The sequence below is a fragment of the Nyctereutes procyonoides genome, unplaced genomic scaffold (assembly GCF_905146905.1).
Source record: "Nyctereutes procyonoides isolate TBG_1078 unplaced genomic scaffold, NYPRO_anot_genome, whole genome shotgun sequence".
Classification (NCBI taxonomy): domain Eukaryota; kingdom Metazoa; phylum Chordata; class Mammalia; order Carnivora; family Canidae; genus Nyctereutes; species Nyctereutes procyonoides.
Genome location: NW_026575132.1, coordinates 1211702 through 1355880, shown reverse-complemented (window position 1 = coordinate 1355880; position 144179 = coordinate 1211702). Strand labels below are relative to the sequence as shown.

The window sequence follows — 144179 nt, the reverse complement described above, 5'->3', positions numbered from 1 at the left end:
GAGTTATCTGCTATCTATCTGCTAAAGATAGATGGAGTTCTGTCAATATGAATGACAGCTAACAATCTCAGCAAAACATTTCTGAGAAATAAATATGAAATCTGAGGACATTTTGTAGGAATAAACCATTTAGAACATGCCAGGACTACCTGAGGGTATTGTAGTACGGAGAAGAATGGAGTTTTTTAATGATGATAATCATCACAAGAAAACTCAGTTTGGCTCTGAGAGTTCAAAATATGTAACCCATTTATTTGTATAAAAACAGTTTCAAGTAAATCTTTAATAAAATAAAATAATATGTATTAATTTTATTTAAAAATGTACTCTTTATTAGAAGAGCATAAAGAGAGAAATAAAAACTTTCACGTAACTGCTCCTACCCCTTCAATCAAATTCCACAGAAGTCCCTCCATTTCGGGTAGTTGAGATTTTTTTTTTTTTTTTTTTTTTTTACATTTGGTACTCAATGGGGGAAACTCCAGAAATCTAGGAAATTCATTTATCTGGAGAAACTATTTTCTTATAATCTCTGCTAAAAGAAGCAGGGCTATATCTATAACTCAGTCCCTATACACTAATCTGGTCAGGATGTTTTTGCTACAGAAAAAGATAACACCAGTTCCAAAATGGAGGTCAAAGAGGATATTATCTCTCCTTGATACTAGCCTTTCTATTCACATCTCTCTATAGCCACTATTCTAACTTCTCATTGGTTTTTTTGGATACAAGATAAAATTCTAAAGGAGTACCGCTGCTTAGCTCAAGGAGTTCAGTCATCAATGCCTGATGGCTCAACATCCTTTTTAAAATATGCCAACAAGTGCACCCTTCAGCAGCACATACACTAAAATTGGAATGATACAGAACAGATTAGCATGGCTCCCACACAAGGAAGACACAAATTTGTGGAGTGTTCCATATTCAAAAATAATAAAATAAAATAAAATAATAAAATAAAATAAAATAAAATAAAATAAAATAAAATAAAATAAAATAAAATAAAATAAAATCAGCCAACAAACCTAACAACACCTGTAGAGTGTCACAGAAAAAGAGTTAGGAAGCTTGATTGAGCAGGAGGGCTGTGCTGACCTTTTGGCCTGACCACTTCCTGTCCCCCATCCCCCACCCCATTCCTTTTTAAGCCTGGACCAGATGGAAAAAAGCACCAAACTTCCACCACTACCATCACCTCATTTTCAGACATAGTTTCTAATAGGAGCTGACTTCCCCAGGCCCTGAATAGTCTCAGTCATAGGCTTATCAAGCAAAGGCCTGATTAAGTCTAAGCAGAAACTGATGTGCACCAAAAATATCTGTCAGAATGAAAACAACCATTTCTTATTTGCTTGAGGGGTAGAGAAGGGTGTTTAAAACAATAGATAACATTAGGGTACAGAATTAAAAATATGCTTAAACCATTTGAGGTCAAAGTTTACTCAGCAAGAAACAAATTTCCATTTGTAACCACTCTTTTCTCAGGAACTCTGTATAGGTTGCAATTGAGACATAGCTATAGGAAACTCACAATTCTCACAAGTTGCACATGAATTTCTGATGCATTCAAAATACAGATTGGACTGAAGTTATCAAAATAGAATCATATTTCAAAATAAGAAATACTGTGAAAAAAAAAAAAAAAGAAATACTGTGAGTCAGGACAGTCCTACCAATTATAGCAACCCTGTTTCCGAAAGGCTTAGAACCTGGGTCAGCACAATGGTAGCAAAGCAATGTTTTATCAAAAAGGTGTAATTAGGAATGGATGGCAATATTTTAACCCCTCCTTCCAAGAGTTCCAAAATGATTTTTTTAACGTATTTATAAATATTTGCTTTTGTGCCATTTTAGAGGGAGCTTTCCATACAAACATTTGGCTTTCAATGAGTCATCCCCAGTCTGGTTCACACCCAGAAGCTTCCTGCTTGGCTATCAGTGAATATTGGGCTCAGTAGCTGCCTTATTTTAATAATTGGCTTGAATGAAGATGATAAAGGTGGTAGAGGGAGAAAGACGTTATGATAAATTTAAGAATGTTCTTGGCTCCTTACCAGAGTTTGACAAATATGCACCAATACCCTAACTACATTTGAACTTAGCTTAATGTTGGGATTGTGATGGATTTGTGTTTGGCCTTTTAAAAAACATCCAGATGATTATACCTGATGTTGCTACTTTTTTTAGTCATCATGTGTATTTGTTAGCTTAAGGACACCCCAGAATCCAAATTATAATATGCAATTTTACTTTTACTGTAGTAATTACAGTTATTGGATCCTAAAACCATCAACTAAAAGCAACTGGAAGAATAAATTACCCTTCCTCATATTTAAATGGAAAAGAATGAGGTCCTTAGTTAAGATTTTAATTAAATCTTTCTTCAGCTAGAATTACAGAACTTTTATGTAAATGAGGAAGCCACAGTGATAAAACATATGAATTAGTAATGAATCTCTATTTCCATTCCTAAAGGGAAAAATTTGGGAGTTGTATCTTGAGCACAGTATGTATCTTGGGGGTAAGAAGTCAATATGAAAAAACCCTAAAATTGTCAAGCATGAAAATGTGAATTACAGATTTTAAAAAAAAAAGGAAATAAGTACCTTGCAAATTATACAGTAAGTAGAATATATTGTGTATTCCTCTTCACTGGATTAGAGGAAGGGTTGCAAACTCAGGTCCTTATATCTTGAATTACACCCTATGCGTCTAGTCATACTTTGTTTGCATATTACATTTTAAATGCTTAGGAATGATTTTTGTTCTCTCTTGCCTCCCCAAAATACTCTTCCCATTTTTCTTGAAATGTGTATTTCTCTCTGTTTACATTTTATTCTTCCCAATTTTTATATGGTCTTGGATATAAAAATGATATCACTTTTTCTTCGCTTTTAAAAAAATGGTCTGATTCATACACTGGTGACTGATAACTGTCCCTTAGCCTTCATGTGAGAGAGGCAGTGAAGAGTGGTGAAAACTGTGATAAAATAGAAAGGCACATGCCCTCTTTGAGATAAGAATCCACTTCTAGGCACCAGTACATATGGCAATAGCCATCTTTCAACTCTTCAAGAGAAAACCTGAAAATATTTAAATATTTTATGGCTCAGTGCTTTAAAAACAAGAAATTCCATTTTAAGAGGCCAAAAACACCAACAATTACCACTGGAAGGTTGAGAGATTAAATATATGTACTTCACATTAGAGAAGGGGAGAGAGATCAGAGGTGCTGAGAATCTGGAAGTGGTTTCCCCCATGGTGGGCCTTCGGCCTCTCAGCCAACCACCAACACACCTACTGTATCATAGGACACTTGAGGTATATCAGTCATCCTGATCCTCTTACAGAAACATTTCCCCGACTTGCTCTAGAGTGAATGCTTCACACTTGAATTCATACTTGCTGGGATTGATGGAAAAATCTTAGGGTAATTATAACAATAACAATAATAAACTTATGTTGAGAATCAGGCACTATTTATTCTTTCACTTAACGAGTATTTACCGAATGCCTGTTGTGTGCTAGAACTATGTTTCTGGGATGTCTTAGGCAATTTGTAGGCATTGGAAATATATCCATTTTTTTAAAAAAGAAAAAAAAAGGCTCATCCTTATGGAAATTAGATTGATTGGGGAGACAAATAATATAATGAATAAGTACATTAGGTATATTAAAATGAATTAAGTATATTAAGTTATACCTAATAAGTACTATTGATAGATGGTGATAAGTGCTATGGAGAAAACTAAACTGGGATAGAGTAATATCTCTGGTCCCCTGATGTGTAACTGGAATGGAAATACTTGCTAACTGGCAGACCTTCCACACTGGTTTCTAGTACTATGGGATAAAAGCTGTATAAGTGGGGAAGACAAAGTGAAATATCTGAAATCAATTTGCCCCTCACATGATAGTAAATGAAAAACAGTAGCATGTCCTGGGGCAAGTGGCAGAGTGTGGTGCCACCATTTAAGACCTAAAGGAAAAAAAAAAAAAAGACCTAAAGGAAAAAAAAAAAGACCTAAAGGATATGGGGTGGTGGCCCTCATTTATCCCCATTTAATTCACCAGTCTGGCCCTTACAAAAATGCCTGATCCTGGGAAATAATAAAGTCAAACAAACAGTTGCCCTGATTGCAGTGACTATGCCAGAAGTAATGTCTGCTGGAAAAGATTAATATGGCCTCAGGTACCTTGCATTGATGAGCAAATGCATTCGTTTCCATCCCTATCAAGGAAAGGGAATGGGAGTATGTGAATGACAGAGATGTTTACAGTCTTGAGCAGGATTAAGTCTTTGGCCCTGTCATTATGTAACCGAAAGGACCCTAGACTGCCTGACCGTTCTACGCATCATCACAATGATCCACTATATTGAAGATACCATGTGTGGTGGTCTTTAAGTATGCCCACAAATTCTTTGAAATTTCTTCCTTCAAGAGACAGAGCTCAATTCCTGTCCCCTTGAGTGTGGACTGGCCTTAGTGACTTACTTGTAACAAATAGAACATTGCAGAGGTGATGATATAGGACTTCTAAGACATTACAGCTTCACTCTTTGCTCTCTCTTGGATCACCGACTGTGAGGGGGGTCAGGTACCATAGGATAAGGACACTGACGCAGCTCTTTCAGAGAGATTGATGTGGAAAGGCGCAGAGGCCTCCTGCCAAAAGCCATGTGAAGGAGCCATCTCAGAAGCAGACCCTGCAGCCCTCGTCAAGCCTCCAGATGACTGCAGCCCTGGACAGCATCTTTCCTCTAAGCTCCTAAGAGACCTCAGCTGAACTCCCTGGCCGACCTATGCTGTTGGAGGCCTCTGTGATGATGAAAGACGCTTCCTGGAGTACAGCAGCCCTAGTAAGAGAATCACTCTGTAGGGGTTAGCGTTCTGGACAATGTTACACGATCTATTGCAGATACCATTCAAAATATAGATCCTGATGAGCTACGAGGCCCTGGTAGATGCAGACCACTTGATCCTGGGACATCCAGGGGCTATGCAGCCGGCACTGTTTGTGATCTTTCAGATCCACTAAGTTGTAAGGTCACGTGAGCCTAACAGAAGTCCACTGTGAGATGGAAGTGGCATATTAGAGGACAAGCAAGCTGCGTGTGTAGGTGGCTTAGACTCCTCTTTCATCCACCACTATGGCACCATTGCCTGCCTCTCAGCTTACATTTGTGGTTTTGGGGGTGGAGGGGAGTTGGGGGGCCCAGGCAAGTTCCCTTATAATCAACTCATGGAAAAGGAAAAAAACCTGTCTCGATACACAACTGGATCAGCTTGGTATGTGGTGAAGCCAGAAATGAACCACTATATTATAATCCCCAACCAAAGATGGCCGTGGGAGACAGCAGTGATGGGAAGAGCGTTGGTGGTACGTCTGGTCATCTACATTGTATGGAAAGAAAAGTAGCCTGAAATAAAAATATAAGACTTGTGTGATGAATAGTGTAGCTGGTTAGTCAGGGGTTTGGAAGGAGAAAGATTAAAAAATTGGGAACAAGCAGGTCTAGAGAAGAGGCATGTGGATAGACTTATGGGAGTCCATTCCTCCAGCTCCTGAAGTATTGCAGAACTCCTATCCAGATTATATTAGAAACCCTTCACATCTCAATTACAAGGAATGAAATAACTCAATTTAAAAATGGGCAAAAGATTTGAACAGACACTTTATCAAAGAAGATATATGGATGACAAATAAGCACACAAGAAGATGTTCAACATCATTAGGCATAGAGAAATGCAAATTAAAACCAAACTGAAACACTATTTTGTGGTTAGGAGAATAGTTGAAATTAAAAAGACTGAACACACTGTACACCTAAAATTAATACAATGTTATATGTCAATTATATCTCAATTTTAAAAATTTTTAAAAGACCAAGCATGCCAAATGTTGGTGAAGATATAGAGGAACTGAAACTCGTTCTGGTTCTCGATATAGAGGAACTGAAACTCGTTCTCGTTCTCGGACTTCTGGTGAGAATGTAAAATACTTTTTAAAAAAAGATTTATTTATTAACTTTAGAAAAAGAGAATGGAGAGGGGTAGAGGGAGAGGGAAAGAGGAATTTTAGCAGACTCTTTGTTGAGCTTAGAGCCTGATGAGGGGTTTAGTCTCACAACCCTGAGATCATGACCTGGGCCAAAACCAAGAGTTGGAAGCTCAACCGACTGGGTCACCCAGGGGCTCCCAAGAATGTGAAATACTTTGGAAAACAAGTTGGCAGTTTCTTTACAAGTTACATGTATACTAACTAGATATAATTCGGCCATTTCATCTCTAGTCATTTACCCAAGAGAAAAGGAAGCATATGTTAACATAAAGACATATATCACAGATGTGCCTACATAAAGACCCACATGTAGAAAGTGTTCCCAGAAGCTCTACTTATAAAATCCAAAACTGCAAACAACCCAAATATCCTTCAGCTGTAAACAAATTTCATAAATCAATACAATGGAATACTACTCGGCAGTGAAAATAAATGAACTCTAGAGTCACACGACAACATGTATGAATCCAAATTAATTATACTGAGTGAAAGTAAGCAGACCAAAAAAGAAAACTTACTGTCATGAGTCTATTTATCTAATATTCTATAAAATACAAATTAATATATCGTGACAGAAAGAGATTAGTGGTTGCCTACTGATAGGGTAGCAGGTTGGAGGGAAAGAGGAGGAATTACAAAGGGGCATAAGGAATCTTTTGAGAATATGCTCATTAATTTACCAAATTGTACATGTTGAAAATGTGCAACTTATTGTATGTCATTATACTTCAATTAAGTTTTTAAAAGAAAAAAAAAGATTAAATCTCAAATCCCTGGGCTCAAAGACCATAATCTGGAAATGTTATTCCCATTAACTCACAAGAGAGTGACCTGAAGCAAGCCAAGGAGCTTATGCCATCTGGAGGGCAGGTGAATGTGGCAGGTTGTTGGGAGTTTTAAGTCAGGAGATAAGCGGTATTCACTCATTCATCTGAAAAAAAAAAGTGTATTTGTATGTCTGAGTGTGTGTGTGTGTAATATCTACTATGTGGCGCCAGATATTATTTTAGGATCTGGAGACAGAGTTGAATCTGATGCAAATTCTCTCTGAAGTCAGGGTTATGAAGCTTGGAGGTAAATGGAGCTTCTTAAGCCTGAGACCATCCAGAAGCACGTGAGGGTCTGACAGGATGAGCTGTGAACATGGAAGGGTCAGCCTTCGATCAGACAGCCGGGTTCGGGCATTGAAGTAGAGTTACATTGATCCAAGAGGTGTTTCTGAGGATCCACATTCTGGCCCTTTGACATCCAAGCTTGAGTCACTTAGCAAGGGTTGTGGGCTAGGAGCAGACTTCCTGACAAGGGTTAAGGTGAGATAGATTCCCCCCAAATATGTCTGTGGAGTAAACCAAAGAAAGAAAGGAAGCATGTAGGGAAATGATCAATGTGAAGAATACCGAAGAAAGTAGCTGGCTCAGAGCAAAAAGTCTACAGTAGAGAAGAGAGACAAAAAATGCACTGGGAAACAGTTGGGTGGGAGGGACGGTGGACACAAACTGGAATCTGAGAGGCTCCTACAACCCAGTCTGAACAAGTGGAGCTCAGTAGGTGCCAGACAAGGATTCGCACAGATAGGGAGCAGAGGATGGATGGGAATCCTTTCTTATGTGAACCCAGGAAATACAGCCAAGGACCCACAGCCAATCAGAAGAAGGCCACTGTTAGACCACATGCCAGAAGGAGGAACCAGCCCTCACTCACCAGTAGGGACACAGATGATGGTAGAAGAGTGAAAGTCAAGGAATTTTTTACAAGGAGCCAAGGAGAAGAAGATATCCAGGTCAGAGCAGAAATCGGTGCCTGTGGGGTGCTGATGGGAGATGTTCACCTGGGGTCATGCTAAGAGGGCTAAAAGCCAAAGATTATAGCCAATTTTAAAAGAGGTTATAACACGCAGGGACTAGAGTGGGTCAGAGAGATAAGAAGTTTATCAATAGATCTTTCAAGGACAGAGGCTGCTTTTGCGATTGCCCAGGAACTGACTCTGCCCATTATGTCATATTCCTACAGAGTCATGTGTTAGTAGCAGATTACTGGGGGCCTTCACAGCCAAGCAGAGGAGTTTAAGCATGAAGTAATAGGCATGAAGAACAACTACAAGCTTTTAAGCAAGAAGCACAACAAATGAAAAAAAAAATCAATCTGTCAAATTAGATAGAGAAAGAGATAGCTTGTCAAAGAAGGCCACTCAGAAAGCTGTCACAGCATCTCGGGTTACAGGTGACGGTGGCAGCTATAGGAAAAGCAGTTGCTATCAGAGAGGTGGGAGAGGAAGTGGGGTTGTAGGAGATTAAGAAAGAGATGAGCTGGTTGCCTCTGTGGTAGACTAACAAGTGCCCGAACTGTAGGTGGATACTATATAATAACACAAATATAGTCAAGCGTTAATTGGAGAAAATCGGTTGTGGGCCATGGCAGGATTCACAGTGCATATAGTGCCTTTAAACTGTTTGTATGTTTAAAAATTTATACAATAAAAAGGCAAGAAAAAGTGACCCAAAACTATGCCCCTTTTTCTACCTGGGCCCTTGTATTATGATTTTACACATTCTCTTGTCGGATAGTGGGTCTCTTCTGCTCTGTGAATCTGAATTGATCACGCAACTTGATTTGGCCAGTGTGAGACATTAGCAAATATGACGTATGAAAAGGCTTGAAGAGCATTGGGATTTACCATTTTTCTGATCTTGGGAACTTTGCAATTAGCATCGTATAGATGATCTTGGACCAGCCTGTTACGTGATGATAGACTATGGCCTAGTTATCCTCATCACTCTAGTCAACAACCAGCCAATCTCCGGACATGTTTGTGGAACCATTGACTGCCAGCTGATCACAGCTGTATCAGTGAGCCCTGCTGAGAGAAAAATTGCCCAGCTAAGCCCATCCTAAATGGGCAACCTGCAGAATTATGACCAAACAATTGGCTACCATTTCAAGCCACTAAGTTAGGAAATTTGCCCTGCAGCAGAAGCCAACTGATACATTCTACTAGGTATGCCTTTGACTCCATTCCAAGGGACTCCATGCTGAGCCCTGTCTCCATGTGCCTCTGCAAAGTTTCAGGGAGAGACCAGTGGTATCTGGGGGTGAGAGGGATGATGACATGATTTAGGGACAGTGTGACATGAGAGGATGCCATGCGGTGGAGCCAGTGTGACATTAGGGCAAGAGTCAGTGTGACATGGGGGAAGGCTCAGTTTGTTAGGTGAGAGGGGTCTGTGGCCCAGAGAAGAGGGAGTTTATTTTGAAGCTGAAGGCCAGTAAATGTCACACACAGGGGTGAAGATCAGCCACGCTGAGTGAGGACAGGTGAGTAAACAGAAGGGGGCCGGGGCTGACGTATTACTGCCGACTGTGGAATAAGGCAGACACAGCTGGCCATTTGAGATTTCTCTTTGCTAATAAGGTGAGCAAAGCTCTTGGCTTATAGGACATGCCTCTGTGGTCAGGCATTTCATTTAGAAAAATTTCCCAGACTACAATGGGAGGGCAGACACCTAGAGAGATGGGGTCTGGCTGTCCTTCCTCCCTTTGGCGCCATCCTCCCTTGGTTCAGAGCACTTGGCCCCCTTGAATATCCCCACCCCACCTTTATATTTCTCCCTTTGCAAAACTTCCAGGAGATCAGGCTTTTTGGTAGTTTATTCCCTTTCCAGGTCTCCCCTGCAAGAGGGCATGGAGATCAGAGACATGAACCACCTCTTTCTAATCTTCAGCATTCTGGCAGTGGCTGGTGAGTGCAGGTTCCCGTTTTTGGCTTAAAACTTTGAAAATGTCATATTGGAGAAAAGTGTAGGAAATGGGTCTAGATAAGATGGGTGAAGAGCACATTAGAAAGATAAAAAAGATAAGACTTTAGGATCCCGGTGATTGGAAGTTTCCTAGCACACTCAGCTGTCTAGAGCCCACTGATTTTCCTCTGGCTGCATGGCTATAAGAGAAGATGCAGACTGGGACAGTAAGACTTGACACAATGGATGGTGGGTATTGGCAAAATTTTGTGATTTTGCTAATATAGCTAGGAAGGAAGCTTGAAGAAAAGAGAGAAGAATCAAGCTGAAGGAAGGAAGGAGACGGGGAGTGGAAAAAATGAAGCTACCAATACAGAGGGAAGCCTAAGGGGAAATTAACAGAAGGACCCCGAAATGGTTCAACAACACCTCAAATATCAATAATACATTGACCATCTCAAAGCACTTCCACATAAAATGTTTCAGACTTTTGTCTTCTGGAATGTCTGCCTGTCTCTAATATTCTGTCCTCCTTTCCCGACTGTAGTAACAACAAAAACTCTAAAAGCAACACCGACACAAGTAAAGTTAGCCCAGCAGTTCAGTCAGATATACAGCAAAATGGCACCAACCTTTTTGGTTTTCCTGAACTCAGAATATGAGGCTTGTCTGGGGACCCTGATCCATAAACAGTGGGTTATCACTGCAGCCCACTGCTTCTTACCGTGAGTAATGGGGGTCCTAGCAGGAGAAGCACTCCCCCCTTGGTCCCTGGGATTGCTAAGGGGAACTGAGGCTCAGCCCTAAAGAGACTTGCCCAAGGGCTCTCAAGCCTGAGAAGTGATTGGAAGGAGTCAGGAAATAAGTGGTTGTGAGTTAGATTTCTGGGCGGGGTGATGTAGACAGGGGAACTGGGGAAGTGGAAGACCAGGGGATGAATCAATAAGGAAGAAAAGCCTATATCCAGTGTGGTACAGGTCAGAATAACAGAACTGCAATAGAAACTTCTCACTTGCCAGACAAGGAAATGGAGGTCTTGGCAAGTTATGGAAGGGACTCATGCAAAGTCAGAAAGCAAGTTGGGGGAGAAAGGATACAAGGTGACGATAGACTGATATCTCCTGCCTCTACTAATCCTTCGTGGCCTGTTCCAGATTTCTTGAGATAAACATTGCTACTTCAAAAGACAGTTTCCAAAACAAGATTGAAAACCTAAGGCCCATGCTTACTGTCCAACACCCAGATTTTACCCGGAATTCTGCTGAGCATGACCTCATGCTCATCAAGCTGAGTCATCCCCAAAAGCTCAACGATCAGGTGAAGCTGGTGGCCCTGCCCAACACCACAGATGACAGAAGAGGGGAAAAGTGCACTGTCTCTGGCTGGGGCTGGGAATGGAAGGATTCCAGTGAGTGGCCCTCAAGACAGAACTTAGTGCTCCTTAAGCAGCCACTCACAGAGGATTATCACACAATTATTATTGTAGATCATGAGAACTGGAAGAAGCCCGAGAACTTATAGCTTAACCTCTAGTTTTATTCATTTGGAAATTGAGGCCCAAACTTGTAACATGACTGCTTATGGCTGGAGATCGCTGAAATCCAGCGTTCTTGCCTCCCTTTTCCCCCAGGTGAGGGTGAAAAGGTATCTGGGTGGGGAGGGAGTTTGCAGGTAATCCCACTGGATGCTGAGTGTGGTTCATTCATCAGAAACTGAGAGACCAGCATTCACTAATGAAAGCATGCACACACAAGCCCAAGTTACGCAGTTTATGACACTGGGACCAGACCTTGGTTTTCTCATTTCACTATGTTTATTTTTCTCTGGTTACTTTTCATTTTGTGTTTTTCTTTCATTGAATGATGGAGAGGTTAATAACAGAAAAAGAGGGAGGGAAGGGAAGAAGAAAGGGAGATGAATATGTGAGGATCAAAGAGAAACAAAGCCTTTTCTCTCTCTCTCTCTCTCCCCTTCTGTGTGTGCGCATGCACACATACACTCGTGTGCTCAGGCTCAGAGCCTGACGTCCAGATAAACCAGACCGTCTTTTGGTTCTCTAATGATGACTGCAAGGAGTCCCCTGTAAGACAAATTCCTGTTCAAATCACGGAGAACATGTTCTGTGCAGGATCATCTCTGGAGAACAAACACATGTGTAAGGTAACTCTTTTCCCTCTGCCCCCTTTGAGTTCAGTCTAGGACACTGTTTTGGGGTCCACATATCTTCCTCGACCAAGCCAATTTCCTGTCTCTACATTCAATAGTAAATGGGATCCAGGCAAATGAGATCAAGGTCAATGGGATCCAGGAAACAATGTGTCCTTCTAATAATGAAGGAAAATAGATGCTAGGGCGGAAGCAGCTCAGAGTGTTCTTAGTTCTTTATGGCTAACTCTGATGTGCCCTGGAATGAGTGGTGGGATGGACCCAAGATGTCCTCCAGATGTTTCTCCCAGCCCTTACCACCTAAGTCTTTCTTTCTTTTGTTTTCTTTAACCCCCTAAGCAGATCCGATGTGCCCCAATCGCCCCTTCCACCACCTAAGTCTTTCCATCCTGGACTCCTCACATGGGACTTGGCATGAGGCACTGAGCAAAGGTCACTTTGCTTTGGCTATCCTGCCTGCCCCATCTGTTCTTCTTCTAACAGGAATTAGCAGCTGCCCCAGTCTTGTGCCAAAATCAGCTCCAAGGCATCCTATCTTGGTCAGCAGGGTGCATTCTGAGAGGTGATGTCGGCTACTACACCAAGGTTTCCCGCTATACAGACTGGATCCGCAAAGTCATCCACAGCAACTGAGCTCTCTCCATTCCCTATCCCAGTGGCCTCAGACCTGGGTCTACCATCCTTGACCATTCCTTTCCCTCAGAACGAGATGGCAATAGAGTCTGGCTATCCGAAAGTTTATGCCCCTTCTGTTTTCTTGACTTCTCTTCTCCTTTCTCAGTCCTACCCTGAATGATCATCAGATTGAGCTGGATAACATTCTCCTACATAAACCAGCTTCTCACTGCTTTCTTCCTCTCCTCCAACTTCCTACTCACCTGCTGTACTTTCCTCAGACTTTTATGGAGCAGTTCTCCTTCAACCTGTACCCCCCAAAGGGCATATGGGCCTCAGGAATGTGATGGTGAGACTGTGGCACCTCTATAGTGACTCCTTTGACCTCACTTAGTGCTGAGCCAGGCCTCTGAGTCAGGTCTGTGTCTTCTCACTCCGTCATATCTAATAAGGTTTGGCAAACACCGCGATGGTAAGCAGACTGATGGCAACATAATTGTTAGAGACAGAAGCTAGAATTTCATGACAACAAGGACTAAAAGGGTCTCCAAAAGGGTTAGAAGATGAAGCAGAAGTGGGTGCACAGAGGAGTTAAATGGGTCAGACCACCAACAGGAGGAGGGATGATCTCCTGAGAGATCTTTCCTAATGCTAAGCACAGAGAAATCTAAGCTGGCTGGAAAGAGAATGGTAGAAGGATAATAGGGGAACATTGAAACCTAGGTGAGTATAATTGTGTTTGTGTGTGTCTGCGAGTGTACATATGCACATATGTGTGTATAGATCGGTGGACATGTGTGCAAAGAATGATCTCACTGAACCAACCAAAATCTATCCTACACCAATTGCCAATTCAGCTAATTTTCCCCAAATCCCACATTTATCTATCTGCTCTTATCCTACCTTCTCAATTATTAAATTTTAAAAAACTAAAATAGGTCCTATTTTTTATTACAATATTTTATTTTGAAATTAGTTAAGATAAGAAATTGTAAATATATATATATATATATATATATATATATATATATATAGAGAGAGAGAGAGAGTTTCTGGGCACCCAGACTTGCCCCATGGATACTATTTTCTATAACCATAATAAAATGTCAAAACCAGGAAATTTAATGGTGTCCATTCAGATACAGATTTTATTTGGATTTCACCAGTCTTTCTTTACATATATTCTTTTTAAGGGTGAAATTTGAAATCTTATCACATGTGTAGATTCCTGTAACAGTTACCACAAGGAGAATCCGAAGCAGTTCTATCACCATATCACCAGAAAGAAACTTCTTTGTGTTACACTTTAATAATCACACCTTTTCCTGGCCCCAAACCATGCAACCACCAACCTAGTCTCCTTCAGTACAATTTTGTCACTTCAAGAATGTTCTATAGTATGCAATCTATATAATTCCACTGCTTTTTTTTTCCATTCATGATGTCCCAAGAGTCCTTTCATTGTCATTTCCTTTCTGTCTGAATAGCTTTTTTAAGTCATTCTTTCAGAGCAAGTCTGCTGGGTGACAAATCCTCTGAGTGTTTCTTCACCTTCTTTCTTGAGGGATATTTTTTGCTGAATATAGAACTCTGGGTTGACAGTGCTTTTCTTTCAGGGCTTGGAAAATGTTTGCCTCTTTCTTTTGTCCTTCAATGAGTTTCTGAGGAGAAATCTGCTAGCATGTGATTCGTTGTTTCCCAGTTGGTAATGCCTGCTTTCTCTCTGGCTCTGGCTGCTTTTGAAAGTTGGTTGGTGTTGTTTTTCAGGGATTTGATTATAACATGTCTGCGTGTGAACTTTTAAGCTTATTCTGTTTGGGGGTATATTCAGTTTCTTGAATCTGTAAGTTTGTGTCTCTCACCAAAGTTGAGAAGTTTGAGCCATTATTTCTTCTGGTGTTTTTCAGCTCAGTGTTCTTTTCCTTCTTCTGAAACTTTGATAACATGAATGTTAAATTTTCTGTTACTATCCCACAAGTCCTTGGGGATCCATTCAGTTTTTAAAATATCTCTTTTCCATCTGTTGTTCATATTGGTAATTTCTACTGCTCTACCTTCAAGTTCACGGACTCTTCTGGCTTGTTGATTTTGCTATTGAACTCATTATCTTAATTATGTTTTTATTTTCCATATTTACGATGCTTTCACATATTGGGAGTCTTGCTGGCTAGGGAAAGAGTGCCCCGCCCAGAGCTAACTAATTCCCGGAGGTAGTAAATGACTCTGTCTACTACATACAAACCTACCAATCCAGAGCTCTACCTCAACCACCAACTCTAACTAACTTTCACACACCAAGCCAATATTTCCCCTGCTCTGAATCACAGTGGGGTCAGGTACTGAACAACTAGAGATCACCACCATAGCCCAGAGCCTGCTGAAATTATTCAAACTATTCATTCCTAAACTTGCTCAAACTTGACTATCCTGCCTCAGTCATTCTTTCTTTTGGTTTCCAAATAAAGGCTTGTGGCTGTGCTTTCCTCTTGCTCCTCCTGCCTCAGGACTGACCCTGGTACTTCCTCATGTAGCTGTGCATGGTACGGCATGCCTCTTAATAAACCCTTCTTTCAATGGCACTGACCTGGCAGTGTTATCATTTAGTCACTTTTAGAAATTAAATCATAGGTTCAATTAAAACACCCATCTAGGGCAGCCTAGGTGGCTCAGCGGTTTAGTGCTGCCTTCAGCCCAGGGTGTGATCCTGGGGTCTTGGGATCGAGTCCCACGTCGTGCTCCCTGCATGGAGCCTACTTGTTCCTCTGCCTGTGTCTCTGCCTCTCTCTCTCTCTGTGTGTCTCTCACGAATAAAATCTTTTAAAAAAATAAATAATAAAAAATAAAACACCCATCTAATGAATTTTTTTATTTAAATTTTATATTTTTAAATTCTAAAATTTCCATTTGGTTTATCTTTATATCTTCTATAAATATTTCCTAAGATTTTCTATTTATTTTTATTTCATTCAAGAGTATTTATAATTGTTTATTTAAGGAACGCTTTTATAATAGCTTTTTAAAATCCTTGTCTGATAATTCCAACATCTTTGTCATCTTGGTGTTGGCATCTGTTGATTATATTTTCTTTCTTTCTTTCTTTCTTTCTTTCTTTCTTTCTTTCTTTCTTTCTTTTTTTATTATATTTTCTTACTGGAGTTGAAATTTGCCTAATACGGTGAGCAATTCTGTATTTATATATCCTGGACAGTTGACTATCATAAGACTCTGGTTCCTATTTAAATATCCTAATTGAGGGGCACTTGGGTGGCTCAGGTGGTTAGGTGTCTGACTCTGAATTTTGGCTCGGGTCATGATCTCAGGGTTATAGGATATAGCTCCATGTTGGGCTCTGTACTGGGTGTGGAGCTTGCTTGGGATTCTCTCTCTCCCTTGCATTCTGCCCCCCCCCCACTTGCTCTTTCTCTCTCTCTCTGAAAAAAGATATCCTAACTGAGCAATTCTAGCCCACTTTTGTGGCTGTGATTCAAATGTCAATTTGGTTTATAAAGCTTCTACAGTGTTTTTCAGTGGGAGTTGCTGTGACAGAACAATGACCACCCTCGCTCCCCAGTGTCTACAACCTAATCCTTCGAACCTGTGAATATGTTACCTTCCATGGTAAGAGACTTTACAAATGTGATTAGTTAAGGATCTTCATATGGGAAGATTACCCTGGATTATCAAGGTGAGCCCAATGTAATCACAAGTGTCTTTATAAAATGAAGGCAAAAGGATCAAAAAAAAAGGGGAGATGTGATCACAGAAGTAGAGATTGGAGTTATGCTTTAAAGATAGAGAAAGGGGCCGTAAGCCAAGGCATGCAAGCAGCCTCTAAAAACTGGAAAAGGAGAGGAAATGGATTCTCCCCAAAGCCTCAGAAAGGCTTCCAGAAAGAAGGCAGCTCTATGGACACCTTGATTTTAGCCAGCAAGAGCCATTTTGGCCTTCTGATCTCCAGAACTGTAAGATAATAAATTTGTGTTGTTTTAAGCCACTAATTTTTGGGAATTTTTTATTATAGCAACAGGAAACTAATACATGGTGGAAGTCAGAATTCTGACAACCAGCCCCACTCCTGCAGCACTGTAGGGATGAGGGAGTACAAGGCTTTTTCATAGGGTTTGTCTTGAGAACAAGGAAATTACCAATAACTTAGTGGTTTAAAACAACAAAAATATATTAGCTCAAGGTTTCCTTAGTTAAGAGTCCTATAGCTCAATGTCTCATAAGGCTAAAATCAAGATATAGGCCCACTCCATCCCCTCCTGGAGGTTCAACTAGGGAAAGCTCCACGTCTACCTCTTTCATATCGCTGGCAGAATTTATTTCCTCCCGGTCATTAGACTGAGGTCACTGAGTCTTACTACCTGTCAGCAGGGGTCTACACTCAGCTCCCAAACTCTCAGATCTTTGCCATGTAGACTCCTCCATCTTAGCGACAGAAGACCACCCTCATGTCAAATGCTTCTCACGCTTCAGTCTCTCTGACTTCTCCCCCTTCCACTACCAGGCAAAGAAAACTCTTGACTTCTAAAGGGCTCATATGATTATACCAGGAGCACCTGGTATCCATATCTGATTTTCCACCATGCCGTATAACATAGCCTAACCACAGACGTCATGTCCTTCAAACTCACAGTTCTAGGTCAGGGCATGTACTCAATGGTAGGAACCTTGGGGGGAGGTGGGGAGGGGCTGGGGGTACAACTTAAAATTCTGCCTACCACATATAGTTAAGAAGTTTCTGTTCCACTGGGCTTCCCCTGTCCCAGTCCTTTGGCTAGAGAAATAAGGTTTTTTAATTTTGTTGTTTTGTTTATTTGTTTTTGTTTTTTTATCTCTGCCCACTGTTGTTTCCAGGTTACAGATATTTTTAGCATATAGACCTGGATATATAGAGGGCAAGAAAAAAAAAAAACAGGAAGTTCACTACCAGGTCATTCCTCAAGTCTCAAGATGTCTAGCTAATTCACTTTTCTCCCACTTTTCAGATCTTCTGGTAAATGACTTGTATATTTGTTCGGGTTTTTTTGGTATTGTTGTTGTTATTAACAGGAGGTGTAAAATGGGATACACTTACTCCATCTTGTCTGGAACAGAACTTTAGTTACATGGGACATTAGAAAGATGAAAGGTAATGCAGTGAAGAGGAAAGACCACTGAACTAACTAACTAAGTTAGACCTGGGTTCTGGTCTAGACTCTAGTACTGACTAGGCAATGATTTTCATGTTGTATATGCATGAGCCCTAGGAGGATATAAGAAGTGAGTATTAAAACTTCTATTTGCAATTAGTTTAGCTCATCTTTTAAAAACTTTTTGGGGGGCACTCAGTTAAGCATCCAATTCTTGGTTTTGGCTCCAGTTATGATCTCAAGGTCTTGAGATTAGGCCCCACATCAGGCTCCATGTTCAGTGTGGTGTCTCCTTAAGATTCTCTCCTTCTACCCCTCCCCTCACTCAAGTGCACTCTCTCTGTCTGTCTTAAGTAAATAAGATCTTCTAAATTTTTTTCTTTTTTGGGATATGTTTTATAATATGCACATGTCAGTTCATATATAAGCGCCCGGATATATAAATATACATATATTGGTGATATATGCTCAAAAATGTTTTATAAAATTGGTGACAACACCAGATATCTAAAATTAGACTGCTCCAGATTTTCTGGGACATCTAATTGCCTAAATATGTCATATTTGATTTAGGACAGCTCTCTTCAACATGGAACAGACTGTAATTCATCAATTAAGATTCTTTTATATATCTTTAGTTAAAAACATAATTCTTAGCTCAAATAATGCTTCCTACATTCCTTAGAACTTTCATATGGAGAAGTGATCAAATGAGGGCTAATCATTCTTAGAAAAGTAACCCTTTAGCAGTAAAATCCAATAAATAAATTCTGTGTTTATACTCTGAACCTAATACAATTAAGTGAACTGAATGAAAAACAGTGAGTGCTTTCTAAAATTCATTTAAGATTATACTTAGTCAATTTGCTAAGCATAAAATTCCATTAATTTAACTTCCATCTTTAGCTCTAACACACAGAGGCACATTTACATATGACACTCTGAAACTGTGACACCCAGTTCTCTCCAAGTGGCCTTTCCTTTGCTTTTTCATTGTCAGTGACATTGCAAGAAAACTGGTACCCACTGCTGCAGTGTCTCTGATCTTCACATGGCTGCATGTGACAGAAGCCACTCATTGATCTCCTATCTCCTCATCTTTTTTTTTTTTTTTTGTAATGGATACCCCTTAGCTGGCTTATGATTGCCTTGTTAGAAGCTATCCTTCTCAACATTCTTTGTAGCTCACTGTAGCCATATGACTAATGTCTGAGAGAATGTGACTAGAAAGATGTGCACAATATTTGTATCACTTTCTTGAAAGGAAGCTCTTTGCCCATTGTATCTTCTTCCCACTTCCCATGGGCTGGAACACAGTGGTGATGACGGTCAGCAAGTCTCAACCTTGCTCACAAAGAAAACAAGGGAGAGATGAAATGAGACAGAAGAAGGCCGTATGATCTATAGGAGCAGAGCTGCCTTCCTACCAAAAACTGCCCAAAAGCTCCAGACTGCTCTGTGAAAGAGAAATAAACATTTATCTTGTCTGCTCCATTATATATTATGTTCTCTGTTACAGCAGCCTATCCTATAACCTAATACACCCATTTAGTTTTTCAGCACATGTTAAGTTTTTACTATACTAAGCTATTGTCTTAGGTTCTAAAGATTTTTTAAAAAATGAATCAGGTATACTTCCTACTTTGAATAATTCCAAACCTAAGAAAAGAAATTTTGAGTCCAAGGAAAAATGGGAAGACTATTGACCTTTGTTAACGACCTATGTTTTCACATGCATTGGTTTATCAATCCTCACCCAAAAAATGAGTTGTAAGTGGTAAACTGTCTTTGTACAGCCATGTAAACTGACAATCCAGTGGCACATCTGCCTTATAAATGGTGGACCCACTATGCATTTTTATCATCACCTTTGATGTAAGACCATTTTTTAATTGGTACTGATAGAGCCAGTAAAACTATACCTCCATGGCCACAATTGAGATTCCTCATAAAATAGGCATATGTGACTTTTATTCTAGAATCCCATCCATTCCATCTTCCAGCGACAGCTCCCAATTTTCATACTAAGTTTTAGTCTTTCCTTACTCTCCCTTCAGTCCATGTGCTTGAGCAGGCTATACCTCTGTTCTTACCTAAAAGTGAAACATACTCCTTAGGCTTAAGCCAGTCAGTGCATCATTTCCCTTAGCCACAGTGATTGACTCAGGGATGAAAACGAGACTCAAGTCAGTAAATTTGAGTTCTTGGGAAAGCCAACTTGCTCTTGCTTTTTCGTCATGAACCTAAGAGGATGGAAGGACTAGAGCACTACTGTATGGAACCTGATCATGAACCATGTGGAAGGAGAATTAATGGCAGGAGCACTAGTGAATTGTTTTGCTTGAATCCAGCTTTACTACTTGAAGCCTTGGGACCTATACTTGGGCTTTCTAGTCAGACAAAACAATTAAGTTTCCTTTTAAGCCAGATTGGGTCAGTTTTCCTGCCACTAGTAACGAAAAGAATCCCACTTATTTTTTAGAGTTGCAACCTGTGCTGAAGGTGAGCTATTTCTGGAGAAAGCATACATCTTTCTATACTGTTGCTCATAATTGTATTACTTGCTAGAACATCCAAGATTTTTGATAAACAAAAATTTATTATGTAAAATACAAATGCTTTGTCAGGGACAGTAATGCAGAGTCAAAGGCCACCACTTTCAGAGAGATTTTATAACATCTATTTTACTTGGTAGTTTTGGATTTGCCATGGTGTCTGGCTTGGGTAATTTTGGCATTGATGGTTTACCATATTTGTGTGTTTTAAAAATTTAATATTTCACCTAATTATATCTTCCTAAATCTAAATATAGTACACAATCAGAAAGAGTTCAGCCTGCAGGGCAAAACAAGTAGAAAGTTAAATTTAGAGTTTTCCTGCACCACCAGGACTACTTCTTCATGAGGCTATTATCATTAAGAGCAAGAGAAGCAGCTCACTTTCCTAACACACAGGGACAGATGTGGAAAGTCAGACAAAATGAGAGACAGGGAAATATTTCCCAAATGAAAAAACAGAACGAAATCACAGCAAGAGACTAAGGCAAAATGGATATAAGTAACATGCCTGGTAGAAAATTTAAAGTAGGGATCCCTGGGTGGCGCAGCGGTTTGGCGCCTGCCTTTGGCCCAGGGCGCGATTCTGGAGACCCCGGATCGAATCCCACGTCGGGATGGAGCCTGTTTCTCCCTCTGCCTGTGTCTCTGCCTCTCCTCTCTCTCTCTCTCTCTCTCTCTCTCTCTCTCTCTCTCTCTCTCTCTGTGTGTGTGTGTGTGTGTGTGTGACTATCATAAAATAAAAATAAATAAATGTGGTAAATTAAAAAAAATTAAAAAAAAGAAAATTTAAAGTAATGTTCATAAAGATACTCACTGGACTTGAGAAAAGAATGGAAGACAGCAGTGAAACCCTTAACACACTTAAGAGAACCAATAAGGGATTAAAAACACAATAAATGAAATTAAAAATACATTTGATGGGGATCCCTGCGTGGCGCAGCGGTTTGGCGCCTGCCTTTGGCCCGGGGCGCGATTCTGGAGACCCGGGATCGAATCCCACATCAGGCTCCCGGTGCATGGAGCCTGCTTCTCCCTCTGCCTGTGTCTCTGCCTCTCTCTCTCTCTCTCTCTCTCTGTGACTATAATAAATAAATTAAAAAATTAAAAAAAAGAACATTTAAAAAAAATACATTTGATGGAATAAATAGCAGCCTAGATGAAGCAAAAGAATGAATTAACAACCTGGAAGACAGAGTAATGGAAAGCAATCAAGCTGAACAAATGAGAGGAAAGAAAATTATGCAAATTGAGCATAGTCTTAGGGAACTCAGTGACTCCATCAAGCATAATAACATTCCTGTTACACAGATCTCAGAAGAAGAAAGAGAAAAGGGGACAGAAAATTTAAGAGGTAGTAGCTGAAAATGTCCCTAATTTGGGGAAGGAAATAGATATTCAGACCAAGGAGGCACAGAAATCCCACCAAAAATAGCACAAAGAGGTCCACACCAAGATACAAAGTAATCAAAATGGCAAAAAGTAGTGATAAAGAAAAAAATTAAAAGAAGCAAGAGAAAAGATAGTTACGTATGAGGGAAACTCCATTAGGCTATCAGCAGATTATTTAGCAGAAACTTTGCAGGCCAGAAGAGAGTGGCATGATATATTAAAAGTACTGAAAGAGAAAAATCTGCAGCCAAGAGTACTCTACCTTGCAAGGCTATCATTCAGAATAGAAGGAGAGAGAAAGAGTTTCTCAAACAAAAACTAAAGGATTTCATGACCACTAAACCAGCCCTACAAGAAATATTAAAGGGGACCCTTTGAGTGGAAAGGAAAGACCAAATGTGAAAGTATGAAAAGAAAAAAAAACACAAAAGCAGTAAAAATAAGTATTTCTATAAAAATCAGTCAAGAGATTCATAAAAGGATGTAAAATATGTGATACCACACATCTAAAACATGGTGGGGGAGAGGAGTAAAGAATGGGTTTAAACTTAAGCAACCATCAACTTAATATAGACTCTATCTGTAGAAGATGTTATATACAACATACTGGTAACCACAAATTAAAAACCAGTCTGCAAAAAGTAAAAACCAAACTGCAAAAAGTAAAGAGAAAGGAATCTAAGTTTATCACTACCAAAAGCCAACTAACTGTGAGAGAAGAGAAAAAGCAAAAGAGAAAAACTATAGCCACAAAACAAATAACAAAATGGCAATAAGTATATACTTTCAGTAATTACTGTGAATTTAAATGGACTAAATGCTCCAATCAAAAGACATGCGGTGACAGGGGCACATGGGTGGCTCAGTCAGTTAAGCATCTGGTTCCTGATTTCACCTCAGGTCATGATCTCAGGGTTGTGGGAATGAGCCCCTCACTGGACCCTTCACTGAGTGTGGAGCCTACTTAAGATTCTCTCTCTTCTTTTCCCTCTGCCTCTCACCCCTGCTCATGCTCTCTCTCTCTCTCTAAAAAAAGAAAAGAAAAATAAAATGACATAAGGTGACAGAATGGATTAAAAAAAACAAGTCCCATCTCTATACTGCCAACAGGAGACTCATTTCAGACCTAAAGTCACTTGCAGATTGAAAGTGAGGAGATAGAGAAACATTTATCATGTAAATGGATGTCAGAAGAAAGCCAGAGTAGCAATACTTACTATATTGGACAAAATAGACTTTAAAACAAAGACTGTAACAAGAGGCAAAGAAGGATGCTCTATAAAGGGAACAATCCTACAAGAGGATATAACAATTGTGAATACTTATGCACCCAACATGGCAGCACCCAAATACATAAAACAGCTAAAAACAATAGAAATGAAATAATCAATAGTAACACAATAATAGCAGGGAACTTTATTTTTTTTTTCTGGGGACAGGGAACTTTTATACCCCATTCACATTAAGGACAGATCATCCAAACAGAAAATTATCGAGGAAACAGTGGCTTTGAATGACACACTGGACCAGATAGTTTTAACAGACATATTCTGAATATTCCATCCTGAAACAGCGGAATGTACATTCCTTTCAAGTACAATGGAACACTCCAGAATACATTTGCTTCTTCCTTAGCAATTTGGATGCTTTTTATTTCTTTATTTGTTGAACAAGTTTCAACAAATTTTTATTTTTTTATTTTTATTTTTTAATAAATTAATTTTTATTGGTGTTCAATTTACCAACATACAGAATAACACCCAGTGCTCATCCCGTCAAGTTCAACAAATTTTTAAAAATCAAAGTCATACTATGCATCTTTTCTTACCACAATACTATGAAACTAGAAACCAACCACAAGAAAAAATCTGGAAAGACCACAAATAAATGGAGATTAAGTAGTATGTTACTAACAGTGAATGGGTCAACCAAGAAATCAAAGAAGAAATAAAAAATTACATGGAAACAAATGAAAATGAAAACACAATGGTCCCAAATCTTTGGGATGCAGCAAAAGTGATTTTAAGAGGGAAGTTTATCATAATACAGGCCTACCTCGGGCATCCTGGGTGGCTCAGGGGTTTGGCCCCTGCCTTTGGCCCAGGGCATGATCCTGGAATCCCGGGAGGAGCCTGCTTCTCCCTCTACCTGTGTTTCTGCCTCTCTCTCTGTCTCTCTCATGAGTGAATAAATACAATCTTTAAAATTAAAAAAAAAATACAGGCCTACCTCAAGAAGCAAAAAAAAAAAAAAATCTCAAATAAACAACCTAACTTTACACCTAAAGGAGCTAGAAAAAGAACAATAAACGAAACCCAAAGACCAATAGAAGGAAGGAAATAATAAATATTAGAGCAGAAATAAATGATATAGAAACAAAAACAATAGAAAAAATCAATGAAATTAGGAGCTGGTCCTTGGAAAAGATCAACAAAATTGATAAACCTCTAGCCAGACCCACCAAAAAAAAAAAGAGAGAGAGAGAGAGAGAGAGGACCTAAATAAACAAAATCACAAATAAAACAGGAAAAATAACAACCAACAGCAAGGAATATAAATAATTATAACAGAATCTTATGAAAACGAATATGCCAACATATTGGACAACTTAGAAGAAGTGGATAAACTCCTAGAAGCATATAAACTACCAAACCTAAAGCAGGAAGAGAAAGAGAATTTGAACAGGCCAATTACCAGCAATGCAATTGAATCAGTAATCAAGAATAAAAACTCAAAAAACAAAAGTCAGGACCAGATAGGTTCATAGGTTAATTCTACGAAACATTGAAAGAAGAGTTAATACTTATTCTTCTCAAACTATCACAAAAAATACAAGAGTCAGGAAAACTTCCAAATTCATTGTAGGAGGCCAGTATCATCCTGATACCAATACCAGATAAAGACACCACAAAAAAAGAGAAATATTTGCCAATATCATGGTTATAGAAGGAGAAATCATCAATATTAGCAAACTGAATCCAACAATACATTAAAAAAATCATATACCACGATCAAATGAGATGTATTCCCAGGATGCAACAGAGGTTCAATATTCCCAAAACAATCAATATAAGTCACATCAATAAGAGAAAGGATACAAACAATATGATCATTTCAATAGATGCAGACAAAACATTTGACACAGTACAACATCCATTCATGATAAAAAACACTCAGCAAAGTAGGTTTACGTCAACATAATAAAGGCCTTATATGAAAAACCCACAGCCAACATCATACTCAATGGTGAAAAACTGAGAGCTTTTCCCCTAAAGACAGGAACAAGACAAGGATATCCACTCTCACCACTTTTTATTCAACATGTTGCTGGAAGTCCTAGCCACAACAATTAGACAACCTAAAGAAATAAAAGGCATCCAAATTGCTAAAGAAGAAATAAAACTCTCACTACTTGCAGATGACAGGATATGGTATAGAAAATCCTAAAGACCACACCAAAAAACTATTAAAACCAATAAATGAATTCAGTAAAGTTGCAGGATACAAGATCATTGTGCAGAAATCTGTTGCATTCCTATACACTAATAATAAAGTAGCAGAAAGTGAAATTAAGAAAACAATTCCATTTACAATTACACCAGATACAATAAAATATCTAGGAATAAACTTAATCCAAAAGGTGAAAGAGGGGGATCCTTGGATGCCTCAGTGGTTAAGCATCTGCCTTCGGCCCGGGGCGTGGTCCTGGAGTCCCGGGATCAAGTCTCACATCAGGCTCCCTGCATGGAGTCTGCTTCTCTCTCTGCCTGTGTCTCTACCTCTCTCTGTGTGTCTCTCATGAATAAACAAATAAAAAATCTTTAAAAAAAAAAGGTGAAAGACTTGTACTCTGAAAACTATAAAACACTGATGGAAAAAAATCAAGACAATGGAAAGACATTCTATGCTCATGGGTTGGAAGAACAAATATTGTTGAAGTGCCTATACTACCTAAAGCAATCTACAGATTTAATTCAATCTCTATCAAACTACCAATAGCATCTTTCACAGAACTAGAACTAAATAATCGTCAAATTTGTGTGGAACCACAAAGGACCTCAATTAGCCAAAGCAACCTTGAAAAAGAAAAAAACTGGATGTATTACAATTCCAGATTTCAAGTTATATTATACAGAAGTAGTGATTAAACCAGTATGGTACTGGCATAAAAATAGACACATAGATCAACAGAATAGAACAGAAAAAACAGAAATAATTCCACAACTGTATGGTCAAGTAATCTTCAACAAAGGAGGAATGAATATACAACTGGAAAAAGACAGTCTTCGAATAAGTGGTGTTGGGAAAACTGAATAGCTACACGCAAAAAAATGATACTGGACCACTTTCTTTCACCATAAACAAGCATAAACTCAAAATGGATTAAATACTTAAAAGTGAGACCTGAAACTATAGAAATCCTTGAAGATAGCACAAGCAGTAATCTCTGACAGGACTGTAGCAACATTTTTCTAGATATATGTCTTGAGTCAAAGGAAATAAAAGGAAAAATAAACTATTGGGACTATATCAAAATAAGCCTCTGCACAGCAAAGAAAACAGCCAACAAAACTAAAAGATCTACTGAATGGGAGAAGATATTTGCAAATGACATATCCGAGAAAGGGTTTGTATCCGAAATATATAAATAACTGACACAACTCAATACTCAAAAATAAATAAGCCAATTTAAAAATGAGCAGAAGACATGAACAGACATTTTTCCAAAGAACACCTATAGATAGATGGCCAACAGACACATGAAAAGATGCTCAACATCACTCATCATCAGGGAAATGCAAATCAAAACTATAATAAGATATCACCTCATACCTGTCAGAATGACTAAAATCAAAAACTCGAACAGCAAGTGTTTGGAGAAAAAGGAACCCTCGCGCACTATTGGTGGGACTACAAACCATGGCAGCCACTATGGAAAACAGTTGGAAGTACCTTAAAAAGTTAAAAATAGAACTACTCTATTATCCAGTAATCACACTAGTGGTATTTATCCCCAAAGTACAAAAACGTTATTAATTCAAAGGGCCACACGCACCCTATGTCTACAGCAGCATTATTTATAATAGCCAAATTATAGAAGCAGTCCAAATGTCCATCAACTGATGAATGGATAAAGAAGAGGTAGTGCATTAATATATATATATATATATATATATATATATATATATAATGAAATATTATTTGGCCATATAAAAGAATACGATCTTGCCATTTGCAACAACAGAGATGGAGATAAAGTATTATGTTAAATGAAATAAGTCAGTCAGAGAAGGACAAATATAATCTGACTTATATGCGGAATTTAAGAAGTGAAACAAATGAGGAAAGGGAAAAAAAGAGAGAGAAACGAGCAAACCAAGAAACAGACTCTTAGACTATAAAGAACAAATTGATGGTTACCAAAGAGGAGTTGGGTGGGGAATGTGGGAAACAGGAAATGAGGATTGAGTACACTTACAATGAAAAAAAATAAAAGATATAAGAAAACCCAAAAAAACTTCAGAAGAAGAAATAAAGCTATTATTTTCTTCTTTTTAGTATGATTAAAACTAATTTAATATTACTGTTTTAAGCCCTTATCCTCAGGAAATTATCAATGTATTTGTTTAGATATATTGTTATAAAAAATGGAGGATTAAACTCTGAATCACAATCTTCCTTTCTAACCTTATGAAATTAAGCTGGAGGAGCTGGCTATATTTTCACTGATTTTACTAAAGTTAATTATTCTGAAATAAATTATTACTATTTCATTCAAAGCTTTTTTCCACAGGCTTTGTGTAATGCACACATTTGTACATCATGCATCTGTGCTCCTGACTTTTGTTTCTCCCTCACACTATCTCCCAAAGATAAAGGAGATGGAATAATGTGTCAGAACTGTGTGTGAGGGGCAGGTGAGAGGCTGAATGTGTAGGTGTGAAAGGGGGGGGTTAGACTTAGACTGCTGGTGTGTGAGAGCAAAGGTTCAAAGAGCAAGAATGTGTGCTAGAATTCAGTGGTTGCTAAAAACTGTGCATAATGGCTTTATTTTTCTATCAGTTTTCCATTAAAACTCTGATTTTCAGGTTTCTGAGTGTGTGTGTGCACTATCACAGATCCCAAATTAACATAAAGAAGATTTGTAATGGAATCCTTAAAATTTTAGAAAAGGGCTGTGTAGAACTTGTGATATGTCATTTGTCACACTTACAATGCAACTTGACATTTTTCAACTCTGTATTACCATTCTCCAATATGTTTTTATTCAGATTATTTATATCTCTTTTTTCCCCCCATGTATTGGAACTAGAAAATGTCCTTAAGACTATCACACACACCACCATATCCCGATTGTTGTAGTGCTTTTTTTTTTTTTTACCTGAATTTTAATGCTATAATTTTTGGAAAGGATAATTTTATAAACATAATTAAATCATATTTTTCAGTGTGATACTTTTTCACAAAATGCAGCACATCAAAGGAACCTGTATAAGAATCAATATTCTTAGATTCTACTTCTAGCCCTGATGTTGACTTGGGCACATAATCCTGAGCTAATAAAATCTTGTGACTCAATACTCAGATTTCTCATCTGAACTGAAGTAGTTAATTAAATAATCTCCAAAGTCCTTTCAAGGCCCATGACTCCCTAAAAGAGACATGATTTATAAATCACAAATACTACCTTTGTGGTTAATAGGAAAGAATCTGAAGTACTTTTGAAGCCTTATCTAATTATTTTATCTTAATCCTGGATAATAGATTTATACATTTAGTTGGGAATAAAAATGCTTAAAGTTTGAACATTGTCCCTCTTATCTCGATTTGAGACAGCCTTAGAGTACGAAGGATACTAAATAGCTATGATGCAATAAGCTTTGCAAAGGAAAGGACTTCGTTTTGGTCACTGCTAAATCCCCAGTTCCCAGAATAATGCCTAACATATGGAGGGACTTAAAACTTGCTAAATGAATAATAAGGAAGTGTCAAGATGGAAGGATTTATAAAACCCAGTGAGAAAACAGAGAGAAGGCTTTGCAGGAAAGATGATAATTGAGCTAAACCTATAGGGATGAACTAGAGTTTGCTCAGCGGAGAAGGAAATAAAAACATTCCAGACAGCCAAGTGTGTTGTGGCAAAAACAGTGAGTTATCTTCAAGGTCCATTCTTCTTCCTTCCTTAGGAACTTCTGAGCCCATGACTGTTGGAATGAAGACCATATGAAGCATTAAGTTTACCAGTTTTAACTTAATTTTTAAAAAGGGAATTAAAAGTAGTTGCTGTCACAATTAAGTGAAAACAATTGTCCAGTACAACACAGTTTATGGGCAAATAATAGTCACTTAAGTTCTAAACCAGTCAACGCTGACCCCCTCCTAAATTTCCTAAAACAGTGCTGGGAAGCCTTGACTTTGGGAGTCAAGAGAGTTGGTTACAGGCCTAGAAATATCAACAGGCACCAAGACCTTGGGCAAATCTCTGGGTCTTTCTCATCCTCAGTTTTCTCCCTCGCGAAATGACCATCTTCAGTGATAATTAGGTCCAATCCAGGAGTCCTTACCATCTTTGCACTACAGCTTGAAGCATAATTTCAAGATGAAAAATTATAAACCTGCCTTTAGTGAGTGGCTTCCTAAATATGCCTATGTATTAACATTTTAGTGGCTAAAAAGCAGTATCACTCTCTGATTGATGTTTTTCAATTCAGTGAACTGGGTGATGTAAATTCTAAGATTTTACATTTCTCCATGAGACCTAAAAAAAGAACCTTTTCATTTTGAAAGGGGGAAACTGAAACCTATAAACTATTTTATATTCCTTGAATTCCCAAGTAAATATTGCTCACTTCTGAGATGTTCTCTCAATGATGCCTCTGAGTTCTAAAATTGTGTGGGTAGTCCCAACTTTAGCTTGAGACTGGGACACCTTTCCTCACAGTCTCATGCTTCCGGAGCCATTCTTGCTTCACCTAAACAGTCACCTGATGCTTAAATAACTTGCTATGCCTCTTAAATGTACCCTTAGTGTCATGATGTACCTGGACAATATGACTCACCTATGGCTGGATCAGGTTATCACAGTTGAATTAACCTGGCAAACTCCATGAATCGAAGCCAATAGTTAAGGAGTTCAAGGATGGATAGAGCCACTGGTAGTAAGGTAACCCCTCCCTACTTCTATCTTTCACTGCCTAGCACACATAAGAAAACATCCTACATAAAGTGCAAAAAAAAAAAAAATACTCTTAATTCATAGGACTACCATGCAAATTACCATTGGCTTTGGGAATTTTTAACTGTTTTAAAGAAACCTCTGGTCATGTAGGAATAGAATAGAAATTGACAGCTTTCTAAAGTGGTGTTATACAAATCAAAACCACAATGAGATACCACCTCACACCAGTGAGAATGGGGAAAATTAACAAGGCAGGAAACAACAAATGTTGGAGAGGATGCGGAGAAAAGGGAACCCTCTTACACTGTTGGTGGGAATGTGAACTGGTGCAGCCACTCTGGAAAACTGTGTGGAGGTTCCTCAAAGAATTAAAAATAGACCTGCCCTATGACCCAGCAATTGCAGTGTTAGGGATTTACCCCAAAGATTCAGATGCAATGAAACGCTGGGACACCTGCACCCCGATGTTTCTAGCAGCAATGTCCACAATAGCCAAACTGTGGAAGGAGCCTCGGTGTCCATCCAAAGATGAATGGATAAAGAAGATGTGGTTTATGTATACAATGGAATATTACTCAGCCATTAGAAACGACAAATACCCACCATTTGCTTCAATGTGGATGGAACTGGAGGGTATTATGCTGAGTGAAGTAAGTCAATCGGAGAAGGACAAACAGTGTATGTTCTCATTCATTTGGGGACTGTGAATAATAGTGAAAGGGAATATAAGGGAAGGGAGAAGAAATGTGTGGGAAATATCAGAAAGGGAGACAGAACATAAAGACTTCTAACTCTGGGAAATGAACTAGGGGTGGTGGAGGGGGAGGAGGGCGGGGGGTGGGGGTGAATGGGTGACGGGCACTGAGGGGGACACTTGACGGGATGAGCACTGGGTGTTATTCTGTATGTTGGTAAACTGAACACCAATAAAAATTAATTCATTTAAAAAAATAAATAAAGACGAAGACAGGTTCAATGCAGAGGGCTGTATCTTAATGTACCTTTAGCTTATGCAAACTCAGCTATAAGACAGCAGGCAAGGGGCAAAGAAAGAAAGGTTTACTTAGTGAGAGTAATTCTGTTTTCCATTCTACTCCATGTGTTTAAGCACTAGAGTGATTATGATATTGAGAAATGATGTTCATGCCATTCTTACAATGAGACACTCATCTGTATGCTCGGAGACGGTTGCCAGAACTCTAACCATCAGGTCTGCATACTTTTCACCCAAGAGCAAGAGAAATGACAGAGAGAAAGTACACTCACAAACTGATTATGCCCTTCCCCGCAAATAGGTGCTCTTCTAGATGTCTTTCCCAACTACTCTGCAGAGGAACAAATGAGCCCCAAACTTAGCAATTTATTTATTTTTTTAATAATGCTCATGGAGCTAAATGAATGAGAACATATAATGTTTGTCCTTCTCCGATTGACTTACTTCACTCAGCATAATACCCTCCAGTTGCATCCACGTTGAAGCAAATGGTGGGTATTTGTCGTTTCTAATGGCTGAGTAATATTCCATTGTATACATAAACCACATCTTCTTTATCCATTCATCTTTGGATGGACACCGAGGCTCCTTCCACAGTTTGGCTATTGTGGACATTGCTGCTAGAAACATCGGGGTGCAGGTGTCCTGGCGTTTCAATGCATCTGAATCTTTGGGGTAAATCCCCAACAGTGAAATTGCTGGGTCGTAGGGCAGGTCTATTTTTAACTCTTTGAGGAGCCTCCACACAGTTTTCCAGAGTGGCTGCACCAGTTCACATTCCCACCAACAGTGCAGGAGGGTTCCCTTTTCTCCGCATCCTCTCCAATATTTGTGGTTTCCTGCCTTGTTAATTTTCCCCATTCTCACTGGTGTGAGGTGGTATCTCATTGTGGTTTTGATTTGTATTTCCCTGATGGCAAGTGATGCAGAGCATTTTCTCACGTGCGTGTTGGCCATGTCTAGGTCTTCCTCTGTGAGATTTCTGTTCATGTCTTTTGCCCATTTCATGATTGGATTGTTTGTTTCTTTGCTGTTGAGTTTAAGAAGTTCTTTATAGATCTTGGAAACTAGCCCTTTATCTGATAGGTTATTTGCAAATATCTTCTCCCATTCTGTAGGTTGTCTTTTAGTTTTATTGACTGTATCCTTTGCTGTGCAAAAGCTTCTTATCTTGATTAAGTCCCAATAGTTCATTTTTGCTTTTGTTTCTTTTGCCTTTGTGGATGTATCTTGCAAGAAGTTACTGTGGCCAAGTTCAAAAAGGGTGTTGCCTGTGTTCTCCTCCAGGATTTTGATGGAATCTTGTCTCACATTTAGATCTTTCATCCATTTTGAGTTTATCTTTGTGTATGGTGCAAGAGAGTGGTCTAGTTTCATTCTTCTGCATGTGGTTGTCCAATTTTCCCAGCACCATTTACTGAAGAGACTGTCTTCTTCCAATGGATGGTCTTTCCTCCTTTATCAAATATTAGTTGACCATAAAGTTCAGGGTCCACTTCTGGGTTCTCTATTCTGTTCCATTGATCTATGTGTCTGTTTTTGTGCCAGGACCACACTGTCTTGGTGACCACAGCTTTGTAGTACAACCTGAAATCTGGCATTGTGATGCCTCCAGATATGGTTTTCTTTTTTAAAATTCCCCTGGCTATTCAGGGTCTTTTCTGATTCCACACAAATCTTAAAATAATTTGTTCTAACTCTCTGAAGAAAGTCCATGGTATTTTGATAGGGATTGCATTAAACGTGTAAATTGCCCTGGGTAACATTGACATTTTCACAATATTAATTCTGCCAATCCATGAGCATGGAATATTTTTCCAGCTCTTTGTGTCTTCCTCAATTTCTTTCAGAAGTGTTCTATAGTTTTTAGGGTATAGATCCTTTACCACTTTGGTTAGGTTTATTCCTAGGTATCTTATGCTTTTGGGTGCAATTGTAAATGGGATTGACTCCTTAATTTCTCTTTCTTCAATTTCATTGTTAGTGTATAGAAATGCCATTGATTTCTGGGCATTGATTTTGTATCCTGCCACGCTACCAAATTGCTGTATGAGTTCTAGCAATCCTGGGGTGGAGGCTTTTGGGTTTTCTATGTAGAGTATCACGTCATCGGCGAAGAGGGAGGGTTTGACTTCTTCTTTACCAATTTGAATGCCTTTTATGTCTTTTTGTTGTCTGATTGCTGAGGCTAGGACTTCCAGTACTATGTTGAATAGCAGTGGTGAGAGTGGACATCCCTGTCTTGTTCCTGATCTTAGGGGAAAGGCTCCCAGTGCTTCCCCTTTGAGAATGATATTTGCTGTGGGCTTTTTGTAGATGGCTTGTAAGATGTTGAGAAATGTTTCCTCTATCCCTACATTCTGAAGCGTTTTGATCAGGAATGGATGCTGTATTTTGTCAAATGCTTTCTCTGCATCTATTGAGAGGATCATATGGTTCTTGGTTTTTCTCTTGCTGATATGATGAATCACATTGATTGTTTTACGAGTGTTGAACCAGCCTTGCATCCCAGGGATAAATCCTACTTGGTCATGGTGAATAATTTTCTTAATGTATTGTTGGATCCTATTGGCTAGTATCTTGTTGAGAATTTTTGCATCCATGTTCATCAGGGATATTGGTCTGTAATTCTCCTTTTTGGTGGGGTCTTTGTCTGGTTTTGGAATTAAGGTGATGCTGGCCTCATAGAACGAATTTGGAAGTACTCCATCTCTTTCTATCTTTCCAAACAACTTTAGTAGAATAGGTATGGTTTCTTCTTTAAACGTTTGATAGAATTCCCCTGGGAAGCCATCTGGCCCTGGACTCTTGTGTCTTGGGAGGTTTTTGATGACTACTTCAATTTCCTCCCTGGTTATTGGCCTGTTCAGGTTTTCTATTTCTTCCTGTTCCAGTTTTGGTAGTTTGTGGCTTTCCAGGAATGCGTCCATTTCTTCTAGATTGCCTAATTTATTGGCGTAGAGCTGTTCATAATATGTTTTTAAAATCGTTTGTATTTCCTTGGTGTTGGTAGTGATCTCTCCTTTCTCATTCATGATTTTATTAATTTGAGTCTTCTCTCTCTTCTTTTTAATAAGATTGGCTAATGGTTTATCTATCTTATTAATTCTTTCAAAGAACCAACTCCTGGTTCTGTTGATCTGTTCCACAGTTCTTCTGGTCTCGATTTCGTTGAGTTCTGCTCGAATCTTAATTAACTCTCTTCTTCTGCTGGGTGTAGGATCTATCTGCTGTTTTTTCTCTAGCTCCTTTAGGTGTAAGGTTAGCTTTTGTATTTGAGTTCTTTTCAGTTTTTGAATGGATGCTTGCATTGTGACGTATTTCCCCCTTAGGGCTGCTTTTGCTGCATCCCAAAGATTTTGAACGGTTGTATCTTCATTCTCATTAGTTTCCATGAATCTTTTTAATTCTTCCTTAATTTCCTGGTTGACCCTTTCATCTTTTAGCAGGATGGTTCTTAACCTCCACGTGTTTGAAGTCCTTCCAAACTTCTTGTTGTGATTTAGTTCTAATTTCAAGGCATTATGGTCTGAGAATATGCAGGGGACAATCCCAATCTTTTGGTATCAGTTCAGACCCGATTTGTGACCCAGTATGTGGTCTATTCTGGAGAAAGTTCCATGTGCACTTGAGAAGAATGTGTATTCAGTTGAGTTTGGATGTAAAGTTCTGTAGATATCTGTGAAATCCATCTGGTCCAGTGTATCTTTAAAGCTCTCGTTTCTTTGGAGATGTTATGCTTCGAAGAACTATCGAGTATGGAAAGAGCTAGATTGAAGTCACCAAGTATAAGTGTATTATTATCTAAGTATTTCTTCACTTTGGTTATTAATTGGTTTATATATTTGGCAGCTCCCACATTCGGGGCATATATATTGAGGATTGTTAAATCGTCTTGTTGGACAGGTTGTAGGTGTCCTTCTGTCTAAAATGAGTCTCTTGTAGACAGCAAATAGATGGGTCCTGCTTTTTTATCCAGTCTGAAACCCTGTGCCTTTTGAAGGGGTCATTAAACCCATTCACGTTCAGAGTTACTATTGACAGATATATGAGTTTAGTGTCACCATGATATCTATTCAGTCCTTGTTTTTGTGGATTGTTCCACTGAACTTCTTCTTAAAGGGGAATTTTAAGAGTTCCCCTTAAAATTTCTTGCAGAGCTGGTTTGGAGGTCACATATTCTTTCAGTTCCTGCCTGTCTTGGAAGCTCTTTATCTCTCCTTCCATTTTGAATGAGAGCCTTGCTGGATAAAGTATTCTTGGTTGCATGTTCTTCTCATTTAGGACCCTGTATATATCCTGCCAGCCCTTTCTGGCCTGCCAGGTCTCTGTGGAGAGGTCTGCTGTTACCCTAATGCTCCTCCCCATAAATGTCAGGGATTTCTTGTCTCTTGCTGCTTTAAGGATCTTCTCTTTATCTTTGGAATTTGCAAGCTTCACTATTAAATGTCGAGGTGTTGAACGGTTTTTATTGATTTTAGGGGGGAATCTCTCTATTTCCTGGATCTGTATACCTGTTTCCCTTCCCATATTAGGAAAGTTTTCAGCTATGATTTGTTCAAATACATATTCTGGCCCTCTGTCCCTTTCAGTGCCCTCGGGAACCCCAATTAAACGTAGGTTTTTCTTCCTCAGGCTGTCGTTTATTTCCCTTAATCTGTCTTCATGGTCTTTTAATTGTCTGTCTCTTTTTTCCTCAGTTTCCCTCTTTGCCATCAACTTGTCTTCTATGTCACTCACTCGTTCTTCCACCTCGTTAACCCTCGTCGTTAGGACTTCTAGTTTGGATTGCATCTCATTCAATTGATTTTTAATTTCTGCCTGATTGGATCTAAATTCTGCAGTCATGAAGTCTCTTGAGTCCTTTAAGCTTTTTTCTAGAGTCACCAGTAGCTGTATAATAGTGCTTCTGAATTGGCTTTCTGACATTGAATTGTAATCCAGATTTTCTAACTCTGTGGGAGAGAGGACTGTTTCTGATTCTTTCTTTTGAGGTGAGGTTTTCCTTCTAGTCATTTTGCTCAGTGCAGAGTGGCCAAAAGCAAGTTGTATTGGGAAAAGGAGAAAAAGAGAGGAGAGAAAGAAGGAAAGAAAAGAGAAGAAGAAAAAAGAAAAAAAGGAAGAAAAAAGAAAAAAGAGAAGAAAAGAGAAAGAAAAAGAAAGAAAGGGGGAAAAGGGTGGGGGAAGCAATCAGAAATAAGAAAGAAAGAAAGAAAGAAAGAAAGAAAGAAAGAAAGAAAGAAAGAAAGAAAGAAAGAAAGAAAAGAAAGAAAGAAAAAAGAAAGAAAGAAAGAAAGAAAGAAAGAAAGAAAGAAAGAAAGAAAGAAAGAAAGAAAGAAACCACAGGGGAGTATCCTCTGATTCTGCATACTTTAAGTTCCTTGACTTCCCCTGGAACGGGTCCCTCTAGCTGGTCTAGCAAGGGAGGGGCCTGTTGTGCTGATTCTCAGGTGTTAGCACTTGGAGGAGCTGCTCTGCCCCCTGCCTGGTGCAGGGCTCAGTGGGGAGGGGGGTTTACTCCGTGAGGCCCCAGGAGGAACAACCGCAGTGGCGGGGCAAGCTCTGCAGCCCTGGAGTCAGCTCCCGCAGTAGCTCTAGAGCTCTCGGTCTGCAGAGCCTGGAGGCTCCGGGGCGGGGCCGCTGATCTGCTCAGCTCGGGGCAGGAGCGTCCTTGCTGTCCTGGGCCCTCCCAGCCTCTTCCTGTCCCGGGGGGAGGCCGGATCCTGGGCTGTGTCCCAGCGCCCTGTGCTCCGGAGCCTGCGCTGTTGGATTCGCGCTCCCGCCCCACAGCCCCCTCCGCGCTACTCCGGGTCCCGCTGTGCGCGCTGCAGCCTTAGGGAGCTCGGCGCACTATCCCGGGGCGCAGGTCCCTGTTAGTGTCCCAGGGAGCCCGAGGGCATCCCCGCCCTCCTGGGTCCTGCTCCAACCCTCTGCGAGGCCTTTCTGCCCGGGAAGGTTGGTGCAGCTCCTGCTTCTCCGGGACGGGCTCTCCTGTCCTGGGGACACTCGCCCCGGCCTCAGCCCGGCTCCTCGCAGGGCCCCTCCCCCTTGGAGGCCTTTTGTTTCTTTATTTCTTTTTCCCCGTCTTCTTACCTTGATAGAAGCGCGAACTCTTCTCTCTGTAGCGTTCCAGCTGGTCTCTCTTTAAATCTCAGGCCAAATTTGTAGATTTTCAGGATGATTTGAAGGTTATCTAGGTAATGTGGTGGGGACAGGTGATTTGGGGACCCTACTCCTCTGCCATCTTGCCCCTCCTCCCAAACTTAGCAATTTAAAGCAACAAATATTATCTCACAATTTCTATGGTCAGGAATCTGGGTACAGCTTAGCTCAGATCTCCTGGCTCAGGGTTTCTTCAAGTCATCAACTAGGACTAGAGTCATTCCCAGGTTCAAATGGGGAAGATCTACTTCCAAATTCACTCATATGATTGTTGACTGGATTCAGTTCCTCCAGGCTCTTGGACCAAGCATCTCAGATCTTCTCAGGCTGTTGACTGAGAATCTCTCTTGGCTTCTTGCCATAAGGGCCTCCCCTAGGGCAGTTGATAACACAGCAACTGGTTTCAATCAGACCCAGCAAGTGAGAGACCAAAAGAAAGAAAACAAAATGCAAGCAAGTGTCCTGTTGTTGCCTAATCCTGGTGGTGACATCCCATCACTCTTTGCTGATTCTATTCATTAGAAGCAAACCACAGGCATGAATATAGGAGGAGGGACCACTGGGAGCCAAGTTAGAGCTGCCAACCACACTAACCAATGGATGGTCTCCCAGCATTCTTATTTCAAAGCTGCAATGCAAAATTCTGCTAGAAATCTGTCCAGAATTCTTGTCAACGTATGTCTCTGTATATTGAGAATAAACGTAGGTTTTTAGGAATCAGTGAAAGGAGTTCCAAGGAGAGCTAGACTCAAATAAATTTTTGAAACCCGCAGTAGGTAAAACCATGTGTTTCTTCCTGGTGTTGAGGATAGAGCCGCCTAATTTGTGCCCTGCAAATGGATCTAATTATATTCGAGACACTGGTTCCTTAGTGGAGGGGGCTGTGACAGTGTGCCCAAGACTCCTGCAGATGGCAAGCAGAATAATATCTTTTACCTCCACTCTGCCAAGATGCAGGGATTGCAGTCAGGGTGGTGCTTTACCATCTGGCACCTCCGTCAGTCGGCCACATAGAGCACACCGAAATGGACTAACGTGAACGAAGAGGCTCTGATCCTGCTGGGGAAGTTTGTGCTGTGGGTGCCCAAGAGACAGAGAAGGTGGAATGGAGCAGCTAGGGCAGGGGCTTCTCACCAGTGTAGCTCCCGACCCGGCATTTGCCCTATACTTCTATTTTCACATTTATTTAATGCTCTTGTCTATTTGCGACCGACGTGTCATTTTAGGGACATCCAAGCTAGCTGCAGAGTAACTATACTGAAAATGCGTGTGTGATTAGAAACACATGAGGGGAATTTGAAAATTTTTTATAGAATTCAAAAACCATGTCATCAGAAGAAATGTTAACATTGTGTTTGTCAGTGAAGAAAAGGAAGAGCTGTTCATTTTTAAGTTTTCAACAGTAGTGAATTTCTGAATTGTTACTCTAAATTTTAAAAAAAAATTTCTGTCCATTTGCAAACAATTTATTAATAGTGACTATCAACAATTTGAAGAGCTCTTTATTGAAGAGCATTGATAGGGGGATCCCTGGGTGGCTCAGTGGTTTGGTGCCTGCCTTTGGCCCAGGGCGTGACCCTGGAGACCCGGAATCTAGTCCCGCATCAGGCTCCCTGCATGGAGCCTGCTTCTCCCTCTGCCTGTGTCTCTGCCTCTCTCTCTCTGTCTATCATGAATGAATAAATAAAATTTTTAAAAATCTAAAAAAAAAAAAAAAAGAAAATGAAGAGCATTGAGAAGAATTACCTGTAACCATTTCAAGTATAAATCACAAATTTTTAAGGGGGCAAACTCCTGTTTTATCAAATTAAACATATTTTATTTAAATTTCAGACAAATTCAATATCTAATATCTTCCCTTATACTTTGCATCGTACTTATTCATCATAATTACAAAATAAATAAAATGTAATGTATGGTTTTACCAAGCCCCATGCAGAGGCCCTCAAATCTCCTCCAGTTTATCCCAATTTCTGCATATGCTATGAACTGAAAGGAAGTTTAGGAAGCTTTGGTTTAGAGTAAGTTGTGTGACTGTGGGGATTATTTCTCTCTTGTTTTTCAGCTTTATACTTAACCTTTTGTAATCTGCTCTGAATTCCTTGGGGGCTGGAGTCAGCAAATTACATTTCTCAGACTCCCTGCCGGGCCTTCCTGTTAGCATCTGCCAATGGCAGACACTGGGACAAGCAGCGGTTGGAGGAAGGGAGAAGTGTTCTAGGCCCAAACCCAGCACCAGCAGGAGGGGCCGCAGCTGCAGGCCTCACCAGAAGCCCTTTTGTGTACAGCCCTAGTCAGGGAGGGAGGCTTCGGACGGGTCCAGTCCTGGAGGGTGTTAGCTTAGAAGCCTTAGAATTCTGCTTGGATTGTTCAGTTTCTGAACTCTGCGAATCTCCTCTTCTCCTGTCCTTCCGACACTTTACAAGCAATTCCCTGTATTAAATCCTTCGTGTTTGACATACTGACCCCGGTTTCTGTTTTCCAACTGAAATCAGAATAGTAAATGGAGTTTTGTGTGAAGAGGAATTACTTTTCTTTCCTCAAAGGCTCTAACAGCCCCTGGGGAAGGAGATGTGGAACTTGAGTTGGGCCAGTGTATGTCCCTGAAGAGTATTTGAAGTCGTCTCCTCTTCCCTAAGGCGCAGAGACAGGGTATCGGGGATGGGCAGCGAATAACGAAGGCAGCGCAGTGACAACGCATGGCTTGCAAGGTCCACCGACTGGATCTTAAGGGTCACCAGCAAATTCTGACCGGCTGGGTGGGGACTTCTGTGCCAAAATTTATGTTAGTGTCAAAAAAAAATATTTCCATATTGCTGGTCTCTCTTAGTTGCGATCTCACCTCTCAGTTACAATTTATACTTCTGTTGGGTGTTTCCTTATTTGGTATTATTAGCGGCTTTGCGTCCTATTAGGAAATTGAATGTCGAACCATTTATCCAGACAGCCTAAATTACAAATATCAAATATTACTATTTTCCTAGAATTAGGGAAAAACTTATAAATCTCAGTGTGTCCCTTCTCCTGGTTCACACACTACTGAGTAAGTGAGGTGCTTTCTTCATTCCGGATTTGATCTAAGATCAACAGAACAGAAGATCTTAAAATACACACTATACCTCCACTCTAGAGACACATAAAAATCATTTCTTTTTTGGACTTTTTCTGTATTAACTGACTAGTTGCATTCCGAGATATCTGTGGCTTTTCCAGAATCGTCAACTATTGTATAAACTGTTGCATGAGTTGTATTTCACTCTTAAATTCCTCAAGTCCTTGCAGAAAAGGCAGGTACATCCCTATTAACTACCTGCACAACTTGCTGTACATTTGTTGGTGTGTACCCCAGCTTTGCTGTAGGAGAAGGCCACGGCCTAGAAGCCTCCAACTGGGGCCCAGAGTCGGCGTCTACATCACGGTACACTGGGGTGATTGTGCTCCTGCCTCCCCTGGAGAGTGTGAGGGTCGAGCGGTGTATGAAGCAAAGTCTAGTGCCCGGGGAACCGGGTGGATGGAGAATATACCAGCCCAACTGAGGAGAAGAAAGTAATTAATTATATTCTCTTTCTGCCTCATTTATTTTGACCTTCGATGAAATGAGTCTTCCCCAGGGAAATGTGCATTTTGCTTTAAACCCCAAACTGTCCATTCCTCGCGGTGGACTGGTGATTGGATTTGAAACATCAGACTCAGAGCTGGAGTGTGGACAGCAGCCCATCCTGACCCCTGTTGCGCGGGGTGCGTGGGATGTGTGTGAACCGGCAATGAATGATGCTCAGCTTGCCGTTTGGAGTCATGGTGGCAGGGGACTATGTCTCAGTGACTTTCGCTGACGGGGTTTCTAATAAGCCTTGTTTGTAGCAGCAGAGAGAGAGTCCATTTGTAACTATAAAAGTCTCAAGTGATGTCAATATTAATGCAATCACTTTAGAGTTATGTGGAGAAAGTTTCCAGAATAACAGCCCAAAGATTTATCATACAACAGCAATTTTCTGTCTTCTGGGGCTCTCTTTCCATAATAATTCAAGTTCAAAGATCTTATCTAGTTCAAAGTTACGGAAATGTTCTTCTATACTATGCTTGTTTTTTGAACCTCACTCTGTGTCATATTCTCAAGTTTATGCTTGATGCTAATATGCATTTGACTCTATTTTCCAAAAACCTTCTATGGTTATTTTTATGCCACACACCCCCTTTACATATTTCTTGCACTTGCGTTTTTTTTTTTCTGCTTGGATTGCTCAAAAGTCTGTTGTGACAGCAAAGTGAGCTGAGAGCTTCACATTTTTAAGGTCACTGCCACTTAAAGATGTGCATTATCAAGCTGGATCTGTCATTACTAAAGGGAAAAACATTGCCTCAACCTGCCTGCAAGCCCAACAAGACTTTGTAATCATACAACATATCAGAGGTGTGGTTTGAACACACACCACCCAACAACGACAAAGCCAAAAGCCTTCAGGGACTGTGTGAATAGCTACCTCCTTTAATAAAAATAAGACTCAGATGTTCTTTGAATAATCTCTGGCTACGAAGGGCAGCTCAACCACCAAGACCTTCACTGCGGGTGAAATCCATCTTTAGCTTGCAAAAGATAAACCTTTTGCACCGCAGCCACAGAAAAATCATATTTCCTAGCTTTGCTTGTAACACAACTGAAAAAAAAAAAAAGGATCTTTTAATTCAAGGCAGAGGTCTCAAAGGCGAAACTAAGCACAGAGTCCCAGGAGCAGGAAGCAGGGTCCTCCAAGGAGTGTACACACCTCATGCATCAGGAGTCCCCGGGTGTGGTGTGGAAACATCAGAACCTTCTACACCTACTTTTTATCTCATCCTTTGCGCATCACCATTTATGCCCGTTCTGTGAGGTCCAGAAGATGCTGGCACAATGTACACGTACACGACACACACAAGTGCATCTGAGGTAGAAAATACTTGCCCAAAGGCGTGGGGCATATAAACCAGAACCTTGGCCGGCCACTGGCCCAGGGCACAGAGTCTCTAGGCCGCGTACCGTCCCCCGTGAGGAACAGCAGCTCTTGCTCAGCGCTGCTCTCGGCCTCGTTGAGCCAGATCTCCCAATGCAGCTCAGGGAGGAGGGAGGAGAAGCCTTGGTGTTACTGCCAGAGATGCGCATCAGAGGGGTCGGAGGCACAGGAAGCTATTTTGCTGTAGAAGAGCCCAGGAGGAGACTTGAACTAGCCTTAAGCAGGCAGCCTGGAAGGCTGCACGGCTGAGGTCTCAAAAGAAGTTCAGCATTTAAAATGGTGCAAGGACCTTGATGAGAGAAGACAGGTGAGGGACCTTGTGAGATGGAGTTAGGAGCATAAACAAAGGGAAAGAGGCAAAAAGGCAACGCTTGCTCAGTAAGGCAGCATGAGGTTCTGAAAGGCCAAAAGGTGTAGCCCAATGAGAGGGGAAGGAGGAGGCCTGCTGGGTGGCTGAGGCCAGCTTCTTGGGGCCTTGAACGCCTTGCTAAGAAGTGGAACGGTATTCTGAAGTCAGAAAAAACCGAAGTTGTTCTGTTTCAGTTTGGCTTCAAAGTGAAAAACTCACATGGAGGGGATGCCTGGGTGGCTCAGGCAGTTAAGCATTTGCCTTCGGCTCAGGTCATGATCCTGGGGTCCTGGGATGGAGCCCGGCATCCAGCTCCCTGCTCAGTCGGGAGTCTGCTTCTCCCTCTCCCTCTGCCCCTCCCCAGCTCGTGCTCTCTCTCTCTCAAATAGATAAATAAAATCTTAAAAAAAGAAAAAGGAGTGAAAAGCTCACTTATTCCAAGATTAACATTAGAAAGATGAACTGGGCAGCCATGTATACCAGTGCGATTGGGAAGAGAACAATTAAGGAACTGATGTGATTATCTAGATGGAAAATACCATGGCCTAAACGATGGCAGTGATGGTGGTGACAATGCAGAGGACACACTCGGGGGATGTGAATATGCAGATTATGTTTGATAACAAAGATGAATCTGGAAGGACAATCAGGCAGTTGGATGGGAGAGTTTGATTCTGAGATCATGAGGTCAGCAGCCTGGAAGAATGGTGGTACAGTCAACTGAAATAGATAAAACTGCTGGGAAAGGTCGGTCCTGGGGAGCCGCGAGGAAGGGGCTCGCTTAGGCCAGGTTTTCTGGGATAACGGAGATCTGCACGTAGAAAGTCTTTCGGGGCATTGGGTGCTTCGCTGGAGGACTGACAGGCTTGGCACATAGCTGTACTCACAGATGTTATTACAACGAAGGGATTTAAAGAAAAGCCAGCGAGGGGAAAAGGCAGGGGGGTGAAGGCCTGAAGAAACCACGCACGAGCGTCGGGGCCTCTGCTGCCCCTGGAGCCACACATGCAGGGTGGATCCACTAGGGAAGCGTGTTAGAGATTCGGTGCCAGGCTTTTCCCGGGGACCGGTCACAGGTATCCCGGGCCTCCCACAGACCAGACCCAGGACTCCCAGAAGGAGAGGAGGCGTCTACCATAGATCACATTCTTTTTATAACAATTTGGGGACAGTGAGCTGCTCTTCTCAGTCCGGGAAAGGTGTAAAGCCCACCGAAACCCAAGTTCCCAGGCCAGTCAAGGGCCACACTTACCAGCAGGTGTTTCAAAAGAGAACAGCCTTGGGCTGCCAGGCTCGCTCCCTCTGCGTGGGAGGGACAGGACCTGTACGGAGGGAAGGGAGGCAGGACTGGGTGGGGAGAGAAGTCGTACCACCCTGTGAAGCAGTTGCAGGGAAGGCCTCGGGCAATTCCCCCGAGAGCTCTGGAGCTGGGTGGTCCTTCAGAGATGCCCTAAATGGAGCCCAGGGGGCCACACCTCCCTCTGCCCTCATGGACGAGGCATCCAGCTCCTTTCAGGGGAGAGCAGTTCGTGGTGGGGAAGGAGGGCTGGGTCAGTGAGCGCTTCAGCATCCACCTCGGAGGGCGTGATGCATGCAGTTGTGGTATAAGTGGCCCTGCTGCTTCCTGGCTAATTTGATCCAGTCACATTGAAGATGCTGGAATTCTAGTGGCAGGAATTCACTTTCCAGGGTGTCTAAATTCAAGCAATAAGGATGCATAGGTATATATGGCGAGCTGTAAGAATTCATAGGGCACAGAGGATGGAATATTTCCTTTTTTTAAGATTTATTATTTATTTATTCATGATAGACACAGAGAGAAAGAGAGAGAGAGAGAGAGAGAGAGAGAGAGAGAGAGAGGCAGAGACACAGGCAGAGGGAGAAGCAGGCTCCATGCAGAGAGCCCGACGTGGGACTCGATCCCGGGACTCCAGGATCATGCCCTGGGCCAAAGGCAGGTGCCAAACTGTTGAGCTCCCCAGGGATCCCCAGGATGGAATATTTCTAAAGCATCTTGGCAACTCGGGGCCCTCAGTGCAGCTCTGACTTTTCTCCAGAAAACCAGATGGGGAGCTCTACTGACCAGGCGCTGACACGGGCCTAAATCCTATTGCCAGCGCCGCCAGCTACTTGGAGGGACCACGCGCTGCAGTGCCTTCCCCCGGGCTCTGGGATGTGCCCCATGGGCAGACACAGAGCAGATCCCTTCAGTGAGGAGGGGTCCAGCCTCCAAGTCATTATAATATTCAGAATAACATTCAGACAATAAGAGCCACAATATTCAGACATCATGTTGCTTGATATCTCGTCCTTCGCATCTCTTTTTACAAACACTAAGCCTGATCTCACGTGAGCCCCAGCGGGCAGCGTGACAATTCTTCTAATTGAGGAAATTGAGGCTTAGGGGTTACAGGATGAGCCCAGAGCTCCACTGCCAGTAAGTAACAGATGCAGGCCCGAGATCTGATGAGTCTGATCTTCGGTGTTCTTTCCACTACCCCACACACGTCTCCTCTGCATCATAAAATCCCTCTCCTAGAAAACAGAACCAGAGCCTGGATGTGCTTCAGGGAGACTGGAGATTTTTTTTTTAATTAAAAAATTAACCTTTAGAAGATACATTCTTCATCTTGTTTGGGGCTCAGGGGCCAGAGTCATCAGCGTGGAAGACCAGCAGGCCCACACGTAATGAGCAAGGAGACTGTGGAGGCCTGCAGAGAGCAATTCCTGCTCTGGGAATTCACACATTCCGCTGTACGAGAGGGATTCTGTTGGTTTTGGAAATACTGTGAATCATTTCCTGAAGGAACAAAATAATGGAGGCCTTTCAGTCCAAGTTTCCAAGAAATGTTGTGTAAAGGCGGAAGACACTCGGGAGCGCAGGCCGAGTGTAGAGGCCTCGCTGTGCCCCGGGCGGGCCTGGACCTTTCTGCGTATCCCCTGGGCGCCCGTGGGGAGAGCTCGTACCCGCAGGGCCGTCCTCCTCCTCCTCGGCAGGTCCTGCGGTTGAGGGGGATTTGTTCTCTCTGGTCTCTGCTACGCTGGGCAGGGCTGGTTACTCTGCCCGGTGGTGAGAGGATCAGAGCCCCGAGGCCCACTGTTCAGAATATTAGCAAGGGTCCTTCCAGCAGGGAATTTCCAGTGAAGTCAGCAGGCGTGCGGTCTCCCAACAACCCCGCAAGAAACTCATAGTGCAAGACTCGTGTTTGTGTCTGTGAGATTTAAGTGCTGTAGATGCTTGTCAGCATCAGTAAAGTCAGAACCAGTCAGTATTTCCATTCCAACCCTCCCATGCTCCCCCCTCCGTCCTTAGCCCTTTCTACGTCAACCATAAAAATTCATAAGCTGAAATGTGAGGCCTTTTTTTCTTTCTTTCTTTCTTTTTTTTTTTTTTTTTAAGGTTGGGAATTTTTTTTCTCAAATGACAGAGTTGAGATCGACATGATCTTTCGCAGTGAGCGGCAGGGAAGGAGTGTGGCCTTGAGACGCACACACAGTGCAGGGTCCTACCTCCAAGACTGAGATCAAGTAGGGATCATGTCCCGTAGGGACCACCCCTTTGAGTTTCACCCAGAACATAGACTTATGAGGACTCTGTAGGCCCAGAACCATCTTTTCCCCGGAAGCCTTGTAGCCATGAAGCAGCAGGTAGCAGTTGATAAAGTCAGTCTTCACTCTGGTTGTCAAAGAGCATCTCCCATTTCTGCCACGTTGCCTCTTCTGATGATCAAAATTAGTCTTCTCAGTTTGACTCAAATGATGTGTGTGTGCGTCTGTGCTGTCTTCTCACCGGGGAGAAGGGGAAAGGCAAGCGTCAATGTCTACAGTTGGCAGCGAACCCTTTAAAACCAGCTTCTCAGACGTTGTTGGGACCTTTGTCGCTTTTGTGACCAGAAGAGCAGCAGGTGTGGTAGGGGCTCATGTGGCAAGGAGCCCCAACCTCTGCAAGCTCAGAGCTGAAAGCTCCCGCGTGCTGGGAGGCGCTCTGTTTCTGTAACCACGTGCAGATGTGACTTGTCAGGTGGAGAGTTAGCACCTGAGCCTCGCACACCGGCCAGGGGTTGGAGGAGAGGAGGTACAGGATGGGGGGAAGCTGCTCAAGATTCCTACAAACACCAGAGATGCCTTCGGCGGCTCAGGCTTTTGCCGCCCTCTGCTCGGCTGCTTGCTCTCCCCTTAAGCTTCTGTGGACGGCTTGTGTTGTAAGGTCATGCGTATGGGGACCGGCCAAGCTGCACGCAAACCAGTGCACTGGACCTCCGTGTTTTCATTGTGCCAGGTTATGGGGTGTCAGGGTCACAAAATCAATGCTCTGTCCACACGTCACGAACCTGAGACGCTTAATTGGGAATTATCACAAAAAGCACAGGCTTTGACCAACGCCCTGGCGGTGTGCTTGAGAAAGCTGAGGAAACAGCAACTTTTAATTAGGCAGCGGCCTTTGCACAATGATACTAAAGCACTTTGCAAACACCCTCAGCCCAGGAAAAGCCAGGTGACTAACGGCAAGAGATTCCTGACGTCGCAAGGCATGCCCTGAGCTGCGGAATGCTGGGATGTTCTTCAAAGTCCAATGGTCTTTAGCGCCGGGTTATTGCAGCCGCCCCCGCTGCGGTGACCCCATGCCCCCTGCACCTTCCCATCACCCGAGGTCCTCTGCCTCGGAAACCGGAGATTCCAGAATCTACTCTTGGAAAACCACCTCCTAACATTTCCACTGCCCCAGCTGCTCCCCTCCACCCCATCAGGCTCATGGCCTTCCAGGACGGCCGTAGACTCACTGACATGCCCGGCTGGCCCTGTGCATGACCTGCTGATGTGCTTAGAGTGTCCCCACTGTGGTCCCCTAACAGCCATGTTCTGTCTTGGCTTGTCCACGCTGTCCTTCAGCTTCTCAACCGGTGTTTATTGAACCAGCCTTGGGAGAGAATCACTTCCCTGGCCCCCGTGTCTGGAATGTCAGCCTCCTCTCACCCACCCCTGTGCTCCCGCCCTCTCCCCACTCCCACACGTCATCCAAGACTCGGTGGTGACCACACATCCTGTAGGAAGCCACTCCTGACCTCCTCCGCCTTCTCTCCTCCACTTCCGCCATGTTAGGGGCCGTACGTGCATCACCAATCGGCGGGTCACGGCCTCCCCAACCGGCCGTGTACTGGGCCTGCTCACCTGTGGCCTGGGGGCCGGAGATGGTCACAGACCGCCTCTGGTGCTCCTTGGCCCTGAGGATCTCAGGCCTCTTCCGTAACTTCTAGGCTTCGGTCCCTCATCTGTGAACCTGGCTCCTAAGAGGGCCTGTGGGGCGCCGAACCCCTGCCAAGTCCCCGGGGAGCGGGGATCACCGCCCTCCCCTCTGCTGCTTTGCCCCAGGTGAGGCCGCAGACCTGGTCCCTTAACCCTCAGGACACCAGAAGCAAAACAGGCAAGAGGCTGATGGGAGCTTCCTGAATGTCAGGGCCCATGACAGGGAAGGGGGCCCAGGGAAGGAGCCGGAGCTCCCTCCCCTCCAGGGAAGTGGGTCCCGCCGGCAGCCTGATCTCGGGGCGCCCCAGGCCTTGGAGGTGCCCCCCCCGGGAGTTGGGTCCCCACATGTCCAGGTCCCAGAGCCCCAGCTCCCAAGGCAGCCCAGGCCCACCCGCTGCTGTAAGCCACCTGGGCCACCCTCCGCTCCTGCACACGCCTCGTCCTGTGTGAGCCCGGGGAAGGAAGCTCAGAGAGCTTCTCTCTGCAAGGCCTGGTGGTGGCCCCCCTCTGCGGCCACGTCCACGTCTCCGGGAACCACCAGGGCCCCAGAGGAGGCCCCCCACTTCACCATTTCTACCATGTGCTCCTGCTCCTGGTGCTTCCCCCCACTTCCTTGTGGCCAGGGTCCCTTCCTGGGTGTGATGCTGGGGAGACCAGCTTAGGCCTGCCCCCCCCCCCACCCCACAGCAAGGCTTTGACCCCAGCTGAAATCACCAATCCATCACCAAGGGCTAGATCCTGGTCACTGAAGCTCCCGCCCTCCTTCCCATGCTCTTTTCCACTCACCACATTAGGCAGAGGGAGGCCAACCCATCTGCGGCACAGGCCTGGCTGGTAAATGAGGAGGGAGCAGGAAAAACTCCCATCACAATGTAGGCCCCCTCCTCCTTGGAACAAAGGACTTTCCAGAATTCTCTCCCCCTGGCTCCTGCCTGCTTACAGGGACTGGGAGCAGGTTTAGAGAAGCAAGCCCAGTTCACGCACTTCTTGATAAATCTTGGAAGGAATGTCTGATTCCTATTCACTTATTATTTATTGTTTGTCTTTGACATATTTGCCCTCATCTTTGGATCCAGTTAGGGTTAGGGCAACAAGAAAGCTTCCCATGAATCTTCTGTTTACCTTCTCAATGCTGTATGTTATATTTTGGCCTTTATATATGTAATCACATATGAGCCTCAAAACTATATTATTGCCTATATTTTGTTGCCAAGGAAATACTCAGAGAGCTTAAGTACATTTCTCACGATCACACAGCTAATAACGGTGGACCTAGAACTTAGACTCTGTGCATCAGATTAAAGCCCTTTTAAAGTCTTTTTACCTTTATAAAATGTCCCTCATATAGAAAGTTCTTCCTGTGGTCAAGCTGAAATCTGCATCTTGGAACTTTAAATCCCTCAACCCTAATTTTGCTTTTAGAGCCACATTAAGGAAGTCTAACCCTCTCTACATGCCAAGAATTTTGGATGTTGCTTACTCTCGAATTTGGCACATGGCTGGCTTTAGTAGAAAATTGGGCACTTAGGACTTTTCTTTTTTTTTTCTTTTAATTTATTTATTTTTGATAGTCACACACACACACACACAGAGAGAGAGAGAGAGAGAGAGGCAGAGACATAGGCAGAGGGAGAAGCAGGCTCCATGCACCGGGAACCCGATATGGGACTCGATCCCGGGTCTCCAGGATCGCGCCCTGAGCCAAAGGCAGGCGCCAAACCGCTGCGCCACCCAGGGATCCCCTACTTAGGACTTTTCATTCAAACATTTAAACACAGTTAGCATGGTCCCTGTGGCTGCTTTCCTCCAAGCTAAGCGCCTGATTCTCTCAGACATCCACACCCTGAGTAGAATTTTACAAACATATTAAAGACTGGGAGAACTCTTGGCTTCCTTGCTATTTCTCCATGTTTCTCTTTCCCTTTTTCCTATTCTTCTTCCAGCTCCTACTTTCTCCTCACTCTCTCCATTCAGTTCCAGACTTGGTAGAGAAGCTACTGAATGAAGTCCTCCCCTTAGGCCCCAGAGCTCTCAGTATAGCTCAAGATGGAGTGCAGTGGGCTACAAGTTGGTAGGAAGGATGGAGGGCTTCTCAAATTCTTTCACCATGCTCCATTCTTGATCCTTCTCTTCCACAATAGCTTTCAGATCCTTCTCAGTAACTGGGAATTCCAGTATACTGGGTCTTCTTCCTTTAGGCCAGTGGTCCACGTATTCTAGGAAGCTCTTAAGCTAAAATACCTGGGCTAAAATACCCCCAGAAGATAATTACTTCACTTCTCTAGGGTGAATCTCAGGCAGATGTATAGTTGTAAAGCTCCCCAGGTAAATCTGAGATGCAGTCAGCACTGAGAGCTACTGCGGTAGGTGAAGTTCAACCACTCAGCTTCATCCCACTCCCAGCTGTGTGGCACTGATGGTGGGTATCTTTTTTTTTTTTTTTTTTGATGGTGGGTATCTATTCCACAGGCTTGTCTGCTCTTAAAGATCACCACAGTGGACCTGAGACACTTCCTGTTCCAGCCCCTTCTTAAACTGTCCGCTAATTTCCAGTTGGAGAGAGAGCAATGTTCTTCATATTTATAGGGCATTCGTGATTGGCTTATTCTGAGCCCATGGAATAATCATGTTCTTCCTGACTCAGGTCACCAGCTTTGTTTACTCTCTCAGATTCTCTGGCAATCCTTTCAGGCAACTTTCCCTCTCTTCTTCACCCTCTCTGGAAGGATCTCCCTGAATGTCCTCATTAGTAGTAAAACTGACATGCCTGAAACCCAGGAAGGCCAATTTACAGTATACACACCTACATCCTTCCCTCCCACAGTCATTCTGGACAATACTAATCGATCAGGCTTTCGATTCCTCTCAGCCAAGGTACGGCCTCTTCTTTCCCTTCAATGCAGTGCTCAAGTGGGCGTCACTAACTCATTAGAGCTGGCAGGTTGAAAATGGAACTTATCAGCCTTAAACACACAGTTTAAAATGGCTATCATAATATCCAACAAGGGAAGACGAGGGGCATCATCTTCACGAACTCATTTCCTTTCTTTATACCCATCCTTATAAGGGTCCTTCAAAACCGAAAGATAGCATGCCCTGTGATAGCTCAAGTTCAGATGTGACGTAACTAGTGACAGTTTTCCATCACCCAGGTCATTCACTAACCTCACCGTAACACTGGCCCCATTTTCCTTGGTTGAACTTTTTGGACTCTGCTTTCAGCACTAGGATGGGCTTTTACTGTGTTAAACTATAGTTTTCTTATTATTTTGGGCTGAATATTTGTGTCCTCCCAAAATTCATATATTGAAGCCTATTTCCCAAGTGATGATATTTGGAGATGAGGCCTTTAATAGGTAATTAGGTTTAGGTGAAGCCATGAAGGAATGGCCCCATGATGAGATTAGTGCCCTTATAAGACGAGGAAGACAGAGAGCTCCCTCTCTCCATGTGCATGCATCAAGGCCATGCAAGTGGTGGTCTGCAACCCAGGAAGCAGGTCCTCACCAGACACAGAATAATCGGCCAGCCCCTGGATCTTGGACTTCCCATCTCCAGAACTCTGAGAAATAAATACTGTTGAAGCCATTCAGTCTATGGCATTTTGTTATAGCCACCTGAGCTTATAACTAAGATATTTATGCCCACTTACTACTTGAGGATGGGATGAGGCCTTCAGAAAAATTAGAATTCAACACAGTAAGGGCTGAAGGAAGCTTTTATTCATTCTTTCTGTTCTTTTTCTTTCTACTCACTCTTTCTAGTCTTATTTGCTTTAACAAAAGAGTCAAGGTTAAACAACCAATTCTTAGATATTAAGGTTAACAAGTGAAAAGGGGATATTCTGAATTCATAATATATTAATAAGGGATGCCCAGCTGGCTAAGTGGTTGAGCATTTGCCTTTGGCTCAGGTCGTGATCCCAGGGTCCTGGGACTGAGTCCCACATCAGATTCCCTGCAGGGAGCTTGCTTCCCCCTCTCCCTCTGTCTCTGTGTCTCTCATAAATAAATAAAAATGAAAAAAAACTTTAAAAACTATATATTAATAATAGGCATAATAATATATTAATAATATGCATAAGAAAAAACTATGAAATTTAAAAGTCATGACAACATGCAAGCAGTTGCCTTTTTAGTTCAATGGAGTTAGAATTTATTTCTTTCATCTCTGTTTCTATACTTTTAAGGATTTTAAAAAAATTTTTATGATAGTCACAAACAGAGAGAAAGAGAGGCTGAGACACAGGCAGAGGGAGAAGCAGGCTCCATGCACCGGGAGCCCGACGTGGGATTCGATCCTGGGTCTCCAGGACCGCGCCCTGGGCCAAAGTCAGGCGCCAAACCGCTGCGCCACCCAGGGATCCCTGTTTCTATACTTTTAAAATATAATGTGAATATATTGTTTTGTAATAAAAATGATTTGTGTTTTGAAATGTCAGAAGATTAAATTAATAAATTTAGTGTTATCTTTTAAAAGAAGACAGATTAAATTTCTTTTTTTGTAGATGTTCTGTTTTTGCAGGGTTTCATAAAAGATAGTCTCTGGGTGATATTGAGACAACAGGAATATTGCGTTTTAATTTATAAGAAATGATTAGGTTAGTTGAGCAGGGTTTCATTGTGAGGATCCTGAAGACTCTGCTGAAGAGCATAAAAAATAAGTAAATAAAAAAATTTATCTTAAAATGAGTATAAAAGCTGAAGAAACAACTATTTCTCCCATAATTTTTCCCAACTTTGCATCTGCCATAGAGCATAAATTATACTACTATGGAAAGCTCACATTATCAAAAAATCTGTTATAAACGTGACTATGCCATGGAAGATGGGGTTAGCATCTAGAGTCTCTTAAACACAATTATTATCACTTTCATTGTTATTACAAACAAAACACAAAACTAGTGTAACAAAAGAAAGAGTTAAATGACCAGCCAGCCACACAAAGCAGCAATGTATTCCTAGCCTGAGTGAGCCATAGCATTTTTATTTTTCTTATTTTGGTGCTAGTTCTTGATTATAATTGTAGGAAATTTGGGTTATGCAAAACATGTTCTTTAATTAGTCAATTGTCTTTCAAGCAGTTCATGTTAAGGAAACTTGCTCTGAGGAGATAGTGTCTGTACTTAATATCCAGGAATGGAAGTGTGGCCCACCGCATTTCAAATCTTTTAAAGGGACCCAACCCATCCACTCCAAGCCCTTCAGAATCGGTGATTTTGAATCTTTGTCCTGCTATAGTTCCATACCTTGGCCCGTGGTCTCCCCACAGACACATTCACGTGGATATCCTGATTTCAGACACAGTAACTCAGAAGCCTCTTCAGGACAGGGTTCTCAACCAACCCACCCCTAGATAAGAAGGGGTGCTCTGTCCCTGAGCACCGGCACAGCATGTGACATCTGCCCAGGTCTCACCTCTTGAGAGACGAATACTGTTAGGTGTGAGCAGTAGGTAAGAACACCCATTGGAACTCTCAATGCTGTTTCAGCCTAATCTGGATGCTCATCGATACAGCTGATCAGAGCCGGGCAGATTCTTGTGCCTTTGATCTAGTCTAGTTTGGAAGAAAAGACTAGGATTTCTTCCCATCTGGTGATTCCATAACCTATTCTTATCAGTGCTTGCAACTACAGAACAAAGTTATTCTGAGCAAAGATTTGTAGTTTACAGCTCGATTCCTTCAGAGTGAATAAGCAGCGCTATTTATAGTTATCTCATTTTATTGCTTTAATTTATGTATCTGCAAGAATCGGTTCTAATTGTGGGTGATTATCAGGAGGGAAATGTGCTCTCATGCACCTCAGGGGATTTGTTTGTGAGCCTCTAGTTTTAAATAGCCCATTTATTCCCCAGTGGGTAGAAAATCAATTTTATGGATCTTCAAACATACATAATAACCATTATGAATAATAAGGTAAATATTAAAGTGATATTAACACATTATTTACTTTAATGGTTTTTCTTTTCTAACTATGAAGTCACCTATTTTTTTAATTTTTTATTTATTTATGATAGTCACACAGAGAGAGAGAGAGACAGAGGCAGAGACACAGGCAGAGGGAGAAGCAGGCTCCATGCAGGGAGCCCGACGTGGGATTCGATCCCGGGTCTCCAGGATCGCGCCCTGGGCCAAAGGCAGGCACTAAACCGCTGCGCCATCCAGGGATCCCCTGAAGTCACCTATATTTCTACTATGTACTTCCAAGGGTATTTCTAGTGTAATACGATACAAAGAGGGACTTTGACCCTCTCTATGTGTTACCAGGAGAATTAAAAATTGGTTAATAGCACTGATGGGGAGACGCAAGGCCTCAAGGAACAGAAAAGATACTCTAAGGCATAGAAATGACATGCCTGGATTTCTGCTAGCTACAGATGACCTTAAGGAAGCATCATATGTCCAAGCAAAGCTCACCAGCCCTATCAAGTATTTGATATATGACTTTCCAATCCAATCTTCCCATTAACAGAGAATTATATTTCTCAACCAAAAATTAGATAAGAATATTCTTTTTTCTCAAAGCTGGAAATGCATTTTTGTTGTTTATCCATACTGTTCCCCAACAGTGCCATATTCTCTAGTACTCTAGGCCTTTGTACGTTATTTCATCTGACCTCAATGCCATTGTTCACTTACCAAGATCCCACTCATACTGAAGGATATTAAATGACACCACTCCCAAGAAAGCTTTTTTGATCAAAATCAACCCTCCCCAGTTAAAACCACACCCCTCCATACTCATTTGCAACCTATTAAAAAAGTTATTTCATTTTTTTTATATCATGACCAGTTGCTAACATACTTAGATCACTTGTTAGTTTCTACACTCCTGGAATTCAGATTGCTCATTTATCTTTGCATATCCCACAAAGTCCATATGTATTTCCTCCGCATAAGTTGTAAAGGAGAAGTTAAATCATTGCTATATGAGCACAATACAGAGAGATGGAATAAACTAGAATATCCTCCTCATTGTCACAGTCCTATTTAGGGTAAACTTGGAATCCAAAGAATCTGAGTGAAGCCTGAGCTACCCCTTTTGGATAGCTAGTGTGGCGACTCAAATCTTCAAGTTGGGCCCAGTAAAGAAACAATTGTTTCTTGCCCTTAAAAACAGTAGATTCAAATTAAAAACAAAAACAAAACAAAAAAAAAAAACAACAGTAGGTTCCACTTTTCTGAAAAGAATAAGAAAAAAACACAGCTAATAGAGACATCCTTTCTTCAATGTGAGTTTAGATTGTGTTGTCTTAGACAAAACGTAATGCTTGCATTGGTGAAGTCTGATTACTTCTAGGTTACCAGCAAGGGAAACTGATTGCAGTTCTCATGGTGGGGAGATGAAACTGGTAATAAAACATCCTATTTCACCCTCATTCAGGGGCCTGGAGTCTGTCCCTTTCCTCGAGAGCTGACCAAACCAGCATCAGTGCCCTCAAAGAACACCTTGTCAAAGCCTGAGGACCTCAAGTTTCAGGAATGGAAAAGGCTTCCTTGGACAGTGCCTTCTCTTCCTCCTATGGAAGGAATTTTCCCAGAGGATGAACCCCTAAGTGAGGAGTTGGGGGAGTAGAGGGAGGAAAGAACAGGAAGATGGATCTACAGAAGACATCTTTCCTTTAAAGCCCAAGTTGGGAATGGCTTTTTCTAAGATGGGACAAGGGAATACCTCGGATAGAAACCCAGTCAGTGTTTCTTTCACACTGCCCTCTATTCTGGGATCTGACACTCCCATGGGAAAAAAAACCAATAACACCACCACCACCGAAAAACCATTTCACTGAGGCTCTATTTATTTCATCAAGTAGGGAATGGCAAGCCAAGGGATCACGCAGAGACAGAGCTGGAGGGGACTCTGCCCTCAAGCAGATTACTAGAGCTGGTCATACCTGGTTAATGGCAATGAGGAGGAGACCTACTGTCTACAGAAACAAAGAACAAGATGAAACATAGAGATGGTCATGCTGGATTCCCAGACGATATCCATGTTAGTAGAAAATATCCTAAAAAAACAAATAGGAGGGGGGCCTTATCATTCTCTGGTGATGAGTAATAGGGATTCTGATATGAAATCTCCCTTTGGACTTTCATAGTTGGGGACTCAAAGTGGATGAGTAGAGATTTAGGGTTCCATAAATGGACTCTTTGCTGAAATAAATCATTTACAGAGGGAAAGAAGGCATATGTGGAGGCCATATTGAAGACAGCATTAAAGGCTATCTGAGCTCCTTTTCCCAGCTGGTGAAGGCTAGGGTGTTGCTCCCCCACTGAGTCAGATTTGTCAGAGGATATCACTGGCTTTCAGAAGCCCCTTTCGGGAAGAAGTTCAACCCAAAGCCAAGCAGGAATCCAAACTCACTATTAATCTGAAGGGGCCAGGCAATGAGAAATCTGGTGATGAGACACATGATAAAAAATTTGAAGTACCAGATGGTAAGTAAGGTCATGTAAGCCAAAGCATATACTTTGTTTGTTTGTTTGCTTTTAGTGAGTCAGGGGCATTGGCATTAAGATAGGGAGAGAATTCTTTATGGTACTGACTTAGCCTAAAAAATGCTTGCCTAAGGAATTTGGATTTTGTTCTATTAGCACTAGAGAGTCATTGAAATTGTTGTGTTTTCTTTAGCAAGGCAATGAATGAGGAAAATAGTTTTGGGGGGAATTATTCTGGAAACAATATACAGAATGGATTGGAGGATAGAAAAGACAGGTTGAAATTGCATGAGATGAAAATGTACTGAACTAAAGAGTAACAATAAGGCTAGAAAGAAATGGATATCTGTGTGAGAAAATACAAATGAAGAATTAACAGGACTTGGTATCTGACCGAATATAAAGGATAGAGAAAAAGAAGTTTCAAAAATGACTCAGGTTTCAAATTTAAGTAAAAGAAAACTATTGGCACCAATCAGAAGTCAGACTAATTACCCTTTCTTGGTTCTCCCCTTCAAATTTTGCCTAAGCATATTTTGGTGAAAACAGCTCATCTTATGAAAGTTGATAGGCTAAAAATATTTGAATCAGGTAATTTGAGAAGAGAAAGAAAGAATCCAACTGTTTCCTAATTACAAAGTTCTTCTAATGATATAGAAGAGATAATACAAGCAGAACCTAACAAATATATAATAAATTCAAGCCAGTCTTCTTTAAATATTGTTCCACATGTGTTTAATATGGTTGGGGATAAACGGATATTTTATTAATGAAAGCCATATACTTCTTTATGTTCAAAAGATTTGACTTATTACATGACCTGAATGTAACACAGTATTTTCACTTTTCAGTTTTTCTATCACTGCTGTCACTAATATCAATCAAATTCTATTTTGCTGAACCCACTGGAATTTGCTTCATTTGGAAAAGAATACTGCCTCAGTTTCAATTAGTTTTCAACTACAGAATCATAATTATCTGACCCAGCAGATAGCCAAAACTGTTCTATTTAATTTTTTTTTTATATATGAGACTTGGAAAGTGAAATGTATTCTGTGCAAGAAAACTTTTACAGAAATAAGAGGAAGTCACCTTCATTTAGAGATTAACTCCTCTAGCCCAAAGTGAAAACTAAAACAATTTGGCCAAAAGATCCAACATATGTATAATTCTCTCTCTGTTCCTCTGTTTTTCTCTTTTTTCGGTTTTATTTTGCAGTTTTTTGATATAGGAAACTTCATGGGTACCCTGTAAATGCTCAAAATGTAGGTAATAAGACAGATCACTTGTTTCCAGTAAATAGCATCATGCCTCGTCATACCTGGTGTCATAATTTTATTCTATTTATTTTTTAAAGATTTATTTATTTGAGAGAGAATGCGTACCGGGGGAGGGGCAAAGGAGAGATTCTTCAGCAGACTCCGTGCTAAGGCCGGAGCCCTACACGGAGGCTCAATCCCACCAGCCTGAGATCACAACCTGAGCCGAAACCAAGAGCTGGATGCTTAATTGGTGGAACCACTCAGGTGCCCCCGGGGTCGTAATTTTAGCTGGTCAAGACTTCAGGAAACCAGCAGCGGATCTCATGCTTGGTACTCAACCTAAATTGCAGTACCCAATAGGGCATTCATGTGTTGCGAGATACTCACTGGAGATTGTTTGATATTTCTACTCAAATACCAGAGGAGCAGAACCACCACCTTCCAGCCTGGTGGGCAGCTCCCCATCACCATGCCCCCGGTTCACTCCAGTGTGTCCATGTCTTCCTAGAGCCTGGAGGACCAGGACAGACAACGTCAGGCTAGTCACCTTCTAAACCAGCTCTGAGTTTAAAAGAATTCCTTTTGTGGGAAATCCCATGGGACTCCATGATGGAAGCAGTTCATTGGTCTTTTTCAGAGAACATTGTTATGGAATCATTTGAAACTGTTTCGCTATTAGTGATGTCATTAGTCACTAGCTGGGCTGAAGGGATAGCTTTTGCTGTTGTTGTTCTGCAGTGACATGTTTTATTTACATGGATAATATTAATGTCTTCTCCGTGTTCCTAAAAAACAAAACAAAACAACAAAACAAAAAAACCAGTTATATTTCAATGAATCTTTTAGTCTGTTTTATTAAGAAGTTTATAAAATGCAGAAATCAAGACACTTTCTTTGGAAAATAATGTCCCGGTATTATTTTTCTAGGACTGCTGTAACAAAGTACCACGAACCCAGTGGCTTAAAAAACAGAACTTAATTTTCTTACAATTCTAGAGTCTAGAAGTCCAAAATCGAGATGGTTCCTTCTGAGGGCTGTGAGGGAAGGACCCGTTCCAACCTCTCTCATCGTCTTATCCATGGCCATCTTCTTCCTGTGTCTTCACTTCATCTGCCCTCTGTATGTGCTGCGGCCTAAATTTCCTCTTTCTGTAAGGGCACCGATCATATTAGATTAGGGCCCATCCATACGACCTCATTTTAATTTAATTAGCTCTTTCAAGACCTTGTCTCCAAATACGGTTACATTCTGAAGTACCGGGGAGTTAAAACTTCAACATATGACCTCTTAGGGGGATATAACTCACCCTGTAATGTCTGGAAACAAAGTTTTGAGTCAATGCAGCACATTGGCTTTCTGGGAAAGTGAGTCCCAAGTACGTGGCACTCCCAAACCATGCCAGCACCCTGCTGGACATGCACCCACGGCGTCCTTTCTTCCTCTTCTTTTGCTTTAGCTCCAGCTTGGTGGCATCTGCTCCTCAGAAGGCGGTAGGGAGAAGGCTCACTGTGGCCACCAGCCTGCAAGGGCTCCAGAGTCTTGGTCCAGGGTTGTGGGTCTGTTCCCCCTGCTGCCAGTCTTTGGGGTGTCTCGGCCCCTCGTCACCTGGGATCCTGAAGCAGCTCTGCCTGTACTCAAAATTTCAGAGTCTTCCTGACTAACTCACTCCACTCCAGCCTCCAACTCCTCACTGCACAGAGGACCTCACATCAGGCCAAGAGGAGAGACGTGACTCTGCCCTGTCCAGCCTTCTCCTCCCTCTACCTCAGCCCATCTGTCCTACAAAACGTCCTCTCTCCCCTCACAGTTTCAGGACAAGGATTTTAATCCTGAAGAGTGGGAACGAGCAACCTGTGGTAGATGAGTGTACATGCGCCTGGGGAGAGTGGGCAGGTGGCTGGGTTGGTAGTGACACAGTGTGCCGGTGGGGAGGACCTACCTCGTGTGTTTGCATGTACAGAAGGTGTTGGTTATTTTAGCAGAGGATTTGATTTTTCCTCCTGGCTGTCTGAACGATCAGCCCGTGGCCTTCTACACATATGGTGAGATAGAATCATGCAACCTTAAGTCAAGAGTTTAAGAAACATTCGAGATACTTTTACCAGTGTCTTTGTGGTTTAAGTGAAAAAACTGGGGCACAAAGATGTCATATCCAAGATGATATAATAGTTCATTAAATGTTGTTAGTTTGAGAGCAACATACATGTAATGATCCGATTGTACGAATTACAACTGTGTAAAGAGTTTCCTATGAAAGCGCTCTGGAATATATACCCTGTCTGTGACATCCCCCTGCAACATCCCACCACCTAAGGCACATGAATCCCCACTCCTCTTTCCACAGTTGGTTAAACTGGTGTGTACACAAGACCCAGGCTAAGCCGGTTAGAACCTCCTCCCTGGCAACTGGGAATTGGACTTGGAGGTAGAGGGCCGCAATCCGTGTGCCTCCGTGACAAGGTCACGTTCTCCACTGTCTAGTACCAGCCAGGAACAGGGCCAGTGGCAACCTTTGTCCAGACCACTACCCACCTCTGAGGTCAGGAGCCACCTTCTGTGGTGGACAGATGTCCTGTTCTGTCAGAAAGGCCAATTATCAACATGGGAAGCTGAGAGGGAGGTCCTCAAATTCCGGAGTCTGGGGGGCCCCTTCTGCTGGAAGGGCCAGGGGATGTGATGGGCTCGCTGCCATCAGCGGAAGGGCTTCAACAGGTCGCAAGGCAACTAAGCCCAGATCATCGTGGCTCCCTGGCACGGAGGACCATGGCAAGCAGGGCCTTACTCTCATAGTGGCCCCATGGGCTTCCCCACGTGGCTCCCAACCCCGGTGTTGGTAGGCCTTACTCTCATAGTGGCCCCATGGGCTTCCCCACGTGGCTCCCAACCCCGGTGTTGGTACCCAGAGCCTCCCTAGACCAACTCTGCCTCCCTCCACGTGGCTCCCCTAACATCCTGGCTCTACTGATCTCACCAGACCTCACCTCCTTCTCCCTGCGGAGGGGGTAATTACCATCAGAGTTTTCTTTCACCCTCATCCCAGTGTATCATTATTATTACAACACAAATTTTATGCCCTACATCCTTGAAGGCCTTTCCTTTCACTTCTCACAATCCTTTTCTCTCCTCTATAAAAACCCACCTCATTCAGATCAAAAGCCTTGGCTTCTATGCATGTCTGGGGCCGGCAATATCTGGGAAATCTCTGTAAGTTCCCCTTAATTTGGCTGTGAACCTAAATTTGGCTCTTTTTTTAAAAAAAAAAAGTTTGGCTTCCAGAACTATTGTTTCTGATAGACTCTTACAAAAGAGCCTCCTTTTTAAATAGAAAAACAGAAAAAGCAAGCAAGCTTTGACTGTTTATCTTTGCCCACTGGCTGGAAGTTCCCTAATTCCCTTTTAGTCTATGCGGACGGCTCCGGGGGCGCAGGAGTGCACAGCAGGGACATACGTGCAAGTTAGTAGCTCAAGAAACCACCTGGCCAAGCGGGTACGCTCACTGTCGCTGGCAGTCCTTGCCCCCCGGTGAACTGGGAGCAAGTGACGCCAGTTGGCAGGGACAATAGCGGGGATGAACCGAGAAGACTGGGGGACAGGTGTTGGGGTTCCCGGTTTAGGCCCAACTAGAGGCCTGTCGCCCTCCTGCCCTTAAACACCAGCGCGCTTCTGACCTGGCTTCTGCTTGCCCTTCAGGTGGCCCAAGGGTGCTCACCTGTCCTGCAGCCAGGACGGCGCTGACGAATACAGTTCTGCAGTTGCAAAGCTAATCGACATTTTCCCAACTGTCCTGGAAAAGCTCTATAGAGATTAATAGGTGGTTCCATGGCCCAGAACTTCTAGCACGAAAACCTGTGCCATGTGCTGCGACTGTGCCAACCCTCCTGCCGAGGACATGGGGTGCGGTGGCCGCGGGCAGCCTCCGGCGTTGGCGTCCGTCAGGACAGAGAGGACAGGAGGACACCCAGCTTCCACATGGCCCTGCATTGCTGGCCAGGCTTGCCTTCCCAGGATGAGGGCTGGCCCTGAGCCCCGGGCCACAAGGCCGCAGGAGGCCCCTGGTAGCGCAGGCCTGGGCCTGGGCCTGGGCAGCGCCTTGGGGAGGAGAGGGGGGGTCCTTTCCCATCGTTTTCATGACAGACACATGGAGGGAAAGGCCAAGTGGGAAGCACTTAGCTCCTGTGCTACAGCAAGAGAAGAGAACGCTTGCCTGATTCCCAACTTCCCAGGCTCCGGTTCTTTCCGAAGCTGCACTGCCTTCCTGTCTGTGATTCCCTGAAATATCCTCGTACCCTTCCAGAAAACCCCCTCCCGTGCGCTTATGCTGACCTGAATGGGCCCTGGTGCAGAGACTGCCCAACCCCTGGGCCACCCAGCTGTCTTCCCCCCCCCCCCCCGCCGTGTACATTTTCAAGCAGCAAGAGGTATTTCAGCTTCTTGAATTTGCTTTTCAATGTGAACAGAGATTAAGACCTTGTTTTACCAAATGCCATTTTATTTTAGTCGTAGGCCTGGATGTGCGAGCCAAGTCATCGATCGATGCCTAAGATATGAGATGATAGATTCAGGAGTTCTCATTTTTAATAATACTGAGGCCATCAGATCATTTTCTTATAAATTTCCACTGTTTGTGGGGTGGCCTGGTGCCAGAAATCTCCTGCCATATGTAAGATTCAGGTTGAACTCTGATGAATAAATAGCTGGAAATGAAATGCCATCTTTGTCCAAAATAGCTTCAGACAGCTTCGTTGTAGCCTTCTGGAGGATTAAAGCTAGAAGAGATCAATGAGGTAGGGCTTCTTAACCTGGAGTCCATTATGCATTGGGTGAGGCTGAGTCCACTGAAATCTGTGCAAAAGGCCTGTGTACAAGGACGGGGTCAATATACTTCAGATTATCAAAGGGCACGTGCTGGGGAAGCCCGTGAAAGCCCACCCCCTCTTTATACAGACGATGAGGAATTCCAGCATCGCAAAGATGTGACTCAGGGAGCCACATATAAAGGCAATGGCAGGGACACCCAGGGGGCTCAGAAGTTGGGCATCTGCCTTTGGCCCAGGCCGTGACCCCAAGTCCTGGGATTGGGTCCCACGTCGGGCTCCCTGGAGGGAGCCTGCTTCTCCCTCTACCTGTGTCTCTGCCTCTCTCTTTCTGTGACTCATGAATAAATAAGTAAAATCTTAAAAAAAATTAAAAAAGAAATATTAAAAAAATAATAAAGACAATGGCAGAGCCAAGGACTAGAATCTTGGTGTCCTGAACCGTAGTCAATATTCTTTTGCTGCATCACAGCAACTCCTAAATATTCAAATAAAAAAGTCCCTTTATTACGTTTTCAAAAAGTCCCTTCATTTTTTAAAGTAGGATTGTAACAAAAAACTAAAGCATGTTCTTTAATGGGAAGAAAAATTGCAGACTCCAAGAATTCTTTTTCCTTAGTAACTATTAGCAATAGCTTAAACACTGTAAAACAACCTCATGGATTATCAGGATATCACAGAATCACGTAAGGTTTCCAGCACCTTTGCTTTAGAGCACCTTTATGTTTTTTAATATTCCATAATCTCACCATAATCCTGGAATTTCGAGAGCACCTCTTAGGGTTTACATTTTACAAATGAGAAAACTGAAGGTCAAAAAGCTTTAATGACTTGTTTAAAAGTCTCATCACCTGAAGATAAAGCCAGTTATAAAAGGAGCCAGTCCTTCGATCTGTAGCACTTGGCTTTGAACTGCCAAAGTGTACTTCTCTGGATAAGGGAAATGTAGCCTTTTTTTTTTAAGGTATTTATTTTAATTAATTAATTAATTTATTTATTTTTTATTTGAGAGTAAGAAAACACAAGTGGGGCAGGGTGGGGGGAGCAGAGAGAGAAGGAGATTCCCTGCTGAGCAGGGAGCCTGATAACAGGGCTCGATCCCAGGGTTGATGACCTGAGTCGAAGGCAGACACTTAACTGAGCCACCCAGGAACCCCAATAATGTAGCTTTAGATACGAGATATAAAGGGACTTGGTGGTAGGAAGTCAAACAAATGGTAGACGCACCAGGACTCAGGTTCATGTTTCCTGAATTGTTTCCAACCACCGATAGTAAGAAGTTTTTTGTTCGGGGAAGTAAGACGAGTCTTCCCTGGTGGAGAAGCAAAGTGGTGCAGGGGAAAGAGCACTAGACCGGGGAGGGTGTCGCCCTGGCTCTGTCACTTGGGGGCTGTGAGACCTTTAACAAGTCACTCAACAGGTGGGCCTAGGTTCATTTTGAGAACAGGGCACCTGATCTCAACACTGTACATCCTCCAACGGGAAGAGTTCCCTAGATGCTTCCATCTGTGCATGGGTACCACCATCCACGAGGTAACGCTCACCATATCAGAATTCTGGTGCCCAACCCATAGTCAGACAAATATGAAATGGACATCCCATGAGAGATTTTGAGAGAATCAAGTGAATTGTAAAAGCTGCTTTTATTAAGTTAAAAACAGCGAATTTCAAAAAGGCTAATTTCCTTAACTCAGAGGTTTTTTAAAAGTTAATTACCTTGTAGACTACTAAAATTTGGATTTTTATAGCTCTTTACTCTCGATTCTCATTTTCTTTGAGTTTGGGCAGGCCCATCTTTCCAAACTGCCAGGATGTGGTTGGGGACATATTCCTTTTTAGCTCTATTAGGTACACTTCCACTCCCTTTGGTGGCAGAAGCCAAGAGCAGATGTGTCAGATTCCCTTTCATGGAATTAAAGTCACCAGGGTTCATCATTTCTGTGAGATCAGGGACAGTGTGTTTAGGCTGAACTACAGCTATTAGAGTGTTCTAATCCTACCTCCAAGCTACCTTTAGCATGAGGAAAACAAGGACATTCGAGAGGTTAAAACATATTTCAGATCTGTAAAAAAATATATTCATTGGTGAAGTATTACCGTCTTCTTCTAAACATCCCTTTTGATATTTGCTACCTGGTTTTGAGGCCTTAAAAACTGTAAATAAGCAGTTGATAAAATAAAAGTAGTGTTTTAAAACAAATACAAGATTATTATAAATAGCCAGATGATTGTGATGGTGGCCTGGCATCATGGGTTGATTAAGATTCATCAGTATTTTACTGTTAAAATGTTATTTTGCTGAATGAAACACATAGAAAAAAGAAAACAAATGTTTTCTTGTACACAAATCTGTTCCGCTCTAAAGTTTGGGGTTCCCAATGAGTTGTTCCAGATTTCTACTTCAGCCTTTTGAGATGGAGACTCTGGGCGAGAGCTGGGGATAGAAGCTTTCGGGTCCCAGGGGCACTGCACTCTGGGTGCACAGGACGCTTGGCTGTGGCAAACAGCTTGAAGCAAATCTAAGTCTCTGTGACGAGGGAAGGACGCGGCGTTTATCAAGGAACCGGCGATCCTGCCATCTGAGTAAATGCCTGTATCTGGCCAGCTGGTAACCTTCATACTCTGTTTAAGTAGCATGTTGCGTTTTACTTGGATTGCATTATAAAGAGTTGCATCCATTAATCCCCCCAGTTAGCCTGCTTGGTGGCACTGAGAGGTCAACAGTGACCAGCTTCTCAAGAGTCAAATTCAAACCGTTCTCAGCGACGGGACTCCTGTCCAATCTGCCACGACGGCTGACCTCTACCCAGTGGCCCCTAGGACAGTATCCTCTTAGTTCTGCTGTTGGCTCGGGGTTCTCTTTGGTGGCTCTGGTCATTCCAGCGGCTCCATATGCACCAAGAGTTCCTGCGATTATCTTTCACTATCTTCTATGTTCCTTCTCTCATCCACTCTCATGGCTGCAACCAGAATTTGTGAGACCCCAGTAACTCCCAAATCTATGACGCCAGTCTTGACCTGAGCTCTAGAGTATTCAGTGTCTCGGCTTTTGTTTCCAGGCAAATCCTAGATAGCTCCACTAAGACCAAGTGAGAGCTTCAAATTCACGTCAAACAGAGCTCACCGTGGAAGCAGCTGCCACCACGGCCCACAGTGACATCCGTGTTTTGGTCCTCATGCCCTTGAGTGACAGTAGAGAACGGGTGTGGGTTGTGGGCACAGTCTATAGTTCTTACTCCTTGCATTTGTTCAGAATAACACTGTTTAGGTCATAAATGTTTGGAATAAGAATTATACCTTAATTTATTCTTATGTGTTCTTATGTCCTTAGATGTGCCTAAAAAATGTCAATGATGGTCATTTTTGTTGTACTTAGAAAACCCTTGAGGTTTTTTTTTTTTTACCTTTGAGTTTTTAAAGAATGTTTTAACAAAACATGCTTTCTCTATCTCAGAAAAAGACCTTTGATTTAAGAAATAAAGTACAATACTTACATATTGGATCTTGAATTTATCTTAAGCCATCAGTGCCCATGCTGCTTCTTTCCCAACCCTTCCATAATTGTTTCATTAGAGCTCTCACATTGGCTCACATAGAGGAGCTGGAGGCAACCTGCATTTTTTAAATGTACAGTCTAATTTTCCTTCCTTGTTAAGGACAGAAACCCAAGCAGAAGCAATTATTACCTGTAAACAGATTCCTTCTCTAGGTATCAATGAGTTCCTACATCTCTTGGAGCAGTTTTTTCTTTCATAAAACAAGGAAAATAATTCCAAATTTGCAGGGTGTGAAAAGGATTAATTAGGTCACAACTGTAATGATAAAAAAGGATTAATTAGGTCACAACTGCAAGCTTTAAGTGCTATTTCTAGAATTTTTTTCACTCAGTTCGGCAAAGAATACACTAGATTTCACAATTGTAAAATTAGCTTTTTCTTTGTAATTAATAATTTGTGGGTGACATTTGGAGATATAAATGAAGTCAAATGAACGCTGGTTCTAAATCTGTTTCTTTCACTGAATCCCCTGTTTCTTCTTCCTTTCAACAACATACCAAAAATACACCTTAATCTTCCATCATGGTGTTAAGGTTTATTTGTGGATTATCAGTTTTCTCTAACAAGCTTTGCTCTTGGTGGAGTCTTCTAGGAAAACAACTTCAAATTCTCAAGAATCCTTAACCTCAGCTTGGACTTTCTGCACTACCTTTGTTTATATTTATCGCTTGCATGGCAGTCCTACTCACATATATCAACAATTCCAAAACAGAACGTGTGTGGAAGAAAATGTCATCGAACACCAAACTCTTTCCTAAATTCTTTTTTGGAAAAGTGACACTACTATTCCCTCCTTTTCCCAGGGTCATGGATATTTTTCATCTACTTGGTCAGTAAGTTCCTTTAGCAGGAGCCAGACATTTAGTTTGGTCTGTTAACAGGTCCTGCCACTTTATCATCAATGGTCTCGATCGCTATCTTGCTCTCCTGGATAGTAAGTGCCCCACAAAGGCAGGGACAATGTCTTAAGATCTTTGTGTTCCTAGCTCCTAACATTGTGCCTGGTTACTTGTAGGCACATGGCTTAACAAATGTTTGCTAAGAATGAATTATTGTGTGACTGGGCGGCCTTCGTTCTTGTTCACTTCGGTCCTTATTCTCATTGCTCACTTTGGCCACCTGAGTGTCAGACACCTGCAACAGTACCTGTCACTCCTTCCATACCTCAGAGCCAGAATCAGCCCCTTGGGGGCTCCTTGGAACGTCTTACTTTTTAAGGATCCCATTTGTTTTTCTTTTTGTGTTCCAAACATTTTTTCGGACTATTTAACTACCCTCCTGAAAAGCTTCTAGTTAACTTTTCAAATTAAGTGAGAATGTCATGAGTTTCAAAAGATTTCATTTAATGGGCATTCTCTTTTCTAGATGTTTCATCTCTAATTAAATCTAATTAAATTTTTGCTTGAATTCTTTGCTCTAGTCCCTTACATTTCCTAATGGTACCTGAACGTGATTTTCCCACTACCTGATCTGGGCCTGTCCCAAGGCAGTGCAACATCCTTTTACTTCTCTGCTTAAATACTTGCCTTCAGAATGGCTTGATATTCACTTCCAGGAAGCTTCTGCTGGAATCTAGACACCACTAACAACTAAAGAGCTGATCAATACTCATAGCCTAGTTGTTTGTGTGTTTAGTGAAGTTTCATCCGCATTTTAAAGTGTTTATTGTGCTAGAAAGCAAAAGGCTTACAACAGCACAGGCCAGCCACTTGGTTCAAAGGAAATGTGGCAGGATGGGGGCACTTTGCCATCAGACAGACTGGCCCAGGTTACTATTTCCTAGCAGCGTGATCTGCAAAATGGGTCAACAATAACCTCCTGGACTTGCAGAGGATTAAATGTAGGGCAGTTGGTCCAATGCTGGGAAATGGTAAATTTGCTACATGGCAGTAACACAACTGTTAGATTAAATAAGCCTGTTTTAGATCATTTGCTTTACAAAGCAGAACTAGTTGTTTTTTAATAAGGGGACATAGGAGAAAGTGATTTATTTCTCCTGTTTAAGGTCTTGGGAAATAAGATCTTTCTACTCACCTTTAAATATTACAACATTAATTTTTTATTCTCAGAATAAATTAGGTAACCTCAAATCTATCTCACCTTGAAATTCTAATTTTTAAAATAACTGCAAAATGCTTTTTTAATACTAACAGTTGAAATTAGGTAACCTCAAATCTATCTCACCTTGAAATGCTAATTTTTAAAATAAGTGCAAAATGCCTTTTTAATAGTAACAGCTGGAGTTAAGTACCTATCTATATCTGTGGTATTTTTCTCATCATACAAGTTGTCTTGTCTTCTCATCCAAAAAAAAAAAAAAAATCAAAGATGTATGTGGTCCACTCTGAGAGCCAATGCATACAAAAAAATCCACCCAATAAATATATGGGCACATTCTGACGACAGAAAAACTGGCTGACTCCAGGAAGAAAAAGGACAACCTAGTCCATTTTAACTTTTGGTGGAAAACATCCTTACATTGTGTCATTGGGAACCTGAAGGCAGAAAGAGTGTGTTCTAAAAAACCTAACTAGGGGATCCCTGGGTGGCTCAGTGGTTGAGCACCTGCCTTCGGCCCACGGCGTGACCCTGGGGTCCCGGGATCAAGTCCTGTGTCGAGCTCCCTGCATGGAGCCTACTTCTCCCTCTGCCTGTGTCTCTGCCTTTCTCTCTGTTTCTCATGAATAAATAAAATCTTAAAAAAAAAAAAAAACAAACCCATAACTAAAATGAGGATACTCTGAATGCCCCTACAGTATAAGAGTGTGCTACCAAAGAAATCACTGTCTTCTGGGAAGGATAATCAGTAGCAGGGTATGGGACTAGACCACAGGTGTCTGGTTTAACAGTTCACAGTTGAAAGTGGTACGTGGTACGTAGTCTCAGAAAATTTTAAAATGCTTCTGCTGAGCCAGTTACCGGTAAGACTCCACCTACGTATGTACTACTTAATTATCTTCCTACATACTTGAGCCCAAGTGACCTGTCAGCAGAGGGTATCTGTGACAGTTATAAGAGAATGGTCCTGCTTGCTTAGGATTTTGTGTGGGTGTTGAACATGGCACTTTAAAAACAAATTTATGAGGTGCAAACTTTTAATGCAAAGATGACTCATAAAGTTTCAGAATGTGTAAATATGAAGCACAATCTAACTTACACCATCATTGGTGCTCACCCACAGCTAAACTAAGCTGTTTACCAAATTGCTCGGACTGCTAGGACACTCATAAACTTTGCCACTTTTCATAAATTGATGAGGAAAATTCTCAGCTGAGGTTAACACTTGTGTGGCACTACCAACTTGTCTCGAACAAGTGTTCTATTTATTTCATCTGCATTTTCAACATGTTTGATGGCAGCACTCAATTAACTCTGAGTTTGTGAAGAAGTCAATGTTTTGGAGAAGTTGCACTGGAAAACTTAAATAGACAGCAGTTGCACAATAAAGTAAAATAATTAAATAGAGGAAATTTCTCACTGAAGTGTCTGGAACCAGGCGATAATAACATGGGGAAAAAAATAAAATAGAAAAAGGATCATAAGGGCAGCCCCGGTGGTGCAGAGGTTTAGCGCCGCCTGCAGCCCAGGGAGGGCATGATCCTGGAGACCCCGGATGGAGTCCCACGTCAGGCTCTCTGCATGGAGCCTGCTTCTCCCTCTGCCTGTGTCTTTGCATCCCTATGAATAAATAAATAAAATCTTAAAAAAAAAAGAAAGAAAAAGGATAATTAAACATTTCATATTTATGTTGAAAAAAACCCCAAGACTAGGATTTTATCTGATTCATTTCTGATGTTCCTTGAGAGTTTTAACCAATTGCTATAAAAATTCCTTTTAATTGAAGATGAACTTGTAAAGACTAAAACTTTAACATTACTGGAGTGATATGTTGGAAGTAATTTAGCTGTCAGAAAAATAACCTTGGAAATTGTGACCAAATAGATACAACCAGGAGACCTAGAATTCAATAGGATGTTGTGTTGTTTTCATACTTGAAAATTTTGTGGCCTTTAAAAGACAGGGAGAATATGAAAGAATAAAGAAATAAAGGAGCTTAGTTAACCAATTCTGTAAAAAGAACCTATCATTGTTCATAGCTCCCTTAAAAGTGTTTGTTAAAATTTGTTAAACTTAGAGAAAGATTTACAAGTTCAAATTAAAAAATAAAGTTTTGATTAGCTTTTTCTGCATACAAAAGATAAAAAGACCTTCAAGGTATTTACTTTTTTTTAATTTTCACAGGTCAGCAGACACTAAGTCAGAGGTTTTAAAGCTTTAACCATTGCCTACTCAAAAAAGTAAGAAAAGCCCTGGCCCTACAAAAATCTCAGAAGATGAAAGTTACCAGCGTACCTGATGTTTATAGTATCTAAAGAAACTAATTTAACCAATTATAATACATGTATAAAATGGAAAAAATACACAGTATTAACCTATCAATGCTCTGCCACCTATGACAAACATACAAACTGCACACACATATTATATACGACAATGCCCATATTCTCAGAGGATAGCATGTGAAATGTATAGGGGTAAAGATTGCATGATGTCTTCTGCTGATTTTAAAATGATTCAGAAAAAAATATATAAATAGGTAAAGCAAATATAGATAGTTAATAATTATTAAATCTAAGTGTTAGGAATATGGTTATTCATTGTACTTAAAAACTTTTCTTTTGTTTGAAATTTTTTATTATTAAAACTTAGAGAATAAATATATTATTTTGAGGAGAAAAAAAAAAACCCCTAGCTCTAGCATTTAGCTTTTGATCAATTCTATGTAAAATAAGAATCATCTTACAGAGTCAATCAGGAAATAGTTAACGGTAAGGTTTCTGGTTTAAGATTAAACATTCACAATAAAAATATATTTCTGGACATTGGATCATTCTTTTATTAATTTTGGAGGCCCATGTGAGAATCTCATTTATGAGGACACCCACAGATAATAATGAATAAAGCTTAGATTCCCTGAAACAACACCCCCATGCACACACAGCTGGACCATAAGGTGGTTTTTAGTTAAGTAGCAGCTACCATATATGGTTATATGCTGTAACCTGTTACAAACAAAACATTTACTCAATTCTAACTTTAGCTGTTTACTAACCAAATCATTTCCTATAAAAGATAGACCTCCTCCTAGTTGCATTAGGTTAATATGTCGGTTGATTTTCTTTTGAAGACTCAGTGCATCAGTATTAAGTGAAGTTACAAGAATACAAGCAAAAGAGGTCAACTATGTCAGTAATACTTTAACATTTGAGTAACCAAGTGAACAGACTATATGTGAGAAAATTCCTTGCACGCATATGTAGGTTGCAATACCACCACCTGTAACTGTAAATGTACACTAGGTGCGAGGAGCCTCATAATCACCAAATCCTAAAGCTTTTACCCAAGTGGTTTTACTTATTAAGGGCAAGAAAAAGCACACGTCCCCCCTGCTTTTTGTAGGTTCAATGGGACTGTCAAAAAATAATTCTTATCCTGATCTAAGCAGATCTAACTGGCATTCAGCATCAAAAACAACTTTTTTTTTTTTTTGTCTATGTAGTCTCAAAGTCTAAAAAACATTCACACTACAATGGCTTTCGAGCACATCTCACCCCTTTCTGTGAACTATCCTAGACCTGGCTGATCTCTTCTGCATCTCAATCACAGAATGTTTTCTTTCACCTGTAAAATACCTACTAAACACACAGGATACACTTACATGTCAGCTCCTTATTTATTCCAACTCTGTAACACATTGGGATCTGCATTTTATCTGAGTGGTATTAGTTCCCATTCAACTAGGTATGGGATTCACAAGGGACAAGGATCATGCCTTGCTTCCTCTGTGGTCCCCGCCTGCATCCCACTGTCTAGCACAGTGTAGGGACCAGTGAAGCCCTCAGTTCATCTACTAAACTCATCGATTAACTTCACTGCAGGGGTGCTTGGGTGGCTTGGTGGGTTAAAGCATTCAACTGTTGATTTCAGCTCGAGTTGTGATCTCAGGTGGTGAGGCCAAGCCTGAACTCTCATCAGACTCCACACTGGGGGTGAGGCCTGCTTGAAATTCTCTCCCTCTGCCCCTCCCTCACCTCTCCCCAGCGTTCTCTCTCTCTCTCTCTCTCTCTCTCTCTCTCTCTCTCTCTCTCTCGACTTCACTCTCTCAAAACAAAACAAAACAAAACAAAACCACCTTCATTGCAAAGCTTCTGCTAATCTCTGTCCTAGGTGAGCTCAGTATCTTATCATTAGTGGTAATACTGAGGCCAAATCACATTAACACTTTCAAAATATATGATAAATGTTAAATCCTAACGTCCCTCCTTTTATTAATTTAGTTGGTTAGATATGGTGGGTCACTTTTACAATGTCTTTGTGAACCTCTCTCATGTGAGAATGACACAAACCAAACCAAACCATATCCCCCAACAAGGCCAGAGTCAACAGAGTACCTGTTTGCCAAATAACTTCCTAGAAATGAAGGTAGTTGATAATAATGCTTCATCCTGGACATAAGTCCTGGGCCTGGCCCCTTACACCTAACCCTAGCCCTAATAACCATTGAGGGGAGGCGGGGCAGGGGGGGGGCAGTATTACTTACTGTGAAAAGTGCTTTGCAGAAAGTTCTATACACATAAATGTGTGAGGCACAGAAAATCTTTATTGCCACAGGAAGCAAGTGCACTCGTCCCACCTCACCAACAGATTTAAGAGTCACAGAAACGCAGACTTCACATAGTAAAGTACAACACAGACTTGGGGAGATATGGTCCCTTGGACTATATTGGCTGTAATACTGAGGTAACCAATTGACCTTGTTCAGTGAAAATACCTCCAACACAATGAAAAAAATCAACTAGTTATAACATCCAATTCATATATACAATTCAAATAAAAATATATATTATTTGCTTCAATGTATAGCAAATTTAATACATTAGTGTTTACAAAATAAAAACTGTATTCTACTGAAATTTTTCTTGTGCTTCCCCCTTATCATTACGCTTGAAAGACCAGGAAAGTATGATACTTAAGGAAACTTATTTATGGATTTAAAGATGCAGATGCAGTGTGTGGGTCCATGAAAGACAGATAAATATTAACTGGAAGATTACCGCATCTTTAAAAATTGTTGCTTATTAAAATCTACAAACTTGAACTGTAAGACACAATTAAAAAAAAACCCACAAAATTTCTCAAAATAGATTAGAATACAGGAAACGTTTCATGAAACTACTGAGATACTAACCAGTTCTATGGCTAATATTAAAAACTGAACAATCTATTTAAATTGTACTCATACTATTTCTACACACAGTGAACAATACAACCACAATAATCAACCTCAAGCTAGCAACAAAGTTGCAAGGTCCATAAAAAGCTTCTTCAGGGGGCAAAACACTATGGTACAATTAAAACATTTAGGTAGGAAAAAGAGCCTTTCAATAGTATAAAAGTTGTTTACTGGTGTTTCTATCGTAAAGCTAGTCTACAAATCAAAATGAAAAAGCAATTATATATGTGACAGTGATCAGAGACTACAGTCCAGACATTTCATCTAACATGTGGCTGATGAATTTTAGTATAACAGATTATGACTTAATTTTTTTTTATGCAGTTATGACCTAGAGCATAACTAAAAACCAAAAAACCACATATTCCAGTTCAGTATGCTGTTCTCAGCAATACCTGGGTTTAGATGAATCTGGAGGAAGTAGGTAAGCTGTCAAATATCTTCTCTTAAACCAAAAGAAAAAATGTAAATTGGCAGAAATAGTATTTTTTTTTTAAACCATGGATTCCAATGTGTAATTCTCATAAGTATGCAAGGACATTATTAACATTTAGTCACACACACACCCCCAAATATGCACACAGCCTATTAATTAAATAGGGGGAAGGGATGAAAACATACTTTCAAGCTAAAATGGATCTTAAGAAAAAACTGCATACACATATATGAAAGGCATACAAGGCTGTGAAATAAATAACGAATCCAGGTGTCAACTAAACCTCCTCAGAATTATGCCTGCAAATGTGGGGTAGTGATTGTCCACACCTGTATGGTCTGGGCGAGCCCCGACTTTCTCTGACTCCATCCAGGACATAAAGAAGAATTTCAACCTATAAAATGGTTCTCACTCTATTATATTATTAGAGCCTTTTTAACAGTCACCATCCTTTTCACATTTGGGGTTAACTTACATATGTCTTAATCCATTCAACACCGTCTTAAATAGCAATATTTAAGTCACGGCTTTTGCACATCAGTTCAGTTGTTTCAAGTTCTCTGTCCAAGTAGTAGCTTCCTATTTTTATGATATAATGATATAAGCATTCTGAGTCAACTAAGTAAAAGAGATTTCTACTCTATTGCTCATCTTTTTAACTTTACTTTAGTATTTATTAATTGCATAAATGTGCCTGACTAAGCCAGCAAAAGTGACATTTTACGACTAAAAATGACACATTTCCCGTTAAACAAAATCAGTTTTATCAAATATTAAATCCACAATATATTTTCCTTGGTTTAAATTGAGCATTTGCTTTCCATTTTTCCAAAGTCACTGCAACCCTGCCAATAACTACATCACTTAAACTTTCTTTATGACTGCAAAGATTCTAAACTAACATATAATAATATTTATGCTAAACACACTTAAAAGTAGACAGTGAAATTTCAAGTAAAATAAACTGTTTCCACCTTTATTGGACCAAAAGGCCTCCACATCTAGATTTTACTTCTATAAATTAGACAAATACATTGTACATTCTTAAATAATGAATGCTTACAATATTAATTTGTAAGCTTTTCTACATAAAACGACTTACACAGGAATGTGAATGGATCAATATTTCTGTTACAGACTGCAACATTCTCTCAATTTTCTCTTTTGTGGCTGTTGTTTTGTCTTCCTGGTTTCCGCAGACTACCGTATCAGTCCTTATGCTTTGGCTATGAATCTGTTTGAGCTGAATGAGGCAACGTTGGTTATTAAGGCTTATGTCTATGATGGAGCATTATCCTTAAATCGAATGCCGTTTCCAGAGAATAGTGGGAGAATCACAGCTATCTTGAATCTTCAGGCTCTGTTTTGATGACTTTTTTTTCTAAAGTAAAAGCTGAGTGAGGGTAGTCTTTTAAAATCCCAAGACTCTCTGCATAAAAATGGAAACACAAAGAGTGCAGATACTTTAAATCAATGGATCACAAAAAAACAAATTCCAGCTTATGAAACAAACCCCTAAACTCCATAGCAAACAGTATCAACTATTCATAATTCTGCGATTCCATACAAAAATTTTATGTTTATAGAGCTGCAGTTAAGAGCTTGGATTCTGGATTTAAATTCCATCTTTGCCAATTAGTACCTATATACATCTCTAGACAACTTACACACCTCTCTAGGCCTTAGTATCTTTCTTCATCTATAAAATGGGGGATAGTACCTATATAAGGTGGCATGAGAGTCAAATTCTGAAAGACACAAAAAACCACTTAGCACATAGACCATATTTTTATTTAATGCTTAGTTCAACATGATAAAAAACCATGTAAACTAAAACTGGTCATGCATATACAACAAAGTTACTAGCTAAAATATTTAATTACTATCAATGAAAAAATGAGACAGAAAACATCTTCTGGGACACCTGGGTGGCTCAGTGGTTGAGCACAGGGCATGATCCTGGAGTCCTGGGATCAAGTACCCCATCAGGCTCCCTGAAGGGAGCCTGCTTCTCCCTCTGCCTCTGTCTCTGCTTCTCTGTCTTTTATGAATAAATAAATAAAATCTTAAAAAAATAAAAAAAAACATCTTCCATATTTAAATATGGAACTGTGTTTAAAAGTTCTATCCATGATACATTAGGGTGGGAGAAACAGGGATAAGACTACTTTCATAAGGAATCATTCCTTGGAGTTATGTGTATATAGTTATCTCAACCTCACGAAAACACTACAGAATGACAACAAAATGTAGTTTCTATGTGAAATACTGGAAGACAGATACCTATACACAAAACACACTTTGAAAAGGATTCTAGAAGTGTAACCAAAACTAAAGCCTTATCTGAAATCAGTTCAATTTATGAATTTACTCACTCTATGCAAAAATGGATTTTAAATTTAGCAAGAGTATAAAAAAAGTAGCTACAATTTACTGAATTCCTATCAGCCAGGCAATTCATATATGCTACCCTGTTCAATGCTTATAACTACTCTATGCAGGAGAAATTATGTCTGTTTTACAGATGAAGCAACAGACTTCAAGTGACTCCTAAAGTTACTCACTTTAACTCAAAGACGGAATGATACTAGATACTTTCAAATGGTGGTTTCTACTACTTAGTGTCTAACTCACTTTCTCTTGGGGAAAAATAGGCAGACATCTAACTATAATAAAGAAGAGCTTATCCTTTTATGGAGTTCAGTTTACTTCTGTAATATAAATATCATCCCCAACATGCATCTGCAAGAAAAGTTTAGATTTTGGTATATAAGGTTTCTTAGTGGGAGAGCAAACACATAATCCATCATTTTCACAGTATGAAAGGCTGGAAAAAGGCAACAGCATAACTCAAATCAGCCATGGATTATTTGGTTTAAAATTCTGAAATTAAATAAAAAAATAAAAATAAAAAAATAAATAAATAAATTAATTAATTAATTCTGTATAAGGGCAGCCCGGGTGGCTCAGTGGTTTAGCGCCGCCTTCAGCCCAGGCCGTGAACCTGGAGACCCAGGATCGAGTCCCACGTCGGGCTCCTGGCAAGGAGCCTGCTTCTCCCTCTGTCTGTGCCTCCACCTCTCTCTCTGTCTCTCATGAATGAATGAATGAATGAATGAATGAATGAATGAATGAATGAATGAATAAATAAATAAATAAATAAATAAATAAATAAATTTTTAGAAATCTGTATAAAAGTCACCATTTGTGTAATAGATAATCAAAACTGTATCAACCTTTATGAGTTTTCCCCTGTCAAATCTTTGGAATACTATGTTCTAAAAAAGACTGGCTATTATTAGGGCAATCTTATTTCCAAGGGGAGAAAAACTGACTAGTAGCATTGTAATGACTTTTTTTTGACTGGGGGGAGGGGGCACAGGGGGGTGGTGGAGATGTGGAAGATTGGAAAGTAGAATTTAAAGATGTTTTATTCAAGTGTTACTGTCTCTCATCACATCCCATATTCTTACCTGACTGGGACTTTGCCTCACTGGAGTAAAGTCTACTCAGCTCTCCATCCACCACAAAATGATGCGGTTGTCTGTTCTGTAAATTAGGCATTCGGAGATTCAAAGGTCTTTCTCCTAATGAAAAGGAAGAAAAAACCGAATATGAATAATATTAAAAACACACTATTGGTTTTTCTTAAAAACATGTTTTCACAAATTTCCTAAACACTCCTTAGGGAAGAAGTAAGGAAAGGCAACAGGTACCGAAGAATTTAAATAATAGCTAGAGGAATATTTTAAATAATAATTGAGAAGGAAAATGGCAATTCATGCTAGTTCCAAGGTTTTACAATTCTATCAGGACATTTTTTTAAGAGGGATACGTAAACTAAAGACAGATTTTTCCAGTAAGTACTCCAATTCTGGCATATGGTAACATCCTCATCCCCTCTGTAAGGCATTCTCTTACCAGTGCAATCATTTTACCAAGACATATCATTAACCACATAATAACAAATATCAAAGACAGAGATGGCTTCAAACAATTGCCTATTCCTAAACAGCAAGAACAAAACCTATAGCAAATCCATTAAAACAGAATTAGCACAGATATGGTAAAAATGTTTTACACGCCAAATCATCTCTCTCATGAACCTAAATCTACATACTCAGCTGACTGCCACCCCAAACTGCATTATCCTGGTTTCACAAATTAAAGTCATCCAATCTTTAATTTTGGTTTTGCTTCTTAACTCTTTTAAGTCATAACCGTCAAGGATGACTAGAGAAGTTAAACAAGAGCTCAACTAAACAGTTTCTGTAATATTTTTAAAAAGGAAGAATGCTCTTCTCCTCCAGCACTCTGATCTGCTGACATATTTTATCCAACACTTAGAAAATGCTTGTTAAGATGGTGTTCTCACTTAGAGAGAAATCTTTTTTTTTTTTTTGACAATGGCAGCCACTCTCTAGAAAAGTATAACAATAATATGTAAAACATCGGGATGCCTGGGTGGCTCAGCGGTTGAATATCTGCCCTCGGCCCAGGGCATGATCCTGGAGTCCTGGGATTGAGTCCCACATCGGGCTGGGCTCCCCACATGGAGCCTGCTTCTCCCTCTGCCTGTGTCTCTGGCTCTCTCTGTGTGTCTCATGAATAAATAAATAAAATCTTAAAATAATAATAATAATAATATGTAAAACAACAACATTATTTTTTTTTCAAACACGTATCATTACTTGGAACTAGAGGATATACTTCTATATTATATATTGTACATTTTCCTCCATTAGGGTGTAAGCTCCAAGCCACTGATGTATCTTTGGTGCCTAGAAGAGCACCTGGCACACAAGAGATACTAGGAGTAAATGATGATGATTTGAGATTTTCTTCATGTGTGAATACAAAAACAAAAAAAAAAAGAAAGAAAATAGTTTTTTTAAATGATGAAAATATTCATCAATCATAGCTTTCTAAACTTAAGAATTCAAGAGAACAATTTCCAATGTCCCACATAAAATATTTTCATAGGGAATGTAGGCCAGTCTAAAGCCTGAAAGCACATAAAATTTCTTCTCTCTTCCATTCTTATAATATCTCTACAAATCTCTGTATTCTTATCATAGTACTTTAGAAGTACTTACTGTACTCTCTTAGGAATCAAATATTATAAACATCATAGAAAAATTTGTTTGTGAAGTCTAATAAAATATGAAATTGTGATCTTTTAAAAAATGATAAATGTCTCCCATGGAATCAGTTTCTTTGGGGAGAAGGATCTACACTGTTTACACGTCCCATTCCCACTCACCCTTTACAAAATAAGTGTCAACTGTGTATGTCAGCTAATTTAGGGATGAGGTAAAACACAAACATATAAACCAAACTCTGCTAATTAAATCTGCAGGATCAAATTTTTCTTTTGAAAAAGACAATTTAAAAACTAATTTTTATAAAGAATGTATAACAATCTATAAAATATCAGTATTTAAAAATAAGCTAACTTTTGTTTCTCTTTAAAGTGCACATAGTAACTGGCTCTCAAAATGTAGGTCACTCTAAGATATACCTTGTCCATCAGAATTATCAGAAGTCACGCCATTAGGGCTGTGCTCTTCTGAGGTTTGCCTGTAAAGTCCTGCAGAGAGTCTTCTCTCAGCATGCTGCAGTCTCTCATAGCCAGCTGGGGTGCAAAGGAACTCCATCTGCTTTGCCATCACCTTTTCAGGCTGCTAGTAAGTAAAGCAAAAATAAAATCAGTAACTAAAACATTCTACATTTTTTTTAATGGTTTAAAGATGCCTATTTCAGACTCCAGGCAAATATATTTAGTATTCATTAAATTAGTTCACACTTCATGTGGTATACACGTTCCATAAATACGCTTAGATGTCTCTATCATGTTAAAACATAAAATGTTGGAGTCTGTGCAAAAGAAAAAAAATCTTCCTGCACATCCTTTAAAGAGAATTCCATTTCAGCTCAAAGGCAAAATAACCTTAGCTTTGTTTCCCCAAGTACGGAGTCCTTTAAAATATTTTTTTAAAAAGGAACCTCAGAGCAACAGCAACATCTGCTATAAACTGCTTCTAACACACAGGGTGAGATCTTGGCATTTTTATTTTAGGATTTGGCACTATATCTACTCTGATATGATGACAGTATGTTGGGGGAGGAAAGGTGTAAAATGGCTGTCTAGAAGAACAAGACAAACACACCTCCCACCAAAATTAAACAATGCAAATTATGCAGGAAAAACACCAGTGCCAACAAGACTCTTCCCCTTCATCATGGAATGAAACTGCAGTATTTCCCAACCAATCATAAAAAGACACGCTTAAAATACACAAGTAAATAGAAATTCATCTTTGCATGTATTTTATAAGTTCTTTCTTTATGTATTGTTTTAAATTACTTTTATATGATGTTCAAAGCAGTGCATTTGTGTTATTTTGCCAAGGACGTTAATAGTCAAAATGCAGATATGAATCACTGCCATGCTACATAAAAGAATAGTATAGGGAAGTAGCTATATAAAATTAGTTACAAAAAAATCTCGATTCACAATAGAAAAAAAAACAATAAATGAAAAGTATTAATTCACAGAAGAGGATAAAATCTTATACTATTTTTCTGAATGCACATAAACCAGATCAAAAGGAGCTTGTAACTTCATTTGAACTTATTACTAATTAATTGATAAAATTTCAGCAAGATTTCCAAGGAGGAAATGTGTTTTTCATTGTCTTCAGAAGAAGAAACAAAACTTGGCACTACTGAGTTGGCCAAGAGCAATCACTAGCCAGAAGATCCACAGGCATAAAACCTATGGTGCTTTCTAAAAGGTGGCATTTGCAGAAATGACTTTTTTAAATGTTAATTTCAGCACAGGACAATTAAATAATAGCGAAAGCGCCTGAAGCTACCTATTAAACGTAACTATTTTTTCTCATACATGAATCAAAATGATTTAGCCATAGCTACAATGTTGATGATTAATGTTTTTATTGAGAACTAGTACTACTGTATCCAGAGTTGTATTACACACAGCCATAGTCAACATAGCTATTTTCCTGGTAGCAAATTGCTTCTTTTAAGTTTTCTTAAGTAGAGAATCTGTCTTTCTTCCTATAAAACTACAAAGAATAAGTAACACTGTATCAGATTTTACTCATTCCGTTATTATTGCTATCTTGTTGATACAGCTGTGGATCAAATGACATTTCAAAAACAACACAAATCCAGTCCTTGGATGCTTAAAATGGACTCTAGCTGAAGCAGTCATTTATTTTTCAATCTACAGATAAATAATATGGAATGTTAACTGGTGGTTTACATTACCTGTGAACCAAGAGCAGCGAGTTCTTCACTCTTAGCTTTAGCTTGCTGGAAGAGTGTTTGCATAGAGTCCTGGAAATCTGGAAATCCATCCTATGGGTCAAAGAATAAGTCCTTTTTTACTTAGAGTTTGTAAATAAAATATCAACAACTCGGGGATCCCTGGGTGGCACAGCGGTTTGGCGCCTGCCTTTGGCCCAGGGCGCGATCCTGGAGACCAGGGATCGAATCCCACATCGGGCTTCCGGTGCATGGAGCCTGCTTCTCCCTCTGCCTGTGTCTCTGCCTCTCTCTCTCTCTGTGACTATCATAAATAAATAAATTAAAAAAAAATATCAACAACTCAGAAAACGGCAAAGAAAACCACGTTAATCCTACTACCCGAGTAATCATGATTGATTTTTTTTCATGATTAAGATTTTAATGTACAATACTTCTTTTCAGTCTTTTATCTACAATTACCCTATTTCTACAGCTGTAACCTCACAATAATACAAATGAGAAAGATAGTAAGACTTATACATCACTGGAATACAGACTTCACAAGCATTTGTGAATAATAATGGTTATATAACATTTCATATAGCATTTCACCTAGTGGTTCAATTAGTAATAACCACTATATTCAATCAGATGTTTAGATTCTTTTTCTTATTCTTAGATTGAAAAACACTCCAAAAATATTTTCATAGAAATAGTATTTTCCATAGCTTAGATTACCCAATACAGTCGATTCCTAGAAGTTCAATTACTGCAGAGGGATGAACATTTTTATGAACATTTTTCATTCACTACTTCCCCCAAGGGCCTTTACTAGTTAATCAAACCCTAAGTTTTTCTTGCCAGGACTGGGTGGTGTTGTTTTCTTCATTTTTGCCAATTCATATTTTTGTAATGAGATTCAAAATTTTTAAAAATTTTATATACTGGGGATCCCTGGGTGGCGCAGCGGTTTGGCGCCTGCCTCTGGCCCAGGGCGCGATCCTGGAGACCCGGGATCGAATCCCACATCGGGCTCCTGGTGCATGGAGCCTGCTTCTCCCTCTGCCTATGTCTCTGCCTCTCTCTCTCTCTCTGTGACTATCATAAATAAATAAAAATTAAAAAAAAATTTTTATATACTGTAGTTATATATATTTTATAAATTCTTCTATCATTATAAGCTTCAAAAAGGTATCCTGCTTTAGAGATTTGATACTCAAACCTACCCTCTAATTTTTTTAAAGATTAATTAATTAATTAATTAATTTATTTATTTATTTATGAATGATAGACATAGAGAGAGAGAAAGAGAGGCAGAGACACAGGCAGAGGGAGAAGCAGGCTCCATGCAGGGAGCCCGACATGGGACTCGATCCCGGGACTCCAGGATCACGCCCTGGGCCAAAGGCAGGTGCCAAACTGCTGAGCCACCCAGGGATCCTCCCCTCTAATTTTTCTAAAGCTTTATTTCATTGTTTGCTTTGTTTTTTAAATTTAACTCTCTAACCACCCATCAGAAATTTATTCTGTTTTATATAATGGGATAAAGAACCAATGAAAATTTTCTTCAAAGCGCTACCCAAGAATCCCAACCTGAATTTCTAAAGAATTCTGCTGATGTGTCATTTCTCCTTCAGCATTTCATTGACAGGCAATGGGGACTGAATCAGAATGACCTGCACTCACGGCGCCTGGGTTGGCACAGTTGGTTAAGAAGCTGACTCCTGATTTCAGCTCAGGTCACAAGCTCAAGGTCCTGGGATGAGGCCCCATGTCAGGCTCCCTGCTCAGTGGGGAATCTGCTTCAGGATTCTCTCCCTCCCTCCCCCTGTTCACCCTGTACCCCTTTGCTCACACATACACCCTTTCTAAAATAAATAAATCTTAAAAAAAAAAAAGGAAGAAAGATCTGCTTTCCATGTTCCAATTCTATCACTTATTCGCGATGTAACACTGGAGGAGTAACTCCACCTTCCAGAACCTTAGTTTCTATCACATAAAAAATAGAGATGGACACTTGGGTGGCTCAGTCAGTTAAGCATCTGCCTTCAGCTCAGGTTATGATCCCAGGGTCCTGGGATGGAGCCCTGCATTGGCTCTCTCCCTCTCTCTGCTACTTGTGCGTGCACTTGCTCTCTCTTTCTCTCTCATAAACAAACAAATTAATAAAATCTTTAAAAGAAATACAGATAAGATCACCTATCTGTTAGGGTTGTTGTGAGGAGCAGATGAGACATTGCCTTTAGCATGTAATCACTGCTAAGTAAGTCTATCAATACATACGAAACAGAACTTCTACTAAACAGAACTAACTTGGGGGCACTCTCCCCTTGGACAATACATCAACTTAAATGATTTTCACTGTATACATACATACATATATATATATATATAGTGCCAATCCACCTACTACTTTTTTCCAGCTTTTTTTTTTCTCATTTATTGCTCCACGTGAATTTATATCTACAAATATCACAATAGCATGGTTTTAGTAACTTTACTAAAAGCTACTAAAGAACTCCTCACCGAAATGGTCATTGATCTCCAAAATATTTCACCCTTAGTTTCATGAGCTAATTATTTGTAGCAAAGAGTAAATTATTAAAAAACCAAAATTCTTATAGTAACATAGCAGAAAGAGATGTAATAATAACAAAATATCTTATCTTATTTGAAATAGATACTGATTCAAAAGTTTTTCTCCATCAGGGTCTTATTTCTCCCCTGTAGATCTCGTGTTTTCAAAGATTTCATCTAAAAAATTCATTTCTTAATAATTTGCCGTTTTTAAATTCAAAGACATGCAATGAAATAGAGTCAAGGGCAAATAAATTTGACATCTTGAGATAGTTCAGAGAGCTCTATGGTGGGTCAACAGACAATCAGCATTTTTAAAGTAATGAAAATAGTTGCCTTTCCAGGACCCCACAAAAACCAAGGACTCTGGGTTCAGAGGAATGTATGGAATATAATCATTGACTGAGCTAGAATGAACTTTATACAAGTGGATACAATCTAAATCCAAGTCAAAAGTACACTTGTTTCGTCATTCCATTTTTCTCTAAGAACTTATTTAGACCTACAAATCTAACTTTCTCTTTAGCAATCTCTCTTTTGCGTTAAGAGCACCTATCTGTTGGGGTTGTTCAACGAGGGAAATTCAATGAGGGAAGCTAGGAGAAGATCTGGAAAACAAGAGAAGCTATCACTTTCCAGGTGACTACCCACACCACCAGTTCCAACTATGTTTCTGTATTTTATACATACTATCTCATTTAATGTCTACCACAGCCCTAGATTCCTTTCATTTTACAGCTACAGACACTGGCTTCAAAGCCTCTGCTCAAAGTATAAAATCACAGAGTTACCACATTTATGAAATTCACAGCCGTAAACAGAGGTACATCACATCCTTTACAGCTCTGATTTTCATAAGCTGAACTGATTTAGATTTACAATGAGTTCAAAACTCAATTCTACTACTTACTTACTTTGATACTAGAAAGACTATTTCATCTTTTTGTGTCTACTCAGCTAACTTTAGAACCATTTTAAGAAACCAAGGGATCCCTGGGTGGCGCAGCGGTTTGGCGCCTGCCTCTGGCCCAGGGCGCGATCCTGGAGACCCGGGATCGAATCCCACGTCGGGCTCCCGGTGCATGGAGCCTGCTTCTCCCTCTGCCTATGTCTCTGCCTCTCTCTCTCTCTCTCTGTGTGTGACTATCATAAATAAATAAATAATTAAAAATTAAAAAAAAAAAAGAACTGTTTAAAGAAACCAAAAAAATTCATGAAGAACACTTAGCACAACGACTGGCACATAGATATTAACCCATAGATGTTTGCTATTGATATTTATTAAGTTCCCCTTAAATGCTACCAGATTTTTATTTTTTTACTTTTTAAAATTTAAATTCAATTTGCCAACATATATCAGAACACCCAGGGATCCCTGGGTGGCGCAGCGGTTTGGCGCCTGCCTTTGGCTCAGGGCGCGATCCTGGAGACCCGGGATCGAATCCCATATCGGGCTCCCGGTGCATGGAGCCTGCTTCTCCCTCTGCCTATGTCTCTGCCTCTCTCTCTCTCTCTCTGTGACTATCATAAATAAGTAAATTAAAAAAAAAAAAAAAGAACACCCAGTGCTCATCCCATCAAGTGCCTCCTCACTGCCTGTCCCCCAGTTACCCCATTCCCCCACCCATCTCCCGTTCTGCAAAATGCTACCAGATTTAATCACAGTAAAATAGCATGCTATGAGTGACTTGCTGCATCTCTATGATACAGGGGGAATAAGATAAACGTTAGGGATATTTACATAGTATAGACATCTTAGAGATTACTTACACGGTATAAGAAATCTTGGGTATTAATAAAATCAGCAATACTATTTTGGTAGGAACTGTTTTAGTGGAAAGAACAATGAAAATTTGGAAACACTTGTTTATTCATTAATCAAAAATCCCTCGTTTGCCTAATAAGTTCTAGACTTTGTACTCAATGCTAGGGATTCAATGACTCCTGAGAGAAAAGGACAAAGAGATCCAGAACATAGTGGAGGACACTGTGTCAGGGAAGTCTTCTGAGAGGGCATGATGTCTAGGCTAAGACTTGAAAGAAGAGAACTCTAGGCAAAGACAGAAGCTTATAGAAAAGCCTGGAGGTGGACAGCTGGGTGGCTCAGTGGTTGAGCTTTTGCCTTTGGCTCAGGGCGTGATACTGGGGTCCTGGGATCGAGTCCCACGTTGGGCTCCCTGCGTGGAGCCTGCTTCTGCCTCTGCCTGTGTCTCTGCCTCTCTCTCTCTCTGTGACTCTCATGAATAAATAAATAAATCTTTAAAATAAATGAAAGAAAGAAAGAAAGAAAGAAAGAAAGAAAGAAAGAAGAAAGAAAGAAAGAAAGAAAGAGAAAGAAAGAGAGAGAGATGGAGAAAGAAACAAAAGAAAAGCCTGTTGTCCTGGAGGCAAAAAGAACAGGACAACACACTGGGGAAGCCAGACAATATTTAATATAGCTAACAAGGGAATACACCGAGAAAGGAGTGGTGAGAGAAGTTGGATACGCAGGGCCAAATTCTGTAAGGCCTTGAAAGCCATGTTAAGAACTGTAGATTTAAAAAAAAAAATAAAAACTGTAGATTTTGTCTTAAAATCAGAGAGAAGCCACTGAAGGTCTCGGGGAAGAAACTAACCAGATCTGCGTTTCTTAAAGCCCAATATGAATGTGAGGGGGACAATATACAGTTCCGGCTTCTCAACATGCCCTGGGTGGAGTGTGCCCAAGCCAGAACCTCCAATATTCCAGTGCTGTTCTAGTCTTGTGTTGAGAACTAGATGTGTGATACCAGGCAGGAAAGTTAACCTCCTTATTTCCAGTGTTCCCAAGTTTTAGATGGAGATGAAACCATCTGCTTTATCCACCCAGTGGAGATTAAATGAAGTAATGCAAATGGTAACTCTTGGCAAAGTACACACTGCTATACAAACATATGATGGCACCATTGTCTGGATTATTCAACCATGAGAATATGGAAAAGCTGGAAGGGGAGGACTTCAAACTCTACATGTGAAAAATTCTGGGAAATAAGACACTGCTCCTTTGTTAATAAAGAGAAGTAAAAACATGCAATAAGCAATAAACGACAATATCCAAGTAATCAGTGGTCTCTCTGAGACTGGAGTACATTAGTCATTCTGATTTGCTTCCACAGTCTCTGATAGTTCATTATGGGAAACTACAGGACTAAGGTGCTACATTTTCAGGTACCCCAAAATATATGGCTTAGAAACAAGAGTGAGAACATTCCCAAGAAACTGGTCTCTTTCACATGATGTTTGGTGCAGGACTTTTGTTATGTCTCAAGCTTTTTTCTCCAAAACCAGCTGTACCATTGCTATGAGCAATTTATCTTCATGTCATATTCTTGGCTACTGCCATTAATCATAGTGTTCCCATACTGGGGAGACTCTGATTCTAAGCACTGAGAAAATAAAAGACACAGGGTGGGATGCTGTTCATGACCTAATTACTCTCATCCCATTGGTCTCCACCCCCATTCCTCCCCAACCTTGCCACCAAATACCAGCAAGCTACTTTAAAGCCACTGCTTAGCTGTCTTTAAAATGGTTTGTTCCACCAGATGTTCTCAGCCTCACACGTGCATTTTCTTTTTTTTTTTTTTACTCACACTTTCTATATGAATAGCAGATTGTAATGCTTCTGTTTTTCTGATCCAGAGGGGAAGAGTCTACATCAAATTAGACCAGCTTTCTTTCAACAAACTTAGTAACAGCGTAGGTGGATGTTCTGACCCTCTTCCCTCCCCCTGCCTCCTCCTTCCACCCCCATCCCACTGGAACTGCTAGCAGATGTTTCCTCTAAGTCTTTCTTCTTCAAGCCCCAATTCTCTGACTTTCTGGTCTCTATTAACAAACTGCATTTCTTTCATCCAGTTATCTCTGATTGCTTTGCACTCCCAGCCCACACAGGATCAAGAATGCTGTCACCTCCCATCTCTTTGCCTAGTCTTTAGCAATTTCAGTGAACGAAGAAATTCTACAGATGAGATCTGATCACTAACAGCCCATTTAGTCAGCTCCCGTGGCCAGTCCCAAGACAGGTGCTCTTACATATTCTTCCTCTCTTCCAAGATATTACTTACAACACTGGAGGTAATGACAGGATTTGTTCGTACAACACGTTATGTTCTTAATGAAAAAGAAAGGCTATCAACTGAATCCACTTTTAATTAATGTTTTTAAAAGACAAGAGTACCAGGGACTTCGGGTGTTGGTTTTTCATCTCCTTTAACTAGCTGTCAAGTTGTCTTAAACATATTGTCACAGGTACAATATAAATAAGTCAAACTAATTTTTCTTGACTTACTCTCTTTCCAACAGTGCTTTTCTTCATCCTACACTGTCAAATGGTAATGTCTTAAATTTAAATACATTTTGTAATTTATATTGTTAAATTTTCCACTCAAAACTTAATAATGTTTGGGTATACCTCCTTGAAATAGAAACTGGTAAATGCCACTCCTTCCCCCCTCTTTAAAGACTACCAATTCTGCACACACTCGGCCTTCTAATTCTAACAGTGCTTTTTACACGGAAGGTGCTTTATGAATGCTCATCAGCACCCAGGAAGGTAGTATTGCTTTGCAGTTTAGGAGTCAGACCCAGATTTGAAGCCCTGGCTCTGCCACTAGATAGCAATGTGGCAACTTGAGCAAGTTACTGAGACTTTCTTGGTGTTTCTTTGGCTATAAATGGAAATCATAAAGCTTCCACATAAGGATAAACAAGAAGGTTTGTGATAATGAATTTCAAATGCCTAGCAGGGACAGGCATTAACAGATTCAATAAAAAAGTTATTTTTGCAAGTGTCCCAGAGCTAGATTTGAGGTCTCTGAAGAAAAAGCAAGCAATAAACATAATTCATTTCCATTTTAGCTGAAAGTGGATCCATACAAAGGGTTGTATTCCAGGTGGGCAAGCTATTTATCCAGCCAGGACAGGAGAAATACTCCCAAACCTCACTTACTAACATAAAAGGTTGAAAAGGTGCCTTCCTTAGAGGCTTCATTCCAAATGATGGGTTACCCTAAGGCCTTTCCAAGCTAGCAGGCTTTTTCCTCCATTGTCTACTGCATTAGTCTCAGAATTATAGAAGGTTCAAAATCTCTTGTTTTTTAATGTCTAATATTCCCTATAGAAAGGAATGCTATTTAAGGACAACAGATTATTCTGAGTACTTCACTAAAATTCGTATCCTGTATTAAATAACAACAAAAACAAAAAAAAATTAGCTAACTATCCTTAAAAGGAAACAGCCTACTACACAATAAGAGGGGAAAAAAAAATCACACAAGGATTTTAAAACTTCTACCCAGACTTCCAAAAACAGATCAGGAAATCACAGCATTTAGCAAGAAGAAAACATCTTACCAAGCTTGAACAAAGTGCTAGTTTTATGAGTGTCCTAATGTACTGGTAATGGCATGCAAGAAAATGTTTCTTTCCCTTACATGTCTATTTTTTATGTGATTTCTATTTTGTCTACTGGATATTACATTTCTTTTTGTTCACTAGAAAAACTAATTTTTTTGAGATAAAAAAGTCAGTAACTTGGCATGTGTGTTAATTGGTTATTATCATGGATTTTAGAAAAATAAAAAAGAAAATGAAAGAAAAATTCTCATTAATTTGGGCCTAGTAATTAGTAATCTGCTATAATTTATAATGCATTAAGCTTATCTTTATAGGATTTTCTTTTAATGGAGAATTAGTAATTCAAATGAAATAAGAAACAGGATGTTCAAAGAATTCTAAAATCCTTCTAGTTTTACTTATGAAATCCTTGGAATCAGTTATAAATTCCGAACAAACTGGTCTCATTGTTCTCTGAACATGCGTAGTTATTTTCTTAGCTCTGTCTCTGCCCATGCTAGTGTATCTTTGTGATACCCCTCGACCCCACACCTTTACCTTCTGAAACTCTACCCGTCTTTTATACCCTCAACAGAGCCTCCCTTAATCTCTCCTCTTGCCAGGAATTCTCCCCCTCGCTGGGAGCCACATAGAAAGGAGGTATAAACAATGCACTAATACTTGATGAAATGTCATTAAGGGAGTTTACAATCCTACACATCACTCACTACCTGCCTCAGAATCAGCTTCCAGAACTGAATGAGTAGCTCTGGTATCTCGATCTGAATTAGAGTACACCAGAGAACTTAAACAAGGATTGATGCCAATACTGTATATTTTGCAAAGGATTACACTGGCTACATGTGTAGGTACACATATGCAAAACACACACATACTCTGAAGATACTGTTGCCCAACCATACATGAGTGCTTTTAAAAAAACAAGCAAAAACAAAACATTTAGAAAAAACCAGCAAGAGAAGTAAACTATTGTCCTAAATTCAAAGCTCAAATCCCTATTTATTTCTGGGAAACAAAAATCAAGAATTTAGTGTTTATAAGAGCGTTTAAAGTAGCCTGAGTTGATGAGTCACACTTGTCTTATTTAGGAAGGGTTAAAACTGTTATTCACAGAAAAGGCAACAGCGATTATCTTAATTCTAAGTCCAGAACTGTTCAAGTGGCTTTGTGAATGCTAGTAAAACAATAAACTAACCAAACAGAACCATCATTCAATTATCTCTAGTGGAACATATTTAAAGGTGACATCTAATGCTAGTAACCCAACATTCTGAGCTACTAAAAGGAAACTCAAAACGTTATGACTGGATACAAAAAACACTTTGCTTAAATTTCAGATAAGGGCCAATGAGAAGGTCAGAAAGACTTACCAATACAGCCTAACAAGAAAAAAATGACAGCTCAAACAGGCCATGAGATTCATGATCTCAAACTTCAATGTACAACAGTGATCTCTGAACACAGACAACAAAGGAAACCAGGGCCTAAATGTGACAAGAGTGCGAGTCAGGGTCACACAGAGAGCCAATGGTGGACAGAAAGAGAGGTGGACAGAATTTGTAGGCTAGCAGGTGATTACTTTTCCTGGTCTGTAGGCACATTTTATACCGTCTTTCCTCTAAATCCTTCAATGGCACATGCCTTCTTAGCGGTGTCTATGTTCACCTGCCATCCCTTCAGGGGCAGAGTCGCTGGGATCCTCTCTTGTTCATGATCTTGGGATGCAATAGGATGGAAACTACTTCACTAGTTAGATTATCCTCTAATGGCCTTTTGGATAATTTCAGCAAGTTTTTTGCATATCTGAGGTTAAACCATCTTAAACATTACAAAGAGCTAACAGTGAGGTTGATTAAAAATAAAAATATAAGCACAATTTTTTAAAGTGTGGCCTTTTTTGGACAAAACTCTTCTCTTCTTTGAAAGCCACTGCTTTAGGCTAAAGTTCTCAAGAAGTCAAAGATGCTTCATCATAGCCATTGATTATTTCACCCAACAGATTTTATTAAGTGCCTATTAAGTACAAGGCACTATTATCAAATCTGACTATAAAGTAGTGGACAGGTAAGAGCTGGAGTCTTATCTAATGGGGCAGACTTATAATAAAAACAAATATATATAATTTCAGATACCAGTTAAGTACTATGAAAACACAACAAACCAGGAGAATGAGCCTAAAGCTGATTTGGAGGTAAGGGTGCCCTTTTACAAAGGGAGGCGTGAAAGTCAAGGAAGCTCTCGGCTATGAGCTGAAGCCATGGGAAGATCTAGGCAGGGCAACAAACAGTAAGCGCTGAGGCACAAATGAGTGTGGCATATTCCAGCAACAGAAAGTGGGTCAGTGTAGCTGAGACACAGAAAGAAGGGGGAAGTGTGGAAGGAGATGAGGTTAGAGATACAAGGTTAGAGTCAAATCATGTTAGGTCTTAGATGTCTTGGGAAAAAGTGTAGATTTTACACTAGGTATAGTAGTAAGCCATTGGAAAGATTTAAGTGAGAAAGGGATTTATGTTTTTAAAAGAGCACTGTGACTTCGGTATGAATGAAAGATTAGTCCACACAGACGCTTCATTAAAATGAGAATAGTTTAGGGTAGTCAAACATAGCTTATTTGCTCTAACTTGAAATTAAGTAACAGATGACTAAGAGAGTAATAAGGACCTTCATCCCTTGCCCAAGAAAAAAAAGGAAGGAGCTGTCAAACTTCAAATTTCTACACTGCTTGCTGCAGACTGGCCTTTTAAAAAAAACATTCAATCCAAATTAAGGAACAGTACTTTTGAAACCATTCTACAGTTCTGACAGCCTTAAGAAAAGCACTTTTTTTTGTTGTTGCTCACCTTACCTCTTGGAGGCCTACAATCAGGACAGCCTCAGGGTACCTGGGTGGCTCAGTCAGTTTAGCATCTGACTCTTGGTTTCAGCTCAGGTCATGATCTCAGTGTCCTGAGATCAAGCCCAAGTCCAAGCTTGGGGTCCCAACTCAGTGGAGAGTCTTCTTGCCTCCCTTCCCCTCCGCCCTCTAACTCCTCTAAATGTATTTGATGACTAATGATATAAGATCATAAAACAAATCATTTAACCAGCAAAATCTTAAATCTGTAAGAAATACCTATTGACAAATCAACCTGTGATAAACTGACTGGACATCAATCTCACTACTGTTTCCTTCTAAGAATTTCTTTAGTATCCTACTTCAAATTAGATACCTCAAGGCAACACAATTCTATATTGTTTTAAAGATTCCACAATTCACCTTTTTCATTTGTTTATGGTCCTTTTCCAGTTTGAACTAGTAAGTAAACATTATTAGCATAAGAAAATATAATGCATAATCTTACCTCCACTTTAATTCTTTTTGGGGACAATTCATCTCTTTCTCCACATTTTGACCTGGATGGAATGGGAAAAGAGAAAAACTTGAGAAGGTAACAAGTCTTATTCTAAAGACATCTCAATCTATAAACTTCCGCCCAAACATATAGCCCTGAAACCCTAATACCAGAAAGTAAGACATTCATAATGAACACTGACATAACAAAACAGACTTTTCATTATTTCTACTTAACATTAGGGAAATATGCAGACACAATTAAACATTTTAAAAGACCCACTATCTAAGAATTCCCTACAAAGAAAATACTCAATAAACATGCAATGATCATCACATAATGAAAAAGGAAAAAAAAAATCAAGGAGGATTGTATTGCATGATTATCTTTTTATGGATCAGTAGGAACACTTCAGAATAAAATGACCAAAGTGGTCATTTAAGATGAATGCTTAGGGTTATGTAAGATTATATGTATGTGTGTGTGTGTGTGTGTGTGTGTGTGTGTACACACACACACATATATATACATATTTTTAAAGATTTTATTTATTTATTCATGAGACACACAGAGAGAGAGGCAGAGACACAGGCAGAGGGAGAAGCAGGCTCCCTGCAGGGAACCCGATATGGGACTTGATCCTGGGACCCTGGGATTACACCCTGAGCTGAAGGCAGATGCTCAACCGCTGAGCCACCCGGGGAATCCCAGGGCTATGTAGGATCAAAATGCATTTTGTCTGCCTAGTGAAAGTACAGATCCACTTTCCCTTGACCTAGAGATCCCTCTGCTGGGACTCTATCCCAAAGATACCTACAGATATATGAAATACTACTGCCAATTAAACTGTAATAAGCTATCCCTCAAAAGATGTTAAATTATAAGTTATCCCTCAAAAGATGTTAAAATGTCAAAAAAAGTACATTTCAGAATCAACACAATACGTATGGTGTTATTTATTATGGTGCTATTTATAATGATAAAAGACTAGAAATAACTCAAGTATCCACCAACAAAAGACTGGTTAAATAAACCATGCTGGGAGCACCTGGTGGCTCAGTTTGTTAAGCATCTGCCTTCAGCTCAGGTCATGATCCCAGGGTTCTGGGATCAAGCCTCACATGGGGAATCCCTGTTTCTCTCCCTCGCCTCTGCCCCTCCCCCTGCTCATGCTCGCTCCCTCTCTCAAATAAATAATATTTTTTAAAAAATCATAGAAATCCACACAATGCAATACCATGAAGCTGTAAAAAAATAGTGAGCAAGGTGTGTATGTATCTATCTATGACGAGATCTCCAAGATATGTTAAAAGCAAAATACAGAATAAGTGCATACATACTACCTATTGTTTTTTGGAAAAAAGGTAAAAATGAGAAAACATATTTTTATCTGCAAATGTATAAACATACATTGGAAAGATGAAAAAGAAACTAGTAAAACTATTTACATTGAGGAGAAGAAGTTAAAAAGAGACCAGAAGAGGAATGTAACTTTTTATATTATGTATTCACAGAGCTTTGGCTTCTAAATTATGTAAACACGTTACATATTTAAAAATATATTTAACTTAAAAAGTACATAAATGTAAATACTACAAGAAACAGCTAAAAATTGTTGAAAGCAGTTGCCTCTGGGGTGTGGTATTCAGAAGGGGAAAAGGGTGGAGTGGGGAAACTGCTGAGTTTCATTATAAGCTCTGTGTACTATATGTCTCCTTAAATCATGTATAACTTTGATTAGATTATTTAAATAAAGCAGTCAGAAGATGTGTAATAGAGTGAAAAAAATAAAAAAATCACTACATCTGCTCCTAATTACCTAACTTAAAAAAATATTATAAATAATTCCATAATATTGCTGTATATTCTGAGCCTGTTCATTTAGTATGCATATTTTTACTTTGTGGCAGTTTGTAAATATGTGGACCCTTTAGGCAGGGTGGCCCAGGAAGCTGCTATGAGTTAGGGGAAATCATGATGACAGCAAAGGCCTCAACAGTGGCTTTCCAAACTTTAATAGGAACAGAATAATTTGGGACACTTGTGAAAATTTGGATTGCAAGACTCCGTCCCCAGAAATTGTGAGTTATTAGGGCTGGGGAGGGTACTCAGGATGTGGCTTTTCAACACACATTCAACGACTCTAATGCAAAGGGTCATCTGCATCTTCTCGGAGAAGCAGTGGGACACACAACTGACGGCAAACTAGAAATCAGGGTCCATGTGGAAGAAGAGAACAAAATCAAAATAGTAAAACACAATTTGGCTTAGGATTTAAGTGAAGATGAGATGAGGAATAAGATGTATTTATATTAAACTTTAAAATCACCACTGCTTTTCAACATGTAGGTTTTTTACTTCAAATATTCCATATTCCACTTCCGTATTTCAAACATATGTCCATAGTCCATGTAATCTGGCATCTTCCAATTTTCCCTTAAACACGGGTCAATGGAGTCTTTTCATCTATTGAACTAACTTCATTAGATTGCAAACACCTTGCAAAAGGAACCACTTTGCTTCCTCAAAGAGTTCAACAAGTTCATATAGTTAGTGGGTATACAAATAAATCTATACATGCTGACTAACTAAATCCCATCATCACACTCAAAACCAAAGCTTCTGTTGTGAGAAGAAGGTTTACAACCACCACCAGAACAATGCTGTAGTGCTAGGGAACTGTCTTTCAAAAGAAAGAAAAGAGAATTAAACAAAACAACAAAAACCACATTAGCAATGTTTTGAAAAGTCCCTTCACTCTTTAAAATTTTACAGAACCATCATCACATTACACTTCTACTTTTGAAAAATGCTTATTATATTCTAACTGGGTAGTGTTGTAAGTTCTACTTCTATCAAGCGATACTGTCAATTAGTTACACACTTACTTGGTGGTTCTGTAGGTATATTTGTAGGTGACTTCTCGAGAAATCTGCCTCGCCAGGGCAAACAGTTCATCTCTTCTTGTCAGCAGGGCATTATCCTTCACACAGAGCTGAGCAGCCGCTTCATTAACAGTGAGCTGTGTATCCAAAACAAAATTTAAAGCTTATAAACATCTTTATTTCATCAATAGGAAAAACATTTCACTTAAGGATATAAAAATGTCACATAATTATACAATGGGAGCATAGTTTATGAAAATCAGGATGCGTCTTTCTTTATTCCTTATTAGTCCTAATGCCTAATTTCAGAAGAAAAATCACATCACCTACCATCTCTCAGAACTCAAATTAACCAAAATAGTCATCTTGGTTTTATTTATATACTTAATTTATTTTTGTTTAGGTATGAGTTTATTGAAAATAAGCAAAATAAAAATAAAGTAAAAAAATGTTCTGTATCTGTTTTATGAAAAGTCAAGGATTTGGTATGTTTGTTGGTAATACTTCCCTAACTAAAAGTGAGTACACATGGTCTGACAGATACTTTTTTTTCAATGTGAACTGACTTGAAAATTCATAGGAAGGAATAAAAATTTGATGATTTGAGTTAAATATTTATCAAATTAGTTAAAAAAAGGGGGTTATCGCAAATTAGAACTATAAAGGAAAATCAAGGTCTTGGAGTCACTAATTCTCTAAATTCATCTAATTCCACTCTTTTATTTAAGTATTAAATAATGGAATAGAGTTGCTACTTAACAGAACACCTTGTACTGAAATTCAAAATAGCAAATGTTATCTGATATTCAAAACCCGAATTGTTTAATAAATCAGAAAAGGCTTTTTTCACATAATTTTGCCAATTTAAATAGATGTAGGGAATTGCCATTGTTTTTTTTTTAAATAAGAAACATACTCGTTCTAGGCATGATTAACAGCAAAAAGAGAAAGGGATTTGATGGCAGACAGAGCTGAGGGGAGTCTTGCTCCATCATTTACCATCTGTGTGACTCTGGCATGTAAAAACTTCTGAGCCTCAGTGTTCTCAGAGGCAAAAATAGGATAACAAAACGGGAACTACCTCAAGGGACTAACAAGAAATAAATGAGGAGACACACCTGGCACAAAGTTGTTCTTCAGTATTAGTTATTTTCCTTTCATAAAAAAACCAAGTATTTACTTTCTCCCTACCCAGGCATCCCACATGGTTCCCAAAAATGTTCTGTATTTAAAATTTTCAGAAGTACAGAGAAGCAAAAAAAAGCAAAGAAATGCAGAATGCAAGCCTTCCATCTGTTAATATTTTTAATGTATATTATTCTAATATCTCTATGTACATAGAAACATACATGTGAATATAGTTTGCAATTGCCTTTTTTACTTATGTATGCTGTATTTTTTACTTTTATCATGTGTTAAGGTAGAAACTTCTTTGGTTGAATTCTTAACTGTGTCTTTGCACACATATTGAATTATTTTCTTGGAATAAACTCCTAAGAATAGACTTGTTAGGTCACAGAACACACTAAATTGTAAAAGATTCATGTATTTCACCAAGTTACTCTCCAGGAAAATTGCTCCGAATCATAACACTACCAACAATTATATGAAGATCCATTATCCAGAATCAAGCAACACTGATTATTTTATCTTAAAAGCTTTAGAAATCTCATGTATTTTCAGTAATATCTGGTTATAATTTACATTTCCTTTCCTTGACCTTTTTCTTATATTTTTAAATTATTTTAAAATCTGCTTGTTCATGGCAGTTGCCGGTTTCTTCTATTGCACCATTTTGTTTCTTACCGACTTTATGAATTCTTTATGCATTAGGAGCACTAATATATGCAGCAGTTTTCTTTTTCATAGTTTATCATTAGCCTTACAGTTTTTGTCTTGGGTGCCATGCACAGAAACTCCCTTCTCACCCTAATAAAATATAAAGGTTCTCCTCTAATTTATCCTAATAGTTTTATTTTTTCACTTAACTACTGAAACCATTTAAAATGTATTATATGATATCATCATATATCTAACATCCCCCTTTTCAGATTTCCACCTGTAATTTATAGTGGCTAATTCTCAAATAATCTTGCTACAGACAAGGTTAAAATAAACCCAGGGCTTCTATTTTAAACCCACAACTGAATATGAAAGCATAAGAGGAACAATGTATTTTCAGTCCTCTCTCCTTTTCCTAAAGAATCATCAATAGATCAATCTCTAAGTGCTTTTGAAAGGCACAATGTTACTGGAGCTAAAAGTGAAATGTATTTATTTTTTTTTTAAGATTTATTTATTTATTAGAGACAGAGAGAGAGAGAGAAACAGAGGGAGAAGCAGGCTCCATGCGGGGAGCCTGACGTGGGTCTCGATCCGGGACTCCAGGATCACGCCCTGGGCTGAAGGCGGCGCTACCACCGGGGCTGCCCTGAAATGTACTTTAAAGAATGATTTTCTAAATAAATTTCAATTTCAGCTTAACAGTAGCTACAATGACCTTGAAGACCTTCTCAAGCACCTTTTTATGTAGCCTTTTCTTTCTTGTACTCATACCCTAAAATTAGCATGGAGAACTTCAGATTGTCAGTAAGGTATTTTAACAGACATTTCAGAGGTGTTCCCTTTGGCACAACCACAGAAAAGACTCAACATAAACCGAAAAATAGTGTTCTAGTATTCCTTCCATCATCCTACCAGAAACCCAAAACACAACCTTTGTTACTGTATGTATTCAGGCTTCCAAACATCAAAAAAGTAGACTAAGCTCTCCAAGCCCTTAGGGAAACTTCTGGTATTAAAACTGAGGCTGCAAAAATAACTATAGCTCACCTCAAGTTGCAATAAGCAGCTGACTTATCAGGGTTCTCCCTCAAAAATGTGTTTCCTGTATTTCATGCTCCAAATTGTTAAAAATTAAATCAGTAACTATTATGAAGAATTTTTTTTAAAATTATACAAATACTCTAATACAGTAGTTACTGGAGTACCATACTAGCTTTCTAAAAATTCTAAGTTTTGGGGCACCTCGGTGGCTCAGTGGTTGAATGTCTGCCTTTGGCTCAGGTCATGATCCTGGGGTCTTGGGATGGAGTCCCACATCAGGTTCCCCACAGGGAGCCTGCTTCTCTCTCTGGCCTGTGTCTCTGCCTCTTTCTCTGTGTCTCTTGTGATTAAGTAAATAAAATCTTTGGAAAAAAAATTGTGAGTTTCTAGGGGCACCTGGCTGGCTCAGTGGTGGAGTTGAGTCTTGATCCCAGGGCCCATGAGTTTGAGCCCCAGTGTGGGAGCCTACTTAAGATTTTTTTTTTAAGAAAAAATTCTAAATTTCTGGGTTTTTTATTTTTTATAAGTAGGCTCCATCCCCAGTATGGAACCCAAGATGGGGCTTGAACTTGACCCTGAGATCAAGACCTGAGCTGAGACCAAGAATCAGATGCTTAACCAACTGAAGGTGCCTCTGTTTCTAGTTTTGTTAAAAATATAAAATATTCTAATTGGCTTACTTCCTCCTAGTCCTCCTTTTTGTGGCTAAAAATATCAAAATTCCTTTCATATTTTTATGTTAAACAGTTCTTAAAGTTAGTTATAACTAGACTTAAAGTTTTCTTTACGGTAGTTAAAATTATAATCTTTAACAATCAAATGATTGTGACTTTCCATTTAGTCTTGTTAGCATAAAAATGCAATAAGAATGCTGTGTGAAAGGGAGGCTCAAAAGGCAATCAAGGCTTTCCTTTCCAGCATATGGAGGGAATGACTGGCTTTCTCACAGAAAACAACTAAAAACGCTGGATAAAATTGGGAAGGGAAAAATATCTTAAAAGCATCAATAAGACGGCAAGACAACAGTTAAGGACTATTCTGGCTAAAATGAATCAAGATGGTATCTCCAAAGGAGTAAGTTGAGGACAGTTGCTAAAACCAGATGACCCTGAGCTCCAGACTTCACAACCTCACAGGGCTGGTTAATATGGAAAGCGAATAGGGAGGAAAAACCTAAGATCTACCAAAGGTGAAGAGTCTAAGACCGCCTCCTTCCACAAAGCTAAAATCCCAAACCACTACATACCCACTGTAAGCCTGAATTAGAAATACACTTGTACTCCCAGGAGAATTCAAGGGAAATTACCTGTCTTAAACCCTGTTACGGAGTAGGAGAAAACAAGATACTCCCTTGAGATTTCATAAACCCCAAATCAGCCCTCACATGATTTTCAACCCTAATTCACACTAAGTGGGCTGAGGATTTCTTTCACAGGGTTTCAGAGTTGTATTGTGCAGAAGTCAGGCGCCTGGTAGAAGCAAAAGCAAATAATCTCTAGGAGAATCCATCTTCTTCCTAGGCCTCAAAACATTCCCACAGTTCCAGGAAATAGGAGTTATAGACAGAAATCATAAAACATCCAAAGAAATAAGGCATCAAAAGTAAAAACCAGTAGAAATAAAAAAAAATTTTTTTAAAAACAGAACAAAAAAAGAAGTAACAGCAGAATAAAACCCTCAAAGACTTCTTTTAGAGAAATATAAAAAAAGTTGAAAATATGATGAAAGAATAATACAGGAAAAAAGACCAAGAAAAACTGAGAAAGCAAGAGAGAAAAAATTGGGGTGGAGGCAAACATAAGATTTCAAAAGCAGACAACAGTCAGTTAACATTGACTTGTAAACCCAACAATGAAAACCAAAAGCCAAGGAAATACCTTCAATTAATAAGATAACTGACAATATAGAATTTGATACCCAAAATGAACAGCAATTAAGAATGAAGGCAAAATAAAGATATTTTTCAGCGGGTTGGGACAGGACAGATTTTGCCATCAGTAGGCCTTCATTAAGAAAATTCTATATCGGGCATTGAGGGCATGTGATGTGATGAGCACTGGGTGCTACACTTCCTGTTGGCAAATTGAATTAAAATAAAATAAAGAAGAAAATAATAAAACAAAATAAAATAAAATAAAATAAAAAATAAAAAAGAATATTCTACATGTACTTCAGGCTAAAAGAAACTAATCCCAGACAGTAAATCAGATCTAAAGACAGTGATACTAATACAAAATAAAATAAGGGAGATGAATTCAAAATATTAGCCATAAATAAGCCAAATGTTCCAGTTAAAACACAAAATTTGCCTAGAGTTTTTATAATTCAACTACTGGTATTTATGAGAGATGTATGTAAAATGGACTCAGAAAAACTGAAAGTAAAAAAGATGGTAAAAAGATGTAACAAGCATAATTACTAACAAATAGAAAACACATGTACTTATATCAGTATCAAACAAAAGAGGCTATTGAGCAAAATGGGTTATTAAAGATTAATACAGTAACTGCAAATTACAAAGAGAAATGGACAACTCCATAATCACAGTAGTTGATCTTCATACACAACTCTTCCTGATAGAGCAGACAAAAAAAGCTGTTATAAAAAGCTTGTTAAAACAGACAAATACAGAACATTCTATCTGCAGAAACACATAGAAAACACTGACCATATACTGAGCCATAACTAAAATCTCAACAAATTTTAAAGTCTTGGCATTATGCAAACCATGTGCTCTGACCACAATTAATTCAGTTAAAAATCGTTAGAAAAATAATTAAGAAAAGCCCTTATACTTGGAAGTTAAAAAACACTTCAAATAAATCATGGGTAATAAATCATAAAAAGAGAAGTAATCAGAATTGGGGGGAAAAAAACAACTTCATCCCAAAACACTGGGAATTACACTCAATCAACATATAGTGAGAATTTATAGCCTTGATTGCTTACATTAAAAAAGAACAGCTAAAATAAAAATAAATAAATAAATAAGAACAGCTAAAAAAAAAAACAATAAGCACCTGACTTAAGTTAGAAAAGAACAATAAAACGAACTGTAAGAAAAGTATCAATGAACACACACATGCACACAGCACAACTAAGAATATCAGCTAAGCCTAAAGTTCCTCCTTCAAAAACATCAGGGGTTGGAAAGCTTTTTCTGTAAAAGATCAGAGAGTAAATATTTTAGGCTTAACAGGCCAAACTGTCTTTGCTATAACTACTGAACTCTGAAGTTATAGCTCAACAGCAGCCTCGGGCAATACAGCAACAAACTGGCCTGGCTGTGTTCTAATACAAACTTATCATCAAAATCCAGAGGTGGGCAACATTCGGCCCACAGGCTATAGTTTGCAGACCCCTGAGAAGATAAATAAAACAGACAAACCTCTGGCAAAATTGATCAGGTAAAAAAAAAGAGAGAGAGAGAGAGAGAGAGAGATAAATGGGGGCGCCTGGGTGGCTCAGTCAGTTAAGCATCCAACTCTTTGTTTTGGCTCAGATCCTTATCTTATGGTTTTGGGGATTGAGCCCTACATCACACTCTGTGCTAAATAGGAATGTGCTGGAAGATTTTCTCCCTCTGCCCCTCCCCCTACTCGTGCTTACGCACTCTCTCAAGCAAATACATCTTTAAAAATAAGAGATAAATGTACAAATCATGTTAGGTCTTAAAAACTATAAATAACTTTACGATAGTAAGTTTGAAAACTTAGATGAAATGCACATCTTACCAAGACTGACTCAAAAACAGACTACCCTAATAATCCTATAACCCATTTTTTAAAATAACAAAAATCACAACATTTCTAGTATTTGATGCTGAAATCTGTGCATTCTAAGAGGTTAGAATAAAGCACCATAACTTATTCATAATGTGTTCGGGTCTATGGGGTTCTCTGATTCAACAGTTCTCCCCTCTTAGAACTAAGACTGCGGGACTACTCTGAGAGCTTCAGCCTTGACTTCTCAACACTACAAGGAAAACTGACCTTAAAAGTGGGATATTCTGTGAGCCCAGGTCCTTCTCTTGGTTAACACATGCACTTCAGTTCCTGTAGGATTTCTAGGAAGTCTACAACTCACCCACTGATTGATTCCACATCCTCCTGTTTGCACCTTTTGAGTTCCAGAACTCTTTGGTTGGAAGTTGCTATCTGACACATATTCTATAATGCCGCAGTCCCTACCTGCTTATATTTCTGAATATTCTAAGCTCCTACGTTCTCCACTTCCTTGCTATTCCCAACTTTTAGCTTCTCTCTCCTCATCCATTCACTGATGAAAGATCAGACAACGCCTGCTGCTCGTCTAGCTTACCACATAACACATCTTTGGAGAGAGGAAACATCCTGCCTGCTGGTCCTATTCCTAATACTTTGGGGGTTTGCCCCTTAGAACCTGCCTCACACCAAAAATAAGTGTGGTTTTAGGCCCAGCCACTCACACTATCTTAATGGTCTGACCCCTATACACCAGGCCATACCCAGCCAGGTCTTTTTTTTTTTTTTTAAGATTTTATTTATTTAATCATGAGACACACAGAGAGAGAGAGGCAGAGAAACAGGCAGAGGGAAAAGCAGGCTCCCGATGTGAGAGGGAGCCCGATGTGAGACTCGATCCCGGGTCTCCAGGATCATGCCCTGGCTGAAGGCGGCGCTAAACTACTGAGCCACCCAGGCTGCCCCCCAGCCAGGTCTTAAGACCATGGCTGATTCGTTAGCTTAAAAAAGTGTTTATTATAACAATGATTAATTTCGTAATTCTTTACTGCCTGACATACAGTACCTTTGGAAACAAGTACAACAATGCATACAAGAAAGAGAATTTTATGTAGTTTGTCAGAGTTGAAAAAATGTTTTCAGGTGTAGATAACTTCTTAATTTTCATCCACAAACCTATGTATTACAGCTATGTGTCTTGAAAGATTGAAAAAAAAAAAAAAAAGAAAGAAAAGAAAAATCAAAAGAACAGTGTCCACAAAGTGTATATGAAGAAAATCCTCAAATACTAACAGTGAATTAACAATGAGTCCTATATTTTGTTTGGAAATTGAAGACAAATCTATATTGTTCTTTAATCTTAGAAATTTAGAAAAACTCATATATTTACTCATTTTAAATAGTCAAGTAAGAAAATATAAAATAGTATCTAGAAGGTGCATTTAATGTAGTGCCTTCTTTAATTATCTCAAGATTTCATAATTTCCATGAAGCTGTTGAATGGTTACTAGTTTGAATGAAGCGTCCTGATTCATAAACACCTATCCTAAACTCTACTTTTGGACCAGATTCATACTTTAGTTACAAATAACAAGTGGTCTAAGTTTCAAAAATACAAGCCACATATTCTAAAGCCCCCACCCCCATATCTCAGCCTACTAGCGTTTTGAGAGTTCTCTTATTTTGGGAAACTCATGATAATCTCATTACCTAAATACCATCTGTACCTATTTATCCAAAGAAGCAAAGAACCCTTTAGCATAAGCCAAGTGTGAAATAATTTTTCTATTTTTTAAAAGTAGGTTAGGCCTTAAAAAAGGGGAAAAAAAGCGAGGTTGATTTGGTTTATTAAAGTCATCTCTGTAACATACTTACACTTTCATAAAAATACTGACTCAACTTTGTATTTCATCTGTTATATTTTAAAAATTATATGAAACTAGATTAAAGCATGAAACTAAAATTGCCAACATGTTTTGCCCTTTGTTTTCTATTGATGACCACTATAATGGCCTTTTAGTAGATTCTGCTTATTAATTCAGGGGTCATGAAAAGCATCAAAGTATATCTGAATTATAATGCTAAGTGTATTTTCTAGATCGATTCCTAAATTCTTGTCAGTCAGTCATTGTACGGCAACAATACATACAACAATTGCAAAAGGATATGCCCGAAATAGATCAAAGATTCACTGTTACTTAAGACATTTACTAACCAATTTCCTTATTTTGAGCTCCAATAAGCATTCACATCTAAAAGCATACATTTAAAAAGAGGAAATAATGGAATTGCTGAAAACAAGATTCATGTACAAAAATCAACCAGTGATAATAATTTGAGAAAAAGTGGAAAAACTTAATTTACAATTATATCCCCCCTATCCCTTTTGAAGATTTTATTTGAGAGGGACAGAGGAAGAGAACAAGCAAGAGCACAAAAGCAGGAGGAGGAAGAAGCAGACCCCCTGCTAAGCAGGGAGCCCCATGTGAAGTTTGATGCCAAGGATGCCAGGATCATGACCTGAGTCAAAGGCAGCTGCCCAACTAACTGAGTCACCCAGGTGCCCCCAATTTTATCCTCTTTAAATCATATATTTGCATATCCTGCATTAAAATAAGCTTAAATATATGTAATAGACATTAAATATGCATATATATACTACACAGTATTTAACCTATTAAGAAATATACAAAATCTATATGATATATGAATAAAGAACTATAAAATTACTGAGGAATATAAAAGATCTAAATATATACACTATACTACTGTATGGGAGTTTTTGTTACTGTAACTATGTCAGTTTTTCCCAAATTAATCCACACCTTTAAGCAATTTGTAATAAAAATACCAATAGAAATTGGGGGAAATTTAACCTATGCATTAAAAATTTCATTTTGGGGGGTCCTGGGATTGTGTGCCCCACGTCTGGCTCCCAGCTGTGGGGAGTCTGCTCATCCCTCTCCCCCTGGACCTCCCCTTGCTTGTGCTCTCACTTGCTCTCAAACACAATCTTTTAATAAATAAATAAAAATTTCTGTTGAAAGGAGAAATAAATGACCACCTAAAGAAACAGAAGATACAAAACAAGACTACAGCCTTTCCAGATATCAAAATATATTATTCAGCTATAGTAATTAAAGTAATCCTATACTGGTAAAGGAATAGAGAATTAGACTAATGAAACCAATACGGTAAGATCAATAAATAAATATTACTACATAAAATTAAACTTCCACATGGCAAATGAGTCCAAAGGTCAAGGGACAAATGATAATCTGGGAAAATGTTTACAACATAAGACAAAAGGTTAATATCCTTAAAATATAAAATATTCTAACAAATCAAATTTTTTACAGGTAAGAAAAACCTCAACATTAAAACAAAGGGTAAGGACATAAAATTGGATGTCTGTTATAGATATAAAAGATATTCATCCTCAGTAAGGAAAGCAAATTTGAGCAATGAAAATTTGTCATGTCTTAGATTGGCAAAGATTAAAAAGAATGATAAATGCTGCATTAGGAAGAGTGTGGAGAAATGGACGCTTGTATGTAATAATGAAAGCACAGAAGAAGCTGTTTTACTGTTTTAGAATGCAGTTTAGCAGTATCGACCAAAATATTAAATGTATATATTCTTTGGTCCTGTAATTTTACATGTTGGAATCTATTCTATAGGTAAACGTGCCCAAGTCTGTCTGTAGAGAACCACGTATATAACGTCCAGGTACCACCATATACTAGTATCCAAAAAAATAGAAAGGCCTTAAAGGACACCAAGTGAATGATTCAGATAAATTAAAAATCGCACATTCATATAATGGAAAACAGTGCAACCCAGAAATAAAAAAGGTAGCTCTATGTGTATTCCCTCGGAAAGCTATCTGACAGTATACTGTACTGGGAGTATACTGCTAAAATTTCTTTTAAAAAAGAGGAAATTCAGAGGACAGTGTGCCAAATGTGATCCCTTACTTATATACGTAAAGAAAACTATCTGAAAGTTTATAGGTTTCGTTACTTTACATCCTCATGTAAGAACTGAATCTTTGGCAGTAGGCGTCTATTCTCTTCTGTGTTGCCGTACACGTCCAGGGGAAGATCCCAGGTTCTAACATGGAACGCTACAGTCAGCTGGACATTTATTTCTTCCACAGGCTTTATTTCTACAAGATAAACACTCTAAGAAATTCAGCAATAAAATAGCCTTTTTAACTTAAAAAAAAAAAAAAAGCATTTGTTTTCCAAGCATGTGGAGGTATGTTAGATTCTGAGGACATAAAAATGCACGAGACGTGATCTCTGCCCCAAGAAGCCCACAGCGTGAGGCGGGGACAGCCTGCCACGCAGGTAAGCCGCCAATGTGGAGTTACTGGGAGAGGGACGGGAGGGTCGTCCCACCGGGAACGCAGCAGAACAGACTGGAGCTTGTCCTGGAGCTGAGTCCTAAGGACGAGCCGAGCAGACGGACCAGGAGAGAGAGACCCGCGGCCTTCTACTCCGGGAGACTGTTTCTCGATGGAGGCCTACAAATGCCCAGTGGTGAGGACTCCATGTCAAAGGTCAAACCGATGTCAAAGGTCAAACCGAAAGCATCTCCAGCCCTGTAAAATACTTCACCGGACACCGTCTCACTGTCTGTGCTGGCTGAGAATTACTTTCAGGTGCCGGTTATTCTTCACAAAATTTTTTTGGTCAAAAAATGTCTACAAAACTGCTTATTTATTTTCCTAAAGGGGGGGGCTAAGGCGGCTCCAGGCCCGCAGGGAGCCCACCTGGGGGGGGGGGGAGTCATCTCTCAATCCTGAGACCCTCACCTGAGGCAAGATCCAGGCTCAGCTGACACCACCGGGACCCCAGGGGCTTTTTAAATGAATGGTCCTACCGCAAGTCCCATTTTATTTCCTGATTGAAAAACAAACGAGGGCGGCCTGGGGGGGCTCAGCGTTTAGCGCCCGCCGCCTACGGCCCGGGGTCCCGGGATCGAGGCCGCGTGGGCGTGGGGCTCCCTGTGTGGGGCCTGCTGCTCCCTCTGCCTGGGTCTCTGCCCCCCCCCCCCCCGTGTCTCTCATGAATAAAATCAATAAAACAGATACAAATTCCTGAGCGCACCGTCAAAGACTCTGACAAAAAAACAAAACAAACCCACACCGCGTCACGTGCCAAGATACGTCACGTTGCCGCAAGGCTTGGGGCCCGCGCCCGGCAGGTTTGTAGAGGTCGCCCTACGCCGCGGTTGCCCTGCTCGACACCCGGGCCAGGCGCAGACACGCCCCACGCCACGCAGGCGGCACGGCCGGACCGAGGGGAGGTTTCCAGGTTGCGGCCCTTGGGGCGGAGTCTCCTCGGGCCGCACGGCCCCGCCTCAGAAGCCGCCTCAGCCCCCGCCACGCCTGCACAGCCCTGCACAGCGCCGCCTCAGCCCCACCTCGGGCCCGCAGAGCCCCGCACCGCCCCGCCTCAGCCCCCCCCGCCCCCCCCCCCCCCGCACAGCCCTGCCTCAGACACCGCCTCGGCCCCGCACAGCCCCGCACCGCCCTGCCTCAGCCCCACCTCAGACACCGCCTCAGCAACCCCCGGCAGCCCCGCCTCACTCAGAGCCACCACCTCAGCCACGCACCACCACCCCCCGCCCTGCACAGCCCCGCATAGCCCCGCCTCAGACCTCAGAGCCACCGCCCCGGCCCCGCCCCAGCCCGCCCAGCCCCGCCTCAGCGCCGCCCGGGGGAGCGCGCGGGCCCTTACCTCGTGCAGCGTCAGGTGCTTCCCGTCCTTCCGCTTGGAGTCGAAGCGGCCGTAGATGGCGCTGTACTTGCGGATCTCCTCCTCCTTGTGCGGGTCGTCGGCGCTCATGTCGAAGATGTGGCCGACCATCTTGGCCAGCTTCTTGTTGCTCCTGAGCAGCTCCCGCACCTCGCCCAGGTCGCTGCGGGGCAGCGTGGCGGCCAGGCGCTCCACGCACTCGGCCACAGAGAGCGCGGCGGCCGCGTCCAGCGCCTCGCCGCCCTCCCTCGGGGACGCGGGGGAGCCCAGGTCGCCGGGGGACAGGCTGGGCTCGCTGTCGGGGCCGCGCGGGCCCGTCCACAGCCGCGGCTCGCCCACGGCCGGCAGCACGAGGCCGCCCGGCGCCGCCGGCCGCCCGGGGCCCGCGCCCTGCACGCACGTGGCCGCGGCGCACTTGGGGGCCTGCGCGTGGGGCTCGCGCGCGCCGCTGCCCCGGTCAAGGCCGCTGCACGGCACCCCGAGCCACGCCGCGGAGCCGTCGGGCACCTTGTACACGGGGATGCTGCTCACGGGCAGCGACGTCAGCGGCTGGTTGAAGAGGCCAGGGTTGGTGACCCAGTCCCGCAGGGCCTTCTGCAGCCTCCGGACGTGCAGCGGCTTGCTGGCCATGCCCACGAGCGCCATGATCTCCAGGAACTCCTCCTCCCCGGCCTCGCACAGCTGCTGCACGTCATCCCCACCTTGCTGGATGAAGGCGTCGAAGTACGAGAGCAGGTTGGCCCTCTGCAGTATGCGGTAGAGCTGCAGCTCCCCCAGCGTCCTGGGCAAGGCCGCGGCCATCCCCGGCGAAGCGCGGGACCTGCGAGAGGAGACAGTACGCTCAGCACGCCGCCGCCCCCCGCCCCCCCGGGCGGCAACCGCGAGACTCCCAGATGCAGCGCGGGGGGGGGGGGGGGGGGGGCAGGCCGAGGAGACGCTCCAGCCCCGGTCCCCCACCCCCACCCCACGCGAGGGCCCGGCACTCGTCGCGGCTCAGGCCCAGGCATCCGCAGAGCTGCTGCCGGTTCAAGGTGAAAAACATAAAAAATAACAAGTGACTTGCCTGCAGGCTCGCGGCTGGTTACGCAGACCCTAAGCACCAAACCAGGGCTCACAGGGCCCCGACTTCTGACTATTCCGTTACGGCTTCCAGGGCACCGGCACACAGGCCAGGTGAAGCATAATCCGACCCGGAAGGCTGCTTTTGCATCAGACAATACCGATAAACACTTTACACCTACAAATGGTCCCCAACTTACAGGTTCAATTTATTTTTTTTTTAAGATTTTATTTACTTATTCATGAGAGACCCACAGAGAGAGAGAGAGAGGCAGAGACACAGGCAGAGGGAGAAGCAGGCTCCATGACTGGATCCCAGGATCCCTGGGCCACGCCCTAGGCCGAAGGCAGGTGCTAAACGGCTGAGCCCGACGGGCTGCCCTATTTTTCGACTTTATGATGGTGCGAGAGCCACAGGAGCCACAGGATTCCGTTTTGAATGGGGATCCTTTCCTGGGCGAGCGCGGCTCTCTCGTCAGGCCGGGCAGCAGCAGTGACCACGGCTTCCAGTCAGCCCCACAAGGAGGCCAGGCGGCTAACCACCGATGCGGTTACAACCACCCTGCCCTGTACCAACCATTGTTTTTCACTTTCAGAACAGTATTCCATAAATTACATAGGATACTCAACAACGTTATTATAAAATAGGCCTTGTGTTAGTGATTTGGCCCACACGTAAACTAACTAAGCGTTCTGAGCGCACTGAAGACCGGCTAGGCTAAGCTATGAAGTTAGGTGCATTAACAGCAACTCCTGACATTTTTTTTTTAACGTATGACAGGTTTATTGGAATGTAACCCCAATTGTAAGTCAAGGAAGATTGGTCGTTCTTGCGGCAGCTCTGCAAGACTGGTATAGTACTTGCCATTTTAGAAAAAGAAAAATATCAAGATTAGTTTGGCAGGCAGGGGAAAATGGATTTCAGCATGAACTGGAGGTAAGAGGTGGTCTATTTAAGAACGGAAGAAAAAAGAAGGAAAAATTCAACAAATAAAAGACAAGATTTGGTGATCACTAGGTGTAAGGGATGAAGTTAAGAAAATGGCTACGGGCTTTGGGGATACGGAAAAATCAGGATGGGATTCTTTTTCAAATATATGGCACCTGGAAATGGCGTAAGATAGAGTGCTTCAATAGATCTGCCCTGGGTGTAAAGTAACAGACGTGAATCTAGGTGAATCTTGGTGTGTGTAAGGGTCAGAGATACAGCATGCGACAGAGGAGGGTTTAAGAGCCCAAGACAGAGTCAAAGAAGAAACATACTTTTAGGGCCCAATCAAGACCAAGGAGCCTGCTTTTAAAAGACACAACAGGCAAAGCACTTCTTGACCTCTTAGCAGCCTTTAAAAGTTATTCACAGTTGCCTGGAGACCTCCCACATACAAAGAGGAGTTGGCCAAGTACTTCCATTTTAGAGAAACAAACATGTTGTAATCAACTTGTACCTTCAGCATTAAAAAGGACCCTGTAGCCCTCTATGGAGAAAAGGACAGAAGGGTAAAAGAATATGCACACTGGAGGAATATGGGAGCTCCACTCTCAATTCAAAATAGTACAGAGCAACACTTAACTGGGAGATAAGGCAAACAGAGCAATATTAGGAATATCTTTAAAGGCCAGGAGGTCCCCAAATCTGGGACTTGTGCTTTATGCCATCAACCAGAATGCTATCAAAATTCTAGTCTCAGTCCTCCCATTCAAGGAGAATGCATCTCCCTACTACCCTAAGGACTGACTTCTGGGAAGCCCCATCTTCAGGAATCTCTGTGTCACCCACAATCTGCTTTGATCAACTAGTGACCTCAAATTTTATGTTTTATTTTATATTATATATATTTTTTTATATTTATATTTTTATATTTCTATGTTTATATTTTTTATTTTATTTTATATTTTATTACAAACATATTGCCTAGTGACTTGATGACTTTCCAAAAGATACAAAAAAAGACTGAACCGGGGAGCAGCAGCTTTCTGCTAACATCCAGGACCATCACTTGGAGTGCTAATAAAAATACAACTTCCCAGGTCACTGAGTTGTATCTTAGGAGGCTCCCATGATTTGGCAAGTTTGGCAAACTCCACTAGAAGATTCCTATTTAGTATACCTTCTGGGCACCACAAACTCCTACATGTTTTGTAATCATTCAGATTCCTTAAGTCTACCTTCAGGTTCATGCCACTTTACCCCTCTGGATAAAAACATTCTTGCATCTTCTAAATCACCCGCAAGAGGATCCACTTGTCCTCCCACTCCAGGGAGACTCTCCAGGGAGGGTGTGAATCATCCAGCTGGACATTAAGCCACAAAAACACAGCTCTTGGGAATTACAGACACAACTTAAAAGTCTGTATTGAACTGCATTATACCAAGTAAAAGTACTTCTAGAACTTAAAGTACTAGCTAGTACTTCTAGCTATTAAAACTCTCTACATTTATAACTTAGATAAAAGTACACACAATTTCAAAAAGAAAAATGACGATATAGTCATATTATTTTTGAGATATGGAGGCAACCATCCTAAAAGCTAAGGAAAAGTTTGAAAGTGGTTTCCTTGGGATCCCTGGGTGGCGCAGCGGTTTGGCGCCTGCCTTTGGCCCAGGGCGCGATCCTGGAGTCCCGGGATCGAATCCCACGTCGGGCTCCCGGTGCATGGAGCCTGCTTCTCCCTCTGCCTGTGTCTCTGCCTCTCTCTCTCTCTCTCTCTCTGTGACTATCATAAATAAATAAAAAAAAAAGTTAAATGAACTGCATTATACCAAGTAAAAGTACTTCTAGAAAGTGTCTGAGGGAGAAGAAAGGAAACTTTCTTTCCCATCACACACCTAATACAACAGCTTCAAACACTTTCAACTCAAGAATTAAAAATATATATATATATACACACACACACACACACAAAACCACACATTGCACACACAATCGTTTTAAGAGGGCTATAAACCTGCAGATATCAGATATCTGTGCTCCCCAAAATTATGGAATAGAAGACTACGTGAGAAAGTGACTGTAGGAATAGCTTTTGAAGCTTTTTGATTAGCAATTAGAAAAAAATCTGTTAGACAAACATAAAAGGAAACTTAAGGAGAACTGAAGACCCAAACTTAAGTTTACTCTTCTAACACAGTCAATAGTTTTAGAAAATATTCATTTCATATTTTTATCCTTTCTCATCTTTACCCAGAAAGGAAAGTTGCCTAGTTCCTAAGTGGGTAAGAAAGCAGTACCAGTAAGAAAGTAGTAATTATTACACTATCTCCGTAATGACTGATAGGACCAAGTGTGCATTTCCAAAGTCAAGATACCAGATGAAAGAAATATGTGAGCTAGCTGGAGTCCCAGGAGGCTTCTAAAGGGCCCACACTTACTGCTGGGAAAGGAGTTTTCTCCTTAAGCTTTTGCTTTAGAAGAATGTTTCAGTTTCCTACAAAAGCCTGTTGTGATCATTTAAACACCCACCACTTCATACATTAACTTGATTTGATTTAAAAGAAAATTCTTATGAGATTTTCTGTTTTTACAAACGCTGTATCTATTCATGCTTCAACATGAAGGTCAAACAAATTAGGAGCAAGCTTCTAGCTGTAGCTCTCCAATGTGAAGTAAATAGAGAGATCCTAACAACACTATAAACGGGTAGCTAACAGTATAGTAAATCTACTCAGCTGAAAACTACTGCTACCTGGCCTTTCCAGGATGCTGGGACAACCACGCCGAGTCTGACGTTTCCGTGAATTTCACAGTTAAGAGAAACTAGTTACTAATTTTTACTGCCTTCAAAATCCAATCAAAGGCCTGCTGCCTATACACAGCAATCTCCACTCGCACTAGCTTAAACCTTGCTCAGCCCGGTCAGTTCCAGAGGATGGGGAATTAAACAACAATGGATTCGTTTAAGGCCATTTGTTGTCATTTGTTATTCATTAATCTATTTTAAATGGTAATGATTGTTCCAGAACCTTAAAAATAAAGCAAAACAAAACTTGCTTTGCCTCCTCACAAGGGAGGATCAATCATCTGCCAGATTCAAACCACGCTAAATGAAATAAGGGGTTAGCTTGGACCAGAAAACTTGACTAATCAACTCTTATTTTGTCCTTGAACCACAATGAAACACTCAGTGTGGCTATGAAAAGCAAAACTTTGACATTCTTCAAGTTGGTAATGTGGGGATTCAGTGCGGGACAGAAGGCCTTTACTAGTCACTAGGGGAAAGCAGCAGCATCCCTTAACCCTGCCTCAATCCATTCCAAGAAGCTTCTTTCTTAGAGCCCATGACTCTATCAAAACTCTCGAGTACCTACTGAGTTATCGCTGACCTCTCCCTCTAATGTCTCTGCAGCTTGCCCTAACTCCCTGAAGTGCTCACTACTGGACTTGGATAATGGCATATTATGCTCTCTTCCCTGACTTCCCTAAGCTTTCTAAACTTTCATATTAAATCTCTTTTCTGTTGTCTTTCCATTTTCTCCTTTGATGATCTCAACCACTCCCAGGTTTCCATACCACTCCCAACGATCACATATAGCAGCAGACTGACCTCCAAACTGCTGTCTGTAGCTTGGACTGGAGGCCACAGTGACTGGCAGATGCACAGCACGCACTGGCTGGTAAGTAAGAAACATGCCTCTCACACAGGTCTACTTTGCAAATGAACGTAAATAAACACCTAGTGATTTAATAAAATATAAACTCTTTAAAAGGGCATCCCAATTCATAGTAGCTGTTGTCATTACAGTATACTATTCTCGATCAACACTAAAGTAAAATTATCAATGAACATTTGTAATTTTTTAATTTAAAAAAATGATCTTCAAAACTGACCAGTTTGAGAACCATCAGCACAAATCATTTTTCTGTTAATTTTTCATTTCAACTACCACCTGGAGATTGTCAAAAATCTCGAATTTTCTAGGTCCAAAATCAAGCATCCATTTTCCTCCCTTCTTCCAGATTCCCAAATCCACTCTTCCCAACTCTCTTACTTCTGTAGTTGCGCCACTACTCTTTCATCTTTGTGCTTTCCTCTTCATTCCTCAAATCTTCATCTCCTTAAGCCACACCACCCTTTTTCTTTCTCTGCCTCAAAAGCACCTAATTCTACATTTCCCTACTTCGACTCTGAAAACAGCTGCCTTGCCTTTGATACATCATCCCACACTACCGTATCAACTTTATCTTCCTAAAGTACAGGTGTGGCTCTTTACCCACCTCTACAAATTTCCCCATTGCAAAGAAAAAGAAATTCAAACTACTCATATAGGCATCCCAGTCCCAAACCCAGCCTTCTCTCTGGTCCCTAGTATGTCCCTGTTCTCAGGCCAAACAGATACACCGGGCATTCCTTGAATGTGCCTCCCACTCCCCTGCCCCTGTGCCAGCCATACCCCCTCCGGCCCACCTCCACGGGCCTTCTCCACAAAGCCTTGCCCACACTCCCTGGGCGAGGTGTCCTCTTCCTTCTCTGAACCCTACACTACTTGATCTCTCATTCTTCCCCCACTTGTTCAAATATGCCAGTTACTAACCCAGTCCTGGGGATCTGGAGGAAAGAGGACCCTTCATGCAGAATGAGTTGTGAGGGTGAAAGAAGACAAATAGGCAGACAAACACTGTGATAAACGCTATGCTAAGTGTCATACGTGAGGAGCCATGGAATAAAGAAGCAACTTCACCGGGCTCTGCACAACATGTCATAAGCTCCCTGAGGGGAGGAACTGGGTCTCATTTCAGCTTTTACCCCTTACTTCTAGCCAAGTGTTGAATGTACAGTGACATCTCTATAAAGGCTCCTGTTGAATGAAACCCAACATTTGAGAAAGAATCTGATTAGCAGCCTCTTCACATTCCACATTATGCTCTCTGCGTACACTGGTGCCCAATGACCTATCACGTAGGTTAAGTATTACTGCTTTCCCTATAATTTTTTACCTTCTCTCACCCTCAATATTCTTCTTTCTTATAAGGCTGTCTTTGGATTCCCATAACATAGCTATTTTTCCAAGAGATCTAAGGATGTGTTCCCAACACCGGAATTAATAAGTACTTCCTGTGTTAGTCCAGTCCCAACACCATCATTTCAAAAGGTCATGAAAGATTCTAGGTCTTTTCCCTCTTTGACTCTGTAAATTAAAATGCAACGTAAGTTATCCTCAAATAACAAATATCAAGTGGACTCGTAATCACTACTCTTGAATCTTCCTATTCTGGGGTAGGAAACACACTCCCAGCACGTGCACACTTGTATGAGGTCTGTGGCAACGCAAGGAGTGGAGACTCCTCAGAGTGAGGAGAAACAAGGGCAGGACCCCAGTAAGATGGGACTTCTTTTGTATGCAAAGGACTATAAATTCCTTCCTCCCAACACAGCCTGAAATTTTTACTTTAGAACTGTCTAAATTAACAGCAGCGTCTTACAGACTTACACAAAATGTGAAAGAACTGGGGAAGAGTCAGCTCATGAGTCATTTACAGATTAAGGTGAATTAGTTCCACCAGACTGTTTTCCTCTTAACATCTAGCTGCAGATCCAGTGCCGGCTACAGGAATGAAAGACGGGGACTGGAAATGGTAAGGAAGGAAGAGGAGACCTGGGGGCAGAGACTGCATTTAAGGTCCCTGAAGCACCATCAAGTTTGGAAGACTGTGGCCTGAAGTTTAAGGGCCTGGTGAGGAGGGTGCACTGGGTACACTACGGGCTGAAACGGAAAAGGTGTATGCCAGGCCAGAGGGTGGCTTAGGGAAAGACGAGCCTTGAAGTCTAGGAAGTGAATTCCTCTAACTTTGGTCCTAGTGCTGGAACTCGAGCTAAAATAATTAACTGTGGCTTCAATCGCAGAGTTGGCCTAGGCACTAAATAACTCTGTGTATGTTCCAAGCACCAAGTGATCCACCTCGGCACGTTTCTTAGTAAGCATTCAGCGATCTTAAAATATTTGGGATCTTATTATTTTCATAGCTATGAACTAAACATGTAGTCCTAATGTGTTAATGGTAACCTGGGGAACTTAAACGTTCCCTCCTATTGATTTTTTTTTTTAAATTCTGAATAAAGCCCGGAGAAAAAATGTCCTACAGACCCCTTCATAAAAAAAAAATTAAAAAAAATAGGGCAGCCCCGGTGGCGCAGCGGTTTGGCACCGCCTGCAGCCCGCGGTGTGATCCTGGAGACCCGGGATCGAGTCCCACATCGGGCTTCCTGCATGGAGCCTGTTTCTCCCTCTGCTTGTGTCTCTGCCTCTCTCTCGCTCTGAGTGGATAAATAAATAAATCTTAAATAAATAAATAAATAAATAAATAAATGAATCTTAAATAAATAAATAAATAAATAAATAAATAAATAAATAAATAATCTTCATAGGCTATGGCTGGGAAGTTTTCAGTCAACTAACAGTCAAGCCATTCAATAAGCATTCATATTATCTGAGCATGTAGAATGCATGCTTTTTCCAGAAATTTCTTTAAAATTAAATTAACATACTGTGCAAACTAACTGTGCAGCCCCCTAAATACAAGGTATTGAGAAACGACAAACTATTTGAAAGCTTAATGCCACGTTTTAGCTGAAAATTGACAAGATGAGGATCACTATTTTTTTCCAGCACCAACTTCTGATTTCTCACTCGTTCCATTATTAAGTATAAGAGAGTATATTCTGCATTATTGTAATAGTTTTGAACATGTCAGATCAAAAAGGAAATCTGTATTTAATATCGTAACTGTAGTATTCTTCATTCCACTAAGAAGAACGAAAGAAGCAGAAAAGACAGAACTAAATCCGAAACAAAAGGGCTAAGAATCTTCTACTATGCTTGAAAGGGTATTATTTATTACTTAATATATTTCATAAACTCCACAATGAAATAACGCATATGAAAGACAATTAAACAGCGAGATCTTAAACTGTTCAAAACAGATTATAAAATGCTCAATTCCACGAAAATAACATAAAACATTATATACATAATGCACATGAATTGCACCAACAAAAACAGACTTCTAACCGAACAGATGAGGTCCAAGTCTTAGAGTTTAGGTCAAGAGACACAAAAACCTGACATAGTTGTTTCCATCCAACTACCCTTTTACTTCAAATATTTAGTTTAAACAATAGATTCTTCAAAGGTCTCTCCCACTTTGTAATACATTTCTTCTTCCAAAGCATCCAAAGTGCAAACCCCCCAAATCTTTAATAAACCATTATGTCCTTAAAGTGTGATTAAAATACCAAATGCTTTAACAGATTTTCTAACAACCAGGGGGATGAAAATACATGAACTTCACTGTAGACAATGGGTGTTATTTAGTAGTCACAAAAAGGGAAAATTTTCAATCAATTTGAAATTAAGTTGTATTCATAATTGTGAAAAAGAACAAGATGTACATTATTAAATACATCAAATTATTTATTAGACATATAAACTCATTAAATTTCCTTTTTATCAGGTATGGCATTCCTAAGAATTTGTCATTTTAATTACATCCACAGTTAGCAGGCAAAGTGAGATAAAATTTAAAAATCTACAACGCCTCAGTGTTTTTATTACCATTGGTTCATCCACATATTAACCGGGAATCACCAGAGCCAAAGAATATGAAATGTTTCCAATACCAGGATGGCATATTAACTTTCCTGCAAGATGCCAAACTAGTAAAATCAAAACAAGAAAGTTTCCAATGATTCCTTGAAATTTTCTTTCAAGACCTCTGGCATCCAACACCCAAACAAGAATAATGAAGGCTGACCTTGCCAGACAGCCATACATTCTTAAGAGAATCTTTATATGTGTATCAATACCTGTAAGGACAACATAACTTTGAAGTTTAAAAAACAATACTAAAATGTCTCAGTACTGGAAAACGGAGGAAAATGGATACCCTTGAATCTAAGAGCCACTTGTACTGGCACTGAGACTGAGAGCAGCTCTTTGAAGTCTTCAGGAAAATATCAGCCTCCACCCAAAATAAAGTAAGTAAATCCTAAGCATCCTTTTCCAGTATTTCTTCTTGAAACCCACATATAAATCACGATGTGTCATAATTTGTTATGTTTTACAAGAGAAAATTCTCAAAAAAAAGTGAAAAACCTAAAAACGTAATTCCCCGTGTGCACACTTTTCCGACAAAACAGCCTAGCATTTCCTACGTGACTAATCTATTTTAAATTCCGTTCCTGTTCCTATGCAATCTAATATCATCTATTAAAAGTGCCAAAATATTTTTAAACAAGATCTGAGAATTTCCCTCGCAGCTCCTGATCTTTGCACTCCTGGAGTTTGCAGACGAGCCGACTGGTGGTGACAGGTTACCCTGAGTCAACTCTTTCGGAGGAGAGTTTAAACTGACAGCTACCCCCCCCACCCAATTTTCCACGCCCGCCGGATCTCCAGGGGCGGGAGGGGGGGCACGTGAGAGTCGAGGGGTCCTATCACCTGCTGCAAACTTGGTCTGCGGGCCCGTCCGCGCACCTTCCGGCCCAAGCTCCGTGTCCCGGGGCCTTCGAGCCGGACCCAGGCCGCCGGGAGCGTCGTTTCAGGGCTCGGCCTTGCGACCCTGAGGCCCCCGGCCCGAGCCGGCGCACCTGAGACGCGACCCCGGCGAGCGAGCATCCCCGCGCGCCCGGCAGGTGTCCGCGAGCTCCTGCAGCGGGACGCGGCTTCCGCCCTCGGCGGCCTCGGGGCGGGGGGGAGGGGCGGAGGGGGGCTCCGGCCGCGGGCGCCCCGGGAGTCCGCCTGCCCAGGGCCAGCGGCGCGCGCCGCCCGCCGCCAACCCCGTGCGCCCTGGCCCCGTGCGCCCCGTGCACCCCGGCCTCCCGGCCCGTGCACCCCGCGCGCCCTCCCCGCGCTCCGGCCCCCCCCCCGGGGTCGCCCACGCGCGCCGGGGCCGCCCCCTCCGGCCTGGACGCCGCCCCGCGCCCCGACCCCTGGGCCCGCGAGCAGGTACGTACCCGGCCCGCGGCGCGGCTGCGGCGGCCTCGGCGGCCTCGGCCCGTCTCCCGCCGGCGCCGCTCAGCGCCAACTCCGGAGTGGCGGCCGCCCGCTCTCCCCGCTCCGGCGGCTGCGGCGGCCCCGACGCCCCCGCGCCATCGGGGGGAAGGGACGCTGGTGGGCGCGCTCTCCCGGCTCCCCGCCCCCGCCGCCGGCCCCGACGGCGCTCCGCTCGCCGCCAACGCCGCGCCGGCCCGGCTCCCCAGCGCGGGCGGAGGCCGCAGCCCCGCCCCCGCCCTCCTCCCCCTCCCCGCCCGCCCCCGCTCCCCTCCCCCTCCCCGCCCCCGCCGCGCCGCACCCCGCCCCCGCCCGCTCCCCCCGCTCCTCCCGCCGCGCCGCTCCCCTCCCCCCGCTGCTCCGGGCGCGCTACACCCCGCCCCCGCCCCGCTCCCCCCGCCGCCCCCGTCCTCCCTGCGCGCGGCACCCCTCCCCGCCTCCGCTCCGCCCCCCCGCTCCTCCCGCCGCACCCCGCACCCCGCGCCCCCGCCCCGCTCCTCCCGCCGCGCCGCTCCCCTCCCCATCCCCCCGCCCCCGCCCCCGCCCCCCCGCGCGCTGTCACATCGGGAGATTCCGCTCTTGCTACATTCGCCGCTGCGGCTCCCGCCCACGCGCGGCCGAGTGACGCAGATCCCGGCGTGGGCCGCGGGGCGGGGGCGGGGGCGGCGCGGCCCGGGCTCGGCCCCTCGCCGCCGCCCCCGCCGCGGAATCCGGAGGGCGGCCCGTCCCGCTGGCAGCTGGGAGGACCCGGGCGGGGGCGGGAAGGAGGGGAGGGGAGGAGGGGGAGGAGGGGAGGGTGGAGGGATGGGGAGGGGAGGAGGGGAGGAGGGGAGGCAGGAAAGGAGAGGGAGGGGCAGAGGGGGAGGGAGGGATGGGAAGGAGGAGGAGGGAGGAGGGGGAGGGGAGGGGGCCGCCGCCTCGGGCCTGCTCTCCAGCCGCCTGCCGCCCCGGGAAGATTTGCAATTAAAAAAAATGTCTCCCATCCAACTTGCGAGGTCCCCGAGGTCCCCGAGGTCCCCGAGCTGGTATTTCAGGAGCGGAGCCCGCCCGGCTCTGCCCTGCCCTGCCCCCAGGCCGCCGCGGAAGCCGGCGGGGGCGGGGGCGCCAGGTGCGGCCCTCGCGTGGGTCCCGGGCGCGCGGCGCGGGGGCGGCAGGTGCGGGCCGGCCCACCCGCGGCCCCGGGGACCCCCGCGCAGCCGTTCGCGGGGACCCCCGGCGGGGGGCGCCCCTTCGCACCCTCCCGCACCGCCTCCGCTCTCCAGAACAGGCCCGGGACCCGAACGCCCAGCTCCCGGGGCGCCGGGGCACCTCGGAGTTCCGTGTGCATAAACTTTTCTACCCAAAGGAAGTCTTGAAACCTCCATAAATGCACTTCAACTATTGCAAAAAGAAAAAAAAAAAGAAAAAAATCGGAAATTTGTTTTAGGATCTATTCTCTTTACAAAAATGGGAAAATGAAAGCATTCCCCCAATTTGAGCAACGTGCTCTGCAGGGACAGAACGCATTTACTAAACCTGCAACTACCGCCAGTGCAGGTAGGATCCGGTCTTCACGTACATCTAAAGATCCAGTTGTAGGGGAAGCCGGACGCGTCCTGGCCGGGCTCCCAGAGGGGCCTCCTCTGCTGCTGGCACACAAGGCCGCCTTTGAGATGGGAAAATTCTTCCCTACCACGTCTTTATGTTGTAGCACTGGATGGGATGATAACATCGAAAGAAAAAGACCTTTTGAAAGTACTGGACTTTTTTTTTCCCTTTTTTTTCAAAAACATGTTGAAAGAATGAGTAATACCACGACAGGGTATATATAATTAATCCTTTTTCCAGGGTGAGGGAAAGGTTCTGTATGAAGTCGTCGTGTTGATGTTATCAAATGAATAAGCAATGCTTGCTTCCTCAAATCCTTCAACTGAAGAAATCACTACTGGAAGTTCGTCTTAGCCTAAGTGTCATGGTTTTTGCTGCTGTGGACCTTGTTCTGCTAAAGAGACCATCAACAAAGTATCATAACTTACAGACCATTTCTTGGAAAGGTACAGGTTAACAGAGTTTCGAGCAATTGAAATCTGCAAAGTTCCGATTTCTCTCTGGAATCTTGATGTTTTGCAAATGTGTTGGTTCTGAACCACTAGAAAAAAAAGAACTTTCGTCCATAAATTTGTACAATTAGTGTTTCACAAGTCGTGAAATGAGCAGTCTTAACCTGGACTATTGAGTCTCCCAGTAGAATTGTTGTCAGAATTGGCCTGAAGGCCATTAAATCCTCTTCCTGAACCTGTTTTTGTTTGGCCAGTATTGAACGTAATGCTGAAAAGGAAATAAGTTAGGGCAGATATATTTTTTTTCTGCCTTGTAACTAGATAGAGTAGTTCCATGGGGGGCACATTTAACACCTCCAGTGAATGTCTTGAACCACAAATAGTACCAAATCCTATATATACTATGTTTTTCCTGTATGTATCTAGGATAAATTTATAAATTAGCCATAGTAAGAGAGTAACAATAGCTCATAATAAAGTAGAACAATTATAATAATATACTATAATGAAAGATATGTGACTCTTTTTCTCAGAATATCTTACTGTGCTGTACTAACCCTTCTGGTGGTGATGAGATGAAGTGAGGTGAATGTCTCGGCATTGCCACGGTGTTAGCCCACTGTCGGCCTAATGATGCTATGTCAGAAGGAGGATCATCTACTCCAGGACCCTGGGCTGCTCAAACCACGGAAAGTGAAATCTGGGACTACTGATTTTCTACAGTAAAACACTAAAGTCCCTTGTTTGTTTTCTGAGGAACGTTTAGATAGTATATTCTTCCCACATTAAGAATGGTATTTTTGGCCCACTTTGCATTGCCTTAAACACACTGTGGTGCTGGGGGAAGTAGTGGGAGGAAGGAAAATGAAGAAAAGATAAATTTTTAAGCTTTTAGGCATCCAGTTTTCTCTGCAGTGTCTATACGACAGCACTACAGTCAGTATGGCTGCTCACGAGGAGAATTGAGGTATTTGTCTGTATCTGAGACAATTCAGATAAAGAAGCATGATTCTTATTTACCTCCTCACCACTTTTGTCCCCCATCCCGCTCCAAAACCAGCTGCTACCCCCCACCCCCATTCCACACCCTGGGCACACACAATTATTTCCCATTGTCAGGCCCTGGTGGTTTGTGAAGGAAAGACACTCCATCCCATAAAGTGACAATCACAGGTTCTGATTGTTCCATATTCCATTCCATCCTGTAAGTGTCCCTTATACATCTCTTGAATGTGGTACATACATGTGTGTCTAAGAGGACTTTAAAAATATTATTATTAGTTTAGGGGCACCCGGGTGGCTCAGTTGGCTGAATGTCTGTGTGCCTTCGGCTCCAGTCATGATCTCAGGGTCCTGAGATTGAGCCCCACATTGGCTTCCCTGCTCAGTGGGAAGTCGGCTTCTCCCTCTGCTTCTGCACTCCCCCCCCCTCCTCCCCTGGTGCTCTCTGTTGTGCTCTATCTCAAGTAAATAAAATCTTAAAAAAAAAAAAAAAACTTCAGTGATTAGTACATTTGCAGAAATAAGGAGTTCTTTGGACAAAACCTTTTTCACACTGAAACTAAAAAGGGTTTTAGAAAAAAAAGAAAAAGGAAGAAGAGAGAAAGAAAGAAAAGTAGAAATTTGATAGTGGTTCAGACATCTGAGTGAAAATTTCAGAGTAAGAGCATTATTTATTACTTTTAAAAAGATTTCTTAGATAATAGTGAAGGGGAATATAAGGGAAGGGAGAAGAAATGTGTGGGAGATATCAGAGGGGGACACAGAACATAAAGACTCCTAACTCTGGGAAACGAACTAGGGGTGGTGGAAGGGGAGGAGGGCGGGGGGTGGGGGTGAATGGGTGACGGGCACGGAGGGGGACACTTGACGGGATGAGCACTGGGTGTTATTCTGTATGTTGGTAAATTGAACACCAATAAAAATTAATTTATAAAAAAAAAAGATTTCTTAGTTTAAAAAGCCTCAGTGATTCAAAACAAAAGAATTCATAATAGATTTAAAATATTCTTAGAGGAAAGAATAACATTATGGTTTATGACCTACAAGATTTAAGATACAATGTAGTGCTGTCCTCCAGTTCTCCTATTATTGCCTCAGAACAACTCTATACTTAACGAATTTTCCACTCAATGTGGTGGTGGCCTTACAATTAACCGAGGCATGTGTAATATTTGTATTACCAGAAATGTAATTAAAATTACCCTTATTTTGCAATATGAAATTTAAAGCTTTGGATGTGTGTTGCAGACTAGATTTTTAAGTGTATAGAGATTTGAATATTTTCAAATACTGAAATTATAAATAAGCTTCTTAAAGGTAAGCTAAGAAGAATATATTTAATAACTGATCATTTCAAGACTCATGACTAAAGCTACTTGCTCTTCTAAAAGAAAAATAGGCATATCTTCATACATTGCATTTTAAGACACTAGAATTTTAAGTTGTAAAGGCTCATGATAAAAAAAAAGTCTCATGATGTTCACCTAACTCAACCTCTTGTGTATATTCAAAATAGTTCAAATACTTTGCAAAAATTCGACATACAACTAGTTTAGTTCTAATAGCTTATTTATAAGTTAATTATTTTAACTTGTACTGCCATGCCTAGTGGGGTAAAAAAAGGGGGAGGATGAAATAGATTCCTGGCACAAAACTACAAATGCTTATAAAATGCAAGTGAAGATACAGAATTACAGACTTTGGTGGGGTGCTTAGGATCTTGGAATTCATCTGACACAATTGACTTCTACAGGGGTGCCTGGGTGGCTCAGTTGGTTAGTCTGCCTTCCTCTGCCTTAGGCTCAGGTCATGGGATCATGGTCAGGTTCCTGGGATCTAGGGAGTCCTCGGAGCCCTGCTCAGAAGGGAGTCCGCTTCTTCCTTTCTTGTTAACCCCTCTCCTTGCTCATGTGCACTTTCTTACAAGTAAATAAAATCTTAAAAACAATTGATTTCTACAGATAAAGACATTTACATTCTACGTTGCTAATATGAACAGCAGAAAAATACTAATATAATATTAAACAGTAAATATAACCATTTAATTGAATGAAGAGTAATTTTGGTTGTACTTTAAAATTTTGTGTTTATTTTTTTATTTTTTAAAGATCTTATTTATTATTCATGGGAGACACACACACAGAGAGAGAGAGAGGCAGAGACACAGGCAGAGGGAGAAGCAGGCTCCCTGCAGGGAGCCCTATTTGGGACTTGATTCCTGGTCTCCAGGATCACACCCTGGGCCGAAGGTGGCGCTAAACTGCCCAAAAAATTCTGTTTAAAACAGAAGAGATTGTAAAGAAAATTTTGAGAAGCCTTTCCAAAGATAATTTCTGGATACTTTTGAAGGAACTGGGTCTGGTTTTGCTTCCTCCTTTGTCCTCTCTGGCGGCAGGGGTCACAACTCAGCTACTCTTTCTCTTCCCTTCCCGCCTCTCTCCTTCTCTGGCATCCAGCGAGCAGGACTTGTGTAGTTAGCTGTTCCGTAACACTGTTTGAGGCCTCACCAATGCTGACTACCGCCCGCCTAGGCCCGGCTCTGATGAACTGAATGTTTGTGTCCCCCGCCCTCTGGATCATTGGTGGAAATGCTAATCCCCACTGTCAGGAAGTGGGTCTTGAGGGTAGTCCTCATCAGTGGGAATGTCCTTATTCAAGAGACCCCAGAGAGTTCTCTTGCCCCTTCTAACACGCGAGGACATAGCGAGAAGATAGTATCTGTGAACCAGGAAGTGGTTCCTTACAAGACCCCAAATCATCTGTCAGGGCCCCTAGTTTGATCTTGGACTTCTGGATTGTGAAGAAATAAATGTCTGTTGTTCAAGCCACTCCGTGTGTGGCATTTCTGTTACGGCAGCCTGAATGAACCAAGACCCTGGCCACTGATGATTCTCAGCCACTACACAAAGCAGAGGGTGGAGAGTAGGTGAAAAATACTCTGCTCGCTCTATCTGGAATTTATCCAGATCGTCTTCCATTTGCACACCTTCCTCTGGGCTTTCTTGCTCCTCACAGTCCCATGTTTGGCTTTTGTTCTCTATGCAGTTGGCTAAAATTGACAGCAAGTCTATGCTCACTCTCCCTCTTTTAGATTTTATTTATCTCTTTGACAAAGAGAGTGTGTGTGAGACAGAGAGGGCATGAGCAGGGGGTAGGAATAGAGGGAGAAGCAACAACCCCCCCACCCCCACCCTCACCCTCACCCCCGGCTAAGCAAGGAGCTTGATCCAGGACTCGATCCCAGAACCCTGGGATCATAATCTGAGCCGAAGGCCGACGCTCTGCCAACTGAGCCACCAACGCGCCCCATGCTCCCACCTTTCTCTGAGCTTCTCTCCTCCTGCAGGCCCAGGGCCCACCAGCTAGAGCACTACTGTGAAGCCTGACACGGGAAGGTGGATGAAAGATTCTGTTTTTCTCCTTTCCTAAAGTGTGTGACTTGTCAGCCAAGGTGCGTGACTTTTTCTAGCACATAAAAGGAGAAAGAGAATAGAAATAGCGTGTCGAGGTAGAGAGCCCTTCTTGAATAAATGAGTTGGAAAAAAATAGAGGGAGAGGAAGAGACAAAAAGAGAGTAAATGTGCCCTTAGGAGAAGCTGACTACAGCGGACATAACTATTCTGAAAGAAGTAGAGACAACGGACAAAGAAAAACTCCCCAAGCACGCGGCTCTCCCGAAGAGGCAAAATGAAGAGACAGAGAAGAGATCATCGTAACATAAATTCCACCGAAGTGTGCTCTTGGCCTGGGACAAATGGCAGTAATGGGATGGAGAGTTTGGGATAGACCTCGGGAAGAAGGGACAGGGAAACAGTGGCTCTCCTGCTCTCTTCGCTTAAAGAGGGCCTCGTGTCCCCTTTCAGTTGGATTGGGAGAGGGGGAGGGCATTATCAGGTATGTATCTGAAGAAGGAAAGAAAAGCAGAACAGGTTAAAAAAATATCCACCATGCGCTATTCAAACGTCAATAAATTGAATGTGTGAACGAGTGGGGCTACTTGTCACAACAGATTTCTCAACACTAACTGCCTTGTAGGAGCAGACACTTTGAAAGGGCAATGCGGGTATTGAACACCGAGAGATTTAAAGCTATTGATATAAAAGTAAGTCACACGTGGTTCTGTACACATGTAATTTTCACAGCTTTATAGCGTGAATTATATTGTTGTGCACACCCAAATTCCTACGTTGTGACCATCAGCTTGCCCGGAATTGGCGATAATTCAGGGTCGTCAAAAAATAAGGAATTCCTCATTTTCTATCTATTGCTGTATTTTTTTTTTCATTTCCTACTGAAACAACATCTCTAATAGTGACAACGTGACAGTTGTTCCCAGCTATAAAATAATATTCTTTAAATAGAGTTTTCCATATCATCCTGCTCTTGGTAAGGTTAACAGTTCTTACGCAGATTTCTGGTAAAAAGGTAAACAACTTTTTAGAAGGGTGATTTAGCAAAATTGAACCAATAGTTTCAAAGTGTTCTTTTTATTTGATCAAACAGATTCACTTCTAGGATATTATCCTAAGTTTATAAACACTTAAGAAGGGATGCCTGGGTGGCTCTGTGGTTGAGCATCTGCCTTTGGCTCAGGGTGTGACCCCAGGGTCATGGGATCAAGTCCCGCATCAGGCTCCCCACAGGGAGCCTGCCTCCCCTCTGCCTGTATCTATGCCTCTCTCTGTGTCTGTCATGAAGGAATAAATAAAATCTTAAAAAACAAAACACTTGAGAGGATATTTATCACAACATTATTTGTAGATTTGAAAAGCAAAATAATGGATCAGTTAAGTGGTATCACATCAATATGGTGGGAAATATTCAATTAATATTTAAGAATATTGGGAAATACTCATGATGTAATGTTACCAGTCAAAATAGAGCAGAACAATCCATTATCTCTCTACCTAAATAAAGAGGGGACAAAGTTTACCAAGTGTTAGCATAGTTATCTCTGGGTGTTGGTATTGTAGATGATTTTTATTTTTTATGCTTTTTTAATTTTCAAAAATTTCAGCAACAAACATGCATTACTTTGAAAATCAGGGGGGAAATTTAAATGTAATTTTTAACAAAGATTCTGCTTCAGAAGCAGGGTACAATGAAATAAAAATTAAAATTAAATTGAAGAGGGGGCGACAAAAATCAGGAACTTATTTAGCAAATATGTATTGAGCTCTTTGTATGTAATCCATCCTGTATAATTATGTCTGGAGAGTCTAGCCTGTGTCCGATGGATACAGAGGTCTGGTTTAGCTTGCTTGAACTGCTGTAGTCTCATATTACAAATACAGTCATATCTCTTCGGTTTTTTCTCATCCGAGCATGCGTCTACTTGTGGCTGCCCCTACTACCGAGACTTACACGGTCCCAGGGCTCTCGTACAGTAAGTCAAAGAGTGGTATTCATTTCTTTCATTTGGGCTTCCGCAGAATGGCAGACTTGCTGTCTGAGCGGCCTCTGATGTCACTATCTCTCATTACCCGTTTTGCTGCAGAAAACTTGGCCGGTGCTGCTGGGGACTCTGCTGGAGGCCACTGGGGGTCTTTAGGGGAGGACAGTGGAGCCCACTGTCTCCAAGAGTACAGTTTGCAGGGCTCCATCTTCCTTCATTTCACAGACACAGCCATCTGCCAAGAGTGCTAGCTCTGTGGTCTTGATCACCTCCAAGCTTAAAGCCACCCCTACCCTTAACCCATGGCATTGACTCTTTGTCAGACTTTTGGATAGATTTTAAATGTCTGCCTTCGGCTCAGGTCATGACCCTGGGGTCCCAGGATCGAGTCCCACATGGGGATCCATGCAGGGAGCCTGCTTCCCCCTCTGCCTGTGTCTCTGCCTCTCTGTCTCTCTCTGTGTCTCTCATGAGTAAATAAAAATAATTTTAAAAAAAGATTTTAATTTTATTTTACAGTATCTTTTCTGAATTATATAAATTTGGAGTCCTTCTTCTCATTCCTGCTCTTCTGACCGCTCAGTGTGCCTAGCAGCTGAGGTTCGTTAGTGTAAGGACTATTTACATTGCTGCGAAGGTTCCCGGGGCAGGCTGCCCAGATGCTTATGATCCAGATCCTCTGGACACCAGGGCAGTTACACAAGGCCCCTCTGTGTGTCCCGTTTCCCCCCACACTCCTACTCACACATACTGCGGATGGGTAGGAGTTTTGAAGAGCTGAATGCTCTACCTTCCTCGTATGCCAAGGTCAGGAAAAGGCAGGTTACTCGTGAGGTGGCATTTCTCAAGCAAGGATGGACACCCAGAAGCAGGTGGACAGTCTGGGCCAGTTAGAGGCAGGAAGGGGCCTTGTGAAGAAGCCTGACAGCCCAGGCTTCCCCCTCCCCGCCCCCGCAGCACAACAGTCTAACAACCAGAAGTCCTGAGAAGAAAGGGGGGACTCAGGTAGGGCGGGAGCGTCCCCCTGCCCCCCCCCATGGCGCCCTCAGCCGCCTGCAGGGCTCCGACTGCCCCTTACTCGCAGGCTCTGCAGGCAGCGCCCCTCTAGCTCCCGCTCCCCCTTTGCATTTCATCCCACTGCTTTCACTTGCTCCCGCCTCCCTGTGGCACCCGGGATTCTCCTGACGTCTGTTTCCCGACAAGGAAGAAGGGGTTCTGATCCGGATCTCCCTGGAGGAGTTAGACTGTGGTGTGCTCCTTTTCCACAAACGTTCACACCTGGAGGTCACTTATTTGCTCAACAGTTAAGCACCTACTGAGGCACGCACACCAAGCCTACAAGCTCGAGGGGATTAAAAAATGTCTGTGCTCTAACTCCTGGTGTAGGAAGGGGACTAGGCCTGTGAAAGAGTAGCTGCTCCACATACAAGAGGCCCTGGTCACACAGTGCAGAGAAGCATTGGTTCTGCCTTGGGTGGGCAGGGCCCACCAGCATGAGGCTTACTAGAAGGTGACAGGTGCACAGGTCTTGAAGGATGAGTTTACTGGAAAGACCCAGGAAGTACAGGAGTCCCCAGAGGTCATGGGGGCAGCGAAACAGTGTGAAGCATGAGTGGTGAATTAGGGCAGTAAATGTAAAATGAAACTGGTTCCAACTGACTTGAGAACGACATGTGAAGAGGGCGGATGCAGAGGACGACACTGTGTGACCAAACCCTGTGCACGGAGCAGCGTGGATCTATCCGTCACTGTAGTTCTTGCTCCACTGACCGTAGGAGTCAAGCTGGCAGTGCTGGACATCAGGGTAGTAGTTACAGAAGGAGGTCCCCGGTAGGGGAGCAAGAGGGGCTTCTTTATTTTAAAAGATGTATTTATTAGAGAGAGAGAGAGAGAACAAGAACACGTGTGAGTGGGGGGAGGCCCAGAGGGAGAGGGGACGAGAGAATCCCAAGCAGGCTTCCCGCTGCGCACGGAGGCCAATGCAGGACTCGATCCCAAGACCTTGAGATCATGACCTGAGCTGTAACCAAGCGTCAGATGCTTAACGGACTGAGCCACCCAGGCACCCCAAGGGGGTCTTCTGAGGTGCCGGCAAGGCACTTACGTGAATATTCACTTTGTAATAATGTATGGAACTGCATATTTCTGTTTTTAGTACTTAATGTATGTTATTTCTCAATTGCAAAAAAAGAAAAAAAAATCAAGCTAGATAATTTATAGAAAACGCGATTCCAGGGCTGAGGTATTCTGACTGAGTAGGCCTGGGCTGGGACTGATGAATCTGCAGTTTTTAAACAGTTATGTTAGAGGATCAAAGGCAAAAGGACTCCTAGATCACATTTAGAGTGGTAGAGCTTTTGGGGAGTGACCCAGAAGGTTTAAGCAAGAAATTAAGAACAAAGATTCGCCTGTCTGAAAGCGTGAGTTTAGAGAGAGGAAGATCTTGAGGGTGGTCTCCATCTCGTATCCGATAGAACTTCCAGGTCCTATGTCCTAATCATCGGTGCTTTCGAAAGAGGTGTGACAAGTGAGGCGCTGCTGATTCTAAGTACCAAATATGTTTTTTGAGATGTAGTTTCTTTGAGAGCTTTCTTAAATAGGAAAATTTTGACTCCCAGTACATTAACGTACAATAGTCGAAATTAAGGCGTCAAAGAAGCCCGTGTGATAGATCTAGTGGGGGAAGGGGCAACCTTCTAGAATTTTGTAAGTGAATGCATTATCAGCTTATGAGTTATACTTGTTCAGCTACGGACCCAGCATCACTGTGGCATGTGCTTAGGGATGACTGATTTGAATGGATACCGTGAAATTCTTTTTCCTGCGCTCCTTTATAATCAGAGGGATATTTTTGTGACATAAAGCAACCAACACGATATTCTTCCCAGCCCTACGCCCCTACAGGAAAAAATTGGCAAATTTTGCTGCTAGGTTGTTGTTTTCTTTTGTGTTCATGGATTTGGAAAGAAAAGGGGGAAACTTAGCTTTAAACAGAAAATGAGAAAGTTCAAAAATCTGAGACAAAATTTGCACGTATTTTTTTCCTCATAATTGAAGTGAGGAAATACCATAAGGGTTTTTTTTATTATCACAGTTATTACTTCTTTGTAAGCAGAGTGCATCCGTTCATTGGATTAGCAAAAAATTTAAAGTATGACAATACAAACTGTTGACTAGGATTAAGAACATAGGGACCCATGTACTTCTGTTAAGAGTGTAAATTGAAGCAATCACTTTGCAGAGCAATTGGCAATATTTAGTCAAATTAAAGGTATGCATACTCTTTGACCCAGAAATTTGCTCTCTTGGGTATATTCTGAGATCATCCTAAGGAGTTATGAGCTGAAGGAGATACATCCAAGAATATCCAAGGCAGTCTTGATAGCAATAGTAAAAAATTGGAAACGGGGGATCCCTGGGTGGCTCAGTGGTTTGGCGCCTGCCTTTGGCCCAGGGCGTGATCCTGGAGTCCCGGGATCGAGTCCCGCGTCAGGCTCCCAGCATGGAGCCTGCTTCTCCCTCCTCCTGTGTCTCTGCCTCTCTCTCTCTCTGTCATGAATAAATAAATAAATCTTTTTAAAAAATTGGAAACAACCTACATTAGATGAGCAGAAGAATTCACGAACAAATTGTAATATATTCATATAGTGGATATAGTGTGAAAATAAATAGATCTGTGTGTGTCTCTGGAACATTCTAACAAATATGAGAGTGAAAAAGCAAGTTGCAGATGAGTATGTACAATATGATGCCATGTATATCCAGGTTAAAACTTGTAAATACTGTTGTTTCTGGGAAATTAGCTTTGCACAATGGAAGTCTTTAAGTTCAGTAACAAGTAAGCTACCCAAGAGATCACAAAACAGGAAGGCTTATGGACCAAAATGAGATGCTTAAATCATATGGTTTATTAAATCATTTGAAAACACATAGCGAGGAGCAAGGTGAAAAGATAAATTTAAAACATGATGTAGGCTAGGTGGAAATATGACACTACCTGTTCCTCAGTCCTTTCTATCTTCCTTGATAAGGGTATGTTTGCAAGGACCAGAATTGAGACTTTGAACAAAGTTGACCCTACACTTAGAAGGGTCAACTGGAGTCTGGAGTCAAAACACACAGTTGCTCTACAGGCTTAGAATCAAGTGCCTCTGGCTGATAGCTGTAGCTCACAGCTTTGTAAGCCGATGGACAGCTATGGATTTTATTTTGCATTCCTTGTACAGAGGATATGAGGAGCCAACGGTGCCTTGAAGTAAGACCTTGTTGATAGCGAATGCCCCATATTCCTCGTGTATCTTCAGTGTGTCATGAATACTTGATGATTCATGCCTCACGTATATTTCATGTATTATTACTCTTAGGAGTCTCTTACTCTGTCCATCCTTTCCTAATTATGTTCATTACACAAATGCTCGGCTTACTTTATCTATGTCTAACATATCTTATAGGCTACTAACTTATTCAACATATATTACAAATTTTGCTTGCCTCTTAAACTATTTGCTTCAATTCTTAGTTTCATTCTTTTTCCTTATGCATTTACTTCTCTGATTTTCTATATCAGAATCTAATATTCTTAAACAATTCAGCAAACAAACATTATAAATAATGTGTAATATGTTCAAACATAAATGCCTGGAAAGAACAACCCCCAGTGTTCTTTCTTAATATGGGTGATGGATATATGGGTATTTATTATGTTCATAATTTTTCACATCTGTACTTTTTCCATGTAAATTTTAGGAAAATTTGAAATAGTAAATCCCTGGTGTCTTACATATAGTAAGTACTTGATATTTATCATTTTGATTTGATTTTTTTTAAGATTTTATTTATTCACTCATGAGAGACACAGATAGAGACAGAGACACAGGCAGAGGGAGAAGCAGGCTCCATGCAGGGAGCCCGATGTGGGACTTGATCCTGGGTCTCCAGGATCAGGCCCTGGGCTGAAGGCGGCACTAAACCACTGAGCCACCGGGCTGCCCCCTCATTTTGATTTTAATAAAGTTAAAGAACTTGGGCGGACTAAGTTGGTATGTCCTCCTTCTATAGCTTGTGCATACATACATTTCCAACAAATAACTTGTCAAGTATGCACCATTTGCAAGGAAGGCCTTGCCATAGTTGACATGGAGCATGAAAATTTGAGTAAAACAAAGTTCTTAAAAAAAAAACAAAACAATAAGTTCTTACTTGAGAGCAAAAGTAAGAACAATACAGAGACATAATATACGGGACTCTAGAAAGGTACAGATTGGGGTGGGTCCAAGTAGGTGGAGCTTCCACCAGAGGATGAGATCAGAGAGAAGAGACATTCAATGTGGGCCTCGAAAGTAGATGTCAATGGGGGAAACAGTAAGGAAAGCATTCCAGGAGAAGGAGACACAGTGGACAGAGAAAGTAGGGAGTGTTCAAAGAGCAGCAACTTGTCCAAATTATTGTGTCAATAGTGGCTTTGGGAGAGCGGCACAAGGGGGGGTTAGGAAGGGAAGTTAGGACAAGAATCCTTCGATACGACAGAGGTTACCTATGGTTGGGATTATGGGTACTTTTGACTTTTTTCCTTGTAATATTCCCTCAACTTACTGTCAACTTATTCTATGGTACAGTGACCTTACAATTGATTCCTGATGAAATGATTAAACAGTTTGAGTATAGAGCTTTGCCTGTAAAAGCAGGGACAAATACTCATCCCTGCTCTTTTTGAGATTTATCAGGGTAGCCTAGCTAAAGGTCATTATTAGAGAAGAATAACAAAACCCTGAAATAAAATTATCTTTAGAAATGGGCATACCTGGGACACCCAGATGGCTCACTGGTTGAGCATCTGCCTTGGGCTCAGGTCAGGACCCCCAGGTCCTGGGATGGAGTCCTGCGTCCGGCTCCCCACAGGGAGCCTGCTTCTCCCTCTGCCTGTGTCTCTGGCTCTCTCCCTGTGTCTCTCATGAATAAATAAATAAAATCTTTAAAATAAAATCAACTTAAAAAAAAGAAGAAGAAGAAAGGAAGAAAACTAGGCAGACCTAAGTTAGTGTTCTGGCTTAAACATAAGGGCCGAGGCATTATTGGAGGAAGCCTGGGACACAGCTAAGCTGGAAGCTCCTTGGGACACAGCCATCCCGGCCCAGTGTGTGAGTATGTGAGGGGCTCTGAGAGCTATAACTGCAAAGGCCCAGGTCAGACCCCACAACATCTGGACAATGGCCAGAACCATCGTGGGCATTCCCACAGCATATGTACTACTGAAAGGGTCTAGACCAATTCCCTCGACCTGGTACTGGAAACATAACTCAGCCTTTTCCGCCTTTGGACTAAATCCCTGGAGCCTTTAGACAATCTGGGGAGAGTCTGTATTAGACTTTCTGCTGATAGAGGAAGGAAGGATCTAAAAAATTAAAAATATGAAAGTTCTATTATAGCAATAAAATGGTTTTGTGGATTAAGTCATACCATATTAGTCTATTATCTAAATATTCTGCAATAAATATGTGTTAACTTGTAGTCAGATAAAAGTTACTTTCAGAAGTCTTATTCTGAGTACCATATTAACATATTATCTGATGCATAATCAAAGTAGTAAAATATTAATAAAGAGATTTAATCTTATAAATCCAGTTGACATAACTGATCTCTGACAGTATCTATGTAAGATTTGTTTCCTTGACGATAAGGACTTTGCTATACTACCTACATAGGGAAGCCGGTCAGAAATCCAACATGATCTTATCAAATTCATGCAGCCAATAGAAAGAAGTTAAATTGTGTGTAATCTGCTTCATTGGTTTAGATACGTAAGCATCTTGAAAGACATTGTTTCTTCTTCATCGAGAACTCTACAACATTCACCCAAAATCTTCAAAAGAATTTGTTAGTCATACCTTCAAAATTTTTTAGATTTTTGTAGCTAATGCTCACACTTGGCTTCTTGAACTACTAAACAAATAACATCTGCATAGTTTTATTATTTCTCATTTAACACTTGAGGTTTTCGTTGAGAGCGGTATTAGAGAAGGCTGAATTCTTTCACCAGTTTACATCTGGAAAATATGGCACATTCCACTTCTCCAATTTCTCTATTAGATTGAAGGCTCCTGGGAAGCAGAGGCTGTGTCTTGGCTTCAAACCTTCAGCATTTGGCCCCATATAGAATATGTAGCAGCCCCTCAGTAGATACATGGTGAATTACTGTTTTTTGAGGAGAGGATAGTTAGCAGTGTCAGGCACCGCTAGGAGTGATACTCTGCACCATTCTGGACCAAAAACACAGCTTGTACTACTTGGATATGTGGTATGATTACTTCTGGGATCTTAAGTGTAGTTCAGATTCTTGAGAGTTTGGATAATTGAACTTGATAAAAGGATTATGATTGTGCTTTGTTGTCAAAAACACTTGTGAAGTCAGTATCTTAGGAAAAGCTTTTTGTTGCATATAAGAGAGGTGAACTTCAGGCCAAATGTTGGAGGCAGCCCAGTATCCTAAGGGACTAGACCTAAGATCCAGGAAGCCTGTAGGAAGCCAGGAAGCATGCTCTCTCTTGTTCTCCTCTCTGCTTTTCTCTCTGTAAATTTATTTTTCTTTCCCACTCTCTTTCCGCAGATGTTTTCACTGCCTCGGTGCACATAGCCCCAGACACTGCTCCCCACATGGCCCCACATGGCCCCGCAGCTCCCCAGTGCACAGACAGATGAGCATTTCTGTTTCAGTTCCAAACTCCAGTGAGAGGGACTGATCTGCCCAGCTCAGGCTAGGGCTACACGCTTTACCCAGTATTTTGTGAGATAGCAGGGTTGGGGGTAAAGGCATTACAAAACTGGTTTAATATTTTCTAAGGAAGAATGCATACTGCATATACTGTTAGCCAAAACCCTGTTATACTGATGGGATCTATACTCTCAGGAATCTCTGAGATTTTCTTCCTTGAAGGGTGAAGAGCCTAACACATAGGCCTTCCCCACTAGCCCTGTCTCTCTGGGCACCTAGAACCTTCTCTTCTTAACCTCTGCTTTGAGGAGACTGACCGCAAGATATTGCAGCAGAGTCTGCTGGTCCCGGTCCCTTCTCCAAGCCCTTTTGGATGGTGAAACGTGAAGAATCTAAAATGGAGTCAATAATCAGCAAACGTTCAGTGGCGTAGAAGGAGCCAGTCCAAAGTGCCGGAGCTCCCACACTGTGCGACTGCGATTTCCATGACACCCAGCACCACCGGGCAGCGTGACAGCCCCCAAGGAGAACGTACAGCTGGCAGGGGAGCAGCTGGCAGGGTGTGGACAGCTTGGCCCAGGAGGAGGAAGAGCTCCGGGGCGGGGGCAGGGCGGAGGCCTCCTCTCTGCAGGCGGTTTCTCTCCGCTTACTAGGTTGGCACACAGATCGAAAAATGTACGTCTGAATCTATTTCTGGCTTCTAAATGTGTGAAGGAAACACATAACTTTATTATTTTATTTTTGTCAAGTTAGAGACAGATGCCCCTAAAGCATATGCATTCTACAAGAAGTTCCTATTCTTCAGTGGTGCATCTTTGGAAGCAAAAATCAAAGACAAATAGGTCATCTCCTCTAAGTAATCAAAAGAAGAAAGTCAGCTCTGCTAACTAATGGTCATGAGGGAAATAAAACCAGGAAAGATTGTTGAAAAAAAGGTTTTTAAAAAAATACTTTTAAGGAAAAAAACAATGAAATAAGTGTTGAGGCCATGTAAATATGTTATTATTTTTTAAATACCAAAAATACTGCAGGTATAAATAAACCTTTCAAATTAATGAAAAACATGTGAACACTTACAGAAATGCCTTCACGAGAGGTTTTTGGAAATCTTCAAAGCTTAGTAATATCCTTTTGTGAATGGTCACTCAGTACATTAGGAATGAAAGAAATCTGGAACCCAAAAAGAGAGAGAGAGAGAGAGAGAAAAAAAAAATCTGGAAAAATAAAAACACATGGTCAATACAGGAGATATATTCCTGAGAAAGGTTGTTATGATAACTTTAATTTCAACTGTAGTGCCTCACAGTCAAAGAAAATCTTATAAAACAATACCATAGACATTTGCTAATTCAAAAAATATTTTTGAGCATGTACTATGTGCCAAGCACTATGCTAATAATAAGCATGAGGAATATACTGGTAAATAAGATGAATTCTGTACCTACACGCATGACCCTGCCCAAGCTTTGAGATGACCAGGAAATTATAACCACCAAGTCAGATAGCTGCAGGGAACCTAAGAGATCAGTTAGTCCAAAGTTTTATTTTACAAATGAGGAAACCAAGGCCCAAAATGTTAAGTAACTGTCTGTGCTCTTAGTTTCTCAATTTTTGCTATCCAAAAAAGCATTTCTTGTTTCATAGAGCCTTCTAACGTTCCCAGATTGTCTGACATATAACAAATGTAGGTATTAATCCATTTCAGAATACTCCTTGTAAATTTTGAATATTCCTATGATTTTCTGGAAATAAAACAGGAAATCAAACAAAAACCCTGAGGCCCAATTTTCAATATCTAATCCAGTTTTTTTTTTAGGAAGTGTTAGCCATGTGATTCTTATTAACAGCAAAAGCAATCATATTGTGTGATAGTGACCATCTGTTTAGTATATGGCTGACACACTTGGAATATACAGAATAATGGAAACTCAGAACCATCATTGGTTAAAAGGGTATGAGTCCAAGGAAATGCCACTTTGGCTGTATGTAGGTGAGACATTATTAGATGGACCATCTGGATTTCACACCTCCCTGTGCTCTAGACCTCATGTGATGACTACATGTCCTTTGGTTGTCTGACCTGCAGTTGTACTGTACTTGTTAGCACAACGCTTGCCACCCACAAGGATGTTGTGACAATTGCTGAAGTAAATGCTATAAAGCATTCTGAGCAATTCAAAAGAAGGGGGCTACATAACTACGCAAAGTCATTATACACCTACAGGTACAGCTCTTTTTTAAAAAATATATTCTTAATATGATAATATAAAAGGGCATTTCTCAGGGTACATTTGAATGTGTGTTTCATTACATTTGTTATTCATTTTAACTTTTAAACTGATTATTATTTTCAGGTATTAACCTTGCACTAAAAGGAACCTATGATTAATTTAATAATTTTATGTCACCATGAAAGAGAGACGTATTTGGGTCTCTAGAGGCCCCCTATCTGATAATCCATGACTAAAATGAATTTGGTCATAATTTCCTACCTGAATCTGGATCTCTTGGCCATGGACTCAGATATGTGGAAACACGTGTTTGAGAATCCACTTAGCTGGATGACTTGGATTGAAGCTTCAAAAGAAGAGAAGAGAGAAAGAAACAAACACAACTAAACACAAGCTAATAAATGCAAATACCTGACAGCATTGAAGTTGTAAGGGATGATGTTAACCTAAATAAACCATTGCAAAAAAAATAAACCATTGCAGATTAGTTTCTGTACAGGTCACTTTATTTTTCTTTCTTCATTTTATCCTCCCTCCCTTCGTATAAGTTTATTGAGTTGTAATTCACATGCCAAAAAATGTACCCTTTCAAAGTGTGCAGTTCAGTGTTTTCAGTATATTCACAAAGTTGCATAATGATCACAGATTCCAGGATATTTTCATCACCCCAAAAAGAAACCCTGAATCCATTAACAGTCACTCTTCATTCCCCCTCTCCCAAGCCCTGGCAACTACCAATGTATTTTCTGTCTGTGAGGTTGCCATAGATCTCATGTCCCTATAGATTCTCGACATTTTATATAAAAGGAATCTTCCCATATGTGGCCTTTAATAGCTGCCTTCTTTCACTCAGAATAATGCTTTCAAATTTCACCCATTGGTATTCCTTTTTATGGCCAAATAATATCCCATTGTATGGATATACTGCATTTTGTTTGCCTGTTCATCTGTTGGTGGACATTTGGGTTGTTTCTCCTTTTTAGCTATAATGAATAATGCTGCTATGGATATTAGTATACAAGTTTTTTGTGGACATGTTTTCAATTCTCTTGGACATATACCTAAAACTAGAATTACTAGGTCAACAGTAGCTCTGTATTTAACTTTTTGAGGAACTGAAACTGTCCTCCAAAGTGACTATGTCATTTTACATTCCCACCAACAAAGAAAAAGAGTACAAATTTCTCCATGTCTTGTCAACACTTGTTATTATCCAAATTTTTGATGATAGCTATCCTAGTAGGTGTGAGGTAGTATCTCATTGTGGTTTTGATTCACATTTCCCTAATGACTAAGGATGATTAGCATTTTTTCCATGTGATTGTTGGACATGTATATCTTTGATGAAATATCTGTTCAAGCCTGTTCCCTATTTTTAATTGGGCCATTTCTCTTTTTATTGTTGAAAATTTTTTTAAATTTTTATTTATTTATGATAGTCACACACAGAGAGAGAGAGAGGCAGAGACACAGGCAGAGAGAGAAGCAGGCTCCATGCACCGGGAGCCTGATGTGGGATTCGATCCCGGGTCTCCAGGATCGCGCCCTGGGCCAAAGGCAGGCGCCAAACCGCTGCGCCACCCAGGGATCCCTTATTGTTGAATTTTAAGAATTCCTTATGTAGTCTAGTACAAGTCCCTTATCAGGTGTTCAATTTACAAATATTTTGTCTAATTTTATAGGTTGTCTTTTTATTTTCTTAAAATTCAGCACAAAAGTTTTTCATTTTGATGATGTCCAATTTAATCTTCTCTTGCTGATGCTTTGGGCTTTTGGTGTCATATCTGAGAAACTTAATTCAAGGTCACAAAATTTTATTCCTATATTTTCTTCTAAGACTTTTATAATTTTAGCTTTTACATTTAGGTCTTTGATCCATTTTGAGGTAGTTATTCTATACAATTCAGGATCAGCATCCAACTTCATTCTTCTGCATGTAGATATCTAGTTGTCCCCTTGAATTGTCTTGGCTGCCTCTCTAACTGGCTGTAAATGTGAGGGTTTATTTTTGGACTCAATTTTATTCCACTGATTTATATGTTTATCTTTATGCCACTACTACACTGTCTTGTTTACTAAGGCTTTGCAGTAAATTTTGAAACAGGGAAGTGTGAGACAATTTCTGCAAAAAGAGCCAGCTGGAATTCTGGTATGTACTATATCAAATCTGCAGACCAATTTGGGGAGTATCACCATTTTAACAATATCAAGTCTTCTAGTCTATGAACCTGGAGCGTCTTCCCATTTATTTAGATCTTCTTTAATTTCTTTCGATGTTTTTTAGAGTAGAGTCTTCAGTGTACAAATGTTATATAGATTTTGTTAAATTTATTCCTATTTTATTCTCTTTGATGCTACTTTAAATTATTTTCTTTCATTCATATTATTAATTGCTAGCATATTGAAATACATTGATACTTGTATATTGATCTTATGTCTTGCAACCTTCAACACTGTTTATTAATTCTAATATTTTTTAGTTGTTCCTTAGAATTTTCTATATACATGATCATGTTATCTAGAAATAGAGAGTTTTACTTTTTTCTTACCAATATGATGCCTTCTGGTTTTGTTTTGTTTTTTTCCTTGCCTACGTGCTCTATCTAGGTCCTCCAGTACAGTGTCAAACAAGAGTGACAAGAGTGGATATCCTTATCCTTGTCCTAATCTGAGGGGGAAAGCATCCAGTCTTTCACTATCATGTATGATGTTAGCTCTGAATTTTTTGTAGTTGACCTTTATCAGGTTCAGGAAGTTCCCTCAATAACTCTCTTTAAATTCCATTGATGGGCAGGGCTCAGTTGCTAACACTAATGAGATCTAGAAGTTCTTTGGGGAATTCTTGTCCTTTTCAATATTGTAATAAGATGTGGAAACAATGCCTACTAGAGATAGATCGTAATTTTTTTTTTCTGGAAAAGGCTGAGTATTGCAAAAGGAAATTTTATGTCTCTCTCTTTTCCTGTCCTTCAAGCATTCTTTCTTGTCTCCCCCAACATGAAAGCAAACAAATGGTTGTGGTAGATTAATATAATAGCTTCTTTCCACATTATTCTTATGCTTGTAAGGATACAGTACATTTGTGCACAAATTTCAATAACACATATGCCATGGATGTTATATAAAATAAACTGTAGGAAGTCAGTAATGGTGTTAACATCAGAAAACCTTCTCAAAAAACTTCTGAAAAGAAAAGATATTATCAAATCCAACTAAGAGTTTAGTTTTCAGAGGATCTGGCAAATTAAGACTTGCTCTGCATCCTGGGAAAATAAGTGCTGATTTGATGGTGATAATGATGCCAGGCGCCAAGTAGTACCTTTAAGAAGCTGAGGTCCAGGGATCCCTGGGTGGCGCAGCGGTTTAGCGCCTGCCTTTGGCCGAGGGCGCGATCCTGGAGACCCAGGATCGAATCCCACGTCAGGCTCCCGGTGCATGGAGCCTGCTTCTCCCTCTGCCTATGTCTCTGCCTCTCTCTCTCATTCTGTGTGACTATCATAAATAAATAAATAATTAAAAAAAAAAAAAAGAAAAGAAGCTGAGGTCCAGGGGATCCCTGGGTGGCTCAGGGGTTTAGCGCCTGCCTTTGGCCCAGGGTGTGATCCTGGGGTCCTGGGATTTAGTCCCACGTCGGGCTCCCTGCGTGGAGCCTGCTTCTCCCTCTGCCTGTGCCTCTGCCTCTCTCTCTCTCTCTCATAAATAAATAAATAAATAAATAAATAAATAAATAAATAAATAAGCAAGCAAGCTGAGGTCCAAGAGCCAATGCAGGATTGAGTGCCCATGTAATGACAGCACTCAAGGAAGACACAGAATGACAGAATTAGTTGAATGGCTTTGGTTCTATTTTCTTTTCTTTCTTTCTTTCTTTCTTTCTTTCTTTCTTTCTTTCTTTTTTTTCTCTCTTTTTTGTTCTATTTTCTAACTTCTATTCTCTGTTTTCCAACTTCCTTTTGCCTCTTAGCTTGCCATTTTCCCCAATGCCCATTATTCATCTCTCACTCAACTTTTAGTACTTGCTCCTAGTTCTGTGTAATGCCCAAGGACCAATCAGTCCTGCCCTTGGCTGCCTCCTGAACCTCTCCCTTAGATAGCAAAATAGAAATACCACCTGTCTTATGTTTCAGGAACTGACCCTGCAAACATCCCAGGTTTGACACTTGTTCAGCCTTGCATTATTTGTATATGACAACTACAATCTGAAAAGCAAATCATAACATTAAAAAAAATTTTTAAGTCCATTTCATGTGCATTCAGATCCAAGCAACAAATGGGTTGCTATTAGTCTTAATAGCAAGACCAATTCTATTCTTTGAATTAAGAACCAGCTTTGCTACTCTGATAGAAGAGAGATTATTCTTTGCTTATTTTCATTCCACCAACTCCCAACATTTTAGGCAAGAATTATGGGGATAATAACTTTAAAAAAAAAAAAAAACAAAGAATCTTCCTTTGTTTTCAGACACTATAACTCAATCATAGAGTAAGTTAGAAGTTAGTAATTGGGAATTATCTCTTTTGTCGAAGATGAGATTATTTATTCCTAATAACTTCTGCTTGGTGGAAAGGAGGAAAGGAGTGATGGTACAAGAAAGGATTAGGATACACAAAAATTACAGTAGTTCTATACCTTTTTTGAATCTCAGTGGGGATGTTTTGGTGTTTCTCATGAAGTTCCATTGATTCCCTAAGAGATATGTTTGTAGTGCTCCATTCTGGCTTGGAAAATCTAAGAACTGCTAGAAACCGATGATAAGAACTAGGAACTACTTAGAACACCTGGCAAAGAGTGAAGAACTGATAGACAAAAGGAGATAAGACTGATTTTGTGATTTGAACTGCACTAAGCAGACAGCAGGAACAAAGCAACAGAAAGACAGGATGATTTTGCTAAAGCCTTGATGAGTTATCACACTGATAAAATTGTGAGCAGAGTGGAGAACCTGCTCAAGTCTTGGGTTTTCTAACCTAGTTCTATGTTCTTGAGCTTGTAACCTAGCTCTATGATGAGATAGCATATCCTGGGAAGCTTGTCATGTGGCCTCACTAAGAATCCCAGGAGAGGGATTTTCCATTTAGCTACTTGATAATAAAATTTAAATCCTGGTTTTCAGGCAATTTAAAGAAGGGACAATAGCAAATGTCATAGTAAAAGCCTGAAAAACGGAAACAATTAAGGAAATGATAATGAAACTCTAAAAACCATCTCCAAGATTGAATCATAAAAATGTAGGCTCAAAACTTAATAGCAATAATCATGGTGATAAGGATAAAGAAAATTGTAATGCAACTATAGAAATCATTCAATTCCCACGTGGCTGTCCTAAGAGAAATGAGGCTCTAGTATAAAGGAAATATAAAAACTTGTTTTTAAAGAATGTATAATCTTGTTATTTCCCAGAGAATTTGCATTTGGGGGTTTATTCAGAGTAAATTTCCCTAGAGAAATGTTGTGTTCTCTTAGTCTGAATATGTAGACTGGAGTACAAATAGGGTCAGAGCAAGTATTGGAAATGACACTCAGAAATTAAATAGAGACCGAGTGGAAATTCTGTGCAGGTAAAGCATTTTCAATCAGTGTATATTCGTTATCTTTCTGATAAGGGTAATCTAGTTTTGGGCGGGATGTGCTAGGGTGGCATTGCAGAGAAATTCTGGTATCCTTAGAGCCATAGAACTAGAAAAGGAAAAAGAAGAATATAAAATCTACATTTTGTTTCTCCATCTGGATTGCCCTAAACCATTTCCAAACAGATAATGCTTTCTCAGGAGTACTTAGAAAAAAAAAATTTACTGAACCTCCAAATAGAGCCTGACTTCAGATGACATAACGGTCTTGAGTGGACTTTAATTAAAACTGAAGAAGAGTGGGTTACCTAGGGGCTAGGAATAGACATGTTCATAAATCTAATTATTCATATATTCTAAAAATTATTTTTAGGAAAAAGTCATAAAACATAGTTACAGAACACAGATAAGATTAAGGAGAAGTTTTTATGAGAAGCAAGTCTCCGAGTTTAGGATTAGGAACTCAGCACATAGGTTTTGTATTTGTGAGAGCAACGGGCTGCGGGAAGGATCCCGAAGTAGTTTCCTTCCATGCAAAAGAGGAGGCATTGCAGTGAGCATCCCCTCCAATGATTTGGGCTTGTGAGCAGACCTCCATACAATGTGAATTACAATTTATGAAGCCCCATATTTGTATGTAAGAGTTTAATCAAATACAATTTGAGATAGGATTTTAATACATTTAAGTTTTAACACATTTTATTATATACTGAATTATTGTACTGCATAACAATTAGACATAAATATTAACTTTATATTTTTTTCTTCCCATTTTGTCATTTTTTCAACATCTAAAACTAATATCAGTGTTTATTATGTCCCTAATGTCAAGTATTATTTAGCTATCATCCTTTTTCTTTTTAATTTTCTTATCCTGTACTTGCTTATATGATTCACTTTCCACCCCCTCAGTACCTGAGCTCCCATCCTGAGATTCTCTATGTGTAAGTATTTGATCCCAGCATTTCTATATTCCCTCATCCCATCCACCCATACTTCAGGATTTAAGCAACTACTTTCTACTTCCATTCCTGCTCATTATATCTTGAGTAGTAAAAGGCTTGAGGTGGTAAGAACTCTGGGCCATGACATTAAACTGCAGTCTTCGGTAGAAGTACAATGGTAATGTTACTGTGTTGTAGGTGGGGAAGAGAAAGACTAGGAATTGAAAAATGAAGAGTGAAGAATGGAAAGGAAAGGGTGGGCCTAGCAATAATAGGCTGGGGATTTTTGGTCACCTTATGCCTCCCTAAACTATAGTAAAGTGTCAGTGAGCTAGGAGCATCAAAGCAAGCAACAGGGGGCCTCTTTGGGAATATAGTAGATGATATGATATGTCACCCAGATCCCCTTCCAATAATAAAGGCCTCTTTCCCCAGATGCTGGGAGTGCTCGGAGCCAATAGTCCTCAGTTCTTAGCCTTCTTTGGAGTTGCCTGGGCTCAGGAGAACTGCCTTACCCTTGGTCATAGCCCCTTCTGATATCACCCCTTATCCAATGACTGGTCAAATATAAAGGCTATTCCCTTCACCCAAATGAGGGACATCTCTGAGGTCCTCCTCAACTTTAGAATTCACTCTGGTGATCAGTTGAGGCTTTCCTTGAGATTTTGTCACAGCCCAATTTCTCCCTAGCCCATGCTCCTTTGCCCTTCCCTTCCACAGGTGGTGATGCCAAGAGCTCTGCCTAATATACTCTGTATACCAGGGTCCATTTCAGTCTTCTCTGTGAAGAGAAGCCCAACCTGCAGGACTTTGTGTACACATCTGTAAAACCCAGGGGTATGACACTAAAAGTACAGGCAACACAAGAAAAAAATAGATGGGGGCACCTGGGTGGCTCAGTGGTTGAATGTCTGCCTTTTGGCTCAGGTCATCATCCTGGGGTCATGGGATTGAGTCCTGCCATCAGTCTCCCCACAGGGCTTCTCCCTTTGCCTGTTTATGCTTCTCTGTGTCTCCAATGAATAGCTAAATAAAATCTTTAAAAGAAAAAAATAGATGAATTGAACTTCATCAGAATTAAAAACTTTTGTTCATCAAAGGATACTGTGAACAGGG

At 41.1% G+C, this 144179-nt stretch overlaps 2 protein-coding genes, 1 long non-coding RNA gene and 1 other non-coding gene across 6 annotated transcripts; 2 read left to right on the top strand and 2 right to left on the bottom strand.

The window, feature by feature from the left end:
• The first annotated feature begins 823 nt into the window (after window positions 1–823).
• On the top strand, window positions 824–928 carry LOC129523089 (U6 spliceosomal RNA). The gene has a single exon (XR_008667049.1). It is a non-coding gene; the product is annotated as a U6 spliceosomal RNA (small nuclear RNA).
• An 8813-nt stretch (window positions 929–9741) lies between these two features.
• On the top strand, window positions 9742–12596 carry LOC129523066 (serine protease 58-like). Its single transcript, XM_055345706.1, has 5 exons — window positions 9742–9799; window positions 10345–10522; window positions 10952–11205; window positions 11809–11957; window positions 12447–12596. Exons 1-5 carry the CDS (start codon window positions 9742–9744, stop codon window positions 12594–12596), a joined length of 789 nt encoding a protein of 262 aa, XP_055201681.1.
• Window positions 12597–57332: 44736 nt separating this feature from the next.
• LOC129522991 (uncharacterized) lies at window positions 57333–66109 on the bottom strand. Its single transcript, XR_008667028.1, has 3 exons — window positions 65777–66109; window positions 58264–58424; window positions 57333–58060 (listed from the first exon to the last, which is right to left on the bottom strand). It is a non-coding gene; the product is annotated as an uncharacterized LOC129522991 (long non-coding RNA).
• A 6179-nt stretch (window positions 66110–72288) lies between these two features.
• NAB1 (NGFI-A binding protein 1) lies at window positions 72289–118378 on the bottom strand. 3 transcript variants are annotated; one of them, XM_055345573.1, is made up of 8 exons: window positions 118140–118378; window positions 107115–107952; window positions 94823–94956; window positions 91944–91995; window positions 80671–80760; window positions 78899–79058; window positions 76851–76964; window positions 72289–74806 (listed from the first exon to the last, which is right to left on the bottom strand). In XM_055345573.1, exons 2-8 carry the CDS (start codon window positions 107931–107933, stop codon window positions 74718–74720), a joined length of 1458 nt encoding a protein of 485 aa, XP_055201548.1. In that variant the 5' UTR covers window positions 107934–107952; window positions 118140–118378; the 3' UTR covers window positions 72289–74717. The 3 variants fall into 3 exon arrangements, with proteins under 3 accessions (XP_055201548.1, XP_055201546.1, XP_055201547.1); XM_055345571.1 differs by having other exon boundaries at window positions 78899–79061; window positions 118140–118377; XM_055345572.1 differs by lacking the exon at window positions 118140–118378 and adding an exon at window positions 108196–115489 and having other exon boundaries at window positions 78899–79061.
• Between the last annotated feature and the right edge of the window lie 25801 nt (window positions 118379–144179).

Bases quoted from the DNA above. Each gene is read 5' to 3' on its own strand.
- LOC129523066 (XM_055345706.1), top strand. From the start codon at position 9,742: ATGGAGATCAGAGACATGAACCACCTCTTTCTAATCTTCAGCATTCTG. The intron at 9,800-10,344 runs GTGAGTGCAGGT...TCCCGACTGTAG, and splicing joins CAGCATTCTGGCAGTGGCTG to TAACAACAAAAACTCTAAAA. The intron at 10,523-10,951 runs GTGAGTAATGGG...GGCCTGTTCCAG, and splicing joins GCAGCCCACTGCTTCTTACC to ATTTCTTGAGATAAACATTG.
- NAB1 (XM_055345571.1), bottom strand. From the start codon at position 107,933: ATGGCCGCGGCCTTGCCCAGGACGCTGGGGGAGCTGCAGCTCTACCGC. The intron at 94,957-107,114 runs GTAAGGGCCCGC...TTGGATACACAG, and splicing joins AGCACCTGACGCTGCACGAG to CTCACTGTTAATGAAGCGGC. The intron at 74,807-76,850 runs GTAAGAATATGG...ATTTTTATGCAG, and splicing joins TGAGGCAAAGTCCCAGTCAG to AGAGTCTTGGGATTTTAAAA.